The 144179-nt window shown below is 49.6% G+C and overlaps 1 protein-coding gene across 1 annotated transcript; it reads right to left on the bottom strand.

Moving 5' to 3' along the window:
* Positions 1-57774: 57774 nt before the first annotated feature.
* Positions 57775-140268, bottom strand: LOC146855499 (uncharacterized). The gene is made up of 3 exons (XM_085651150.1): positions 140252-140268; positions 137897-138084; positions 57775-58986 (listed from the first exon to the last, which is right to left on the bottom strand). The coding sequence occupies exons 1-3, from the start codon at positions 140266-140268 to the stop codon at positions 58118-58120; spliced, it is 1074 nt and encodes a 357-aa protein (XP_085507276.1). The 3' UTR covers positions 57775-58117.
* Between the last annotated feature and the right edge of the window lie 3911 nt (positions 140269-144179).

The raw sequence follows: 144179 nt of genomic DNA, 5'->3' as shown, positions 1-144179 counted from the left end.
CCTCCTGTCTCAGGGCACTGCTGGGAGTGATAGGCCCCCACCCCTCCTGTCTCAGGGCACTGCTGGGAGTGATAGGCCCCCACCCCTCCTGTCTCAGGGCACTGCTGGGAGGACTCTGCACCCACCCCTCCTGTCTCAGGGCACTGCTGGGAGGACTCTGCCCCCATCCCTCCTGTCTCAGGGCACTGCTGGGAGGACTCTGCACCCACCCCTCCTGTCTCAGGGCACTGCTGGGAGTGATAGGCCCCCACCCCTCCTGTCTCAGGGCACTGATGGGAGGACTCTGCACACACCCCTCCTGTCTCAGGGCACTGCTGGGAGGACTCTGCACCCACCCCTCCTGTCTCAGGGCACTGCTGGGAGTGATAGGCCCCCACCCCTCCTGTCTCAGGGCACTGCTGGGAGTGATAGGCCCCCACCCCTCCTGTCTCAGGGCACTGCTGGGAGGACTCTGCACCCACCCCTCCTGTCTCAGGGCACTGCTGGGAGGACTCTGCACCCACCCCTCCTATCTCAGGGCACTGCTGGGAGTGATGGCCCCCCACCCCTCCTGTCTCAGGGCACTGCTGGGAGTGATAGGCCCCCACCCCACCTGTCTCAGGGCACTGCTGGGAGTGATAGGCCCCCACCCCTCCTGCGTCTGGGCACTGCTGGGAGGACTCTGCACACACCCCTCCTGTGTCTGGGCACTGCTGGGAGCACTCTGCACACACCCCTCCTGTCTCTGGGCACTGCTGGGAGGACTCTGCACCCACCCCTCCTGTCTCAGGGCACTGCTGGGAGGACTCTGCACCCACCCCTCCTGTGTCTGGGCACTGCTGGGAGCACTCTGCACACACCCCTCCTATCTCTGGGCACTGCTGGGAGGACTCTGCACCCACCCCTCCTGTCTCAGGGCACTGCTGGGAGGACTCTGCAGCCACCCCTCCTGTCTCAGGGCACTGCTGGGAGGACTCTGCACCCACCCCTACTGTCTCAGGGCACTGCTGGGAGTGATAGGCCCCCACCCCTCCTGTCTCAGGGCACTGCTGGGAGTGATAGGCCCCCACCCCTCCTGTCTCAGGGCACTGCTGGGAGGACTCTGCACCCACCCCTCCTGTCTCAGGGCACTGCTGGGAGGACTCTGCCCCCACCCCTCCTGTCTCAGGGCACTGCTGGGAGGACTCTGCACCCACCCCTCCTGTCTCAGGGCACTGCTGGGAGTGATAGGCCCCCACCCCTCCTGTCTCAGGGCACTGATGGGAGGACTCTGCACACACCCCTCCTGTCTCAGGGCACTGCTGGGAGGACTCTGCACCCACCCCTCCTGTCTCATGGCACTGCTGGGAGTGATAGGCCCCCAACCCTCCTGTCTCAGGGCACTGCTGGGAGTGATAGGCCCCCACCCCTCCTGTCTCAGGGCACTGATGGGAGGACTCTGCACACACCCCTCCTGTCTCAGGGCACTGCTGGGAGGACTCTGCACCCACCCCTCCTGTCTCAGGGCACTGCTGGAAGTGATAGGCCCCCACCCCTCCTGTCTCAGGGCACTGCTGGGAGGACTCTGCACCCACCCCTCCTGTCTCAGGGCACTGCTGGGAGTGATAGGCCCCCACCCCTCCTGTCTCAAAGCACTGCTGGGAGTGATAGGCCCCCACCCCACCTGTCTCAGGGCACTGCTGGGAGTGATAGGCCCCCACCCCTCCTGCGTCTGGGCACTGCTGGGAGGACTCTGCACACACCCCTCCTGTGTCTGGGCACTGCTGGGAGCACTCTGCACACACCCCTCCTGTCTCTGGGCACTGCTGGGAGGACTCTGCACCCACCCCTCCTGTCTCAGGGCACTGCTGGGAGGACTCTGCACCCACCCCTCCTGTGTCTGGGCACTGCTGGGAGCACTCTGCACACACCCCTCCTGTCTCTGGGCACTGCTGGGAGGACTCTGCACCCACCCCTCCTGTCTCAGGGCACTGCTGGGAGGACTCTGCACCCACCCCTCCTGTCTCAGGGCACTGCTGGGAGGACTCTGCACCCACCCCTCCTGTCTCAGGGCACTGCTGGGAGTGATAGGCCCCCACCCCTCCTGTCTCAGGGCACTGCTGGGAGTGATAGGCCCCCACCCCTCCTGTCTCAGGGCACTGCTGGGAGGACTCTGCACCTACCCCTCCTGTCTCAGGGCACTGCTGGGAGGACTCTGCAACCACCCCTCCTGTCTCAGGGCACTGCTGGGAGTGATAGGCCCCCACCCCTCCTGTCTCAGGGCACTGCTGGGAGTGATAGGCCCCCACCCCTCCTGTCTCAGGGCACTGCTGAGAGGACTCTGCACCCACCCCTCCTGTCTCAGGGCACTGCTGGGAGGACTCTGCCCCCACCCCTCCTGTCTCAGGGCACTGCTGGGAGGACTCTGCACCCACCCCTCCTGTCTCAGGGCACTGCTGGGAGTGATAGGCCCCCATCCCTCCTGTCTCAGGGCACTGATGGGAGGACTCTGCACACACCCCTCCTGTCTCAGGGCACTGCTGGGAGGACTCTGCACCCACCCCTCCTGTCTCAGGGCACTGCTGGGAGTGATAGGCCCCCACCCCTCCTGTCTCAGGGCACTGCTGGGAGTGATAGGCCCCCACCCCTCCTGTCTCAGGGCACTGCTGGGAGGACTCTGCACCCACCCCTCCTATCTCAGGGCACTGCTGGGAGTGATGGCCCCCCACCCCTCCTGTCTCAGGGCACTGCTGGGAGTGATAGGCCCCCACCCCACCTGTCTCAGGGCACTGCTGGGAGTGATAGGCCCCCACCCCTCCTGCGTCTGGGCACTGCTGGGAGGACTCTGCACACACCCCTCCTGTGTCTGGGCACTGCTGGGAGCACTCTGCACACACCCCTCCTGTCTCTGGGCACTGCTGGGAGGACTCTGCACCCACCCCTCCTGTCTCAGGGCACTGCTGGGAGGACTCTGCACCCACCCCTCCTGTGTCTGGGCACTGCTGGGAGCACTCTGCACACACCCCTCCTGTCTCTGGGCACTGCTGGGAGGACTCTGCACCCACCCCTCCTGTCTCAGGGCACTGCTGGGAGGACTCTGCACCCACCCCTCCTGTCTCAGGGCACTGCTGGGAGTGATAGGCCCCCACCCCTCCTGTCTCAGGGCACTGCTGGGAGTGATAGGCCCCTACCCCTCCTGTCTCAGGGCACTGCTGGGAGGACTCTGCACCCACCCCTCCTGTCTCAGGGCACTGCTGGGAGTGATAGGCCCCCACCCCTCCTGTCTCAGGGCACTGCTGGGAGTGATAGGCCCCCACCCCACCTGTCTCAGGGCACTGCTGGGAGTGATAGGCCCCCACCCCTCCTGCGTCTGGGCACTGCTGGGAGGACTCTGCACACACCCCTCCTGTGTCTGGGCACTGCTGGGAGCACTCTGCACACACCCCTCCTGTCTCTGGGCACTGCTGGGAGGACTCTGCACCCACCCCTCCTGTCTCAGGGCACTGCTGGGAGGACTCTGCACCCACCCCTCCTGTGTCTGGGCACTGCTGGGAGCACTCTGCACACACCCCTCCTGTCTCTGGGCACTGCTGGGAGGACTCTGCACCCACCCCTCCTGTCTCAGGGCACTGCTGGGAGGACTCTGCACCCACCCCTCCTGTCTCAGGGCACTGCTGGGAGGACTCTGCACCCACCCCTCCTGTCTCAGGGCACTGCTGGGAGTGATAGGCCCCCACCCCTCCTGTCTCAGGGCACTGCTGAGAGTGATAGGCCCCCACCCCTCCTGTCTCAGGGCACTGCTGGGAGTGATAGGCCCCCACCCCTCCTGTCTCAGGGCACTGCTGGGAGGACTCTGCACCCACCCCTCCTGTCTCAGGGCACTGCTGGGAGTGATAGGCCCCCACCCCTCCTGTCTCAGGGCACTGCTGGGAGTGATAGGCCCCCACCCCACCTGTCTCAGGGCACTGCTGGGAGTGATAGGCCCCCACCCCTCCTGCGTCTGGGCACTGCTGGGAAGACTCTGCACACACCCATCCTGTGTCTGGGCACTGCTGGGAGCACTCTGCACACACCCCTCCTGTCTCTGGGCACTGCTGGGAGGACTCTGCACCCACCCCTCCTGTTTCAGGGCACTGCTGGGAGGACTCTGCACCCACCCCTCCTGTGTCTGGGCACTGCTGGGAGCACTCTGCACACACCCCTCCTGTCTCTGGGCACTGCTGGGAGGACTCTGCACCCACCCCTCCTGTCTCAGGGCACTGCTGGGAGGACTCTGCACCCACCCCTCCTGTGTCTGGGCACTGCTGGGAGCACTCTGCACACACCCCTCTTGTCTCTGGGCACTGCTGGGAGGACTCTGCACCCACCCCTCCTGTCTCAGGGCACTGCTGGGAGGACTCTGCACCCACCCCTCCTGTCTCAGGGCACTGCTGGGAGGACTCTGCACCCACCCCTCCTGTCTCAGGGCACTGCTGGGAGTGATAGGCCCCCACCCCTCCTGTCTCAGGGCACTGCTGGGAGTGATAGGCCCCCACCCCTCCTGTCTCAGGGCACTGCTGGGAGGACTCTGCACCTACCCCTCCTGTCTCAGGGCACTGCTGGGAGGACTCTGCACCCACCCCTCCTGTCTCAGGGCACTGCTGGGAGTGATAGGCCCCCACCCCTCCTGTCTCAGGGCACTGCTGGGAGTGATAGGCCCCCACCCCTCCTGTCTCAGGGCACTGCTGGGAGGACTCTGCACCCACCCCTCCTGTCTCAGGGCACTGCTGGGAGGACTCTGCCCCCACCCCTCCTGTCTCAGGGCACTGCTGGGAGGACTCTGCACCCACCCCTCCTGTCTCAGGGCACTGCTGGGAGTGATAGGCCCCCACCCCTCCTGTCTCAGGGCACTGATGGGAGGACTCTGCACACACCCCTCCTGTCTCAGGGCACTGCTGGGAGGACTCTGCACCCACCCCTCCTGTCTCAGGGCACTGCTGGGAGGACTCTGCCCCCACCCCTCCTGTCTCAGGGCACTGCTGGGAGGACTCTGCACCCACCCCTCCTGTCTCAGGGCACTGCTGGGAGTGATAGGCCCCCACCCCTCCTGTCTCAGGGCACTGATGGGAGGACTCTGCACACACCCCTCCTGTCTCAGGGCACTGCTGGGAGGACTCTGCACCCACCCCTCCTGTCTCAGGGCACTGCTGGGAGTGATATGCCCCCACCCCTCCTGTCTCAGGGCACTGCTGGGAGTGATAGGCCCCCACCCCTCCTGTCTCAGGGCACTGCTGGGAGGACTCTGCACCCACCCCTCCTATCTCAGGGCACTGCTGGGAGTGATGGCCCCCCACCCCTCCTGTCTCAGGGCACTGCTGGGAGTGATAGGCCCCCACCCCACCTGTCTCAGGGCACTGCTGGGAGTGATAGGCCCCCACCCCTCCTGCGTCTGGGCACTGCTGGGAGGACTCTGCACACACCCCTCCTGTGCCTGGGCACTGCTGGGAGCACTCTGCACACACCCCTCCTGTCTCTGGGCACTGCTGGGAGGACTCTGCACCCACCCCTCCTGTCTCAGGGCACTGCTGGGAGGACTCTGCACCCACCCCTCCTGTGTCTGGGCACTGCTGGGAGCACTCTGCACACACCCCTCCTGTCTCTGGGCACTGCTGGGAGGACTCTGCACCCACCCCTCCTGTCTCAGGGCACTGCTGGGAGGACTCTGCACCCACCCCTCCTGTCTCAGGGCACTGCTGGGAGTGATAGGCCCCCACCCCTCCTGTCTCAGGGCACTGCTGGGAGTGATAGGCCCCTACCCCTCCTGTCTCAGGGCACTGCTGGGAGGACTCTGCACCCACCCCTCCTGTCTCAGGGCACTGCTGGCAGTGATAGGCCCCCACCCCTCCTGTCTCAGGGCACTGCTGGGAGTGATAGGCCCCCACCCCACCTGTCTCAGGGCACTGCTGGGAGTGATAGGCCCCCACCCCTCCTGCGTCTGGGCACTGCTGGGAGGACTCTGCACACACCCCTCCTGTGTCTGGGCACTGCTGGGAGCACTCTGCACACACCCCTCCTGTCTCTGGGCACTGCTGGGAGGACTCTGCACCCACCCCTCCTGTCTCAGGGCACTGCTGGGAGGACTCTGCACCCACCCCTCCTGTGTCTGGGCACTGCTGGGAGCACTCTGCACACACCCCTCCTGTCTCTGGGCACTGCTGGGAGGACTCTGCACCCACCCCTCCTGTCTCAGGGCACTGCTGGGAGGACTCTGCACCCACCCCTCCTGTCTCAGGGCACTGCTGGGAGGACTCTGCACCCACCCCTCCTGTCTCAGGGCACTGCTGGGAGTGATAGGCCCCCACCCCTCCTGTCTCAGGGCACTGCTGAGAGTGATATGCCCCCACCCCTCCTGTCTCAGGGCACTGCTGGGAGTGATAGGCCCCCACCCCTCCTGTCTCAGGGCACTGCTGGGAGGACTCTGCACCCACCCCTCCTGTCTCAGGGCACTGCTGGGAGTGATAGGCCCCCACCCCTCCTGTCTCAGGGCACTGCTGGGAGTGATAGGCCCCCACCCCACCTGTCTCAGGGCACTGCTGGGAGTGATAGGCCCCCACCCCTCCTGCGTCTGGGCACTGCTGGGAGGACTCTGCACACACCCCTCCTGTGTCTGGGCACTGCTGGGAGCACTCTGCACACACCCCTCCTGTCTCTGGCCACTGCTGGGAGGACTCTGCACCCACCCCTCCTGTTTCAGGGCACTGCTGGGAGGACTCTGCACCCACCCCTCCTGTGTCTGGGCACTGCTGGGAGCACTCTGCACACACCCCTCCTGTCTCTGGGCACTGCTGGGAGGACTCTGCACCCACCCCTCCTGTCTCAGGGCACTGCTTGGAGGACTCTGCACCCACCCCTCCTGTCTCAGGGCACTGCTGGGAGGACTCAGCACCCACCTCTCCTGTCTCAGGGCACTGCTGGGAGTGATAGGCCCCCACCCCTCCTGTCTCAGGGCACTGCTGGGAGTGATAGGCCCCCACCCCTCCTGTCTCAGGGCACTGCTGGGAGGACTCTGCACACACCCCTCCTGTGCCTGGGCACTGCTGGGAGCACTCTGCACACACCCCTCCTGTCTCTGGGCACTGCTGGGAGGACTCTGCACCCACCCCTCCTGTCTCAGGGCACTGCTGGGAGGACTCTGCACCCACCCCTCCTGTGTCTGGGCACTGCTGGGAGCACTCTGCACACACCCCTCCTGTCTCTGGGCACTGCTGAGAGGACTCTGCACCCACCCCTCCTGTCTCAGGGCACTGCTGGGAGGACTCTGCACCCACCCCTCCTGTCTCAGGGCACTGCTGGGAGTGATAGGCCCCCACCCCTCCTGTCTCAGGGCACTGCTGGGAGTGATAGGCCCCTACCCCTCCTGTCTCAGGGCACTGCTGGGAGGACTCTGCACCCACCCCTCCTGTCTCAGGGCACTGCTGGCAGTGATAGGCCCCCACCCCTCCTGTCTCAGGGCACTGCTGGGAGTGATAGGCCCCCACCCCACCTGTCTCAGGGCACTGCTGGGAGTGATAGGCCCCCACCCCTCCTGCGTCTGGGCACTGCTGGGAGGACTCTGCACACACCCCTCCTGTGTCTGGGCACTGCTGGGAGCACTCTGCACACACCCCTCCTGTCTCTGGGCACTGCTGGGAGGACTCTGCACCCACCCCTCCTGTCTCAGGGCACTGCTGGGAGGACTCTGCACCCACCCCTCCTGTGTCTGGGCACTGCTGGGAGCACTCTGCACACACCCCTCCTGTCTCTGGGCACTGCTGGGAGGACTCTGCACCCACCCCTCCTGTCTCAGGGCACTGCTGGGAGGACTCTGCACCCACCCCTCCTGTCTCAGGGCACTGCTGGGAGGACTCTGCACCCACCCCTCCTGTCTCAGGGCACTGCTGGGAGTGATAGGCCCCCACCCCTCCTGTCTCAGGGCACTGCTGAGAGTGATAGGCCCCCACCCCTCCTGTCTCAGGGCACTGCTGGGAGTGATAGGCCCCCACCCCTCCTGTCTCAGGGCACTGCTGGGAGGACTCTGCACCCACCCCTCCTGTCTCAGGGCACTGCTGGGAGTGATAGGCCCCCACCCCTCCTGTCTCAGGGCACTGCTGGGAGTGATAGGCCCCCACCCCACCTGTCTCAGGGCACTGCTGGGAGTGATAGGCCCCCACCCCTCCTGCGTCTGGGCACTGCTGGGAGGACTCTGCACACACCCCTCCTGTGTCTGGGCACTGCTGGGAGCACTCTGCACACACCCCTCCTGTCTCTGGCCACTGCTGGGAGGACTCTGCACCCACCCCTCCTGTTTCAGGGCACTGCTGGGAGGACTCTGCACCCACCCCTCCTGTGTCTGGGCACTGCTGGGAGCACTCTGCACACACCCCTCCTGTCTCTGGGCACTGCTGGGAGGACTCTGCACCCACCCCTCCTGTCTCAGGGCACTGCTTGGAGGACTCTGCACCCACCCCTCCTGTCTCAGGGCACTGCTGGGAGGACTCAGCACCCACCTCTCCTGTCTCAGGGCACTGCTGGGAGTGATAGGCCCCCACCCCTCCTGTCTCAGGGCACTGCTGGGAGTGATAGGCCCCCACCCCTCCTGTCTCAGGGCACTGCTGGGAGGACTCTGCACCCACCCCTCCTGTCTCAGGGCACGGCTGAGAGTGATAGGCCCCCACCCCTCCTGTCTCAGGGCACTGCTGGGAGTGATAGGCCCCCACCCCACCTGTCTCAGGGCACTGCTGGGAGTGATAGGCCCCCACCCCTCCTGCGTCTGGGCACTGCTGGGAGGACTCTGCACACACCCCTCCTGTGCCTGGGCACTGCTGGGAGCACTCTGCACACACCCCTCCTGTCTCTGGGCACTGCTGGGAGGACTCTGCACCCACCCCTCCTGTCTCAGGGCACTGCTGGGAGGACTCTGCACCCACCCCTCCTGTGTCTGGGCACTGCTGGGAGCACTCTGCACACACCCCTCCTGTCTCAGGGCACTGCTGGGAGGACTCTGCACCCACCCCTCCTGTCTCAGGGCACTGCTGGGAGGACTCTGCACCCACCCCTCCTGTCTCAGGGCACTGCTGGGAGTGATAGGCCCCCACCCCTCCTGTCTCAGGGCACTGCTGGGAGTGATAGGCCACCACCCCTCCTGTCTCAGGGCACTGCTGGGAGGACTCTGCACCCAACCCTCCTGTCTCAGGGCACTGCTGGGAGTGATAGGCCCCCACCCCTCCTGTCTCAGGGCACTGCTGGGAGTGATAGGCCCCCACCCCACCTGTCTCAGGGCACTGCTGGGAGTGATAGGCCCCCACCCCTCCTGCGTCTGGGCACTGCTGGGAGGACTCTGCACACACCCCTCCTGTGTCTGGGCACTGCTGGGAGGACTCTGCACCCACCCCTCCTGTCTCAGGGCACTGCTGGGAGTGATAGGCCCCCACCCCTCCTGTCTCAAGGCACTGCTGGGAGGACTCTGCACCCACCTCTCCAATGTCACGATATGTACGCTCATGACATGCTCGGATGTGGGTACGCTCCATGCATTCGAGGTGAGGGTAGGGGTCGTACTTACACTGTTGGGGTGGGGGTATGCTCCATGCATTCGAGGTGAGGGTACGGGTGGTACTTACACTGTTGGGGTGGGGGTACGCTCCATGCATTCGAGGTGAGGGTAGGGGTCGTACTTACACTGTTGGGGTGGGGGTATGCTCCATACGTACGCGGGTGTGGGTACGGGTCGTACTTACACTGTTGGGGTGGGGGTACGCTCCATGCATTCGAGGTGCGGGTAGGGGTCGTACTTACACTGTTGGGGTGGGGGTACGCTCCATACGTACGCGGGTGTGGGTACGGGTCGTACTTACACTGTTGGGGTGGGGGTACGCCCCATACGTACGCGGCTGAGGGTACGTGTGGTACTTACACTGTTGGGGTGGGGGTACGCTCCATGCATACGGGGTGTGGGTACGGGTCGTACTTACACTGTTGGGGTGGGGGTACGCTCCATACGTACGCGGGTGTGGGTACAGGTCGTACTTGCACTGTTGGGGTGGGGGTACGCTCCATGCATTCGAGGTGAGGGTACGGGTCGTACTTACACTGTTGGGGTGGGGGTACGCTCCATGCATTCGAGGTGAGGGTAGGGGTCGTACTTACACTGTTGGGATGTGGGTACGCTCCATACGTACGCGGGTGTGGGTACGGGTCGTACTTACACTGTTGGGGTGGGGGTACGCCCCATACGTACGCGGAGGAGGGTACATGTCGTACTTACACTGTTGGGGTGGGGGTACGCTCCATGCATACGGGGTGGGGGTACGGTCCGTACATGTCCGTCCCCACGCTATGTGATGCTTGTGCGGCCCGTACCCAGGCCTTTGCCACGTGGGTACGAGCCGTCCCGCCATTGTTGGGGTGACGTGGGTGTGGGCGTGGTACGACTCGTACCCACGCTCTTCAGGCGTGGGTACGGGACGTACATGTCTGGTTGTGTTGCGGGTTCGCGTCGTGACGGACTTCCGTTGTGGCGGTCGCTGGCTTAGCTGGACACGCCCCCACCCCCTCATAGTGACCAGGGCCTGGGAGTCAGGTATGTCCAGGGCATGTGTGCTGTGTGACTTTGGTGGGGGGTTTGTGGCCTGCCCTGGTCCTGCCACCACCCCCCCACCCCCCTTTCCCCCCTCCCTTAGTTGTTCTGACCTTCTGCGGCGTCTGCGTCAGAACCTGTAGAGGAGGTCGACTGCTATGAGGGCCGGGATGACACGTAGGTTCGGGTCCATGTCTGTCCGTCGCGTACGGGTCCTCCTTGTTCGCGTCGTCCTGTGTGTCCGTCGCGTACTGGTCCTCCTTGTTCGCGTCGTCCTGTGTGTCCGTCGCGTACTGGTCCTCCTTGTTCGCCTGTGTGTCCGTCGCGTACTGGTCCTCCTTGTTCGCGTCGTCCTGTCTGTCCGTCGCGTACTGGTGGTCCTTGTTCGCGTCGTCCTGATTTCCCGGCAGTTTTTGGCAGCCGGAAAATATTCACCGTGCGGGATGACGTCGGTGCGAATCGTAATTCCTGGTTCGTGAATGGCAGGCTGCGAGCGTCCCGACGTCAGGTCGGCGCTTTCCCGGTTCGCATTTGTAGGTTTATTTTGTTCGGTCTGGGTTTTTTACGATTCATACGGAAATGGTGTTCCCGTGCGAATCGTAATTCCATGTTTGTATTTTTGTACGACCGGGTACGCGTCGGACGGAGAATATGCTCCGTCCGACGGTTCATACCCGGTTTTTACAGGATCGTAATTGGCACCTATATGTTGGAGGCTGCGTGCTTCTAGTACCCGGTGCCTCTGGTTCCCTTCCCTAGATCTTCTCTGGGGCTTTGATGGCTATACATGTACAAGATGTACATGATAACTGCCTTGCCTCACAGTTCACTAAAGAGACTTAAAAAAATATTTTGCACTATGTTTGGTGTATGATTTACATAGCAAATATTTTCAGGGCTCGGCTCAGTAGTACTGTTAACACCAGATAACCTCAGCTATTATGTACCTCAAAAAAGTGCATTCTGGAGAAATGAGTGGTTAGACATGTAGCTGTATTTTTTTCTTATGTAGGGGAAATGTACTCTTAAAGAACAGTTCTTTCTATGATCTGTTAGGAACTCTGTTCATAACCTTAAACATCTAGGTCCCCCTCCTGTAATGTCTCTGAGCAGCAGCCCAACCCCCCAGCATACAACAGAACACACCCACTCAACTGTTAAACACTTTGGTTCTGTTAATATTTCAGCAGCTTTGTAACACCATCACACAGTTTCATATATAATCACAATTGCCACCATTGCTCTGTGCACTCTGCAGAGAGACCAAGTAGTCTAAACCTCATAATGACCCACTAATAGGCTCTGTGAGACCCAAGCACAGCCTTCTGCAACAACCCAAAATCTCTCAATTATGTCCCATTGGAAAACACCAGCCCACAACCTGAACACAAAGATACCTATGAGAAACAAGGCCACAGCACAAGATTAATACACAGTATGAAAAAAAACTGCAGGCAAACAATGTGATGGCAAGAAAAGAAATGCTGTTAGAGAAGTAAATTAAGGAACATGTGAGAAATGTGAACATGAGATTTTTCACAGACTTGGAGAACTTAATTATTAATATTACTGTTGACCTTTGACCCTAGTTCCCCAGGCTGCTTGCTTTAGGACTGGGCATTATAGCCTGCAATCTCCCTAAGAATATGTTGAGATCAACAGGAGGTTTGAGGCCCACAGATTATGAATCGCTGATATATACAGTCTGACAGCTTCTTTACATCTCACAAAAAGACTCCAACATGGGCTAACGTTAAAAATTTTGTAAATACGCAACTTATATCTAACCTTTATTTTTTATTGGAATTTCAATGGTTTTTAAAATGTATTGGCTAGAATAGTATATGGTGTACATTCCTTATTTTATAAGACAACAAACAATACAAGTGAAAGGTGTGAGAAGTTGTAAGTATTGAATAATATGTGTATAGATGACATGTGACTTTAGAAATTGTGAAGTGCATCTAACATTAACATTATTCAAATAATACATTTACAGTTTAGTAAGCAAGTATTTGTAAAAATATTTTATGTTTTATATTTGCATGCTTCTGTTGAAGGTGTAAATAAATAATTGGAAGTGTTTTCTTGCTTTTTGCAGTTTTTTTGTTATTATTAGGCTATGTTATTATAGCCCTATGGGAAATGATATGATAGTAACAAACATGAGATTCTTTGAAGGTTCAATGTTACTCCTAAAACATATATAGAGGTGTGGATGGATGGCTATATGAAAACTGGAGGCAGTAGTATGTTATTTTCTTTTGGAAATCAAAATTGCCATTACTTCCCTGGTGGTACAGCAGTACTTTACGATTGTAAGAAAGATTTTGTATGGCTAGAATGCTTTTTTTCATTTGATCGGAAGTACCGATCTCTTTTTCAGTACCTATGTTGTGCTAGGGTGAGGTGAAGCAGCACAGTATTGGAGGACTACAAATCTTCTACCTTTGCCTGTCTGCATTAGAAGAAGAAGATTTATTTTGCAGCTATGGCAGAAGTAGCTCATCAAATTGGGGAGCTTGAGGACCAAATGGAGGAGGAAGAGCATGGCATTGCACAAGCAGAGCAAGAGGTCAAAAAGAGCAAACGCCTCAAGGAGTCGGTGGTGTGGCAATTTTCTCTCCCTGCCTGCTGGAGAAAGTCGACAGGCACTCTTTGTCACAAAGTACTCTCACGTGAGAGTGGCCAGCAGCATTCTCTGTGTACTACATGGATGAGAACATATCTTCAGGAAATATACTGCACATGTCCAACAGGTGCTGAAAGGAGGCAAGAGTTGGAGTTGTCAGGAGTTGCACCCAGTAGCACAGTCAGCTACCAACATAGCAAAAGCATCAAACTCAGGCTTAGTGATCCCTGTGTCAGGGACATCTACGGGCACTACTGCACCCTCCATTCCACCACCTGAGTCTGTTGTGGGAGTGCACCAGCTGAGGCAGCAGCAACATGTATTTGAGCAGTAGGCCGTTACTGCAAAATACTTATTATGTTGCTAAACTGTGATTGTGCCCAGGGAGAAGGACTTGAACATTCATCATGAGTTTGTCATGGCTCATAAGTGCCCTCCCAAAAATCCTTAGCTTGAGATTTATTTTTTATCCTCCCTTCGTTTTCCTTGGTTCCTTTCCCCAAATTTTTCTTTTTTGCCGTTAGTTCAGTGGACCTGCTAAACAAAAAATACAACATCTGACAAAGATTAAATGAAAGTTCTTTTGAGAACTAAATCCATATTTATAAAAATAAAGAGCTGGGTTCTATAGTAATATTTTGTTCACAGGGCTAGTACATATAGATGGTGACAATACACTAGACAGAAAGGTAAGTGCAAGATAAGTTTTGTGATATAGTTACAAATGTGGGTACACCCATGATGTTCTATTGATGGTTCTAGTGATGGGTGGTTATAAATCTTGAAAGATTATTAGTATAGTAATATAGATGTATATTTACATAAATATGTAACAAGGAATTTTATTTTTGCTTACCCTTTCTCAGACAGCAGGAACAATACATTTACAGAAACATCTCATCACTTAGCACCTAATGAGGTGATGATGAGCACAGTATTTTAGTAATTAGGAAACACTGGGGAAAAACACAAATCAAATGGGTTGTGACAAAAAACATAAATGATGTGCTTGCTCTACTCTTATTACCTCTACTTACAGAATTTAAAAAAAGGTTTATTCAAGCAAAGGACAGTAGATTTCTTCAAAAGTCATCAACCATACCAGGCCAAATAATGACATATTAACTGATTTATGTCACATGAAATGTAGAATACATGTTCAAATGTGTTGAAAGGGTGCACCAGTAATTAAAATATAGGATGTAGAATTAGTAGGTAAGAGTTTTGCAAATGTGTAGGCAATCTGAGTTTAAAAGTTATCTTTGTATCATCACATTCTACCCATCCTGTCTTGTTCTTCATATCTATTGTAAAGTGTCCTGGAACAGTTGTTTCTCCATGATGGAAAAAAATGGCAGTACAAGTGAAAGTGCAACCAGAAATAGAAATCTGTGTGGCAGTAAAATCAGTAATTAAGGTATTATTTTCCGTTTTACTCATAGCGCTCCTTTGCATCATTAAAATTATATATTTGTTCACCATAGTTAAACCCAGTGAGGAGACTACCTGTGATGTACAGTTTGAATAAAAGTGCACAGCTTTACATATTACATTCTTAAATGACACAGATTTAAAATCAGGAATTGAAATGTAAACAGCGTTTTCAAATTCTGTCACTGTTGAAGAGGCATTTAAGAAATGAAAACATTTGTGTTCCCAATAGTAGCTTGCACTAAAAAGATCTATATTTGGCAGAGTCTCATCAACAATTTTTTGGAGAACAGCCATATAGAAGCATCTTGCTGTTGATTAATGGAAATCTGAATACTACCTGTACATACATCAACAATATTTCTAGCACCACTTGTAGGGTGGCACATAAGTTTCTGTGACTGAAGTTGGGAATTCAGATTAGTTAAGCTGTTGCAAAATGAGTTATGGATGTTTTGTTGGAGTATTTCTTTCACTAAAGGTAAGTAGAGAGGAAGGTTTAACAACAACCTTAGTATAACAGTTAAAGGCATTGTCATTACTAAACTGAAATCCAGTTATTTCCATGTAATGTCGTTTTTGCTTTTTCTTAGAAGGCTCTTTGTAAACTTCAGGCTCATTACTGTTGACACTGTGTTTTCTTTTCAAAAATATTTTAGGTTTCAAATCAACTGGATATTCTCCAAGAGAAGGAGTATATGTTCTCCGCAAACAATTGTATTTGCAGACACAGCTAGTGTCATCACTAGTTTTTGTGTTGTCAAAGTCTATAATGTATAAACCTGTTGATGTTTTCACATGAGGCAAAATAAGTATGCCATGCCCTCTTTGAAAACAGTATAGCCAATGTTAATTAATGCATAATCCAAACTTAGTCCTTGAGATTTGTGTATTAACTGTACAAGATAAATAAAGAGGAAATTGTTTTCTGTGAATATATAAACCCTCGATATGCAAAAACCTTGCTGATCCATAGCTAATATTTGTTGGTTCCTTTGTATGGTCACATTTTTTAACAATAATCATTGGTTTAAATGGTTAGAAAATGTACTATATATCCCATTGCTCCATATAAAAGTCCGTGTTCCATGTCCATCCAAATTTCTGCGTAAAATTATGCAACAGTTTTTACCTAGATATAAGTCTTTTTCGAATCCCATAGTACATGACACATATTTTTCCATGGTTAATAATATTGTAGATAAGGCTTTAGTAACAGGAATGTTTACTGCATGACCTTTCACTGTATCTCTATAAGGTAGATGTAGAATGTCTTCCATTTCCAAATGTAGCATTTCCACATTTAAGTCAGACTGCCTGCAAAAGAAAATGATGTTTTACTTCTGCAGGAGAATAAATGTTTGGAAACACAAAAAAGCAATAGTTCTTCTTAAAAGCATAGTTTTCACCTCTTCCGTTAAAATTCCTAGCCAAATGTCTTATAATATTTCCAATATTCCTCAGCCTTGGCTTATCTCATATTTAGGTGCCGATTCGGATCCTGGAGAAACCGGGTACGAACCGTCGGTCGGAGTGTTTTCTCCGTCCAACTCGTACCTGGGAAAAAAACATTACAAACATGCAAGTACGATTCGCACGGAAACACCATTTCCGTACGAACCGTAAAAAACACCGACCGACGAAAATATCCATACAAATGTGATCCGGGAAAGCGCCGACGTGACGTCGGGACGCATTCAGGCAGCGTTTCACGAACCAGGAAGTACGATTCAAACCGACAGCAGTCAGGACGGCAATATTTTTACGGCACCCAAAAAGTGCCGGAAAATCTAAGTATGCCGCAATGCCAGCGGAATAGGGGGCCCAGTACGCGCAGTACCCCCCCTGCCCCCGTATGTACGCGCCGAACCCCCCCCTGCCCCCGTATGTACGGACCGTACCCCAGCCCCCCTGTAAGTATGGACCGTACCCCCACCCGTGTAAGTACGGACCGTAGCCCCACCCGTGTAAGTACGGACCGTACCCCCAGCCCCCCTGTGTATATACGGACCGTACCCCCACCCATGTATGTACGGACCGTACACCCACCCGTGTATGTACGGACCGTACCCCCACCCATGTATGTACAGACCGTACCCCCACCCGTGTATGTACGGACCGTACACCCACCCGTGTATGTACGGAGCGGACCCCAGCCCACCCTGTAAGTATGGACCGTACCCCCACCCGTGTAAGTACGGACCGTACCCCCACCCGTGTAAGTACGGACCGTACCCCCAGCCCCCCTGTGTATATATGGACCGTACCCCCACCCGTGTATGTACGGACCGTACACCCACCCGTGTATGTACGGACCGTACCCCCACCCATGTATGTACGGACCGTACCCCCACCCATGTATGTATGGACCGTACACCCACCCGTGTATGTACGGAGCGGACCCCCAGCGCTACGCGTTGGGGGTCCACTCCGTACATACACGGGTGGTGGTACGGTCTGTACATACACAGGTGGGGGTACGGTCCGTACATACACGGGTGTGGGTACGGTCCGTACTTACACAGGGGGCTGGGGGTCTGCTCCGTACATACACGGGTGGGGGTACGGTACATACATACACGGGTGGGGGTACGGTCCGTACATACACGGGTGGGGGTACGGTCCATACATACACGGGTGGGGGTACGGTCTGTACTTACACGGGGGGCTGGGGGTCTGCTCCGTACATACACGGGTGGGGGTACGGTCCGTACATACACAGGTGGGGGTACGGTCCGTACATACACGAGTGGGAGTACGGTCCGTACATACACGGGTGGGTTTACGGTCCGTACTTACACGGGGGGCTGGGGGTACGGTCCGTACATACACAGGGGGGCTGGGGGTACGGTCCGTACATACACGGGGGGGGCTGGGGGTACGGTCTGTACATACACGGGGGCTGGGGCTTCGGTGCGTACATACAGGGGCTGGGGGGGGTTTGGCGCGTATGCGGGCACATGTCTCCATGGTTGCTATGGGAGTTCGGTCCGTACGGGGTTTTTTCCATGCAGTTGTAACATCGGACGCCCGGTACGGATCGTACTTGTGCGCTCGGACTTGAGTTTTCACATTTGTACGTAAAATCGTCCGGGGATGTGTCGGAAACATTTCCTGACCCGAGGATGTGTGGGGGAATTTTCCCAATACGATTCGTATGGACTTTTTCCCATACGAATCGTACTTGCCAGTTTGTATGGTACTTGTACGATTCGTACGGAAAAAAATCCGGATACGATTCGTACAGGGAAATTTTTCCAGGATCCGAATCGGCCCCTTAGTGTGATTTCATTGTATGAGGAATACAACCAAATGTTGACATTGCCTATACTTCATCGTGAATAGCAAGTTTCCTTTTCTTAAAATAGTCTTGAAAATTGTCTCACCTTTCACAGTAGACATATTTCTATGATGTCTTTAGCACTTTTGTCTTCAGTAAGTGAACAAAAACACACATCAAGTTGGACACCACGCTAACCTCATCTATAATCAAAACTTACAATTTTGGGGGGGAATTTGACCCTTTATTCACATAAACGGTTAGGATTTTTACAAGAAAGCTTTTCCTTGTACCAGCTTCACCTGAGATGTATTGCAATGCAGGCTCATAAATAGTACATTGATACAAACCATGTTGACGTTAAAGTCCATTATCTACACATTATTGATTTATTTTGTATAGTGGAAGTTGTTCAGTATCCAATCTGGATATGAGGTATTCTACATGTTGGGTATTCTTTTGAACTTTGCCTATAGCAAATTAAACCTCACCCATAGCAACAGTAGCCTCATTACCAATATATGGTTGTCCAAGTGGGTCTGCAGGTGTTGACGTAGAAATGTTATTACTTGTTGTAGTACTGCATAATATTTTTAAATCTCAAAAGTGGCCGCTACTGTTATGTTTTATACAGGTGCCCCGATATCAGCTCAGGCAGTAACCAAACCTTTCACCTATATTTCCCCTGCCAATGGATCTCTGACATATTATCGAAAGACACATTATCGAACTACAAAAATTTCGCAACAAAAATATCGACATCAAAATTATCGAGATTGTATACTTAATTAAAAAACTACACTAATATCGACACAACAATATCGTAATACAACTATATCGATCACACAAAAATCGCACACATCAATATCGCAATACTAAATATCGACACAAATAAATAAATATAACACATGTAAGAAATATCGATAACCAAAATATAGACATCAATAATATCGTTTTTTTACATATATCGACAATTTTAATACAAGTAAAACCAATACTTTAAACAACATAAATACAATATTTTCCTAAAACATACATTTTCCAATTATATTCAACTTAAACATAAACATAAAATATATAACAATATAAATATTTAACAACATAATAAAAAAACACAGAAATAATTATCAAATAGGCATTTCGAACACATTCTAAAAAATAAATACACATTATAAACAATCATTTTCTATATAATTATTTAAAACTCTCCTCCTTTAAAACAAAATATACTCTTACTTAGCATTTTCCATAAAAGGAAACCAATTAAATAAAAAAAATTCAAAACATCCAATAGAAAGGCCACATACAGAAAGCAACCAATCACCTTCAAGAAACAATTAAAAATCCACTATATAAACCAATTAAAACAAGTCTTCTACTGTGCCTTAAACCAAAGCATTGAAAAAAGAAGAAACTCTGCTAAACCGAAGAAACCTAAATCCTACTACACTTCTAAAAACGTAAGTAAATTACCTTTTCTAACTAAACCGCCAAATTAAACTAAAACACTAATTTCTCTTTACTCTAAAAACTAACTAATTTATATATTCCATCTCTTTATGTTTCTACTACAGATATTACTCTAAACAGCTAAAGAAAAGATTGAACATTGCCAGAAAAGACTCACAAAAAAAGTAAGTATACTATCAAAATACTTTCTAAAATATTTATTAAATCCTACTCATACCCCAAAATATCCTAAACCCCAAAACAAATCCATGTTATCTTTTTTAAGTTTTTAATAACCTGTATAAATTAAAACCTATAGTCTATACCAAACAGCAATACCACCCCACTTAAAAAAATAAAACAACCAAAACAATATATTTTCTTTAACTTTCAGAGACTACATCAACTAAACAGCATTTTGTCTACAAAGAACATCTTCATTCAAATACAACAAAAACACTTGGTAAGTATATATAAAAAAAAATGCTTTTTGCTATTTTCATTTAAATATATAAAGTACTATTGCATATATTTTCATATACATTTTTTCCAGATTTCTAACACATCACAATGACAGAAGAAGCCCAATTTATATCATCGCAGAAAGGAAAATTCCTATTGTGTTACATGGGTTACATATACACCCAAGAAAAGCAGACTGAACGAAAAGTGAACTGGAAGTGTTCAAAATATTATTCAAACAAATGCTATGGACGAGCAACAACAAGAGAAACAACTGTACTATATACTAGAGAACATAATCATCCACCCAATATCTCTGAAATAGAAGTCAGATCAACCCTTGAAAATATAAAAGAATTAAGCACTGGTTCACAAACTGCTACAAGTGTTATCCTAAAAGAACTATTACCTAGAGTGCCCAAAGAAGCAAGAGGCCAATTACCATCAATTGCTTCTATAAAAAGAACAATTGCTAGGACCAAAAAATCCACCACAACAACAATACCATCACCTAAAACTTTTCAAGATATCATCATTCCACCAGAATTAACTATCACCCACAATAATGAACCTTTATTACATTATTATTGATAACAAAAGTACAGAAAAAAGAATCATAATGTTTGCTACTGCAAACAATATAACTAAACTCCAACAATGCCAAACATGGATGATGGATGGCACCTTTACAATATGCCCAAAACCATTCTACCAGCTTTACACAATACACGGTCAATATCACAACACTTGCATACCTTTAATCTATGCACTATTACCTAACAAACAAAACACAACATATAATGAAATGCTAGGAAAAATAAAACAAGAATCAAACGATTTTTCCCCTCAAAGAATTATCATAGACTTTGAGCAGGCCATGATAAATTCCATTCCGAAACTGTACCCCCATACATCTATCCAAGGATGTTACTTCCATCTAAACCAATGTCTATGGAGACATTTACAAAAATCTTCACTAAGTGTAGAATATGCCACAAACATAACTTTTGCACATCAAATAAAACTTCTAACAGCCCTAGCTTATGTACCAACCACAGATGTTGCAGAACATTACAATTTTTTATTAGAAAGTCAATTCTACAAGCAAAATGAACTAAAGTTATCTCCCCTCTTAGATTATTTTGAGGATACCTGGGTGGGGAGAATACACAGATCAGGCCATAGACGTCAGCCAAAGTTCCAAATACCTTGGTGGAATGTATATCTAAGTACACTCAACCAACAATCCAAATCTAACAACGCAGAAGAGGGCTGGCATAATGCATTCCTAACTTCTACTGGAAGAACAACTCCAACACTAGAAAAACTACTAATTTCCATACAAAAGGAACAAAGTTTCCAAGAATTAAGAATGCAACAATCTGTCCTACAATCAAAACCAAAACAATCTAGACAAACTACTCAAATGTATAATTACCTACAACAACAGGTACAGCTATACCCATCCACAAGAGGACTTGAGTACTTAAATATAATAGCTCAAACTCTCTTCTAAACCATTTAAAAAAACTAACCCATAATTCTACTAAAACAACTATCACAACATAAAGAAACCACTTTATTATATCAAATAATTAATTATTATGTCTAAAATATATAAATAATTTATATATACATATATTTAGACAACATAATTAAACAAAACAAGTACACAACAACAATAATAAAAATACAATATTTTCCCACCCACAATTAAAATATTTAAATCAACTTACCTGTCTAGTTGCTCCAATACAATAATGACATTTCTTCCAAATAAATCCAGGTAGTTCAAAATCCATAGATATAAAAAATAAACCCAAATAAAATGGAAAAATACAACTGTTTTTCGAAAAAACTAGTCTAGGCCAAAAAACGAAAATCCAATAACCATAAAAATCCCGAAAAATATTAAAAAGATAAATAACCGCTCCTGGAAACCTGAACAATAAAGGAAGTGTAAAATAAATATTAGTAAACACAACTAATACACACTTCCTTTAAAAAAAAACGGTGTTTGAAAGAAACGAAAATATCTTCTCCGTAAAACCTACAAAAGAGAAACAAACATTCCCACCCACACACAAACACACATAATGCACCTAAAAACATCACTACAAACATTATTCAAACACTATAAAACTTTAACACACCTAAATAACAAAATACTAACAAAGCCGCAAACACGGAACACAACGAAAATTATAAAACCGTATACAAACTATTACTAACACCCAACTTCTAAAACATCACTCCATACACACTTATTACAACATTACTACTTCCAGAAAACACTTTAAACTATTTAATAATAAAGAAAATAACTCTTACCTTCTCAAACGCGAAACAGCTCCCAACCGCGACCTGGATTCTACCAAAATAGCCCACAACAACAGCGAGCGGTTACTAAATAAAAGACCCAAACAAACATAACAACTAAAAAAACACCATGGTGCCGATTAGGATCCTGGAGAAACCGGGTACGAACTGTCGGACGGAGGCTTTTCTCCGTCCGACTCGTACCCGGTTGTAAAACTTCACAAACATGCAAGTACGATTCGCACGGAAACACCATTTCCGTACGAGTCGTACAAAACACCGACTGACGAAAATATACATACGAATGTGATCCGGGAATGCTCCGACGTGACGTTGGGACGCTTTCAGGTAGCGTTTCACGACCCAGGAAGTACGAATCGAACCGACAGCAGTCCGGACGGCAATATTTTTACGGCACCCAAAAAGTGCCGGAAAAGCGAAGTACGCCGCGAAACGACCAGATTAGGGGGCCCGGTACGTGCCGTACCCCCCCCAGCCCCCGTGAGTACGCGCCGTACCCCCCAGCCCCCGTGAGTATGCACCGTACCCCCCCCAGCCCCCGTGAGTATGCGCCGTACCCCCCGCGGTGTACCCCCCCAGCCCCCGTGAGTACGTGCCGAACCCCCCGTGTATGTACACCCGTGTACGTACGAGTCGTACCCCCACCCGTGTACGTACGAGTCGAACCCCCACCCGTGTATGTACACCCGTGTACGTACGAGTCGTACCCCCACCCGTGTATGTACACCCGTAGCGCTGGGGGTACGCACCGTACATACACGGGTGGGGGTACGACTCGTACGTACACGGGTGTACATACACGGGTGGGGGTACGACTCGTACGTACACGGGTGTACATACACGGGTGGGGGTTCGACTCGTACGTACACGGGTGGGGGTACGACTCGTACGTACACGGGTGTACATACACGGGTGGGGGTTCGACTCGAACATACACGGGTGGGGGTACAACTCGTACGTACACGGGTGGGGGTACGACTCGTACGTACACGGGTGTACATACACAGGGGGTTTGGCGCGTACTCACGGGGGCTGGGGGGGTACGGCGCATACTCACGGGGGCTGGGGGGGTGTTCGTCGCGTATGTGGGCACATGTCTCCATGGTTGCTATGGGAGTTCGGTGCGGACGGTGTTTTTTCCATACGGTTGTAACATCGGACGCACGGGATGGATCGTACTTGCGCGGTCGGACTTCACTTTTCACATTTGTGCGGTAAATCGTCCAGGGACGTGTCGGACACATTTTCCAACCCGAGGACGTGTGGGGAATTATTCCCAATGCGATTTGTATGGACTTTTTCCCATGCGAATCGTACTTGACAGTTTGTACGGCACTTGTACGATTCGTACGGTAAAAAGACCGGATACGAGTCGTACGGGGAAAATTTTTACAGGATCGTAATCGGCACCCAAATAAATATCCAAACTATTTATTTAACATTACACATTCCTTTAAAAATTTGTAAAACATCTGAATAAAATACTAAAAAAGAATACCTATTTATTTTATATACGTGAACATTCTTTAAAATTATTTAACTTATAATAATAAATATAATAAATTAATTATATTTACTAATATAATAATATTAAAGATGTATATATTACAAAAAAAAATTATGAACATGATATAATTAATATATTGTATCTAGAACATACCAGAACTAAAAATAAAATGAACAACTGTTATAACATGTAAAAATTATCAATATTAATTATCTAATATTAATATTAATAATTAAAATGTATTAATCATATATTTCAAAACATACAATTTCTTATAATTTCAAATAAAGTGTACAAATATTTACAGTATACAATATAAATTAAAAAATGTTAAACAGCTGTAAAAATCAGATTTGTTTTTTATTTATTTATTTTTTCTGTTAATATATTAATGTCCAAAATATACATTACAAATATTATCTTACAATAATACAAATGTTAAATACGAATTATTTTATTACATGTTTATTTCAATAATTTAATTGTTAAAATATTCCTAATAATAAACAATATTTTCTCTGTAATCAATATACCTTCCAACAACTATAAAAAAAATCATATTTTCCTTTGCACTATTTAATACAAAAAATTTCAATTTACATTCTGATGTGACTTCTATGCTTTATCCAACAAAAACTAAACTCTACAGAATTATTGTAAACTAAAACTAATTTAACTGTTCCTATTCAACTCTATATTTAATGATAATAACTGCTGTTTAACAAACTTAATTAATTTACTACTCCCACTACACACATAGGTGCCAATTCCGATCCGGTAAAAACCAGGTACGAACCGTCGGACGGAGCCTTTTCTCCGTCCGACTCGTACCCGGTGCGAAATCCATCCGAAAATGCAAGTACGATTCCTACGGAAACACCATTTCCGTACGAATCGAACAAAACACCGACCGAACAGAATCGAAACACAATTCCGATCCTGAAAAGCGCCGACCTGACGTCGGTACGCATCCAGCCTACGTTTCACGAACCAGGAAGTACGATTCGAACCGACGTCATCCCGCACGGAAAATATTTACCGGCTGCCAAAAACTGCCAGGAAATCAGGACGACACACGCAAGGAGCAGCTGGACGCGACGAACAGACATGGACCCGAACCTACGTGCCATCCCTGCCCTCCTAGCAGTCCACCTGGCGTACAGGAACCAACGCAGACGCCGCAGAAGGTCAGCACAACAACCAGGGGCAAAGGGGGGGGCAGGGGCAGGACACACAACACCAACACATGGTACCAAATCACACATGGCCTGGACATACCTGACCATCAGGGCCTGGTCACTTCCAGGGGGTGGGGGCGAGGCCAGCAACGCAAGCGTCCGTCACAACGGAAGTGGATGGTCACGCGAACCGGTACGTACCCTACCCAGGCCGCAAGAGCGTGGGTACGGAACGTACCACGCGTCCCCCTACGTCACTCCATCAATGGCGGTACGGCCCGTACCCACGTCAGAAAGGCCTTGGTACGGCTCGTACCAGCATTGCTGGGGTCATGTAGGGGTACGCGTGGTACGACCCGTAGCCACGCCCCCAAGGCCTGTGTACGGTGCGGACCCCACGGCACCGCAACAATGGGGGGATGCACCGTACCCACCCACCAAAGGCATGGGTACGGGCCGTACCCAGGCACGCAGAGCGTGGGTAGGGGTATGTACGGACCGTACCCCCACCCGTGGAAGTACGGCCTGTACCCCCACCCGTGTATGTACGCCCCGATCCCCCACCCCAGCAGTGTATGTATGCCCCGACCCCCCACCCGTGTATGTACGCACCGAACCCCCACCCCAGCAGTGTATGTACGCCCCGAACCCCCACCCGTGTATGTACGCACCGAACCACCACCCGTGTATGTACGCCCTGAACCCCCACCCCAGCAGTGTATGTACGCACCGAACCCCCACCCCAGCAGTGTATGTACGCCCCGAACCCCCACCCGTGTATGTACGCACCGAACCACCACCCGTGTATGTACGCCCTGAACCCCCACCCCAGCAGTGTATGTACGCCCCGACCCCCCACCCGTGTATGTACGCACCGAACCCCCACCCCAGCAGTGTATGTACGCCCCGAACCCCCACCCGTATATGTACGCACCAAACCCCCACCCCAGCAGTGTATGTACGCCCCGAACCCCCACCCGTGTATGTACGCACCGAACCCCCACCCCAGCAGTGTATATACGCCCCGAACCCCCACCCGTGTATGTACGCACCGAACCCCCACCCCAGCAGTGTATGTACGCCCCGAACCCCCACCCGTGTATGTACGCCCCGAACCCCCACCCCAGCAGTGTATGTACGCCCGACCCCCCCACCCGTGTATGTACGCACCGAACCCCCACCCCAGCAGTGTATGTACACCCCGAACCCCCACCCGTGTATGTATGCACTGAACCCCCACCCCAGCAGTGTATGTACACCCCGAACCCCCACCCGTGTATGTACGCACCGAACCCCCACCCCAGCAGTGTATGTACGCCCCGAACCCCCACCCGTGTATGTACGCACCGAACCCCCACCCCAGCAGTGTATGTACGCCCCGAACCCCCACCCGTGTATGTACGCACCGAACCCCCACCCCAGCAGTGTATGTATGCCCGAACCCCCACCCGTGTATGTACGCACCGAACCCCCACCCCAGCAGTGTATGTACTCCCCGAACCCCCACCCGTGTATGTACGCACCGAACCACCACCCGTGTATGTACGCCCCGAACCCCCACCCCAGCAGTGTATGTACGCCCCGAACCCACACCCGTGTATGTACGCACCGAACCCCCACCCCAGCAGTGTATGTACGCCCCGAACCCCCACCCGTGTATGTACGCACCGAACCACCACCCGTGTATGTACGCCCCGAACCCCCACCCCAGCAGTGTATGTACGCCCCGAACCCCCACCCGTGTATGTACGCACCGAACCACCACCCGTGTATGTACGCCCCGAACCCCACCCCAGCAGTGTATGTACGCCCCGAACCCCCACCCGTGTATGTACGCACCTAACCTGCAATAAGAATGGTGTGTGCCTAACACCCCCAGCAGTGCCCAGACATAGGAGGGGTGGGTGCAGAGTCCTCCCAGCAGTGCCCAGACACAGGAGGGGTGTGTGTAGAGTCCTCCCAGCAGTGGCCAGACGCAGGAGGGGTGGGTGCAGAGTCCTCCCAGCAGTGCCCAGACACAGGAGGGGTGGGTGCAGAGTCCTCCCAGCAGTGCCCAGACACAGGAGGGGTGTATGCAGAGTCCTCCCAGCAGTGGCCAGACACAGGAGGGGTGTGTGTAGAGTCCTCCCAGCAGTGCCCAGAGACAGGAGGGGTGGGTGCAGAGTCCTCCCAGCAGTGCCCAGAGACAGGAGGGGTGGGTGCCTAACACTCCCAGCAGTGCCCAGAGACAGGAGGGGTGGGTGCCTAACACTCCCAGCAGTGCCCTGAGACAGGAGGGGTGGGTGCAGAGTCCTCCCAGCAGTGCCCAGACACAGGAGGGGTGGGTGCAGAGTCCTCCCAGCAGTACCCCATCAACAAGTCCAGTGACCAACAAGGGTGATACCCCAGATGCAGGTGGAGCCATCGCTGAGCCAGCATGGCTATATTGAAAGGCAACCCTCACACATCCAGGAAATGTAGACACAGCACAGCACAGCATTTGGGAGACACCCTGCAGGGAAAATGGCCTGCTCCACAGAGGATGGAACACACCTTGGGACAATGTCACCATACAGTGAGAGCAAACATGACCAAATACCATTGGCAGAGACCTTTGTGATGGCACGCAGATGGCAGGGTACACCCCATGAGCAGCACACTCCAACATTTCACAGACCCCTAACACATTATCACCACCCCAACTCAGGGAGCACCAGCACCAACAGCAAGTCCAGGAAAGCATCAGTGTGCAAAACCAAAAGAAAATGCTTTATTCAGCAGGAAAATATCTCTGAGAAATTGTCCACTATGTACAAGGGCCATGGGCCAGGCCAGCAGCAAAGTCCGGGGAGGTACACATCGGGACGTGTGTCCCCTAGCTTGCCTGCACAGTTCACATGTCCATTTCATCCACAGAAGAGGGGGCATCAGGGGGGAGGGTGGAAACAGGCACCGCAGGGACAGGAGGGGCAAGGGTAGGTGTTGTGGGTGCAGGGAGGGATAATTCTGCCACAGGGGGGGTGCCAGCGCCAAAGGTGGAGGACAGAATGGCGCTGCACACGTCGGCAAGTTCCCCCAGCGACTCCCCCGCACCCAATCGAACCACAGGCCCCAAGGAGGGGGGGGGGGGCAGAGGGATGGGTCGCAGCGCCACTGGGGGAGGGTGTGGACAGGGTGGGGGACTCAACTCCCCTGGCCGGGTCCCGCCTCCACCGCTTGCGGGGTGGTGTCATCCTGGGGCTGGGGGGCACACTTGCAGTGGATGATGCTGTCACCGACTGTTGGCCAGGAGAGCTAAGGGGAGTGGATTTGGAGGGAGTGGGTTGTGTGGACTGCGGACTCCCACTGTGGCTGCGTGTTGTACGTTTCCCCCCCGACCCAGTGGGTGTGCCTTCCTCACCCTGTGTGTGCGTGACAGGAGGTGTGCGCTTCGACTTCCCTGGTGGTGTGGCGCCTGTGTCTGTTGGGGTGCGTGCACGCTGACGTCTGGATGTGCGTGGGACAGGCACGGGAGTGGGAATTGTGGATGGTGCAGGGGTAGGGGGGGTAGGCAGCGCTGCAGGAGATCCAGTGCTGCAGTCAGTGTGGAGTCTATGGACCTCAGCAACTGCCGTTGGTCAGACTGCGCAGCCGACATGCCCTCCATGTATGCCTCCATCTGGGTCAGCACCTGGGTGTGGGCATGGAGGACATTTAGCATCGCAGTCTGACCAACCTGCAACTGCCTCAGGATGTCCACAGACTCCGCACTCACCGCAGCAGTGGTGACAGGGGCAGGGGGTGCGGTGCCTGGCAGGAAGGAGACATGTGGGGACCGAGCACAGAGGGAAGGGCCACAAGCACGTGGGAGGCCGGTGATGGAAACTGAGGTGGCGGGGGGATGTGGAGGGCTGCCTTCAGCTGGGTGGGCAGACTCCGCCACCTCTGGGAGCTCAGCCTCGGACCCGTCTGCGTCATAGTCTGTGTTGGCAGTCAACAGGTCCTCTGCCTCACTCCCCTCGGCCTCCGTGCCACTCCATGTGCCAGACAGGACAGCACTGCTGGCACTGGTGCTCAATCCCTCCTCCCGGTCCGTGCTAGTGTCTCCTTCCGTGTCCCCCGGCGATGCTGTGGGCAAGGTGAAGAGACAGGAGATAATCAGACACCTGTACACATATGTCACATGAGTCAAATATACATAGGTCACATTGCATAGCCTGAAAAGCAACAGGAGTTACACCTACAAAACTATGTACACATGTAGGCCATGGAACACACAGTTTGTCGACCCACCATGCCACTGAGAAACAATGGAGAGCATGACACAACAGCAAATCACTTCACTTCAAATTTTACAGAGGAGCCAGCCTCTGGGGACAAATGTGCACAGCATCTGCACCACACTGCGTCGTCAAGAAGGGATGAGCAGGAATCATATCCATTTACTCTTGGCACATGCTGCAAAGGCAATACATGAAACCATGCCAAACATGACTGGGTCACTGCACCTTGAGCGTATGTCCAGTCAAACATCACACACAGGCCAAACCCAGCAAGGAGGATGGAGCTTTTGACATGTAGGCCTTGTACGCACAAACCACCCACTCCTGAGACAATCTCATTGAGACGGAGAAAGTATGTACACCTCTTACTCTGGGATGAAAACACATGGCCTCCACTAATTCATGACTGTACACACACTGCCCCTGGTGCGCCTGTCCACACATCATTGACAAGCAAACATCATCAGATTGTCTTAACAACACACACAGGTAATGCCCACTGTGAGTATGCACAAGCAAAATGGGTCCCCCTGTACAGTGGACACATGTAGCAACCTGTAGGTCATAACAGTTGAGCCCAGGGTACAATGCCACCCTACCCAACCCCTGGCGAAGACACAGTGAATGTCCATATTGTTGGATGACGCACATGATACCTAGGAAGAGGTGCCCCAGGGCACAGTAGTGCCCACACTCCTCCATGGTCCAGGATGGACATGACTGCAAATTAAGCAACCGTCCCTGCACTTAGCAGGCATCCCACTCAGGCACATCATGTCAGAGGGCACACAATTGGACATGAATGCTGGAAGGCTGTACACTTTGGAGACACACCCCTATGTCGTGATTCACAAACATTGCCAAGTGACATGGACCCCACAATGACTGAAATTGGCCATGGCACACGCAAGGTCCCCAGACCTGTGACACATCACCCCCACACATGATGCTGCTAGCATTGGGCACCAGCATAAACTGCCTGCCTAAATAACCTTGTGCAAGAGTGGCTACACACAGACCAGGGAACACATGGCAAGGAGGGGAAGGGAGGGAGTGAGAACAGCACCGGGCTACTTTGGGGACAAGTTGACGCACTGCACAATCAAACCCTGGCAGTGTATCCATGCAACTGCGCACTTACATTGGCTGGGGACACACAACTGACACACATGTACCTACCCCCTTCCTGCTGCTGCTTCTCCTGTAGGCGCCTGTCCATATCGGGGAAGACCACCGCCAGCACACGCTTCTGGATGTGGGTCAGACGACGGCGCCCACGGTTCTTACGGCTCTCAGGTGAGTCCCCCAGCAGGAGCCGTGCAATCCTCCTCGTCCAGCACCGGATGTCCTGCCAGCGTTTCCTCACCTGAGACAGGCTCCGCCTCCGACCCTCTGTACCCCTCACGGCACTGACGGCTTCCCTCCAGATCTCCCCCTTGGCAATGGCGCCTACCTGTGAGGATGCAAAAGTGAGAATACATTAATCCACATGAGCAAAGACACAGAGACACACATATAGAACAATCCTCTTTATGAACAGGCCATGGTATGCATGCAACTAATTGCACCTTTGTCATAGGGACATTATCCACTGTGGAAGGCCAAATGCACTACGTGCCATTGAAAGTACACGGGTGGCATGAGGGGTACCACACACTCACTGACCAGGGATCACACTGTGCCTCACAGGCTACACCAGGATTATGTACAGCACCTCACAGCAGTCACCTGCCCCAGCACACTGATGCTACCTCAGCAGAGTACACAGACACACACAGGTACAGGACAATCACATGGCATTGCCAACTGCGGGTACACACCTCACTCTGCCCATGTGCCAGTAGACGGGGGGTGTCACAGGTGTGGGGCTGGCTCAGCACGGCATGCACACAGCACTGCTCCCTGCTCACATCAGATGGCCAGGCTATATCCATCCCTCATGCTGCTTGTGTGCAACACTCCCCATATGCACTCACCCACATGACAGGGGACTTACACACACACCAATGTGCAGGGGACGAACACGGCCTTTGGACACTCACAGCACAGGTACACTGAACAAACACACATCCATGGGTACTGACACCTGTCACACTGGGGGGAACACAGGATCACATCAGGACTGTGGAAACAACATCCCCAGGAGGAGTATGCAGGCAGAATGTGGCATGCACCATGCATTCATTGTCACAGTAGGCACTATGCAAGTGAGGAGTGCACACAGGAAACACAGCATGCTCTGCATGGGTGACATGAGGCCTTCCACACCCTGGGACCCACTCTAAACAACAGTGCATGTCTGTCACACATGGACACAATGCCAGAAGTCACTGTCACACAAAAGGGGCACAGTCTAAGCTAGTGGAGTCTGCAGTCACCTGAACCCCTGGTCGACCATACAGGCTCTGGAACTGTGGGAGGATCACATCTATCAGGGCAAGGTTCTCCTCCTGGGCGAATGGCTGTGACCTCTCCACAGTCCTGGACATGGTGCCAGAGGAATCACTATCAGCAGCAGTGGTCATGGATGAATGGATGTGCAGGCAAGTGCTCTCTCATGGGACCTGGCTGCCTTATATATGCCTGGCTGGCCTGTTCATGTACAGGAGTACAGATTGATTGGTCAGTCACATTTGCATCCTACGTTTCATCCAATCCCTTCAAACCTACCCCAGTGTGTGGCTTTGCATGGTTTCAGTTTTGATGATGATGTCAAGTCAACATCCACTTTGCAACAATGTAGATTCTTTCAAACTGACTTCTGCTGGGCACCTGGTGCTCAAATTCAAAAATCTAACTCAGTCTCCATGGCAACCATCATGCATTTAGGCCCTTATACTTGTCCCTCATGTGTCCCTGTAGGAAGGTGGATATCTGACTATGGTTACCCCCAAATTTTTGCCTAGTGTCTAGCTGGTTTTTCGACTTAGTTGGCCTGAGATCCTGCTATTCAGGATCTCAGCCTGGCTGTTCTCTCTTTAAAATGGACTCCATGTACCCTAGGTACATACCCAATTGGTTGGATCACCCTGTCAGCCCCTGTACCAGTGTACACTAGGTACCCAGGGCATTGGTGTACCCCAGGCCTGCCAGGGGCTGAAGCATGTATTATGCCACCCCAGGCTTGGCCTAACAATTTGACACAACTGGCTGATCACTCAGCTGGGGTAAGTTGGTGTAATCACCTCTTACTTAGGTGTAGTATACCTATACCTAACCTTAAATGGGACACCTGGTAACCTATAAGTCACTCCTATGGCAGGCCTTAACAATCCTGAAGGCAGAGTGCTTGGTTCCATGTGAGATGGTGCTCTGGCATGAGCTGAGCCTGTCTGCAGTGGTCGGAACAACTTCCTTCTACTGTTTCCAGATATCGTCATACCATATACTCTTAAGTGCATTATGAACCTCGCGGTTAAATGCTAACTTTGGTTTGGCTTTATCAAAACATGTCGAGTAAGGTGTCATACGAATTGGAATACTAACCCCTCGCCAATTCTGGCGACGGGGTTAGCATTCCACCCTTCTAGAGGGACACGACATGTACAGTACCTGAAACCCGGGTAAAATCAGACATAGCCTCAGCTCCACAAAATGGATGCTGCCACCACAGACACAAGTCTGCCCTCCTGCTGCTGGGAGTCCTTCCAGCTTGGGAGGTGTGGACAAAGGGTTTCCTGCCAGGGGAGGTGCGTGCACCACCCCAGACAGGATTTTGTGTATTGGTCAGGTAGGGCTTGAAAGAAACCAGACATGCCTGTGGCTCACAAGGAGCCTCGGTGCATATGCCAGTTCAAACCGGTCCTGGGGCACACCAGTCCCGGGCCTGGGGCGAGCTGGACAAAGGATTGGGGGTGTAACCACCCCCCTTCCTGGTCCCACCCATAGGGAGGGACCTAGCAGGTAGTCCGGCCCCTAGAATCCGCTTAAAGGTAGGAGCTGTGTCCTAAGACTTCAGACATCCTGGAATCAACTTAACACTAAGAAGAAGACAGGAACTTCGACGCTCTGCTGCACAGAGGACTGAAGCCAATCTCCCCTGTGGTCAGGGAGTGACCACCTTGCTAACGCAAGCACCATCCAGCGAATCAACGTCTGCTTTGCCGCCGCCTCCCGCCGGAGCCCAAGCCCAGAGACTGACAAGACCTGGACCTCCAGACCTCTCACCACCCGATCCACAGTCCCTGAAAAGAGGAGACCCGTGGAGGCACCGAGACACGTGGAGCCAGCCATCTTGGAACGACCACGACAAGCTGACAAGTGCAACAACCGAGGCTCCTTCCAAGTTGTGCTTTGGGATCTGAGAAGCCCAATACCCGAGCAGCATCTGCACCAAAGGTGAGCCCTCCAGCATCTCCACGATCTGCGTGGGGCCCTTCTGCATTTTGCCACTCGACGCGCCTAACCGGTTGCTGGCCCGTTGGCTAGTAGCCATCTTGGCGACGAACTTCAAGAAATACACCGCTGGTCTGGTTGCTCCAGACTGGCCCTTGCTCCCCGGACCTTGCTGGTCAGAACCATCAGCTTATTTCATCTCCCACAACAATTGCTTTTGCCAAGGCTTGTTTGCTTCGATCAAGTCGCCGACACCGCCGACAGCGAGAGCCTGCGTGGGACAGCTCGTGAACCGACTCCTGGACGTCGTCGACCTCCAGGGACCACGTGGCTGCAGAGACAAGCTACACCTTTCTTCCTGTTTGCACCCGACATCGCCTGGTACCCACCTGGTGCCACGCCGGTCACTGGCTAGTGACTGTGAACACAGTCCCCTCTGCTTACAGGTCTTCAACATCTCCGATCCACTCTTGGATCCACTGCATCTCTCCCGGACCGACCGCCTGCAGCATCTTTGTCTTCAGGCTCCACGGAACAGATAGAAGAAACCCGACGCACTTCGAGGCCTATGCACCCGCTTCCTGTGGGTGAGGTAAAGCTGGCACACCTGTGCCCAAGTTTAGTATTACATCTCTAGTGCCTGTGTTCCAAATCTTGAGTTCCTAGTCCATCCGGAAGATCCTCTTTGCAGTAACTTTGTACTTTTTACGCACCCATTGAAACCTATGGGAGCACGCGTGTGACTATTTGCTCTGCACACGCCACCCGTGGACCTCCTGGTCACTAACTGAAGTTAGCTCCTTGTAGGCCCAGCGATTCTAGAGGCCCTAGGCCTTTTCCCTTTTCTGTTCGTGGTACTTATACCACTATTTTAGTATATGGTTTGAGCGGCCACCAGGGCCTATCCATATAAAGTGCAACTTCTGTGTATTCTACTGTAATCTTGTTTGACGATTTGTGCTCCTGTGCTCATAAAGAGACTAGGGGTTACTTTGAGAAATAAATACATATATATTTTGAATATATATCTGTGTGGTGTCCTTTCATTGGTATAAAAGGGGGTTGCATTTGGTAAAACAGCTGGCTTAACACGCTTCACGAGTTTAGCCTCAAAGACTGCTTAGCCTACGCTACCACTAGGGCAGCTAGTCCGAAAAAGTTGACTTACAACCACACCATAAGGGTTGCTTGGCATGGTACAAGGTGATCACTTTAACTAGTGAGCATCATATACCAGGCCAACTTCTCACATTGGTGAGCAGCGGTTGGATTTGAGCTTGCTGTGTTTTACCATTGTAATCTCTTGGTTACCAATTGAAAGATCACATAGGTACCTGTAGGTACATATAAAACAAGATTAGATATATATAAGTTCTACTGAACTTAGTTGTTGTAGAGCAAAGGGAGTAGCACACCCTGACTACAACTACTAGATAGGTTTAGTAGGTAAACCCAAGTGTAGGTAGATTGCAACACATCCACCCACACTTAAGAGCAATGGCCGGGGCAGAGGGGTCCACTGTACCCATCTCTGTTGAGAGTGACCCCCAGAGGGCACCATCCAGCTTTGCTACCCTTAACCAGAATGAGCTCGGGCATTTGGCAACTCTTAGAGGCCTTAAACAGCCCAAGAACCCTACCTCTGCTGAGCTCAGAGAACTCTTGCAAAATGATGAGAATCAGAGAGAACTCAAGAAAGCTTCCCAGTTAGCCCCCTTAGGGTCAGGAACAGGAGGCCCCCCTTCTGAAGATGCTACAGAGGTACCCAGTTCCAATAGCCATCCCTTAGATGAGAATCATACTACAGGGGAGGAAAGTGGTGAGGATACAGAAAGTAGTGATGATGAAGGGAGAACTAGCCCAGTGCCAAGTGTTATACTTGGCCCAGCTAAACTAAGGCTATTGGGGATTGACAGTGGGTTCACCCCATTGGATCTCCCCAGTGGACTTAACACAGGGCTTGGGAGGCAAAGGAATCGCTCAGGTGACTCCAATGCTTCCCATGGCTCTAGAGGCTCTCAAGGTCACTCCAGGAGAAGGATGACCACCCCTCAGAGGAGGGAACATGAGGCCAGAATGCAGGAAGCCCAGCTGAGGATCAGGAAGCAGGGGCTAGAGGTAGCCCTGATGGAAGAAAAACTGAACAAGGCTAGGCAACCTAGAGAGAGTGGGTCTATACCCACTGGTGGCAGCATTGTCCCTAAGGACAAAGATAGGTTCTTTGATAATAGGAACCTGTCTAAGGTTGTGCCCCCCTACAAAAGTGGGGATGACATCCACAAATGGATAACTGCTCTTGAGAGAGCCTGCAAAGTACAGCAGGTTCCTGAACACCAGTGGGCAGCAATCCTCTGGCTCTCCTTTGAAGGAAGAGGCAGAGACAGACTCCTCACTGTTAGAGAAGAGGATGTCAGAAATTACAGAGTCCTGAAGAGTGTTCTGGTAGATGGGTTAGGCTTAACCACTTAACAGTACAGGTTAATGTTCAGAGACACCCAAAAGACACAGACTCAGGACTGGTCTGAATATGTTGAATGTGCCACTAAGGCTTTGGAGGGTTGGTTGCTGGGAAGTAAGGTATCTGATTATACAGGATTGTACAATTTGATGATGAGAAAACAGATTTTAAGTAACTGTCAAAACCAGCTCCTCCATCAACACCTGGTAGACTCAGATTTGACCTCTCCCCAAGAATTGGGAAAGAGGGCAGATAAATGGGTCAGGACCAGGATCAGGCCTAAGAATCAGGGTGGTGACCAAAAGAAAGATACCACCAAACCTCAAGAGAAGGGAGGGGATAAGGCAAAAGAGAAATCTTCCTCAGGGCCCCAAAACTCCACACAGGGTGGTGGGTCCCAAGCTCCCTCCTCTACCACAGGTAAAAAGCCTTACTGCCATGAGTGTAAAACTCCTGGGCATTGGAAAACTGACAGCAGTTGCCCAAGGGCTACAAACAAAACTGTTCCTCCAATTACTCCTGTCACACCACCTATTACTGTCAGCAGTAATCCCCCAGGTGGTGGGAGTGCCCCCAAAAATTTGGGTGGGTTTACTTGGGGAACACAGGGGGACCCTGGCTTAGCCAATTCCCCTGCAGCAGATACTCTTGTCTGTGATGGTGGCATGGGGTTTGCCAACTTCACTGCCTGTCCCAACACTTTGGGTAGGTACAGACAGGAGCCCTACATCAATGGTACAAAAGCTGAGGCCTACAGAGACACTGGAGCTAGCATCACAATGGTGGCCCATTGGCTAGTTCCCTCTGAGCAGCTTTTGCCTGGTTTCTCCTACCAGGTGACCAACATTGATGGCAAACAGAACAGTGATCCCATGGCAGAGGTATGTCTCAGCTGGGGAGGGGTCACTGGCCCTAAAAGGGTGGCAGTGTCCCCAACCTTGCCTGTAGACTGCTTACTGGGGAATGACTTAGAACTCTCAGCTTGGGCTGGAGTTGAACAAGACACCCATTCTAAAATGGTAGGCCTTTCACAAAAGGGTAGTGGGGTTGTGCCATTCACAACCCCTGTCCAAATAGATTTCCTCCCTGGAAAGGTTGGAAGGGCAGTGGTAGCCACAGCCCAGGCACAGACAGACTTCCCTGTAGAGACTGGCAGAGCTGTGACAGTCACAGCTCAAACACAAACTGAGTGCCCCCCTGAAAAGGTTGGCAAGGCTGTAATGGTCTCAGCCTATACTCAGACTGACATAGGTGTAGTGAAGCCTGAAACTATGGATCACTCCACACAAACAGAGAGTAGTGGGGAGGAAGAAAAGTCTCCCTCTCCCCAGACATTAGGAAAAAGTCAGCCTCCTCAGGGAGCTGACCTCACCCCTTGTGAAGGAACTGCCCCAGAGGTAGCCAGGCCTGGCCTGGCAGAGCCTCTGATGTCAGTGGCCCCTTCCAAGGTGGGACCCAGTCTGGTGCAGGTAGCCTGCCTCTCTCTACCCTGCCTCAGTCAGCCCAGGGCTGCAGAGGTCAGGGAGGCCAGTGGACCCCAAGAGGGCCCCTGTCCACAAGAACCCCCCATCAAAAGAATGAGGATTGCCTGGCTGGTAGCCCTAGTCAGGTGATGGGTAAAAACATTCCTGAGGGATCTCCTTTACAGGTAGTTAGGGACCTCCCCCAGAGGGATTCTGTTGGGTACAGGCAAACATGGGACCTTAGGCCCCAGACCTGACCTGTCCCTCCAGTAAGCCCACAAAAGGGACCCAGCCTCCAGCTTTAGGTAGCCAGAGGCTGACCCTGAGAGCACAGTGCAACTCAGTTAAGGAAAGAAAGGCATCCATGGTGGAGGGGGATTGGAGGAAGGTGAGGCCTCACTTTGAGGACACTCACTTCAGTACTCCATCTCAACACCAGCCTTTTACTTTGCCAAGACACACCAAAGGTAGAGATTCCCTATGGTGGAGACCCTCTGATACCCTTAGGGTGAGGGATTGCTTAGTGGACCATGAGACAGGGGGTAACCATGCCAGTGCTGGTTCCTCCTTATATGGCCACTTGGGCTTACCTGGTCAAGGTCAGCCTTATCTCCCTTCGTTTGGGGGGGGGGTTGTGTAGGAAGGTGGATATCTGACTATGGTTACCCCCAAATTTTTGCCTAGTGTCTAGCTGGTTTTTCGACTTAGTTGGCCTGAGATCCTGCTATTCAGGATCTCAGCCTGGCTGTTCTCTCTTTAAAATGGACTCCATGTACCCTAGGTACATACCCAATTGGTTGGATCACCCTGTCAGCCCCTGTACCAGTGTACACTAGGTACCCAGGGCATTGGTGTACCCAAGGCCTGCCAGGGGCTGAAGCATGTATTATGCCACCCCAGGCTTGGCCTAACAATTTGACACAACTGGCTGATCACTCAGCTGGGGTAAGTTGGTGTAATCACCTCTTACTTAGGTGTAGTATACCTATACCTAACCTTAAATGGGACACCTGGTAACCTATAAGTCACTCCTATGGCAGGCCTTAACAATCCTGAAGGCAGAGTGCTTGGTTCCATGTGAGATGGTGCTCTGGCATGAGCTGAGCCTGTCTGCAGTGGTCGGAACAACTTCCTTCTACTGTTTCCAGATATCGTCATACCATATACTCTTAAGTGCATTATGAACCTCGCGGTTAAATGCTAACTTTGGTTTGGCTTTATCAAAACATGTCGAGTAAGGTGTCATACGAATTGGAATACTAACCCCTCGCCAATTCTGGCGACGGGGTTAGCATTCCACCCTTCTAGAGGGACACGACATGTACAGTACCTGAAACCCGGGTAAAATCAGACATAGCCTCAGCTCCACAAAATGGATGCTGCCACCACAGACACAAGTCTGCCCTCCTGCTGCTGGGAGTCCTTCCAGCTTGGGAGGTGTGGACAAAGGGTTTCCTGCCAGGGGAGGTGCGTGCACCACCCCAGACAGGATTTTGTGTATTGGTCAGGTAGGGCTTGAAAGAAACCAGACATGCCTGTGGCTCACAAGGAGCCTCGGTGCATATGCCAGTTCAAACCGGTCCTGGGGCACACCAGTCCCGGGCCTGGGGCGAGCTGGACAAAGGATTGGGGGTGTAACCACCCCCCTTCCTGGTCCCACCCATAGGGAGGGACCTAGCAGGTAGTCCGGCCCCTAGAATCCGCTTAAAGGTAGGAGCTGTGTCCTAAGACTTCAGACATCCTGGAATCAACTTAACACTAAGAAGAAGACGGGAACTTCGACACTCTGCTGCACAGAGGACTGAAGCCAATCTCCCCTGTGGTCAGGGAGTGACCACCTTGCTAACGCAAGCACCATCCAGCGAATCAACGTCTGCTTTGCCGCCGCCTCCCGCCGGAGCCCGAGCCCAGAGACTGACAAGACCTGGACCTCCAGACCTCTCACCGCCCGATCCACAGTGCCTGAAAAGAGGAGACCCGTGGAGGCACCGAGACACGTGGAGCCAGCCATCTTGGAACGACCACGACAAGCTGACAAGTGCAACAACCGAGGCTACCTCCAAGTTGTGCTTTGGGATCTGAGAAGCCCAATACCCGAGCAGCATCTGCACCAAAGGTGAGCCCTCCAGCATCTCCACGATCTGCGTGGGGCCCTTCTGCATTTTGCCACTCGACGCGCCTAACTGGTTGCTGGCCCATTGGCTAGTAGCCATCTTGGCGACGAACTTCAAGAAATACACCGCTGGTCTGGTTGCTCCAGACTGGCCCTTGCTCCCCTCCAAAGGAGCAGTCCTTCTGACCTTGCTGGTCAGAACCATCAGCTTATTTCATCTCCTACAACAATTGCTTTTGCCAAGGCTTGTTTGCTTTGATCAAGTCGCCGACACCGTCGACAGCGAGAGCCTGCGTGGGACAGCTCATGAACCGACTCCTGGACGTCGTCGACCTCCAGGGACCACGTGGCTGCAGAGACAAGCTACACCTTTCTTCCTGTTTGCACCCGACATCGCCTGGTACCCACCTGGTGCCACGCCGGTCACTGGCTAGTGACTGTGAACACAGTCCCCTCTGCTTACAGGTCTTCAACATCTCCGATCCACTCTTGGATCCACTGCATCTCTCCCGGACCGACCGCCTGCAGCATCTTTGTCTTCAGGCTCCACGGAACAGATAGAAGAAACCCGACGCACTTCGAGGCCTATGCACCCGCTTCCTGTGGGTGAGGTAAAGCTGGCACACCTGTGCCCAAGTGTAGTATTACATCTCTAGTGCCTGTGTTCCAAATCTTGAGTTCCTAGTCCATCCGGAAGATCCTCTTTGCAGTAACTTTGTACTTTTTACGCACCCATTGAAACCTATGGGAGCACGCGTGTGACTATTTGCTCTGCACACGCCACCCGTGGACCTCCTGGTCACTCACTGAAGTTAGCTCCTTGTAGGCCCAGCGATTCTAGAGGCCCTAGGCCTTTTCCCTTTTCTGTTCATGGTACTTATACCACTATTTTAGTATATGGTTTGAGCGGCCACCAGGGCCTATCCATATAAAGTGCAACTTCTGTGTATTCTACTGTAATCTTGTTTGACGATTTGTGCTCCTGTGCTCATAAAGAGACTAGGGGTTACTTTGAGAAATAAATACATATATATTTTGAATATATATCTGTGTGGTGTCCTTTCATTGGTATAAAAGGGGGTTGCATTTGGTAAAACAGCTGGCTTAACACGCTTCACGAGTTTAGCCTCAAAGACTGCTTAGCCTACGCTACCACTAGGGCAGCTATTCCGAAAAGGTTGACTTACAACCACACCATAAGGGTTGCTTGGCATGGTACAAGGTGATCACTTTAACTAGTGAGCATCATATACCAGGCCAACTTCTCACAGTCCCCTATGTGTTTTCATACATTTACACACAGGTACGGTGCGTTCCACGCCCTAGGGCACCCCACAAGCAGTGATACGGACCGTACACGCGCTTGTACGATCCGGATTACAATATGGGCGCTGGCGTATGCGTACGCCACAGTAGTACGGACTGTACACGCGCTTGTACGGTCCGGATCACAATATGGGCGCTGGCGTATGCGTACGCCACAGTAGTACGGACTGTACACGCGCTTGTACGGTCCGGATCACAACATGGGCGCTGGCGTATGCGTACGCCACAGTAGTACGGACCGTACAAGCGCTTGTACGGTCCGTACTACTGTGGCACACGCATACGCCAGCGCCCATATTGTGATCCGGACCGTACAAGCGCGTGTACAGTCCATACTACTGTGGCGTACGCATACGCCAGCGTCCATATTGTGATCCGGACCGTACAAGCGCGTGTACAGTCCGTACTACTGTGGCGTACGCATACGCCAGCGCCCATGTTGTGATCCGGACCGTACAAGCACGTGTACAGTCCGTACTACTGTGGCGTACGCATACGCCAGCGCCCATATTGTGATCCGGACCGTACAAGCGCGTGTACAGTCCGTACTACTGTGGCGTACGCATACGCCAGCGCCCATATTGTGATCCGGACCGTAAAAGCGTGTGTACAGTCCGTACTACTGTGGCGTACGCATACGCCAGCGCCCATATTGGCCCGGGGACCCTATACACGCACTCAGAGCGTATGTACGGTGCGTTTCACACCTGTCAGTGGTGATAGGTGGCACACAGACAGGAATGGAGCGGTCAGATTTTGCCAAGGGTGGACACCAATGCATTGTCTGTGCAATACCACATGTGTGTGACACAGGTGTGTCAGGATGTGATGTGGCACTTTACCCCTGAGGTGTGGGCAAAGCATATGTACGATGAGCTGTGTACACATGTCGTGTGCGATGGTGTGCATTGTACCACACATCCCCTGCACTCCTTTGACATGTGTGCATGTCGTACACACTAGTGGAGCCATGAGTCACTTGCATGTCCCAGTCACGGACACCCGCACCTGTCCCCTGATGCCAGGTACACGGAATATTACACATGACATGTGTATGGCTGCGTTGCACGCTGCAACCATGTCATGTGTGTGGCATGTGTTTCCATGATTTTGCTGTAGGTGTGTGGTCCAATGTGGCTGCTGCCAACATGTGTCTGTGTGTAGATGGCCATGGCACACTGTTCCGCACACCAGCCCACATATGTGATCTGCCATGAGGTGTGTATGTATGCAACTACACGGAGTATCACAACAAGTACATATCCACATGCTCTCTATGTATGTTCTGTCTCGACATGTACTCCTCCAAGGCAATGTGTGTGGCCTGTCCTTTTCCTATGACATGTGACCAGTGCATATCGCATCCACCAACCTGTCTGTACCATACGCATACTACTTCTGCACATGTGTGGATGTCTGTGAATCCTGTGATGCGTGTGCATGTTCACTTACACTGGCCCACAGCTAGTCTCATGCCATGTCATCGTGAGCTTGCCCTACTCCGTTAGTGGCTGTCCCTTGGTAGGAGTGTCACCTGACTGGCGTACGTGTCCAGGAAATGTGGCACAGACCTGACTCAGAATGTGGCATTTGTGTATTGGCTGTGTAACATGTGCTCAGTGCATTGACAATGTCGTTGTACAGTGCTCACTCTTCGGTGTTCCTTCCATTTCACTGCAGGGCTCCGCCTCTTCCTCGACGTATGCCAGACATGGCTGCCCTGCATGAACGGGACTGTATACGCCGCTACAGATTCAGCCAACGGTTGATTGATGAGTTGACTGGCCAGCTGGAAGCACAACTCCTCCCGTGCCACAGGTATCCCAGTGCACTGACACCCAAGTTGAAGGTGATGGCAGCCCTACATTTCCTTGCCACGGGTACGTTCCAACATACCATTGCTGACGTCGGGGGCATGTCCCAGACGATGTTCAGCCGTGTTCTGCATGATTTCTTAGAGGCCATGTTGGTTCACCTGGATGAGTACATTAAATTCCCAATTCGTGAGCAGTTGACAGATGTCAAGCGTGAGTTCTATGCCCTGGGAGGGATGCCCCATGTCATTGGGTCCATAGTTGGGACACATGTTGCGTTGGTACCACCACAGGCACAGGAGGTGGTGTATAGGAATCGCAAACATTATCACTCCATTAATGCCCTTGTGGTGTGTCTGTCCAACATGGTGATTTCACATGTTCGCTTTCCAGGATCAGCACACGATGCCTTCATCATGAGGCGTAGCAGGCTGCCTGAAATGATGCAGCAGCTGCGGAACGAGCGAGCATGTATTGTTGGTGGGTAGACTCTGGCAGTTCAGTGTTTGGCGTCATCTTCCAATCTCACTGCCTGTGCTGACACACTTCTGTCCATGATGTTTCCTTGTAGGGGACGCTGGCTATCCCAACATGCCATGGCTGATGACGCCTGTCCGCAACCCCAGCACGGCTGCCGAGCACCGCTACAACAACGCCCATGGGCGGACCAGGAGAGTCATTGAGAGGACGTTTGGACTTCTGAAGAGCCGATTCCGGTGCCTCCACAAGACCGGCGGAGCACTCCCATATGCCCCGGTGAAGGTGTGCAAGATCATCATCGTCTGCTGCATGCTGCACAACATGGCAGTGGAGGAAGCTGTTCCACTCATACTGGATCAAGATGACCAGGACCATCCACCCGTGGAGGATGAAGGCCTTGGTGACGGGGCAAGTGATGTGGAGGAGGAGGAGGCTGTGGAGGACATGCGGAGTCGGCTCATACGCAACTTCTTTGCTTAGTGGTGAGTTCCAGTGTCTGAGTGTGCACGCATTGGGCCGTGTGTGGCATGTGTTGCAATGTGTGTGTACATCTGCATGTCTGCCAAGTGAGTCAGTGGTGTGTATTAAAGTGTCACTCGAGTGATGGCGCAATGGAAGGATGTTGTCAGAGAGTCATCATTGTCACCTGTCATGTTGACAACATGATACGTGTTGAGTACATGCTTGCGGATGTGCTCCTTTGAGCTGACTTCTTGTGTGTCTCTCTTCCACAGGTCCATGGGCATGCTGTCTGCTGGTGGCATTGTTGTGCTCCTGCTACTCCTCATGAACACAGCAACATGTGCTGATTCTGCGTCACATGCACGGGCAAGTTTGGAAATCTCCTTAGGGTAAGGGATGCCTCACGGCGTTTTGGGTGTGTAAATTGTTTGTAGTCTGTGTGCACTTCTCCGGTTCATGTGTGGTCAATTTGCATACATGTGGATCCTACATGGGGAACATGACATGGGGCAGGCTTCACCTGGAGCCATGGTCAGACTTGGTGACTGTCATGTGTCAGGGGATTGGGGATTGTGATGAGGCCATCAATGTGTGTAACACTGGCCTCGGAAACATACAGGTTGCGCCGGGTTGACATGGTGTGTGATTGCCCCATCAGGGCCTCAATGGTGTATAGCAGCCTCTCCGTGGCAGCAGGGGGTGTTTAGCTGTTATCCGTCACTTGTGTGCCAGTTCAATGGAATACCAGCATCTGTGTTGCAATGGGGGGTGCCAGTGTTGCTCCCACATGTTCATCCACATGACCTGTGTATGTGTTGACAGAGTATCATTGTCATTCCAACACACATGACTAATAAATTTGTCCCTCTGTCTCCAAGGTGCCTCTTCCCTGTCAATGGTGGCCTGTTGCCACTGTGCGTGCGGCATGTCTGGCATAGTTTTCAGAGGTGGTGCATATGTGTCTATGTGTAGAGTGACAAGATGCTAGCGGTTTGTCAGGGAGTGGAAACTGTCTTATGCACAAGATGCACAGTTCCATCCACCTCAAGGCAAGAGAGACCATCCCCCAGGGCAACTACAACATCCGTGTCGAATCCTACCCTGCAGTCTACGGACATGTGCCTTACGACTCCCATGATACTTGTCCATATCCGGAGTGCATCTGCACAGCTCTGCTACTGCATCGGGCAACCAGGCCACATCAACGTCCAAACGGGATGGGGGGAATGATTCACAGCCAGCTGCAGGATGACCTTCTCGATCCACGCCCACACTCATGATGCAGCACACAACCCCAACACAACCATGTGGCACTGTGATCCAAAACTGCATTCTGGCATCTCCATGCATCCAACCTTGGCCTAGCCACCATTCTCAACATCCACCTGACGCAAGCATGCAGGACATGGTAGGGACACATGTATAGACATACCTGGGAGCGGCAAGCCAGGTCACTCCACATGATCCCTGACCTCTGCGCATGACTGTTGCTCCCCTGAATGTGTCTGTAGCCACATTTGTGCGGGAACCACTCAGCTGGTTGGGCCCAGCACAGGTGAGTATGGTACTCCATGTCTGTATCAGATGATACATTGGGACCCATGTGTGTCCTGGGCAAGACTGAGACCCCACGGTTTGGATGGTTGGCGTTAATTCTGAAATCAGGCATGCTTTGACTTTACGACACACACATGTATTGTAATAATGCAGAATCACGGCATCATCTTGTAAGTGTGATTAATTTATTTGTGGTGGGGTACGGGTTTGTGGGGATGACAAGAGGTGCACAGCGGGAGTGTAGAATCCAAAGTTCACTGGGGGAGTTGGTATCCTTGCCGTAGCAAAATGTCAGAGTCCATGCCACAGTCTTCGTCAACATAGGTCAGACAGTGACCAGCAAGTCCATGTGGCAGAGGATGTCATGTGCTGCTATTGGGCCAGAGTGCCAGGTGCCAGGCCAGGTGACCTGGGAGATGGTGATGTTCTGCTGACTCTCACAGTCTTTTTCGTGGACGACCCACCTTCCTGCGGGGACCCTTGGAAGCAGGCCGTGACGATGTCTGTGACGCTCCGTCGGATGAATCCTCCTCCTCCTGATCCCTCCCTGTGTCTGGTAATGGCCTTCGCCTGGTGCCACAGGGAGGGTTGCCCATGTTGTCGGCAATCCGACGGAGTACACCAGTCATTTGGGTTTGCACCGCCACGAGCTCAGCCTGTCTATCCTCCATCCTTCCTTGGTGTTGCAGTTGACAGGCATGTTGCTTGGCCTGCAGGGTCTTCATCTCCTGGAGGGTCCCCTTGATGTCATTGAGGGTGGACGCAATCTGGTCCATGCCCCTGGTGTCACGCCGGTATGTATCCAGGATGTTGCTGACCTGGGACACTACCGGGTCCTGAGCTCCCTGGTCAGGTTCGCGCCTCCGCCGTCCTCCACTCCCGCCACCCCTGCCCACATGCACCTGGCCTGCCGTTGTGGGCGCATCGGGTCTCCGGGACCCCTGAGGGATGGCATCTGCGTTGCCGCCTGCCTCCTCCTGGGTGCCCGGAGGACCGTGTCCCTCCTGGGCAGACTGGCTGTGTGGTCGTGTGCGGGCAGGGCTCCTGGACGTCTCCTGGGATGTGGCAGGAATGGGGGTGGTGGTTGGCACAGTTGTACCTGACGCAGGTGCTGCAGGTGGTTGGACACCAGAGGGGCCAGGTTGGTCTGGGTCATCCACGGAGTGGTGAGAGTCGTCGCTGGCGGTGGGGTCCTCATCCCGCAGAGCCTGGTCCTGTGAGACTTCCCCCCCAGTGTTGGGGGGTGATCGTCGACGTTGACCTGTGTGTGAGAGAGACAATGTTAACAGTGTTACATGTGGCATCCATGTTTCATGCATTTCTGATTTGGCACTCTTCCTCTGGGTAGTTGGATCTGTCTTGCATTCCTCTCACAGTGCACTTGTGCATGGGTATGTCCCTTGGCCACAGCTGTCAGGGCTTTACGCATGTGTGACACAATCTTAGTTGATGCATCTATTTGGGTACACAGTCAGCAGTGTGGTGTGCGGGCGTAGCGAGCCATGCAGAGGCGCCTTACGTGTTGCACTGTACGTGGCCAAATGGTGTTTTGCCAAGGCAATTTGATGTTGCAGGTAGGTGACTGAAGCATTTGTGACAGGGTTCTTACCGACACAGTGGGTGGGTATACTGGGTGTGTGGTTAGGTCTGTGCCTGCAGCACGGATGGACTCGTGCACAGATTGACACATGGACCGGTCTTCATCTACGGTAGGGGGGGGGTTGAGGCACTGCCAGACCTTGTCTGCATGCACACAGTCCACCGGCTGACGAGTGGACATGGCCACACCACCCAAGGGTGATTTGGTCTCCCTGTGTCTCCCTTCCTCCCTCCCTCTGTCACCCTCCTCCCTCTGTCGGTCTCCCTCTGTCACCCTACTCCCTCCCTCTGTCTGTCTCCCTGTGTCCCCCTCTGTCTCCTTCCCTCTCATTCCCCCTCTCCCTCCCTCTATTTGTCACCCTCTGTCACCTCAGGCCAGCTTCCTGGGCACACACAGTTAGCCGGTCTTTGAATGGCCATTGGCTTGTTCATGTGAGTTAGTTCCTGTTCTCCGGGCACCCATTGGGCAGTGTGTCTGAGTGTAGGCTGCTGCTGTGGCGGTGTGTGCTGAGACTCTATCAGAGCGATGCATCTTCATTGTCTGCTGTTATGTGCAAATTGTGCCTTCAGACCCATGTCATCCTGCATGGCAGCCACCATTTGCAGGCAAGACAGTACTGTGTGGGTACACACAGTTTGTATGGCTGTGCCCTGGGCCATATGGGCTGAGGGCATTGTTGTGTGCTTGTGAGTTGCTCAATGTTAGTTTTGATGCCCCCACTCCCAGCATCGGCCACATCCTGTGTTGTGTTGGTGTTTTGTGTGGCCTGTGACTTGGCATGGCCCTGATTGATGCATGGGGCATGGAGGCGCTAGTGGCATGTGTGTGTTTGTGGAGTGTTGTTGTGTCCGGTGGTGGCTTGGGGGGGGTGGCATGCATGATTGATTGTGTATGGCATCCCCCCATGTGAGGTGAGTTGTTTGTGTACTCACCAGGGTCTGGGAGTCCTGGTAGTCCGTGTAGTCCCTCCACCGCCAGCGTGGACATCACCTTCTCCTCCCAGGGATGGTATTGTACCGGTCTGGGGGGCGGCCCTCCTCCAGTGATGTTCCCCTGGTTGTGAATGTCAGTCATCTTCCTCTTGACCGTCCTCCGCAGATCGTACCACCTGGATTGGCACTCGTGCCTGGTCCTTCTGGTGGTCCCAACAGCATTCACAGAATCGACAATCCTCTGCCACATGGCCATTTTTTCGGATATGCTGGTCTGTCTGACCAATGTCCCAAAGAGCTGTGGCTCGACTCTGAGGATTTCGTCGACAAGGATCTCCAGCTCCTCCTTTGTGAACTTTGGATTCTTGGTGGTGGACATGGCGTGGGGTGTGGGTGTGGATGGTTGTGGGGGTGTGGGTGTGGATGGTTGTGGGTGTGTGGGTGTGGTAGTGGAGGTGTGTGTGTGAATGTGATGAGGGGGTGTTTGTGTAGGTGGTTGTGTGAAGGTATGCAAGTGTGAGGTTCAAGTATGGTGGTGTGGGTCGTCTGTGGGCTCTGGCAGCAGTGGGTCTGTTGCAAAGGCTCATGGTTTGTGTGTGTGGTCCATTTTTATTGGTCCATTTGTGGGTGTGGCTGTGTTTGAAATTTGTGTGGGTGTGTTATGAGGAGTGATTGAGTTTTGGGCCATTGTTTGCCAGTTTGGCAGTTGCAGGTCAGTGTATGTGATGTTTGTGGGGTTGTTGGGCATGTTTGGTGGTGTGGGGAAACTCTAATTGACTCTCCTTGTGTAAATATGGTTTGTCCTGGTTCAGTACGTGTGTTTTTGGCGTCAGTACGGTACGTACATGCACTGGTGGGGGTACGGTCCGTACATTCCCTGGTGGGGTGTGGGTACGGCCGTACTTCCACGGGTGGTGGTTAGGTGCGTACATACACGGCTGGGGGTTAGGTGCGTACATACATGGGTGGGGTGGGGGTTCGGTGCGTACATACACGGGTGGTGGTTGGGTGCGTACATACACGGGTGGGGCGGGGGTTCGGTGCGTACATACACGGCTGGGGGGGTTCAGTGCATACATACACGGGTGGGGGTTTGGGGCGTACATACACGGGTGGGGTGGGGGTTCGGTGCGTACATACACGGCTGGGGGGGTTCGGTGCGTACATACACGGGTGGGGGTTTGGGGCGTACATACACGGGTGGGGTGGGGGTTCGGTGCGTACATACACGGCTGGGGGGGTTCGGTGCGTACATTCACGGGTGGGGGTTCGGGGCGTACATACACTGCTGGGGTGGGGGTTCGGGGCGTACATACACTGCTGGGGTGGGGGTACGGGCTGTACTTCCACGGGTGTGGGTACGGTCCGTACATACACGGGTGGGGGTTCGGGGCGTACATACATGGCTAGGGGGGTTCGGGGCGTACATACACGGCTGGGGGGGTTCAGTGCGTACATACACGGGTGGTGGTTCGGTGCGTACATACACTGCTGGGGTGGGGGTTCGGTGCGTACATACACGGGTGGGGGTTCGGTGCGTACATACACGGGTGGGGGTTCGGGGCGTACATACACTGCTGGGGTGGGGGTTCGGGGCGTACATACACTGCTGGGGTGGGGGTACGGGCCGTACTTCCATGGGTGTGGGTACGGTCCGTACATACACGGGTGGTGGTTCGGTGCGTACATACACTGCTGGGGTGGGGGTTCGGTGCGTACATACACGGGTGGTGGTTTGGTGCGTACATACACTGCTGGGGTGGGGGTTCGGTGCGTACATACACGGGTGGGGGTTCGGTGCGTACATACACTGCTGGGGTGGGGGTTCGGGCATACATACACTGCTGGGGTGGGGGTTCGGGCATACATACACTGCTGGGGTGGGGGTACGGGCCGTACTTCCACGGGTGTGGGTACGGTCCGTACATACACGGGTGGGGGTTCGGTGCGTACATACACGGGTGGTGGTTCGGTGCGTACATACACTGCTGGGGTGGGGGTTCGGTGCGTACATACACGGCTGGGGGGGGTACGGTGCGTACATACACGGGTGGGGGTTCGGGGCGTACATACACGGGTGGGGTGGGGGTTCGGTGCGTACATACACGGCTGGGGGGGGTTCGGTGCGTACATACACGGGTGGGGGTTCGGGGCGTACATACACGGGTGGGGTGGGGGTTCGGTGCGTACATACACGGCTGGGGGGGGTTCGGTGCGTACATACACGGCTGGGGGGGGTTCGGGGCGTACATACACTGCTGGGGTGGGGGTTCGGGGCGTACATACACTGCTGGGGTGGGGGTACGGGCCGTACTTCCACGGGTGTGGGTACGGTCCGTACATACACGGGTGGGGGTTCGGGGCGTACATACACAGGTGGGGGTTCGGGGCGTACATGCACTGCTGGGGTGGGGGTTCGGTGCGTACATACGCGGGCGGGGGGGTGGTGGGGTGTTCGGCGCGTATGCGGGCACATGTCTCCATGGTTGCTATGGGAGTTCGGTTCGGACGGTGTTTTTTGCGTACGGTTGTGAAATGGGGAGGACGGGAGGGATCGTACTTGCGCTGTCGGACTTTATTTTTCCGCACAGTGGGTTTTTCGACCGGGGACGTGTCGGTGACTTTTCCCGACCCGAGGACGTGTGGGGAAATCTTCCCAATGCGATTCGTATGGACTTTTTTCCGTTCGAATCGTACCTGGCAGTTTGTACGCTACTTTGACGATTCGGACGGAAAAAAATCCGGATACGAGTCGGACGGGGAATTTTTTTACCGGATCGGAATTGGCACCTTAACTTAATTAATTTACTATTCTCACTCCAGTCTATATTTAATTAGGAAAAACTGCTGGACACTGAAATTAATTAATTTACTATTCCAACTCCAAAATATATTTAATTAGGGTAGGTGCTGGACACTGAACTTAATTAATTTACTATTCCCACTCCAGTCTATATTAAATTAACATAAGTGCAAGACACTGAACTTAATTAATTGACTATTCTCACTCCAATCTATATTTAATTATGGTAGGTGCTGGACACTGAACTTAATTAATTTACTATTCCCACTTCAAAATATATTTAATTAGGGTAGGTGCTGGACACTGAACTTAATTAATTTACTATTCCCAATGCAGTCTATATTTAATGAAGATAAGTGCTGGACACTGAACTTAATTAATTTTCTATTACCACTCCAGTCTATATTAATTTTAGATAAGTGCTGGACACTGAACTTAATTAATTTACTATTCTCACTCCAATCTATATTTAATTAGGGTAGGTGCTGGACACTGAACTTAATTAATTTACTATTCCCACTCTAGTCTATATTTAATTAAGATAAGTGATGGACACTGAACTTAATTAATTTACTATTCTCACTCCAATCTATATTGAATTAGGGTAGGTGCTGGACACTGAACTTAATTAATTTACTATTCCCACTCCAAAATATATTTAATTAGGGTAGGTGCTGGACACTGAACTTAATTAATTTACTATTCCCACTCCAGTCTATATTAAATTAACATAAGTGCTAGACACTGAACTTAATTAATTGACTATTCTCACTCCAATCTATATTTAATTATGGTAGGTGCTGGACACTGAACTGAATTAATTTACTATTCCCACTCCAAAATATATTTAATTAGGGTAGGTGCTGGACACTGAACTTAATTAATTTACTATTCCCAATGCAGTCTATATTTAATTAAGATAAGTGCTGGACACTGAACTTAATTAATTTACTATTCCCACTCCAGTCTATATTAAATTTAGATAAGTGCTGGACACTGAACTTAATTAATTTACTATTCCCACTCTAGTCTATATTTAATTAAGATAAGTGATGGACACTGAACTTAATTAATTTACTATTCTCACTCCAATCTATATTGAATTAGGGTAGGTGCTGGACACTGAACTTAATTAATTTACTATTCCCACTCCAAAATATATTTAATTAGGGTAGGTGCTGGACACTGAACTTAATTAATTTACTATTCCCACTCCAGTCTATATTAAATTAACATAAGTGCTAGACACTGAACTTAATTAATTGACTATTCTCACTCCAATCTATATTTAATTATGGTAGGTGCTGGACACTGAACTGAATTAATTTACTATTCCCACTCCAAAATATATTTAATTAGGGTAGGTGCTGGACACTGAACTTAATTAATTTACTATTCCCAATGCAGTCTATATTTAATTAAGATAAGTGCTGGACAGTGAACTTAATTAATTTACTATTCCCACTCCAGTCTATATTAAATTTAGATAAGTGCTGGACACTGAACTTAATTAATTTACTATTCTCACTCCAATCTATATTTAATTAGGGTAGGTGCTGGACACAGAACTTAATTAATTTACTATTCCCAATGCAGTCTATATTTAATAAATTAAGTGCTGGACACTGAACTTAATTAATTTACTATTCCCACTCCAGTCTATATTAAATTTAGATAAGTGCTGGACACTGAACTTAATTAATTTACTATTCTCACTCCAATCTATATTGAATTAGGGTAGCTGCTGGACACTGAACTTAATTAATTTACTATTCCCACTACAAAATATATTTAATTAGGGTAGGTGCTGGACACTGAACTTAATTAATTTACTTTTCCCACTCCACTCAATATTTAATTAAGATAAGTGCAGGACACTGAACTTGATTAATTTACAATTCCCACTCCAATCTATATTTAATTAAGATAAGTGCTGGACACTGAACTTAATTAATTTACTATTCCCACTCCGATCTATATTTAATTAGGGTAGGAGCTGGACACTGAACTTAATTAATTTACTATTCCCACTCCAAAATATATTTAATTAGGGTAGGTGCTGGACACTGAACTTAATTCATTTACTATTCCCACTCCAGTCTATATTTAATTTACATAAGTGCTAGACACTGAACTTAATTGATTTACTATTCTCACTCCAATCTATATTTAATTAGGGTAGGTGCTGGACACTGAACTTAATTAATTTACTATTCCCAATCCTAAATATATTTAATTAGACTAGATCATGTACACTGATCTTAATTAATTGACTATTCCCACTCCAATAAAAATTTAATTAGGGTAGGTGCAATATAAATATATAAATATAAATATATAAAAAAAGGTTTTTTTTATCATTATTCCAAAATTTTCATAAAAAAATACCCACCCTTATCCTCTACAAATCCAACTCCCCAATCCAAAATTTATAAAAAAAAAAATTAAATTTGAATATATTTTTATAAATAAAAAATTACTCAATATTACAAATTTAAAATACTTTTTTAAAACACTCCCCACCCTTATCCCCTATAACCCAACATCCACTTCAAAAAATTAAATATACAAATCAAAATTAATTTAAATATTTTTAAATAATTTTTATAAAATATTACAACAAAAGAAAAATGTTTAAACACACCCCACCCTTATCCACTATAACCCAACATCCCACTCCTAAAATTAAATATTAAATTCAAAATTTCATTCTTATTTCTAACTTAATTTTATAAAATATTCCAAAATAAATAAACATGTTTAAGACACTCCCCATCCTTATCCCCTATAACCCAACATACAACTCCTAAATTTAAATATAATATTCAAAATATATTTCAAAATTTCTAAATAAATTTTATAAAACATTCCAATGTAATAAAACATTTTTAAAACACTCCCCACCCTTATCCCCTATAACCCAACATCCCACTCCTAAAATTAAATATAAAATTAAAAATCTAAATCAAAATTTCTAAATACATTTTATAAAATATTCCAAAAATTATAAACATTTTTAAAACACTGCCCACCCTTATCTCCATAACCCAACATCCCGCTCCTAAAATTAAATATAAAATTATACATTTAATTCTAAATTTCTAAATAAATTTAAAAAATGATTCCTAAATTAATAAACATTTTTAAAACACTCCCCACCCTCATCCCTTATAACCCAACATCCCACTACTAAAATAAAATATAACAAAAACAAATTTTAATTCCAAATTTCTAAATAAATTTCATTAAATATTCCAAAAGAAAAACAAAATTTTAAAACACTTCCCACTCTTATCCCCTGTAACCCAACATCCCACTCCTAAAATTAAATATAAAATTCTAAATTACATTTAAAAATTCTAAATAAATTTTCTAAAATATTCCAAAATAAATAAACATTTTTAAAACACTTCCCACCCTTATCCGCTGTAACCCAACATCCCGCTCCTAAAATTAAATATTAATTTCAAAATTTTAATCAAATTTTCTAATTAAATTTTACAAAATATTACTAACAAATTAAACATTTTAAAAACACTCCCCACCCTTATCCCCTATAACCCAACATCCGGCTCCTAAAATTAAACATAAAATGCTAAATTTATTTCAAAATGTCTAATTAAATGTTAAAAATTTTTACAAAATTAATAAATATTTTTAAAACACTCCCCACCCTTATCCCCTATAACCCAACATCCCGCCCCTAAAACAATATAAATATTTTTCATATTATATACATTTCAACAATTTATACAAACAACTTAAAAATATTAACTAAACATACTATATCGATATTTTTACATGTCAATATTCTTACTAACGATATCACTTACATCGACATATAATAACGATATTTTTTACATCGATATTATCTATTTCGATATTTTTTACATTAGATATTTTTTACTCGATATTTAGTTCCCTCGATATTAAAAAGTCGATATTTAGACTGCTCACCCCTGCCAATACATTACATAACGATTCTTGGTACTGAACTTTTATCTAGTTACGGTACTGCTTAAATGATATGAGGTTTTCTCTGAAAACTAGCTTCATTCATTAAGCATGAAGATTCTTGGAATCTCAGCAGTACTACCATCTCCTGCATAATAACTATGTTTAAGGGTCATTCCTTCCGTCATCCTAGTACAACATGACACAGCAAGGTAGATCTTCTGAGGGTACCCCTTTGGGTATATAAACACCATGGTGCCGATTACGATCCTGTAAAAACCGGGTACGAACCGTCGGACGGAGCATATTCTCCGTCCGACGCGTACCCGGTCGGAACAATATACAAACATGGAAGTACGATTCGCACGGAAATACTATTTCCGTACGATTCGTACAAAACACCGACCGACGAAAATATACATACAAATGTGATCCGGGAAAGCGCCGACGTGACGTCGGGACGCACGCAGCCTGCCATTCACGAACCAGGAAGTACGATTCGCACAGACGTCATCCCGCACGGAGAATATTTTCCGGCAGCCAAAATCTGCCAGGAAATCAGGACGACGCGAACAAGGAGTACCTGCACGCGACGGACAGACATGGACCCGAACCTACGTGTCATCCCGGCCCTCATAGCAGTTGACCTCCTCTACAGGTTCCGACGCAGACGCCGCAGAAGGTCGGAACAACAAAGTGAGGGGGGAAAGGGGGGGGGCAGGAGCAGGGGCAGGCCACAAAACCCCCACCCAAGTCACACAGCACACATGCCCTGGACATACCTGACCCCCAGGCCCTGGTCACTACGAGGGGGTGGGGGCGTGTCCAGCAAAGCCAGCGTCCGCCACAACGGAAGTGGTTGACGGCGCGAACCGGTAACACAACAATACAGGTATGTCCCGTACCCACGCCTTAAGAGCGTGGGTACGAGTCGTACCACGCCCACACCTACGTCACCCCAACAATGGCGGGACGGCTCGTACCCACGTGGCAAAGGCCTGGGTATGGCCCGCACAAGCATTCCACAGCGTGGGTACGGATATGTACGGACCGTACCCCCACCCCCGTATGCATGGAGAGCACCCCTCATCCCAACAGTGTACGTACGGACCGTACCCCCACCCCCGTATGCATGGAGTGTACCCCCATCCCAACAGTGTACGTACGGACCGTACCCCCACCCCCGTATGCATGGAGCGTACCCCCCATGCCAACAGTGTACGTACGAACCGTACCCCCACCCCGTATGCATGGAGCGTACCCCCACCCCAACCGTGTATGTACGACCCGTACCCTCACCCGCGTATATGTATGGAGCGTACCCCCACCACAACCGTGTATGTATGACCCGTACCCTCACCCGTGTATGTATGGAGCGTACCCCCACCCCAACCGTGTATGTACAGCCCGTACCCCCACCCCAACCGTGCATGTCCGGCCCGTACCCTCACCCACGTATGTATGGAGCGTACCCCCACCCCAACCGTGTATGTACGGCCCGTACCCTCACCCGCGTATGTATGGAGCGTACCCCCACCCCAACCGTGTATGTACGGCCCATACCCCCACCCCAACCGTGCATGTCCGGCCCGTACCCTCACCCGCGTATGTATGGAGCGTACCCCCACCCCAACAGTGTATGTACGGCCCGTACCCTCACCCGCGTATGTATGGAGCGTACACCCACCCCAACAGTGTATGTGCGGCCCGTACCCTCACCCGCGTATGTATGGAGCGTACCCCCACCCCAACAGTGTACGTACGGACCGTACCCCCACCCGCGTATGCATGGAGCGAACCCACACCCGTGTATGTTCTAAGCGTACATATCCTGAAATAGGAGGGTTGGGTGCAAAGTCCTCCCAGCAGTGCCCAGACATAAGAGGGGTGTGTGCAGAGTTCTCCCAGCAGTGCCCAGACACAGGAGGGGTGGGTGCCTAACACTCACAGCAGTGCCCAGACACAGGAGGGGTGGGTGCCTAACACTCACAGCAGTGCCCAGACATAAGAGGGGTGTGTGCAGAGTCTTCCCAGCAGTGCCCAGACACAGGAGGGGTGGGTGCCTAACACTCACAGCAGTGCCCAGACATAGGAGGGGTGGGTGCCTAACACTCCCAGCAGTGCCCAGACATAAGAGGGGTGTGTGCAGGGTCCTCCCAGCAGTGCCCAGACACAGGAGGGGTGGGTGCCTAACACTCACAGCAGTGCCCAGACACAGGAGGGGTGCGTGCCTAACACTCACAGCAGTGCCCAGACACAGGATGGGTGGGTGCCTAACACTCCCAGCAGTGCCCAGACATAAGAGGGGTGTGTGCAGAGTCCTCCCAGCAGTGCCCAGACACAGGAGGGGTGGGTGCCTAACACTCACAGCAGTGCCCAGACACAGGAGGGGTGGGTGCCTAACACTCACAGCAGTGCCCAGACACAGGAGGGGTGGGTGCCTAACACTCACAGCAGTGCCCAGACACAGGAGGGGTGTGTGCAGAGTCCTCCCAGCAGTGCCCAGTCATAAGAGGGGTGTGTGCAGAGTCCTCCCAGCAGTGCCCAGACACAGGAGGGGTGTGTGCAGAGTCCTCCCAGCAGTGCCCAGTCATAAGAGGGGTGTGTGCAGAGTCCTCCCAGCAGTGCCCAGACACAGGAGGGGTGGGTGCCTAACACTCACAGCAGTGCCCAGACACAGATGGGGTGGGTGCCTAACACTCACAGCAGTGCCCCTGCAAAGAAAAGGGTGGAGTACCCACAGATCCAATGCCCACAAATGTCAGTCAGGTGCACAAAGATCCTGCAGTACATGTACCATATGTGTGCGAGGCTGGGAGTATACACATGCATAGCGCCGAAAAGAAAACATGTCCACATGAAGTCATGACAACAGTCTACATACACAAGTACAGTGACCACCAAGGACGCCACGAATGATGCAGGTGGAGACATCGCTCAGCATGCATGGCCAAAGTCTAACGAGTCCGTCACACACCCAGCCAATGTAGACACAGCTCAGCACCACATATTGGAATGACCCTGCAGGGAAGATGTCAGGTTACACAGAGGAAGGAACACACCTTGGGACGATGTCACCATGCAGTAACTGCTTACATGAACAAAATTATGTAGCCAACAGCTTGTGATGGCACACAGATACCAGGGTCCACCCTATGACCAGCACAAGACTACAATTCCCTCACACCCAACACATTATCACCACCCAAAATAATGGAGCAGGTCCACCAACAGCAATACCAGATAGACAGTAGTGTACTAAGGAAAAAGAAATTGCTTTATTCAGCATCCAAAAATCTGTTTGTCCCTTGAAAGTTCAAAATGTACAATGCCCATAGTGCAATCCAAAGTTCAAATCCAGGTGGGGGACACAGTGGGACGCGTGTCCCCTAGCTTGCTTGCACAGTCAGACTCCTTTGTCTTCCAGAGGGGGGGGCATCATGTGGGGGGGAAGGACCAGGCACCGCAGGGACATGAGGGCGAAGGGTAGGCGTCGTGGGTGCAGGGACGGAGGACTCCACCACAGGGGGTGGGGCAGCGCCAAAGGCAGAGGTCAGGATGGCGCTGCACACCTTAGCAAGGTCCTCCAGCGACTCCCCTGCACCCGAAGGAACCACAGGCCCCAAGGAGGGGGGGGCGGAGGGATGGGTCGCAGCGCCACTGGGGGAGGGTGTGGACAGGGGGGGGGACTCAACCACCCTGACCGGGGACTCCTTTGACCGCTTGCGGGGTGGTGTCACTGTGGGGCTCAGGGAAAGAGCGGCCATGAAGGAGTCTTTGCGGGACTTGTGGCCAGGAGACCTGAGCGGAGGGGATTTGGAGGGTGTGGATTTTGTGGAATGCGGACTCCCACTCTGGCTGCTTGTGTCTTACATTTGCCCCCCGAGCCAGTGGGTGTGCCTACTTCACCCTGTGTGTGCGTGCCAGGAGGTGTGCGTTTGACCTTCCCTGCTGGTGTGGTGCCTGTGTCTGTTGTGGTGGGTGCATGCTGACGTCTGGGTGTACGTGGGACAGGCATGGGAGTGGGAAGTGTGGATGGGTCGGGGGTAGGGGGTTGGACGAAGCGCTGCAGGAGACCCACTGCTGCAGTCAGTGTCGAGTCAATGGACCTCAGCAAGTTGCGTTGGTCAGCCTGCGATGAGAAAATGCCCTCCAAGTATGCCTCCATGTTGTTCAGCACTTGGCTGTGGCCATGGAGGACATTAAGCATCGCAGCCTGACCAACCTGCAACTGCCGCTGGATGTCCACAGACTTGGCATTGGCGGCAGCAGTGGAGACAGGGGCAAGGGGTGCGGTGCCTGGCAGGAAGGAGACATCTGGTGACTGGGCACGCTGGGAAGGGACACGAGCAAGTGGGAGGCGGCTGATGGCAATGGAGGGGGCGGGGAGAGATGTTGTGCCGCTGTCAGCTGGTGGTGCAGCCTCCGCCCACTCGGAGAGCTCAGCCTCGGACCCGTCAGCTTCATATTCTGTGGTGGCAGTGGACAGGTCCTCCGCCTCATTCCCCTCCGCCTCAGTTCCACTCGATGTGCCAGCCAAGATGTCACCGCTGGCACTGGTGCTCGGTCCCTCCGCTCGGTCTGTGCTGATGTCTCCATCCGTGTCCCCCGACGATGCTGTGGGCAAGGTGAAGAGACAGGAATTAATCAGACACCTGTATACATATGTCACATGAGTCCAATCTACATAGGTTACAGTGCATAGCCTGAAAAGAAAGATGAGTAATATCTACAAAACAAGGTACATATGTAGGCCCTGCAACACACAGTTGGTTGACCCACCATGCCACTGAAAAACTATGGAGAGCATGACACAATAGCAAATGACATGAAATGGATTTTGACAGAGGAGCCAGGCCCTGGGGACAATCCAGCACTGCATCTGCACCACACAGCGTTGCCGAAAATCGGGATGAGCAGGGACCACATCCATGAACTTTAGGCACATGCTGCATAGGTAATACTGAAAACATGCCCACCATGACTGGCTCACTGCACCTTGAGTGTATGTCCAGACAAACATCACACACTGGCCAGACCTAGCAAGGAGATTTCAGGTTTTGACATGTAGGCTTTGCCCGCACCAACCACCCCCTACATGAGACAATTTGTTGAGACACAGGAAGCACTTACATCTCTTAGTCTGGGTGAAATACACATGGGCTGGAAAAATGCTAGATTGGACACAAAATACCCAAGGTGCGCCTGTCCAAATAATCATGTACAAATGGGCATCATCAGATGATTGTAACAAGACACACAGTCACTGGCCACCGTGAGTATGAATAAGGAAAATCAGGTCAGGCTGTACAGTGGACACTTGTACTACATATTACGTCAATGTACATGGTGCCAGAGGACAATGGCACAGAGCACCACCTATGCTGTAGACCACAGGTTTCCAAACTTTTCATGCTGGTGACACACTTTTTTGACATTCCTGCTTTAGTGACACGGTAATGCGAGCGAGCGTAGCGAGTGAGCCGGAATCACCACAGAGGTGTTCGGGGGGGTTTAAAAAATAGTGGGCAAATGGTGCATTTTCAATCAAATTGGAGAAAGCAAGAAGGTTTAATAAAGCAATTGTGAATCTGTTTTTAACAAAGACAGTGACTGGCAAAACAGGGAGTAAGGTTAGGTTTGTGCCTGAAACAAGAATATAATCATGCACACATCGACACATGCCCCAGTGATTTACAGCACAAAAAGGGCACCCCCACAGCATATGGAGTGTTGGTTTTGGCAAACGTTTCTCCCTTCTTAAATACTAAAAAGAAACATGTGAATCAAATTAGAATAATTCCCAGTTAAAAAAAACAAGGCAGTACATTAGATCAACTGTCGGTTGGGTTGTGGAGTTTTGTTTCGCCACGTTATCAAAAGAAAACCTATTTCCTGTATTGGGCCAAATATTAAGTTGCTGGTGAGCTATTATATAATAATCAACTTTAAGCATGTTGGCCTTGTTTGTCATATTCTGTCTTTTTTTTTTTAGGTCCCGTCTAGGCTGCGCATGTGCTGTCTCGAACAGCATGTTTTCAATCTGTGGGCTTCAGCCCGCCCATTGCCTTACCACTTGTTTGCTCCATCGTGCTCTCATATCCGTCGTTCCCGTTAGTCCATAGCATAAAAGCGTCATGCTTCTTCCTGTGTTTGACCCTCCCCCTGAACATGGACCAAGTGCTTGCGTCCTTCCACTACTCCCGTTATAGGAGCTACTATTTTCTTTGTCTTTGAGCACTCCACACGAGTGCTGGTGTTTTCACTCACTCCATCTCCTCCCGCCCGCCCCAACCCTGTTGATTCGTTTTCTTTGTAGATCGGCTTTATTATTCACCTCACTCACCGAGCCAGCAAAATGATAAGTGATGTGTACTTACCCCTTTGAGCTCATCCACTTACGCACAGATCAAGAAAATAAATGGCCTTCCTGCTAGTTAGGAGCTTGGGCCTCAGTTTTCTAAATGCACCTGTTTTAACTAGCATATTAATAATTTCCTAAACACCGCTTCATGGTTCGTTGTAAAGGAAATGTACTATGTACCTATCTACTAACTTATACTGCAAAGATCTCTTGCCCTCGCTTTTCAGTATTAGGGCACACAGGTGAACTTCATCATTACTAAAATGAGCAATAGCTGCTACATAGCGTCAAGAGATGCACATGCATCTCTTGGCACTATGTAGTAGACCGGGCACAAGTTGAGGGTAGACTGAGTCTATCCACTCTTTTCACAGGGTGATCGCAGTCTACCCTGCTATGAGATTGGGCCCCACAGAAATATGGTAAACTTGTCTTGGTGCAATTTTTAGACACCGGGACACATTCAACAGTGCCTGCACATTGTTTGCTTTTGTTCCAAGCAGCAATGTACAGACGGGGAAGGGGCTTATCAGATTCCAGCTGGGCCTATAACAAAGGTCGAAGTTAAGGGGCCATCAGGTCTCCTTTTCTTGGAGTATCCAGGCTGGGAGCTATCAGGAGCCTCACATCTAAATGAAATGGAGGAGAAACAAAGGCACATAGCTTATCACATCACATCACACAAGAGGTAGGCATGCTTTTGACTTTGTTCAGTCCTTTTATATAAGAGATATGCATGTGTGTAGGAATGTCAGATTTGTTAGTCTGTCCCAGTATTTACACAAACAATTTAAATGCCACTATTTTGTTTTGTTTCTTTTACAGCGCTATAGTGCTACTAATCCCATTGTAGTGTCAGAGTGCTTTATACATACACATTATACATTGACAATAAATGATGTGTGTAAATCAAGGGAGTGTTACATAAGATGGGGAGAGTTACAAGGTGTAGGAGCCACATGTCCTTCTTGGCTCACTGTGCTATATTAGAAGAATTACAATGTATGAACTGCAAGTAACAAAAGGATCTCTGTGTTCAAAGCGCTAACTCACTTGCCCATTTACATACAATAAAAATCTGTCATCTGCGCGTTACATAATGTGCTTTCCAGGAGACCTATTAACCCTCAATGCTACTTTGATCCAAAACTGGGACTAGACAAAACACAAACCTCTCCAGCAAATAGTTATTTTACCATTATTATTATTCCCCGAGCTTTACTGAGCACACAAAGATCTCTGCCACAGGTGCCTTAACCCCATGATATTTTAAAATACAGACTTTGCAACCAGTTGAGTAGAACAGATTTACTGCCGCATTTCTCCTTGTTGCCAGTTTCTTTGTGGCAGGATTTAAAAAAATAAATACATGTTAAGGCCCTGATTTTGCATCGGGTTGCATAATTTTTTTGCACAACCCCGAAGCAAAATCTAATTTGTTAAATATTGTAATGAGCTCAAATGTACTTACGATAGACCTGCTAAACAAACATATAACTTTCATGTTTGGTTTCTTGTGCTACTGGCAGTGACTAATATTGATTTTTAGTTTTTGTTTTCAGCGGCAGTCATTAAAGCTGTGAGATAATTGAGAGGATTTGTTAAATAATTGATAGTTGTCATTTTGCTTTGTCGGGTTATTACCTGGTAAAAGTAATACAGTTGTTCAACTCATCGTTCAGTGGGAAAAGCCTGTTGTTTAGTTCAGCTTTTTGTAAACAGCAGTGTGCAGGGGTGAGAGTATTGCCTGAAACAGCTTGAAGCAGTAACTGCTAAAGAGCAGTGAACATGTTGCATTAGCCATGCGTTAGGGATTGTTTAATGACATGTCTTAACCAAAAGGGTTGGGGTGTTGGGTGTGTGTAAGTGAGAGAGGGACATGGAATAAGGTAGAAAAGGGCTGGTAAAAATGGCCCCATGGCCTGCGACCTCTTATTTAATTATCCTGATCAGGCCCGGCTCCAGGAATTTTTATTTGGGTGGGCCAAGGGTGCATTTGGGGGGGCCACTGCGGGATCGATTTGTCGCATATATGTCTAGGCAGGCCTGCTTCAGTGCCCTCCTTTATCTCTTCTTAGTCTTACAAGGCCCAGTAAAACGCACTCTTTTCCAAATCTCTTTCTAAATATTATCACTCTCAAAAAGTGTTTTTTCTATGAAATGTTCCTTTGATGGGAAAAGGAGGTTTCTGAGGTGGTAGTATCAGGCAACTGACACTACTCGGGCTCCCTCTGAGCGAGCCTTCAGGGAGAATCCCTCTTCATTACTACCTCCACCTGACCCCGGACTCTGCAACGCACTCCCTTACAGGCTTGATTATCCACTACTCCTCTCCAGTGCACCTTATCTCACAGCTGACCTTGGGCCCTAGCCCCATATCAGGCACCATCGGGCTCCACTTTCATTTTTCCCGGTAAAAACAATAGTAAAATCACCTTCAAACTTAAAACATTGAATAAAGCAGTAAATATAATTAGCACGCACTTTAAAGTATGTTCCACAGTAGCCTGTATGACCAGACTGCTAATTAAACAAAAACAGAAAGGCCATGACAGGGCCGGGTTTAGCGCTGATGCGAAAGTCTTTTTTGGCGCCACACTAATAACCTCTTTCTCCGTAAATACCTTTACTACCACCTTCCAACAGTGCCCCTCATCCCTCCATGGCCCCCCCATTGACCTCTTCCTCGGATTCCCTCACTGCCACACTCCACAAGTGCCCCTGATCTCCCCATAGCCCCTCCCCCTCGTGACCTCCTCCTCGGATTCCCTCACTGTCACCCTCCACCAGTGCCCCTCATCTCTCTGTAGCCCCTCCCCCTCATGACCTGCTCCTCAGACTCCCTCTCTACCACCCTCCACCAGTGCTCCTCGTCTCTCCCTAGCTCCCCCCCCTCCACCCCATGACCTCTTCCTCGGATTCCCTCACTGCCGCCCTCCAACAGTGCCCCTCATTGCTCCATAGCCCCTCCCACCACCACCTCCTCCTCAGATTCCCTCGCTGCCACCCTCCAACAGTGCCCCTCATCTTTACGTAGACCCTCTCTCATATGCATTTCATTTGTTGTATAGCGCTACTCATGTCAGTGTAGTGTGTCAGTACTTTACACCACGCACACATTATACAGAGACAATGAGTCATACAAGTATGTAAATCAGTCTACAGGGAATGTCACATAAGCCAATGAGGATGACAAGGTGTATGAATCACGTCATACATGCTGGTGGGCAATATATTTTAAGAGGGTTTGGTGTGGGGAAACAACTTTAGGATTTAAAGAGTATTACATGGGGGTCAGCTTTACTGATAAAAATGTATATCTGCCCAAACATACTCATTTCAGCAACATTAGAATAATGAAAGACTGAGGAAGTTCTAACTATATCACAAAACAAAAATAAGCGAAGTTCTAACTACACAATTCATGTTTGTATGCAGCTCTTTGGTGACAGTTCATTGGTCACTGTCCTATGTTAGGATTGTAACTTCTGAACTGCAAGTAGCACAAGGATCTCTGTGACAAAGGCAGTAACCCACTGAGCTTCCACATAAAATACAGTTGATCTGCATTTAAAAACTACGGACAGACAAACGATTGCCCTCCAGCAGGATCATTAATCACCAGCGTTATCTGGGCATGTTGTGTTGTCTTATTTTATCCTGCATCGATCATGATAATGATAAAAAAATTGTTTAAATGAAGCACGCACAAAGTATGTGTCCTGCTGGTCCTGTGCACATTTTAAATCGAAAAACAAATAGTGACAAATTCTCCTACCTACTTTATTAGTCAAACTGTGTCACAGCCTGGTGTGATAAACTGCTGCAGGGGTCGGGAAAGGTGACAGGAATAAACAAACTTCTTTTCTCCTGCACTGCATAGAAAAGGAAATATCCACGCAGCAGGACAGTCGGCAAAGGTTACCGGTGACAAACAAAGGATTTGTCCCTTTCGCCATGTGGAGATGGAGGGGTGAAAAAAAAAAACAAAGCCTCGTTAATGGTCTTGTAAAGACCTGTGAAGTACCCGGGTGCGGCTGCGATAATCTCAAAGCTGTCTGTGTGTGTGGGAAGCTGTCTCAGCCTGGGCGCGCGCACACACAGACAGCTCTTTGAGCTCAATTCCGTTGCGCCCCTGCCTTCAAGCCCTCACTGCGAGGGCCAAGGCTCCTGTTGCGCGACACACCCACGAAGGTCAGGCGACACAGTAACGTGTCGCGACACATACTTTGGAAAGCTCTGCTGTAGACACTGAGGTGCCAATTACGTGCGGTAAAAAATGTCCCCATACGACTCGTATCCGGTCTTTTTACCGTACGAATCGTACAAGTGCCGTACAAACTGGCAATCACGATTCGCATGGTAAAAAGTCCATACGAACCGCATTGGGAATCATTCCCCATACGTCCTCGGGTCGGAAAATGTGTCCGACACGTCCTCAGACGATTTACCGTACAAATGTGAAAAGTGAAGTCCGACCGAGGAATCACGATCCTACCCGTGCGTCCGATCTCACAACCGTATGGTAAAAACACCGTCCGCACCGAACTCCCATTGCAACCATGGAGACATGTGCCCGCATACGCGCCCAACACTCCCCCCAGCCCCCGTACGTTCGAGTCGTACCCCCACCCGTGTATGTACACCCCTGTACGTGTCGTACTCCCCCGTGTATGAACACCCCTGTACGTTCGAGTCGTACCCCCACCCGTGTATGTACGGTGCGTACCCCCAGCGCATACATACATGGGTGGGGGTACGACTCGAACGTACAGGGGTGTACATACACGGGGGAGTACGACACGTACAGGGGTGTACATACATGGGTGGGGGTACGACACATACAGGGGTGTACATACACGGGGGAGTACGACACGTACAGGGGTGTACATACACGGGGGAGTACGACACGTACAGGGGTGTACATACACGGGGGAGTACGACACGTACAGGGGTGTACATACACGGGGGAGTACGACACGAACGTACGGGGGCTGGGGGGGGACGGTGCGTACATACGGGGGCTGGGGGGGGACGGTGCGCACATACAGGGGCTGGGGGGGGGACGGTGCATACCGGGCCACCTACTCTGGTCGTTTCGCGCCGTACTTCGCTTTTCCGGCACTTTTTGGGTGCCGTGAAAATATCGCCGTCCGGACTGCTGTCGGTCCGAATCGTACTTCCTGGGTCGTGAAACGCTGCCTGAAAGCGTCCCGACGTCACGTTGCAGCATTCCCGGATCACATTCGTACGTATATTTTCGTCGGTCGGTGTTTTTTACGATTCGTACGGCAATGGTGTTTCCGTGCGAATCGTAATTCCATGTTTGTAAAGTTTTCCGACCGGGTACGAGTCGGACGGAGAAAACTCTCCGACCGACGGTTCGTACCCGGTTTTTACCGGATCGTAATCGGCACCCGAGAGTGTCCACATTTTGTGATGACACACATGACACCTAGGAAAATATGCCCCAGGGAACAGTAGTGGCCACACAACTCCATGGTCCTGAATGGGAATGACTGCAACACACGCCACCATCCCTGCACTATGCGTATCGCACACTCATGCACATCATGTAACAGGCCACAACATAGGACATGCGTGCTGTAAGGCATGACACTTGAGAGACTAACTCCCATGTCTGGACTCAGCATCAGTGCCAACTGACATGGAACCCACAAGTACTGAACTGGACAGGGCACAGGCAAGGTCCCAAAACCTGTTACACACCACCCCCACACATGATGCTACAGGCATTGTTCACGTGGATAAACTGCCAGCCTAGATAACCTTGTGAAGGAGTGACTACACACAGACCAGGGAACACATTGCAATGAGGGGAAGGGAGGCAGGAGAGCACCGCTATACTGTGGGTAACAGGATCTGCACAGCACCTTTAGACCCTGGCAGTGTATCCATGCAACTGCGCACTTACAAATGCTGGTGACACACAACAAACACACATGTACTTACCCCCTTCCTGCTGCTGCTTCTCCTGTAAGCGCCTGTCCAAGTCTGGAAAGACCACCGCCAGCACACGCTTGTGGATGTGGGTCAGACAGCGGCGCCCACGGTTCTTATGGGTCTCAGGTGAGTCCCCCAGCAGGACCCGTGCGATCCTCCGCGTCCAGCACCGGATATCCTGCCAGCGTTTTCTCACCTGGGCCAGGCGCCGCTTGCGACCATCCGTCCTCCTCACGGCACTGACGGCGTTCATCCAGATCTGCTTCTTGGCAGAGGGGCCTACCTGTGAGGATGAACAAGTGACACTACATCAATACACCTGGCACATGTCACAGAGACACATATTAGAACAAATGTGCTGGTTACAACAAGGCATAGTATGCATCCAACGCATTGCACCTTTGTCATAGGGACATTATCCTCTGGGGAAGGGCAAAAGCAGTACGTGCCATTGAAAGTACACAGGTGGAATGAGGGCAACGACACAATCAATGATCCAGGCTCACACTGTGCATCACAAGCTACACCAGGATAATGTGCAGCACCTCAAAGCAGTCACATGCCACAGGCCACTGACGCTACCTCAGCAGAGTACACAGACACACACAGGCACAGGACATTCACCTGCCATTGCCAAATGCAGCTACAAACCTCACTCTGCACATGTGCCACTAGACGGGGGGGGGCTCACAGGTGTGGGGCTGGCTCTGCACGTCAGACACACAGCACTGCTCCCTGCTCACATAAGATGGGCAGGGTATATCCATCCCTCATGCAGCTACGGTGCTACACTCCACATATGCACCCACCCACATGACAGGGGACTTACACACACCCCGATGTCCAGGGTACGAACACATCATGTGGACACTCTCAGCACAGGTACAGAGAACTAACACACATCTGTGGGCACAGTCACCTGTCACACTGGGCTGACCACATAATCACATGAGGACTGTAGAGGCAACATTCCCAGGAGGATAAGACAGGCAGAATGTGGCATGCACCATGCAGTGATTGTCACAGTAAACACAATGCAAGTGAGGACGGCAGACATGCACCTCAGCATGCTCTGGCTGGGAGACATCAGGCATTCCCCCCCCCGAGACCTCCCCTACAGTACATTGCATGTGTGTCACACCTGGACACAATGCCAGAAGTCACAGTCACAAAAAGGGACACAGTCTGTGCTAGTGGACTCTGCACTCACCTGATACCCTGGTCGCCCATACAGCAGGGGGTACTGTGGGAGGATCACATCCAGCAATGCCAGGTTCTCCTCCAGGGTGAAAGGCTGTGCCCTCTCCACAGACCTTGACATGGTTCCAGGGAATCACGAGCAGCAGCTGGGACGTAGAATCCAAAGATGTGCACGCAAGTGCTCTCTCGTGGGACCTGGCTGCCTTATATCTGCCTTGCTGGCCTGTTTCATGCACAGGAGTACAGAGTGATTGGTCACTCACATTTGCATCCTATGTTTCCTCCAATCCCTTTAAACCTAGCACAGTCAGTGGGTTTTCATTGTTTTTTTTCGTGAGCATGATGTCAACTCCACAACCACTTTGCAACAAAGTAGATTCATTCAAACTGACTTTTGCTGTGCACCTGCAGAAACAAAATCATACTTTAAACTTGGTCTCCATGACAACCAGCATGCATGTAGGCCTTTATACTTGTCCCTCATGTGTCCCCTATGTAATTTGGAGATTCACACACAGGTACGGTGCGTTCCGGGGCCCTAGGGCACCACAAATGCATAGCAACGGCCCGTACAGGCGTGTGTATGGTCCGTATCACTATGGGTACGCATACGCGAGCACACCCATAGTGATAGTGAGCGTACGCACGTGTGTACGGTCCGTATCACTATGGGTACGCATACGCGAGCACACCCATAGTGATAGTGAGCATACAGGCGTGTGTACGGTCTGTATCACTATGGGTGTGCTCGCGTATGCGTACCCATAGTGATACGGACCATACACGCGCGCGTACGCTCACTATCACTATGGGTGTGCTCGCGTATGCGTACCCATAGTGATACGGACCGTACACGCGCGCGTACGCTCACTATCACTATGGGTAGGCCTACGGCAGCACTCCCATAGTGATAGGGAACGTACACAGGCCCTCAGAGCAAATGTACGGTGCCTTTCACACATCACAGTGGTGACAGGCAGCACACAGGAAGGAATAGAGCTGACATACTTGTCCATGGATGGACATCAAGGCATTGTCTGGGCAGTACTACATGTGTGGGGCACAGGTGTGAAAGGCTGTGATGTGGCACATTACTCCTGAGTCGAGAAGGCAATAGATGCATGATGAGATGTGTACAGATGTTATGTGTGACGGTGCAATATGTGCCAGGCATGCCCTTAACTCCTTTGACATGTGTGCATGTCGTACTGCACACTTGGGATGAGCGTCACTGGCATGGCACAGTCAACAACACACGCAAGTGTCCCCTGATGCCCGCTACAGGGGTTACCACACCAGACATGTGACTACCCATGGTGCACGATGTGTCCATGTCATGTATGTGTGGTATGTTCCCATTAGCTTAATGTTGGTGTTCCCTCAAAAGCATCAGCTGTTGCAGCAACCAACATGTGTCTGTGTGTAGATGGACATGGCACACTGTTACGCACACCAGGCCACATGTGGTATCGGATGTGAGGTGTGTATGTATGCATGGGACACGGAGTAGCGTAACAAGGACCTGTCTGCATCCTCTCAATGTATGTATGGTGAGTCATTACATGTACACCTTAATGGCAAGGTGTGTGGCCTGTCCTAGTGTAATGTAATGTGACCTGTGGCTCTATTGTTCCGCTACCTGTCTCTGTAATCGACATCCTACTTCTGCTGATGTGTTGATGTATGTCACTCCTGTGTTGCGTCTGGCTGTTCACTTACACTGAGACACAGCTAGTCCCATGCCATGGCATGTGGAGGTTCACAATCTCCGTGTGTAGCTGGGTCTTGGTAGGAGTGTCACCTGGCAGCCATACGTGTCCAGGGCATGTAGCACATACCTGACTCCGTATGTAGCATATGTGTATTGACAGATTAACATGTGCTCAGTACATATAAATTGTTGTTGTAGTGCACTCACTCTTCCTTGTCACTTAAAAATGACTGCAGAGCGCCGCCTCTTCCCCGACCAATTCCGGACTTGGCTGACATGCGGGAGAATGACTGTATATGCTGCTACCGCTTCCCCCAACCGTTGATTGAGGAGTTGACGGCAAGGCTGGCACCACACCTGCAACCACTGCACAGGTATCCTACGGCACTGACACCCAAGCTGAAGGTAATGGCAGCCCTACATTTTCTTGCCACGGGTACCTTTCAATATACCATAGCTCATGTTGGTGGCATGTCCCAGAGCATGTTCAGCCGTGTGCTGCATGATTTCTTAGAGGCCATGTTGCTTCACCTGGATGAGTTCATCCATTTCCCAACTCCTGAACAGTTGACTGGGGTCAAGCGTGGATTCTATGCCCTGGGAGGGATGCCCCATGTCATTGGGTCCATAGATGGGACACATGTGGCTTTGGTACCACCACAGGCACAGGAGGTAGCGTACAGGAATCGCAAACACTACCACTCCATCAATGCCCTTGTGGTGTGTCTGTCGAACATGGTGATTTCACATGTCTGTGCTCGTTTTCCAGGATCAGCACACGATGCCTACATCATGAGGCGTAGCAGGGTGCCTGAAATGATGACGCAGCTGCGCAACTAACGAGCATGTGTTGTTGGTGGGTACACTCTGTCTGTCCTGTATTTTGCGTAGACTTCCAGCACGACCGCTTCTCCTGTCCTACTTATGTCCATGTGGTTTCCATGTAGGGGACGCTGGCTATCCCAACATGCCATGGCTGATCACACCTCTCCGCAACCCCAGCACACCGGCCCAGCTCCGCTACAACACCGCCCATGGCCAGACAAGGCGAGTGATAGAGAGGACATTTGGCCTCCTGAAGAGCCGATTTAGATGCCTCCACAAGACCGGAGGCACACTCCCATATGCCCCGGCGAAGGTCTGCAAAATCTTCATGGTCTGCTGCATGCTGCACAACATGGCAGTTGAGAAAGCTGTGCCACTCATCCTGGATCAAGATGATCAGGACCATCCACCCGTGGAGGACGAAGGGCTTGGCAATGAGGCTAGTGATGTGGAGGATGTGGTTCCACAAGAGGACATTCGGAGTTGGCTCATACGCGACTTCTTTGCTTAGTAGTGAGTACCAGTGTCTGAGTGTGCACGCATTGGTCCCCGTGTGGCATGTGTTGCGATGTGTGTGTCCATCTGCATGTATGCCACGTGAGTCAGAGGTGTGTGTGGATGTGTCACTCGAGTGATGGTGCCAGTGATGAGTGTATTTCCCCAGTCATAATTGTGACCTAGCATGTTGTCATCCTTACATGTGTCGAGTACATGCACATGCAAGTGGCTGTGCTTTTTGTGGCTGACTTCTTGTGTGTCTCTCATCCCCAGGTACTTGCGCATGCATTCGCTGGTTGCATTGTTGTGGCACTGCTATTCCTCATGGACACGTCATCGTGTGCTGACTTAGCGTTACACGCACGGACAAGTTTGGAAGTCTCCTTAGGGTAAGGGATGCATCAGGGGTGTATTGGGTGTGGCAGTTGTTTACGATGTGTGCACACTGCCCCTGTCGATGTTTGGTTCCTCTGCAGACATGTCGCATCACCATGGGACACATTACATGTAGCTGGGTACACCTGAATAGATGGTCAGACTTGTTGACAGTCATCTGTGATGGGATAGTGGATTGTGATGATGGCATCAATGTGTGTAACACTGCCCTCGGACACATACGGTTTGCATTGGCTTGACATGGTGTGGGACATCCATATCAGAGGATCCATGGTGTATGGCAGCCTCTCCGTGAGCAGCAGGGGGTGTTTAGCTGTTACCCGACACTTGTGTGCCAGTTCCATGGCTATCAAACATTTGTGCTGCAGAAGGGGGGTTCCAGTGTTGGACCCACATGTTACTCCACATGACCTGTGTATGTGTACTCCGAGTTGCCTCTGCATTCCCGAATACATGACTAATAAAGGTGTCCCTATGCCTCCAAGGTGCCTCTTCTCAGTCAATGCTGGTGTGTTGCCACGGTGCATACGGCATGTCTGGCATGGTTTTCCGTGATAGTGGCTATGTGTCTATGTGTTGAGTAGCAAGATGCAAGCTGTTTGTGTGGGATTAGACTCTGTATTGTGCATGATGTCCATGACTGTGTGGGTATTGTGACATGTGCCATCCCCATGCATCCAACGTTGGCCAGGCCACCATTCTCTGCATCCACCTGACTCAAGCTTGCAGGACATGGTTCTGCCACCTGTCTACACATACCTGGGTGCCCCCCAGGACACTCCACATGATCCCTGACCTCTGCGCATGACTGTCGCTGTACTCAATATGTCTGTCGGCATGGTTGTGCGGCCACCCCCTCAGCTGGTTGGGCCCATCACGGGTGTGTATGGTGCTCCATGTCTGTGTTGCCTAATACATTGTGACCCATGTGTGTCCTGTGCCAGACTCAGGCCCCAGGGTATGGATGGTTGAAGTCATATGATAACTCAGGCATGGTTAGACTTTACAAGACACATGTAAGGTAATAATGCAAAATGTAGGCATCATCTCTTTATCGTGTAACTTTTTAATTGTGTTGGGGTACGTGGGGGGGGTTATGACATGAGGGGCTTTCCGGGTGTGTGGAATCCAAAGTTCACTGGGGGAGTTGGTGTCCTTGCCATTGGAAATCATCAGAGTCCATGCCACAGTCTTTGTCAACATTGGTCAGACAGTGACCAGCAAGTCCATGTGGCAGAGAATGTCTTTTGCTGATGTGCTGCTGTTAGTCCAGTGGGCCAGGTGCCAGGCCAGGTGTCCTGGGAGATGGTGCTGTTGCGCCGACCCTCACGGTCTTTTCCGTGGACGACCCGCCCTCCTGTGGGAACCCTCAGAAGCAGGCCGTGACGATGTTTGGGATGCTCCGTCGGATGTCTCCTCCTCCTCCTGATCCCTCCCTGTGGGTGGTGATGTTCTTGGCCTGGTGGCACAGGGAGGGTTGCCCATGTTGTCGGCCATCCGACGGAGTGTACGGTGAATTCCCGTGAACACCGTCACGAGCTCAGCCTGTCTGTCCTCCATCCGCCCTTGGTGTTGCAGTAGACAGGCATGTTGCTCCGCAATTTGCTGGGCCTGCTGGGTCTTGATCTCCGCGAGGGTCCCCTTCATCTCGTTGAGGGTGGACACAACCTGGCCCATGCCCGTGGTGTCCTGCCGGTATGTGTCCAGGATGTTTCTGACATGGGAATATACCGGTTCCGCAGCCAACTGGTCAGGCTCGCGCCTTCGCCGTCCTCCACTCCCACCACCCCTGCCCACTTGCACCTGGCCTGCCCTTGTGGGCACATCGGGTCTCCGGGACCCCTGAGGGGTGGCATTAGTTTTGTCGCCTGCCTCCTCCTGGGTGCCTGGTACACCGTGTCCCTCCTGGTCAGCCTGGCTGCATTGTGGTGGTGGGACAGGGATCCTGGGTGTCTCCTGGGATGTGGCAGGAGTGGGGGTGGTGGTTGGCCCAGTTGTACCTGACACAGGTGCTGCAGGTGGTTGGACACCAGAGAGGCCAGGTTGGTCGGGGTCGTCCACAAAGTGGTGAGAGTTGTCGCTGCTGGTGGGATCGTCATCCCGCAGAGCCGGGTCCTGTGAGTCTTCCCCCCCCAGTGTTGGGGGGTGATCCACGACGTTGACCTGTGTGTGAGAGAGACAATGTTATTTTTGTTCCATGCAACATCCATGTTTCATTAGTTTCTAAGTTGGCACATTTCCTCTGGGTATTTGGATATGTCTTGCATTCCACTCACAGTGCACTTGTGCATGGGTATGTCCCTTGGCCACAGCTTTTGAGACTTTACCTATGTGTGGCACAGTCTTACTTGCTGCGTCAATTGTGACTGCAGTCAGCAGTGGAGTGAGCAGGTGTGGCGAGCCATGCATTGGCGCCTTCCGTGTTGCACTGTACGTGGGCACATGGAGTTGTTCCACACACTTATATAATGCAGGTAGCTCGTGTTGTGCTCGTGCACAGGTTGAGACATGGCCCAGTGTTTTGCCATGGAGAAGAGAGGGGGATTCAGGCACCGGCCACCCTTGTCTACATGCACGCAGTCCACCTGCTGACGAGCAGACATTCCCACACCCCCCAAGGCTGAATTGGTCTCCCTGTGTCTCCCTTTCTCACTCCCTCTCTGTCCCCCTCTCCCTCCCTCCCTGTGTCAGCCTCCTCCCTCTGTCTGTCTCCCTGTGCCTCCCTCCCTCTCTCTCCCCCTCTCCCTCCCTCTGTGTGTCACCCTCTGTCACCTCAGCCCAGCTTCCTAGGCACACACTTTTTGCAGATCTTTGAATGGCCCGTGGCTTGTTCATGTGAGTTTGTTTCTGATATCCAGGCACCCATTGGGTGTAGTGTCTGTGTCTGCGCTGCTGCTGTGGTGGTGTGTGCTGCCACTCTTTCACAGTGTTGGCTGTTCATTAGCTGCTGTCATGTGCAAAAACGTGCCTTCACCCCCATGTCTTAATGCAAGGCGTCCGCCATTTGCTGGCAAGTCTTTCCTGTGTGGGGACACACTGTTTGTCTGGCTGTGACCTAGGCCATATGGGCAGAGGGCATTGTTGTCTGCTTCTGAGTTGCACTATGTGATTTTTTGGGCCCACACTCCCGCCATCCGGCTTACCGTGTCTTGTGTTGGTGTTTTCTGTGGCCTGTGACTTGGCATTGTCCAGCTGGGTGCATGGGGCATGGTGGCGCTAGTGGCATGTGCGTGTTCATGGAGTGTGGTTGAGTCATGCGATAGCTTGGGGTGGTTGCGTGCATGATTGTGAGTTTGGTTGTGGATGACGTTCCCCCATGTGAGGTGAGTTGTTTGTGTACTCACCCGGCTCTCGGAGTCCTTCTACTCCGTCCACTGCCACCACCGGCAGTATGGCCATCACCCTCTCCTCCCAGGGATGGTATTGTACGCGTCTGCGGGGCGGCCCTCCTCCAGTGATGTTGGCCTGGTTGTGGTCATCGGTCATTTTGGCTCGGACCCTCCTCCGCAGATCATACCACCTGGCTTGGCATTCATGCCTGGTCCTTCTGGTGGACGCAACAGCATTCACAGCATCGACAATCGTCTGCCACATGGCTGTTTTTTCTGAAATGCTGGTCTGTCTGACCAATGTTCCAAAGAGGTGTGGCTCGTTGTGGGTGTGTGGGTGTGGTTGTGCAGGTGTGTGTGTGAATGTGATGAGGGGGTGTTTGTGAAGGTGGATGTGTGAAGGTGTGCAAGTGTAAGGTGTAGTAAAGGTTCAAGTATGGTGCTGTGGGTTGTCTGTGGGGTCTGGCAGCAGTGAGTCTGTTGCAAAGGCTCATGGTTTGTATCTGTGGGCCCTTTTTATTGGTCCATTGGTGGGTGTGGCTATGTTTGAACTTTGGGTGGGAGTGTTATAAGGAGTGGTTGTGTTTTGGGCCTCTGTTTGGGAGTTTGGCAGTTGCAGGTCAGTGAATGTGTTGTATTTGTGCTTGTTGGACATGTTTTGTGGCTTTGTGCGATTCGAGTAGAGTCTTCTTGTGTTGTTTTGCTTTGTCCTGGTTGTGTACGTGTGTTTTTAGCGTGTGTACGGTGTGTACATCGGCCAATTTGTTGTACAGTGCTGTCCTTGTCTCTGGCTTGGTACGACTCGTACAGGCGCGATGTTGGGTGAAGGTGCTGGTGTTGGGGCCTGGGGTGCGCTCCGTACTTAGACTGTTGGGGTCGGGGTACGCTCAATACATACGCGGGTGAGGGTACGGGTCGTACATACACGGTTGGGGTGGGGGTACGCCCCATACATACGCGGGTGAGGGTACGGTCCGTACATACACGGTTGGGGTGGGGGTATGCTCCATACATACGCGGATGAGGTTACGGGCCGGACATACACTGTTGGGGTGGGGGTACGCTCCATACATACGCGGGTGAGGGTACGGGTCGTACATACACGGTTGGGTTGGGGGTACGCTCCATACATACGCGGGTGAGGGTACGGGTCGTACATACACGGTTGGGTTGGGTGTACGCTCCATACATACGCGGGTGAGGGTACGGGCCGGACATGCACGGTTGGGGTGGGGGTACGGGCCGTACATACACTGTTGGGGTGGGGGTACGCTCCATACATACGCGGGTGAGGGTACGGGTCGTACATACACGGTTGGGGTGGGGGTACGCTCCATACATACGCGGGTGAGGGTACGGGTCGTACATACACGGTTGGGGTGAAGGGTACGCTCCATACATACGCGGGTGAGGGTACGAGCCGGACATGCACGGTTGGGGTGGGGTTACGGGCCGTACATACACTGTTGGGGTGGGGGTACGCTCCATACATACGCGGGTGAGGGTACGGGTCGTACATACACGGTTGGGGTGGGGGTACGCTCCATACATATGCGGGTGAGGGTACGGGTCGTAAATACACGGTTGGGGTGGGGGTACACTCCATACATACGCGGGTGAGGGTACGGGCCGGACATGCACGGTTGGGGTGGGGGTACGGGCCGTACATACACTGTTGGGGTAGGGGTACGCTCCATACATACGCGGGTGAGGGTATGGGTCGTACATACATGGTTGGGGTGGGGGTACGCTCCATACATACGCGGGTGAGGGTACGGGTCGTACATACACGGTTGGGGTGGGGGTACGCTCCATACATACGCAGGCGAGGGTACGGGCCAGACATGCACGGTTGGGGTGGGGGTACGGGCCGTACATACACTGTTGGGGTGGGGGTACGCTCCATACATACGCGGGTGAGGGTACGGGTCGTACATACACGGTTGGGGTGGGGGTACGCTCCATACATACGCGGGTGAGGGTACGGGTCGTACATACATGGTTGGGGTGGGGGTACGCTCCATACATACGCGGGTGAGGGTACGGTCCGTACATACACTGTTTGGGTGGGGGTACGCTCCATACATACGCGGGTGAGGGTACGGGTCATACATACACGGTTGGGGTGGGGGTACGCTCCATACAGACGCGGGTGAGGGTACGGTCGTACATACACGGTTGGGGTGGGGGTACGCTCCATACATACGCGGGTGAGGGTACGGGTCGTACATACATGGTTGGGGTGGGGGTACGCTCCATACATACGCGGGTGGGGGTACGGGCAGTACGTATGGGGGTGTACATACACGGGTGGGGGTACGTCTCGTACATACGCGGGTGTACATACACGGGTGTACATTCACGGGTGGGGGTACGGCTCGTACATACACGGGTGTACATACACAGGTGGGGGTTCGACTCGTACGTACACGGGTGTACATACACGGGTGGGGATTCGACTCGTACATAGGAGGGCTGGGGGGTGGTTGGGCGCGTACATACGGGGGCTGGGGGGAGTGTTGGGCGCGTATGCGGGCGCATGTCTCCATGGTTGCTATGGGAGTTCGGTGCGGACGGTGTTTTTTCCATCCGGTTGTAACATCGGACGCACGGGATGGATCGTACTTGCGCGGTCGGACTTCACTTTTCACATTTGTACGATAAATCGTCCGAGGATGTGTCGGACACATTTTCCGACCCGAGGACGTGTGGGGAATTATTTCCAATGCGATTCGTATGGACTTTTTCCCATGCGAATCGTACTTGGCAGTTTGTACGGCACTTGTGCGATTCGTACGGTAAAAAGACCGGATACGAGTCGTACGGGGAATTTTTTTCCAGGATCGTAATCGGCACCCATATCTTTGCTGAGGCAGGGCGAGGAGAAAAAGTAATTCCTTGCTGACACACTGAAGCAAGACGCTGAGGTTTCTGCATGCAGACACTCCAGCTTGCAGTGGGCTGACATCCCCAGCAGGGTGTTCATCTCGAAACCAAGACAGGGTCCCACAGTCTCTCACTTGAGGTAATGGGGTTGACTTTATCCTAGAGGGATTCTTGGCTTTACACCTACATACATGCTAGGTACACTTAGGTACATCTACTTGGGGGCGCATCATAGGAGTATACATTACTACTGTCATGTATTTTTATACCTACCTGTATTAATCGTTTTAGCACTATGGTAGGAATCTACCATCCTTTTACTCTGTTGGTGCTTATAAACATTTATATCTGTTTCTGTCTTATGGTTGTTTCAGCACACATATTTTACACTAGAATGACGCTGGTTCAATAAATGCTTATTAAAAACATCCCCACCATTTATTCTGTGTATCTCTCTGAGACAAAGTGAGCATGAGTGATAGAGAGAAAAGTACTGCACTGTTTCCAGGATCCCTGATGGGACAGAGTTGTCATGTTCGATAGTTGCCAAAAACTATTCTCTCCTTGGTAAGAGGATTTTGCAGTGGCACTGTGAGCAAGCTGGTATACAGACTAACATACCCGGTCGGGGTGTCTGGAATCAGTTTGGACACCAATCCCACAGTCTATGTTGTCTAAACGTGCAGATCCTCGAAACTACCTGTTTCAGTATTTTGACATGGCTCAAAAAAATTCTAAGATGTCTCCAGTTCTCAGGCTAGTGAACAGTCATCCAGGCCCTGGTGATTTTGAGGCTTAACTACGGAAACAGTCTGTATTTAGAGGTCACAAAGAACCTTCTCAGACGACACCAGATAGTGCAATATGCAGCTGCAAGTATTTTACTTCATCCCCCCAAGATTCATCTTAATGCTAGCGTACATCACGAGCTGCACTGGCTCCCAATTGAACGTCGTATTCAATATAAGGTGCTGTGCTATGTACACAAATGTTTCTCAACCTCCAGCCCCTCCAACCTAAGATCTTGGGTACTACCATTAACCCTTAGCCAGCCCTTAAGCTCAAGCAATTTGGATCTTGTCATTGTTACCAGTTAGGAGATCTAGGCAAAGTTGAGGTGTTCTCTTCCTGCTGACTTCAGAGCCTGTTGGTCGCTTTCAGTCTTTCTCAGGAAACTCAAAACCTGGTTGTTTGAAAACTCTGTTATTAGAAGCAGTTCCTGTTATGTTCTTGGGTACCTTACTGTAGCGTAGCACTGGGAAACCCTTAATAGGGTAGCAATGCTCTGTACAAATATGAATAATAATAATAATTTCCGATTCAATTCTCTTTTCTCCTGATATCTCTTGTTCTAACATTTGTAGGTAAGTCTTCCATTGTGGAATTGTAATGTTATTTTTATCTGCATGAAAATTTTCTTCAAAGGAAAGATACGGTCCAGTTATGGCTTCTTCTTTCTGCAATTGTTAAAAAAACTGTAGGAGTGCCAAAAAATGTAATTCTTTGTATTATTATTTTCACGAGTACGGTTTAGGTGATTAATGTGTGAAGGTTTTGAATGAAATATTAAGCAACCATTTGTTCCTGCAAATTTAAATTTCCCACCATTGACATCCCCTGCTACATTATTTTGATAAGTGTAGACTTGAGCAACTTCATATAGTGAAACAAAGGGCTCGTGTCAGGGTGGTCAGTGTCCAACAAATTAGTTTTAAGAATGTTTTTGTATTCTGGATCAAGATCATCAAGTTCTTTAATTTCAGCTAAACTTTTAAGAACTCTCCCTCATGATGATGACAATCCTAAGCTAAGCCAATTAATGGGTCAAGGTTCAATGTATAAACCTGAAGAGCTTAAATGGCCGCAAGCCTCATAGCTGCTCACCTCTCGATGAAAAAGCATTTGAAGGCATAATCGATATTGCTTATTGTCAAAGATTGCTCAGCAGATATCTCTTCCCATGCTTACTTCATATCAGTTCTGTCTGCCTTAGTAATGTTTGAAGTGACATAATGTGCTACTGCTGTAGAGTTATGTGCAACAAATGTTATGTCCAAGTTAGCATTCTACATATATATGCATAGTATTAAAGTGTTGTAGTCATTGATCTGCTGTGATGCTTGGTCTCCATTTGGATTAAATGTATTTAGGTGACTTTCCTGTGACAACATGCCTAACTGAAGGCATAATATTGTTGCCTCTTCCTTTATTTAGAATTGGTCTTGGAAAACAAAAACGACATTTACAGCAGTGTTTAGAATTGTTCTTACATTTACATAAGCAGTATTTTCCACAGTTGTGACTGAATTTGAAACATTGTTCAAACCGGTTTGTGTTTGTTTCTTTATTATTGATTTCACAAGTGACATATTGTTCAATAAAATTAACCCCTTCCATGCGGGGCGGATTCCCCCGCTGTGCTGAGCGCTGCTTGCGCGGGCGTGGTCATGACGGAACGGTTCCGTCATGAGCACAGCTCAACCGACGCTCATGACGGAACTGTTCCGTCATGAGCGTCGAAGGGGTTAAAAAGGGTTTCATCAGTCATAGGCAAATTTTGGGGCATTTTTAATCCACACAAGCATGTGAATATCTCTTACTTGATTCTCTTTTTTCCAAAAGTAATCAACCTTGTCTCCAACTGGATTTTTGTTCTTGTTTGTTGAGGAGTAAGACATAGTTTGGAATTTGAGGTTAAAACATCTGCAAACATTTGCACGATCTAAAGAACCTAATTCCCCAGTTGTCTTCAAGGCAACATTTTGAAGATTATTGTTTGCTTGAGATAGGGAACTGTATAAATGATCCCATGGGTGTTCGGGATGACTAAAAGTGAGGACTCAAGTAGGCGTGCCCAAATTTCTCAACATACATCATAGTTCTCCATGTCTTCAAAATCAATATTCATTGGTACCTCACTGACATTCCATAATGTTGATCAAATTAAATTGAAGGTTTTCGTCATTCGTTTACACCTTGTTTAGAAAATATTTAGCTGTTAGGTTAGTAAATCCAGTTCCAGTCTGCATCACATGTGCAACAGCATTAGAAGTCATGGATTGGTCACTTTCATATAATTGTGGGGAGATATTAGGAATGTTTAAGTGAAAAAGTGGGTCCTCTAAATATAGTCTTATAGAATGATAGTCAGTAGCAGACATTTGTGCATGACGATCATCATTTCAACCTTCTTTCCCAGTTGGAAACAAATGTAGATAACATTCTGCTTCTAAAGTTTTTTGCCAGATATTAACTGGCTGTTCTGTAGCTTTTCTCATTTGATAAAGTTCTAATACATCACCCATCATATCTCTAAAATGCAGTGGGTGTATATTGGAGTGCTCATAGGTTTGTTCAGAGTATTACTTATTAATCTTTTCAAACTGACCAATGTTGTTTTCATGTACAAATGGCAGTTCAGTGGAAGAGATGAAGTCTTCCAGCTCCATAATTTCTGAGGGTTACATTTTACTGATTTTGGTTGCATTCGAATAATTGTTTGAAAAAGATGTGGAGTTTGAATTAATATACTTTCATATAATGTTAGATTTCTAAACTTCTGTAGGTATACCTATATTTACTCACTGAATTAGCTAAAAAGGGTCACACAGTTTCTCAAGCTAAAGGGAATTCAAAGATAAAAAAATCTATAAGTTACAGCGGTGCTGGAACAATTTTCAGAGTGGTGGTGCTGGCATCATTGTTGCATCAGTGAAGTTACAGGGACAGCAAATGTGGCTACTTTCAGCACCAATGGTAGGCTACTAAGACCAGTTGTACTCTCCCAGGTACAAAATCTTTTGGAGATGAGTGTTCCCGTTGGTTTGGGGAAATAATAATATTGCCCAGCTATTGAATGTATGTAAATATACCCCTGAAGCGTTGCCTTGGTCCAAGGAGGCAGAACAAGCCCTTGTATCTTTGAAACAAGAACTGCCAACTGTACTTGAATCAGCCTTACCTGATTATTCCAAACCTTTCACATTGTGTTGTCATGAAAAACAAGGTTTTGTTTGATGTATTCTGGTTTATCATCATGGTGATAAAAAGAAAGTAATTGCTTACTCTTGATGTTCTCACACCTACAATAATGCCATGCCTGTGGCTGTCCATTTAGTTGCAGCTTCTGAACATCTTGTGTTACAGCACCAACTCCTGATTGCTGTAACTCGCGCCATAGCTGCATTGCTATTGACTACTAAAATTCAGTACATTTCCATGTTATGATTGCCAGGGAGGTAACAAAGTGTTACTATCAGCATCCCATATTGAAACTGTATGTTTTAAACACTGTGTTTCTCTTTTCCAGTCCTCTTAGTGGCATCCTGCTCAACACCCGCTCCGTCCACAGACACGCCGTAGAACTCTGGAACCTCCTCGACACAACATCACCAGACATCGCCTTTCTCACTGAAACTGGGATGAACGCCTCCTCAGCCCCCGACATCGCCATCCCGGATGGATACAAGATCATCAGGAGGGACCGCGTCAACCAGACCGGAGGAGGCATCGCCATCATCCACAAGAACACCATCCGCATCACGACCGACGCCGACGACACCCTCGCCACCGCCGAACACCTCCACTTCCAGATTCACACTGACCCTAAGATGACCCTCAGAGGCACCCTCATCTACCGACCCCCGGGACCACGCAGGCAATTTGGCGAAGACATCACTGACTTCATCAGCCCACACGCCCTCCCCTCCGCCGACTACATCCTCCTAGGGGACCTCAACTTCCATGTGGAGAACAACAAGGACCGCAACACCGCCACCCTGCTGGACAACCTCGCCAACCTCGGCCTTAAGCAACTGGTCAACACCCCCACCCACTACCCCGGCCACACACTTGATCCCGTCTTCTCATCCAGCAAGCACATCTGCTTCAGCCACTCCACCGAACTCCACTGGACCGACCACAGCTGCGTCCACTTCAGATTCAGAAAAACCACAACCCACCACCACCCGCAACAGGTTCCTCACAGGAGCTGGAGCAAGATCACCGCCGACCAGCTCACCACCTCCCTCAGCCAGAACCCACCTGCCAGCACATCAGACGCCAACGAAGCAGCCCGCAACTTCACGCAGTGGCTGACCGCCTGCGCCGATGACCTCGCACCATTGAAGAACCCTCCCAGCAGACCCAGAAGCAAGAAAGCCCCCTGGTTCACCGACGAACTAAAGGACTCCAAGAAGACCTGCCGCACCCTCGAGAAAGCCTGGCTCCACGACCGGACCACTGACAACATGACCACCCTCAAACACGCCACCCGCAAGCACCACCAGCTCATCCGCACCACCAAGAAGAAATCACTGAAGGAGCGACTGGACAACAACGCCCACGACAGCAAGGAACTCTTCAGCATCGTTAAGGAGTTCTCCAACCCCAGCACCGGCAACAACGACATCAACCCTTCACGAGATCTCTGCGACTCCCTCGCCTCGTTCTTCCACCGCAAGATTGCTGACATCCACAACAGTTTTGGTGCACCATCCACACACCCAACCACCGAACCAACGAACCCCACCGCCACCCTCCGCACCTGGACCACGGTGACCACCGAAGACACAGCCCGCACGATGAACACCATACACTCCGGCTCTCCAACCGACCCCTGCCCCCACCACGTCTTCAACAAGGCCGACTCCACCATCGCACCCCAACTCCGGGACATCATCAACACCTCCTTCAACACCGCCACCTTCCCGGAGAGCTGGAAGCATGCCGAGCTCAGCGCCCTACTGAAGAAACCAACAGCGGACCCCACCGACCTCAAAAACTCCCGACCCATCTTGCTCCTCCCTTTTCCCGCCAAAGTCATCGAGAAGATCGTCAACAAACAGCTTGCCGCCTTCCTCGAGACAAAAGGTTCCCTCGACCCCTTGCAGTCCGGTTTCAGAGCCAACCACAGCACCGAGACCGCCCTCATCGCAGCCACCGACGACATCCGAGCCCTGCTCGACAACGGGGAAACAGCGGCACTCATCCTCCTGGACCTCTCCGCAACATTCGACACTGTCTGCCACCGCACCCTAGTCCAACGCCTCGACAACACCGGCATCCAAGAGAAGGCACTGAAGTGGATCATCTCATTCCTCGCCGGAAGAACACAGAGAGTCCGCCTCCCCCCGTTTCGATCCGAGGCCACCGAAGTCATCTGTGGAGTCCCGCAAGGATCATCACTCAGCCCCACCCTCTTCAACGTCTACATGAGACCTCTAGCCGCCATCGCACGCCAACACAACCTCAACATCATCTCCTACGCCGACGACACCCAGCTGATCCTCTCCCTCACCAGAGACCCCGACACCGCCAGAACCAGCCTACACGAAGGGATGAAAGACGTCGCCGAGTGGATGAAGAACAGCCGCCTGAAACTGAACTCAGACAAGACGGAAGTCCTCATCCTGGGACCATCACCCTCCGCCTGGAACGACTCCTGGTGACCCCCAGCCCTGGGCACCGCCCCCAAGCCAACAGACCTCGCATGCAACCTGGGCTTCATCCTGGACTCCTCCCTCTCGATGACCAGACAAGTCAACGCCGTATCCTCATCATGCTTTCACACCCTTCGCATGCTTCGCAAGATCTTCCGATGGATCCCGACTGAAACCAGGAAGACGGTCACCCAGGCCCTCGTCACCAGCCGACTGGACTACGGAAACACCCTCTACGCCGGAACCACAGCCAAGCTACAGAAAAGACTCCAACGCATCCAGAACGCCTCCGCCCGACTCATTCTGGACATCCCCCGATGCAGCCACATCTCCGGCCACCTGAGGGACCTGCACTGGCTCCCCGTTGACAAGAGGATCACGTTCAGGCTCCTCACCCACGCACACAAGTCTCTCCACGACCTGGGCCCCAAGTACCTCAACGACCGCCTGACCTTCTACACACCCACCTGCCAGCTACGGTCTACCAGCCTCGCCCTTGCAACGTACCACGCATCCGAAGAGCCACCGCCGGAGGCAGATCCTTCTCCTACCTGGCGGCCAAGACATGGAACTCCCTCCCCATCCACCTCCAGCTGACCCAGGACCACCTCGCCTTCAGGAGACAACTCAAGACCCGGCTGTTCGAGCAGTAGCGGACCCCTTCCCCCAAGCGCCTTGAGACCCTTCCGGGTGAGTAGCGCGCTATACAAATGCTATGATTGATTGATTTATTGAGAAAATCCCACCCCTTGCTGGTCTGTCTGAACTTTGTTCACAGAAAATGAAGGTGATAATTGGATCCAAACCGGAAGATGGAAAATACAGAAGTTTTAGAACCTATGTGAATAGGCAGTTTAAGATACTCTGGGGCTCATTTATGAGCCCCTGCGTCACTTTTGCGCCGCCGGTGCGTCACTTTTTGTGACGCACCAGTGGCATAAAACATGCGCCATGTTGCGCCATATTTACAAAGTGACGCATCTAGGTAGATGCGTCACTTTGTAAACCCCTGCGCCACATTATACCTGCGCCAGGTATAATGTATGCAAGGGGGGCGTTTTGACGCAACAAAGGGTCGTAGAAGTGACGCAGTGAAATCTACGAGATTTCACTGCGCCACTTCTAGTGTGCAAATGCGTCAATTTCTTGCGCCTGCCTCACAGCTGGCGTAAGACTGACGCAGGCCCTTTCACATGGGGCTTGCCCCATGTGAAAGGACACATTGCTGGAGTTGCGTCACTTTTGTGACACACTCCAGCGATGCGTCACTTTTGCGCCTACAGATACGTCAGAAATACTGACGTATCTGTGACTCCTTGCGACATGATGCGTCATACTGTAAATATGACGCATCACTGGAGTCGCAGGGAGGGCGCAGTGAAAAGTGGCGCATCACTGTTTTCACGCAGTGATGCGTCACTTTTCATAAATGAGGCCCTTTGTTTTCCTGGCAGAGGTTGGGACTGAGAAATTTTGAAATGTCCGTAGGGACAATGAACATTTCTAGCATTCGCAGAAACCACTGTTCCTCTCCCACAGCGAGGAGTGAATTAGACAGTTTTCACTGCTGCTTCCTCCCAGGAACCTCCTGGCGGTGATGGTCAGTGAAAACTTGCCTCTTTGTCCACCCATCTAAATTAGGAGGGTGGACATACAAGTCAACCTCTGACAGCCCTTACTCCATCGGGTTCTTGAAGGGATGTAACCATAGTCTCTGCCGTAGCTACACCAAAGCTCCACTGCATCTAAATTTGGTGGGTTAATCATTATATTGGTGGTAAGAATACTCTATCACTGTTGCAACAGAATATGCTTACCACCAATATATAAATCAGGCCCCAATCAATTGAAAAGTCAAGCATAGGTAACATTCATTATGTAAAGACAACAGCTGGCAAAAAAGGAGATTCCTTGACAATAAGAGGCCCTTTCTCTGTATGTATGACATCATCACTGAATATTGACTTTGTAATTAACCCATAAGTACATATTTACTTTCAGTATTAAAAGACTTAGGTGAATTAACTAAGGTAAAGAGGCCAGCACAAAAGGCTTTGGAGAAAACTAAAGCTAGTTATACATGCTATGCAGATCATAACAGAAATCCTGGTCTGGGGTATTTTGTTGGTGACAAAGTATGGTTACTCACAAAAAAGTACATTTGAATAAACCAATAAATTCTTTAAGGTGCAACCCAAACTTGGTGGTTGATTTCCTATGTAACAAATTGTGAGCCCAGCCGCTGTAAGGTTAACATTACCTCAGTATATCGGCTCAATGTACAAACTCTTTTGTAGTTGCAAATCCTGTTATTCACACAATTATAGGGTTGTAAAAAAGTTTATCTCAATGTACAAAACCTTTTATGAGTGGGAAAGTTGTTTTCTGAATCATAAAAGACTTTTGTGATCCTTTCCAAATAACAAATGGAGGGGTAACTGATTCATGGAGCGCCATCTTGTCGCATCGTAACCTGAACGCAGTAAGAAACCGATGCATCACCTCCTCTCCAGTAAGGAACCGACGCATCGCCTCCCCTGCGCTGCATTAAGGAACTGACGCTCATCTCCCCCGAAGCAAGGAACCGACACATCACCTTCCCTGCGACCCTTTTGTTTGTTTTGCGTGACGCATTAAAGGTACTTTTAGAGTAAAGTGTCGCTTTTACCATCTACATTGAACTAAGCTATTTCTACCATTTTAAAGACTTATTTTGATTACAGTATTGTGGATTTTTTTCATTTGGTCTTGAGTTAGGTCTACAAAAGATTACTTATTTTTCTAAACTGGTGTGGTATCCATTTGTAATGTTTTCACTGTATTACTGTATGTGTTCACAAATGCTTTACACACTGTCTCTGTGATAAGCCTGTCTGCTCGTGCCAAGCTACCAAGGGGGTGAGCAGGGGTTATTCAGGAGTGTATCCCCTTTCCCTGACTAGAAGCAAGGGTCCCTATTTGGACAAAGGTGTATACCATTGCCAACTAGAGACCCCCATTTCTAACAGGAGGCATGCCTGCATCAGCTTTTTCGGTCTGCAGGGAGTAACCACTGGCAGACTCCGACCACTTCCAGCCCTGCTACGCTACTCTCACTACTTACTGTATCAACTGTTCCTTCAGGCCCCCTCATGTCATGCTTGTCATGCAAAATGTATTGGCAACACTTCTCCATGTGTTGACTTGGGGACATGTTGCTCACACAACCCTCCACTCATGTTGTGCAAGCTCCGCCCCAATTTTTCCATGGCAGTGCATTGCTTGGCTGTTGACTGACTGTAAGGAGGTAAGTGTGAGTCTTACTGGTGATTGTGTCCATGACAGTGTGTAATTGGAATGGCATAGAGCAGGTAGAGCAGCGGCAGGACTTGTGCAATGGTCTCCATGGTGGCACAGGATGTGCGGAGCTGTGAACAGGTGGGTTTTGCCCTCTATTCTCTCCCTTTCAGCCAGTCTAGATGAGCAGGTTGGAACTCAATGATTATGTCGTCAGAATGGTGCACTGTAATTTGGCGGCCAGATTGTGAAGGATTCCGCTGTTTGATGGCCTCTATTGGTCCTCTCTGACACCAACATGGTCGTAATTTCCTGTCCGAGTCAGAGGGCCTGTGGAGGTCAGAAAAGTGCCTATTCACATGCATTGTAATACAACCATCGGGCCAACCCATTCCAACAAGAAATTCGGCGGACTGACTACCTCCGACAATGACCACAGAAGCCAGTCTGACTAGCATTGTTATGAGGCCCTAGGTCGAAAGGTAAAGCCTCTGACTGGGATGAATCTGGCCTCTGTATTAGGACCCTGCTCCATCGCAGGTGGCCTTAGCTAACATGTAGGTACTGGTCAAGCGCAAGTAGATAATCGCAGTTGGCGCATACCACTTTTTGGTGCTATCTTTTATTTAAATGGATTTTTGTTATTTAGGGCGTGATTATAATGGCGGGTGGATCCCCACCGCCGGGGTGGCGGTGGCAATCCGCCCGCCATCAAAAGGTGATTTACCCCCGCCATATTATTATGGCTTGGTATCGCGGTGGAAGGAAAGTCCATCCGCCACTTTTCCGCCGATCGCCAATCGTTATGATTGTCGGCCAGGCGGAGCTGGGGCTTAAATATCCAGGCACCGCCATCCATATTATGATGCCTGGTTTCTGAGGCCTTGCCAAGGCTGGCGGGGATGTGCGTTGGGGGCCCGTTGCGGGCCCCTGGAGGGATTAGGGGGTGTGGGGTGCACTTGGGGGGTACCATGGCATTCCCATGCAAAAGGTGGCAGGCATCACGCGGTGCCTGCCACGTTGTGCATGGGAATGCACAACTTGTCTATTTGGCATTGCGGCGGCTGCCGCAATATCAAATATGCAGACTGTGACCGCCAGGGTGGCGGTCGCATCCTAATCGGCGGTGCAGGACCGCCGCACATATGGCAGGTGGTCCCAGTACTGCGAGGATGGCGGGCGGGCCATCCTAATGGGCCCCTTAGTGTCATTTTGATCCTTAAATTATTCTCTACTTTTATAAAATGGAGTGGGTTTTTATTGTGCTGTGTTTCTGACTTTTTACCTGTTTTGGTACGTCTGAATCCTTTACACATTTTCTTAAGTTAAGCCTGTCTGTTCAGTGCCAAGGCTACTAGGGGTTGACCTCAGGTTTGAACTACTGAAACTTTTACTGGACCTAAAACAAATTGTTACATTATTACTTGTGGGGGACTACCATCTACCCCAACTCATAATCCACTTTCTCACAATCAGGCCTCATGCTCCATAAGACACTGTTTGCGCCAAATCCTGTGGCAATTGAGGTGAATGCTGAACTTGTATATGAGGTGCATAGCCTTTTAGATGAAAGCATTGTCATAAAACAAATATTTATAGGCTGGAAGGGATGCAGGTCTGATGAATGATCATGGGAATCAAATTCTAATCTTCATGGTCCATGTTTGTTACATGAATTCCATGTAAGACATCCTGACAAACAAGAAGCTCTGCCACTGAGGCATCAATAGAGTGCCGTACATAGTTGAAAGTAGAAATTGGAGGAAGTGCAGCTCCACTCTCCTCCATTTAATCCTCCTCTTGACCCAACAATGAGTTAACTATACATAAACCTTTAAACATTAATTTTGTTTTCTAGCTATTTGATCATGTTTGGGTTCCCTAGCAGATCCTGAAAAGTATTGTTATTCGAAATAGTAATCTGCAAACACAGCACTGAAAAGTTATTAGACATAATTCACAGCAGATATTCTTGTACTGAGCCTATCATGTCAGCTGCGAAAATAAATACTGCAAATGAAACATTAGCTTAGTTGAAAGCTTTACATGATTTGTAGTTTAATATGGCAGTGATTTATCTTGGTCAGTTTTTAGAATGCGATGGAATAAATATTGACACCAGATGTCTACTGAGAAACATTACTCTGATTTGTTTCCAGAAGTTAAAAGAGGGAGTTGTGCATACTTCCTTAAAGCAATCTAGGATTTGCATTAGTAGCATACCACTGTAATGAATACCGCACTGGATGGCACCCAGCTGTGAGTCATCTAACACGCTAAAAACAACCACCAATGTGTTCATAATCAGCTTTGATTTGGCACTCATTATTGTTGGCACAGAAGGATGCAAGTAGTACCTGTGGACTACAATTGGCCCAGACATAACAGCTGGAGCATAAGCCAAGAGAATCATCCCTGCATATGACTCTTTTGAATCAAGAGTCTGCTTTACCCAAGGCACTTACGAGCCTTTGTTATCATAGCAAACCATTTAAACAAAAATTAAACTATAAAAAAATGTATTACACAATTAAAACTTATTTTCAATTAAAAAACTAATAGTATTTAACAACTAATTATAAAGTAAGTACAATTAATTTACTCCCCACATTGTACCCCTATAACAATAAAACCCACACGCAAAAATATAAACTAATACCCATATCAAATATAAATTAATTAATATTAATTAGCAACTAATTTTTAATTTATCAAACAAAAATTACTTCCCACCCTTTACCCCTATAAACCCCACAACAAACAACTAAAAGTAATTGCACAAATTCCATATTTAATTTTCAATTAAATATTTAATAGGAATTAACAACTAATTATTAATTTATTAAACATAAATTACTTCCCACCTTTTATCCCATAAACCCCACAACCCACACGTAAAACAAATCACACAATTACCATAATTAATTATCAATCAATACGTTAATATAAATTAACGATTAATTATTAATTAATTAAACAAATTACTTCCCACCCTTCACCCCTATAAACTGCACAACCCGCACCTAAAATTATTTACACAATTCCCGTAATTAATTTTCTATCAATTAATTAATATTAATCAAGAACTAATTATTAATTCATTCAAAATAAATTGCTTCCCACCCTTCATGCCTATAAACACCACAACCCACACCTAAAAAATAATCACACAATTACCATACTTAATTATCAATTAATTAGTTAATATAAATTGACAACTAACTATTATGGTGCCGATTCCGATCCGTTAAAAAAATTTACCGTCCGACTCGGATCCGTATTTTTTTACGTACGAATCGTACAAGTACCGTACAAACTGCGAAGTACAATTCGGACGTGAAAAATACATACGAATTGCGTCGGGAAAATGGTCCGAGAGGGAGCCGTAAATTTTTACGTCCGAATAGCGTCGGGAAAAGTGTCCGATAGGGAGCCGGACATTTTTACGTGCAAATCGTAACAGAAGTCCGAGCGCGCAAGTACGATCCGTACCGCCCGTCCGAATACACAACCGCATGTAAAAGGCCCTGTACGGAGCGAACGCTGTAGCCTACATGTACACGGGTAAACTTGTGCCCGAATACGAGTCGTACAGCCCCCCTCACCCCGCATATGTCAGCACCGTACCCCCGTATGTCAGCACCGTACCCCAACACCGTAGCACAGCCCCACACCTGTACGCACCATACCCCAACACCGTAGCCCAGCCCCGTACCTGTACGCGCCGTACCCCAACACCGTAGCACAGCCCGTACCTGTACACACCGTACGCCAAAACCGTAGCCCAGCCCCGTACCTGTACGCACCGTACCCCAACACCGTAGCCCAGCCCCGTACCTGTATGCACCATACCCCAACACCGTAGCACAGCCTGTACCTGTACGCACCATACCCCAAAACCGTAGCCCAGCCCCGTACCTGTACGCACCGTACCCCAAGACCGTAGCACAGCCCCGCACCTGTACGCACCGTACCCCAACACCGTAGCACAGCCCGCACCTGTACGCACCGCACTCCAACACCGTAGCACAGCCCACACGTGTACGCGCCGCACCCCAACACCGTAGCACAGCTCGCACCTGTACGCACCGTACCCCAACACCGTAGCCCAGCCCCTTACCTGTACGCACCGTACCCCAACACCGTAGCACAGCCCGCACCTGTACGTGCTGCACCCCAACACCGTAGCACAGCCCGCACCTGTACGCGCCGCACCCCAACACCGTAGCACAGCCCCGCACCTGTACGCACTGTACCCCAACTTCGTAGCACAGCCCGCACCTCTACGCACCGCACCCCAACACCGTAGCACAACCCGCACCTCTACGCGCCGCACCCCAACACTGTAGCACAACCCCGCACCTGTGCGCACCGTACCCCAACACCGTACCCCAGCACCCTCACCCAGCATCGCGTATGTACGGACCGTACCTACGCGAAAAAGAATCGTACAGAACCAGGACACTGTAAAACAGCACAAGGAGGGTCAATTCGACTCGCACAACACCACAAAACACGTCAACATGACAAAATACATCTCTATGACTGACCTGCCACATCCAAACAGGCAAACAGAGGACCAAATCACAACCACCTCTTATAACACACCCACCACAAATTCAAACACAGTCACACCCACAAATGGACCAATAAAAAGGGTGCACACACACAACCCATGAGCCATTGCAACAGACCCACTGCTCACAGACACCACAGACAAACAACTGCACCTTACTCACACCTTAACTACACCTTCACTTACACACCTTCACACAACCTCCATCACAAACACCCCCTCTTCACCTTCACACACACACCCACACACCCACAACCATCCACACCCACACCCACACCCCACACCATACCCACTGACAAGAATCCAAAGTCCACAACGGAGGAGCTGGAGCTCCTTGTCAACTAAGTCATCAGAGTCGAGCCACAGCTGTTTGGAACATTGGTCAGACAGACCAGCATAGCCCAAAAAACCAGCCTGTGGCAGAGGATCGTCGATAAGGTGAATGCTGTTGCGCCCATCCGAAGGACCAGGCATGAATGCCAAGCCAGGTGGTACGATCTGCGCAGGGCAGTCAAGAGGAAAATGAACGAGGAATACGCCCAGAGTAACATCACTGGAGGCGGGCTGCCCCACAGACCCGTACATTACCATCCCTGGGAGGAGAAGGTGATGGCCACGCTTCTGCCAGTGGGAGTACACGGAGTTGAAGGAGTCGCAGAGCCTGGTGAGTACACAAACAACTCACGTAACATGGGGGGAATGACATCCACACCCCAACTACAACAAATGCACTCACCTACCCCCAAGCCCTCAACACACACAACCACACCCTAAAAACCACGCTCATGCCACTAACGTCTCCATGCCCCATTCACAAATAAAGGCAATGCCATGTCCCAGGCCACACTAACCACAAACCCAAGACTGGATGTCCGGGATGCTGGGAGGGTGGGGCTCACACAACACATTGTGCAACTCAGAACCAGACACCAATGCCCACAGCCCATATGGCCTAGGTACATACCCATGCACCATGCCCAATGCACAGGGACTGGCAAAGTAATGACAAGGTAGCTGACACTTGGCCCTGCTGTAGGCAGCACAAGGCCCTCCTGTGACCACTGTACACTCAAACAACAACTCCACTAGCTCACATACCCAGCACAGGAACTCACACACACTGTCATGCCAGCATGCACCATGAGGGGACAGACACATCACCTGGGAGACCCAATCACAAATCACACTACACACAACAGGAGGCCTGGTCACACACCCCCCCTCACACAAGCACACACCCCCGGGGCAGGCAACGGATTTACCCACTCTCACAATGGACATGTGACACAACAAGACCAATCCATAGACAAATAAGCATCCCAGCCAAAAATCTACTGGCAAACACTCAGGAGCACATACCAATCTGTCCCCCGCAACATACCCATCCCCAAGTGTACATTGAGAGGAATGCTAGGCACATCCAACCACCTGGAGAAACTGTAACTACTTGAATATGTATGAAACATGGATGTGGCATGAAACAGCATTAACATTGTCTCTCTCTCACACACAGGGCAACGTCATTGACCTCCCCCCAACAATGGGGGGGAACAATCACAGTCCCAGGCTCAGCGTGAAGATGATCCCACCGGCAGCGACGACTCTCACCACTCCGTGGATGACCCCGACCAACCTGGCCCCTCTGGTGCCCAAGCCCCTGCAGCACCTGCGTCAGGTACATCTGTGCCAGCCCCCACCCGCATTGCTGCCACATCCCAGGAGACACCCAGGAGCCCTATTCGCACTGAACAACACAGCCAGTCTGACCAGGAGGGACAAGGTTCTCCGGGCACCCAGGAGGAGGCAGACAACCACGCTAATGCCATCCCTCAGGGGTCCCGTAGACCTGATGTGCCCACAACGGCAGGCCAGGCTCGTGTGGGCAGGGGTGGTGGGAGTGGAGGCAGGCAGAGGCGAGAACCTGACCAGCCAGCTGAGGGAACCGGTATGGCACACATGCGCCACATCCTGGACACATACTGGCGTGACACCAGGGGCATCAGCCAGGTTGTGTCGAGCCTCACAGACATCAAGGGGCCCCTCGACGAGATGAAGAACCTGCAGGCTGAGCAACATGCCAGTCAACAACAACACCAAGGACGGATGGAGGCAAGACTGGCTGAGCTCCTGGCGGTGCAAACGGACATGAGCCGTTCACTCCGTCGGATCGCCGACAACATGGGCAACCCTCCCTGTGCCACCAAGCGAAGACCACCACCAGCCACAGGGAGGGAGGAGGAGGAGGAGGATTCGTCCGGCGGAGCATCACAGACATCATCAAGGCCTGCATCTGAGGGTCCCGCGAGGAAGGTGGGTCGTCCACGGAAAAGACCGTGAGAGTCAGCGGACCATCCACATCTCCCAGGTCACCTGGCCTGGCACCTGGACCTCTGGCGCAACAGCAGCACCGCACCCAATGACATTCTCTGCCACATGGACTTGCTGGTCACAGTCTGACCAATGATGACCAATACTGTGGTCTGGACTCTGATGACTCCAACTGACAAGGATGCCATCTCCCCCTGTGAACTTTGGATTCAATGCACCCGGTTGAGCACCTTACTTCATCCACCAAAAGACTTACCCCACCAAAAATAAATGCTTAATTTTGTCATGAGATGTTGCTGTCATTTGGCATTATTCTCCAACATTTGTGTGTGTAAATGTCAAACTATGCCTAAGTGTTGAACTAACTCCACACATCCATACCCTGGGATCGGAGTCTGGTACAGGACACACATGGGTCACAATGTATCATTCAATGCAGACATGGAGCACAATACTCACCTGTGATGGCCTCAAGCTGCTGAGGGGGTGCTAGGGAAACTGTGAGGACACACCTATTTGGAAGAGTAACATTAAGGCGTAGAGGTCATGCCTCATTTGGAGGTTCCTGGGGAGGGACTCCCAGGTATGTGTTCCCAGGTGGGAGAACTATGTCCTGCATGCAGGAGTACGGTGGATCAGAAGAATGGTGGCCAGGTCAAGGTTGTATGCACGGAGATGGCACTACGGGGTCTCGGATGACAGTGGTATAAGGTTGGTTTTGGGTCAGGGTTGTGGCCTGCCTCCTGAGTGTGGGTGAGGAGTCTGAAGGTCATCCTGCAGCACACAGTGATCCATTGCAGCTATCTCTGCTGGACGGTAATGTGGCTGGGGCGCGGGATGTTGACGCTGAGGTGTGGCAGCCTGGATGTGGACAAGTGTCCCTGGATTTTGGACGTGGCTGCTCCGTAGAGGGCAGGGCAGTATTTGACACGGATGTTGTCGTGGACCTGGGGGATGGTCCGTCTTACCTTGGAGTGGATCTATCTGGGGATCATATGCATAATGCTGAGGGTGTTGCAGTGTGAGGTACAGATGCTGGTGATTACCATGGCAAATTAGAGCAAGCAATCCATGATGCACAACATCTTGTGTGCGTGGACACTGGGTGCCTGTGCGGGGCTTCTGTGGGTGGGGCACAAGCAGTTGAGCCAGCTGTAAGGGGACAATCCTCAGATGTTGACCTCAGTCCTGTACAAGTCCAGCCTCAGGTGGCTGCTGTTCTGTCATTCATCTATGGATCCCATGCAATCTTGAATATTGGAACTGGAAATATCTGCGTCCTTGGTGAGGGTGGGGAGCGCCTGGCTGTCAATGGCGCACGAGTTGATGATGAGGTCGTGTGCGCATGTGATGGTGGATTGGGGGGTCTTGGACACATTGTAGATTGACACGCTGAAAGATGATACCTGTGCCATGTGCCTCACGACGAAAGCATACTACATGCCGAAGCCTTGGGTCCCACTCCCATGGTCTTGCAGGGGTACAGATCCGGTGGGGAGTAGGAGGGACATGACCTGGTGGGTGTGACAGGTCCTGGAAGGCGTGGCAGCGCTGTGTAGGCAGTCGGAGTTGCACACTCATCATGCAAAGGTGTTGTGTGTGCGCTCAGTGCATGCCTGAGAGCAGGCGGGAGATGTGTGGATGGACCTTGCTTGGAGGGTGGCTGCAACATCACACTGTAGTGTGATGTGGGCCATGCAAGGACCTGAGGGTCGTGCAATGTGCACGTTGCATGTGCAGACGGTCCAGCCTTTGGTACCGCGTGGCCGCAACTGTGGCACAGACAAGCCGGAGACAGCCAAATGAATGTGTTGAGGGAGGAAGGGAGGAGCACCTTTGCGTGTGTTGCCAAATCTGGAAACTACGTGTGCCCTTGCTGCAGTGGCTGCAACAGCTGGCGGCATGTCCTGGGAATTATGCCAAAATATCCACACAAAGACTAGGATGTCAGAAAGGACTACTGCAACAGGTGTATGTCAAGGAAGGAGTTACCGGTTTGCAATGGCACACCCAGAGACAAAGGATGCACAATCACCAAAGATGACTGACACCGGATCATGAAACTGAAGGCCGAGCTGCGCACAGGAAACACACCCCAGAAGGTGTTGACGGCCCGTGGGGGGGACTAACATGCCAAAACACATACACAGCCATGGACATCATGCACAATAGAGAATCAAATACATGAAGAACAGCATGCAGGATGCTAATCTACACATAGACTCATATGCACAATCCTTGACAACCATGCCAGAGATGCCGCATGCACAGTGGCAAGAGACCTGCATTGACAGAGATGAGGCACCTTGGAGGCTGAGGAACACCTTTATTACTCAGGCTCACACCTATGCAAAAGCATCAACATTAACAGACTCACAGGTCTATTGGATTAACATGTGGGACCTACACCGGACACCCCCTTTGCACCACAGATGCTGTAAATCCATTGTACTGGCACACGAGTGAAGGGGTTGAGCCAAACATCCCCTGCTGCACACGGAGAGGCTGCAATTCCCCATTGAGCATCATATGGGGAGGTCCCGCAATATGTCCACCCGTAGCCTCCCGTATGTTTCAGAGGGAAGTTGTGCACACATTGATGCCTTCATCACAAACCACAATCCCATAACAGATGACCGGCACGAAGTGTGACTATCAATTCATGTGAGTCATGCCACATGTCATGTGGCCCATGGTGAGTCGACATGTATGCATAGTAACATAACCTGCACAGGAGCAGTGCCCACACATTACAAACAACTACCACACCCAAAAAGCCTTGCTGCAATCCTTACCCAAAGGAGAATTTTCACCATGTCCATGCATGTAACGCTGATTCAGCACACGTTGCATTACTCATGAGGAATAGCAGGAGCACAACGATGCCACGAGCAGACAGCATGCGCAAATACCTGGGGATGAGAGACACACAAGAAGTCAGGAAAAACATAGTCATCCACATGATGGTCATGTACTCTACATGAATAAGGTTGACACCATGCCAGTTGTCAATTGAGTGTGTCAGCTAAAATGTGTGGAATGACATCAGCACTCGAGTGACACATCAGCACACACCTCAAAGTCACTTAGCATACAGTCAGCTGGACACACACATTGCAACACATGCCACACAAGGCTCAAATCGTGCACACTCAGACCCAGGGACTCACCATTATGAGAAGAAGTTGCGTATGAGCTGACTACGGATGTCCTCCTCCTCCTCCTCCTCCTCCTCCTCACTTGCCTCATGACCAAGGCCTTCATCCCCCACGGGTGGATGCTCCTGCTCATCGGCATCCAGGATGAGTGGCACAGCTTTCTCCACTGCCATGTTGTGCAGCATGCAGCACACGAGGAAGATTTTGCAGACCTTCACCAGTGCATATGGGAGGGACCCGCCGGTCTTGTGGAGGCACCGGAATCGGCTCTTCAGGAGGCCAAACGTCCTCTCAATTACTCGCCTGGTCTGCCCATGGGCGTTGTTGTAACGGTGATCTGCAGCTGTTCTCGGGTTGCGGAGAGGCGTCACCAGTCATGGCATGTTGGGATAGCCAGAGTCCCCTACATGGAAACATCATGTAAAGAAGTGGGTCAGGAAATGCCGTCACATACTAAGATACCGCTGAATACTGGACAACCTGCACCTCTACGCGCCGCACCCCAACACTGTAGCACAACCCCGCACCTGTGCGCACCGTACCCCAACACCGTACCCCAGCACCCTCACCCAGCATCGCGTATGTACGGACCGTACCTACGCGAAAAAGACTCGTACAGAACCAGGACACTGTAAAACAGCACAAGGAGGGTCAATTCGACTCGCACAACACCACAAAACACGTCAACATGACAAAATACATCTCTATGACTGACCTGCCACATCCAAACAGGCAAACAGAGGACCAAATCACAACCACCTCTTATAACACACCCACCACAAATTCAAACACAGTCACACCCACAAATGGACCAATAATAAGGGTGCACACACACAACCCATGAGCCATTGCAACAGACCCACTGCTCACAGACACCACTGACAAACAACTGCACCTTACTCACACCTTAACTACACCTTCACTTACACACCTTCACACAACCTCCATCACAAACACCCCCTCTTCACTTTCACACACACACCATCACATTCACACCCACACACCCACAACCATCCACACCCACACCCCACACCATACCCACTGACAAGAATCCAAAGTCCACAACGGCGGAGCTGGAGCTCCTTGTCAACTAAGTCATCAGAGTCGAGCCACAGCTGTTTGGAACATTGGCCAGACAGACCAGCATAGCCCAAAAAAACAGCCTGTGGCAGACGATCGTCGATAAGGTGAATGCTGTTGCGCCCATCCGAAGGACCAGGCATGAATGCCAAGCCAGGTGGTACGATCTGCGCAGGGCAGTCAAGAGGAAAATGAACGAGGAATACGCCCAGAGTAACATCACTGGAGGCGGGCTGCCCCGCAGACCCGTACATTACCATCCCTGGGAGGAGAAGGTGATGGCCACGCTTCTGCCAGTGGGAGTACACGGAGTTGAAGGAGTCGCAGAGCCTGGTGAGTACACAAACAACTCACGTAACATGGGGGGAATGACATCCACACCCCAACTACAACAAATGCACTCACCTACCCCCAAGCCCTCAACACACACAACCACACCCTAAAAACCACGCTCATGCCACTAACGTCTCCATGCCCCATTCACAAATAAAGGCAATGCCATGTCCCAGGCCACACTAACCACAAACCCAAGACTGGATGTCCGCGATGCTGGGAGGGTGGGGCTCACACAACACATTGTGCAACTCAGAACCAGACACCAATGCCCACAGCCCATATGGCCTAGGTACATACCCATGCACCATGCCCAATGCACAGGGACTGGCAAAGTAATGACAAGGTAGCTGACACTTGGCCCTGCTGTAGGCAGCACAAGGCCCTCCTGTGACCACTGTACACTCAAACAACAACTCCACTAGCTCACATACCCAGCACAGGAACTCACACACACTGTCATGCCAGCATGCACCATGAGGGGATAGACACATCACCTGGGAGACCCAATCACAAATCACACTACACACAACAGGAGGCCTGGTCACACACCCCCCCTCACACAAGCACACACCCCCGGGGCAGGCAACGGATTTACCCACTCTCACAATGGACATATGACACAACAAGACCAATCCATAGACAAATAAGCATCCCAGCCAAAAATCTACTGGCAAACACTCAGGAGCACATACCGATCTGTCCCCCGCAACATACCCATCCCCAAGTGTACATTGAGAGGAATGCTAGGCACATCCAACCACCTGGAGAAACTGTGACTACTTGAATATGTATGAAACATGGATGTGGCATGAAACAGCATTAACATTGTCTCTCTCTCACACACAGGGCAACGTCATTGACCTCCCCCCAACAATGGGGGGGAACAATCACAGTCCCAGGCTCAGCGTGAAGATGATCCCACCGGCAGCGACGACTCTCACCACTCCGTGGATGACCCCGACCAACCTGGCCCCTCTGGTGCCCAAGCCCCTGCAGCACCTGCGTCAGGTACATCTGTGCCAGCCCCCACCCGCATTCCTGCCACATCCCAGGAGACACCCAGGAGCCCTATTCGCACTGAACAACACAGCCAGTCTGACCAGGAGGGACAAGGTTCTCCGGGCACCCAGGAGGAGGCAGACAACCACGCTAATGCCATCCCTCAGGGGTCCCGTAGACCTGATGTGCCCACAACGGCAGGCCAGGCTCGTGTGGGCAGGGGTGGTGGGAGTGGAGGCAGGCAGAGGCGAGAACCTGACCAGCCAGCTGAGGGAACCGGTATGGCACACATGCGCCACATCCTGGACACATACCGGCGTGACACCAGGGGCATCAGCCAGGTTGTGTCGAGCCTCACAGACATCAAGGGGCCCCTCGACGAGATGAAGAACCTGCAGGCTGAGCAACATGCCAGTCAACAACAACACCAAGGACGGATGGAGGCAAGACTGGCTGAGCTCCTGGCGGTGCAAACGGACATGAGCCGTTCACTCCGTCGGATCGCCGACAACATGGGCAACCCTCCCTGTGCCACCAAGCGAAGACCAGCACCAGCCACAGGGAGGGAGGAGGAGGAGGAGGATTCGTCCGGCGGAGCATCACAGACATCATCAAGGCCTGCATCTGAGGGTCCCGCGAGGAAGGTGGGTCGTCCACGGAAAAGACCGTGAGAGTCAGCGGACCATCCACATCTCCCAGGTCACCTGGCCTGGCACCTGGACCTCTGGCGCAACAGCAGCACCGCACCCAATGACATTCTCTGCCACATGTACTTGCTGGTCACAGTCTGACCAATGATGACCAATACTGTGGTCTGGACTCTGATGACTCCAACTGACAAGGATGCCATCTCCCCCTGTGAACTTTGGATTCAATGCACCCGGTTGAGCACCTTACTTCATCCACCAAAAGACTTACCCCACCAAAAATAAATGCTTAATTTTGTCATGAGATGTTGCTGTCATTTGGCATTATTCTCCAACATTTGTGTGTGTAAATGTCAAACTATGCCTAAGTGTTGAACTAACTCCACACATCCATACCCTGGGATCGGAGTCTGGTACAGGACACACATGGGTCACAATGTATCATTCAATGCAGACATGGAGCACAATACTCACCTGTGATGGCCTCAAGCTGCTGAGGGGGTGCTAGGGAAACTGTGAGGACACACCTATTTGGAAGAGTAACATTAAGGCGTAGAGGTCATGCCTCATTTGCAGGTTCCCGGGGAGGGAGTCCCAGGTATGTGTTCCCAGGTGGGAGAACTATGTCCTGCATGCAGGAGTACGGTGGATCAGAAGAATGGTGGCCAGGTCAAGGTTGTATGCACGGAGATGGCACTACGGGGTCTCGGATGACAGTGGTATAAGGTTGGTTTTGGGTCAGGGTTGTGGCCTGCCTCCTGAGTGTGGGTGAGGAGTCTGAAGGTCATCCTGCAGCACACAGTGATCCATTGCAGCTATCTCTGCTGGACGGTAATGTGGCTGGGGCGCGGGATGTTGACGCTGAGGTGTGGCAGCCTGGATGTGGACAAGTGTCCCTGGATTTTGGATGTGTCTGCTCCGTAGAGGGCAGGGCAGTATTTGACACGGATGTTGTCGTGGACCTGGGGGATGGTCCATCTTACCTTGGAGTGGATCTATCTGGGGATCATGTGCATAATGCTGAGGGTGTTGCAGTGTGAGGTACAGATGCTGGTGATTACCATGGCAAATTAGAGCAAGCAATCCATGATGCACAACATCTTGTGTGCGTGGACACTGGGTGCCTGTGCTGGGCTTCTGTGGGTGGGGCACAAGCAGTTGAGCCAGCTGTAAGGGGACAATCCTCAGATGTTGACCTCAGTCCTGTACAAGTCCAGCCTCAGGTGGCTGCTGTTCTGTCATTCATCTATGGATCCCATGCAATCTTGAATATTGGAACTGGAAATGTCTGCGTCCTTGGTGAGGGTGGGGAGCGCCTGGCTGTCAATGGCGCACGAGTTGATGATGAGGTCGTGTGCGCATGTGATGGTGGATTGGGGGGTCTTGGACACATTGTAGATTGACACGCTGAAAGATGATACCTGTGCCATGTGCCTCACGACGAAAGCATACTACATGCCGAAGCCTTGGGTCCCACTCCCATGGTCTTGCAGGGGTACAGATCCGGTGGGGAGTAGGAGGGACATGACCTGGTGGGTGTGACAGGTCCTGGAAGGCGTGGCAGCGCTGTGTAGGCAGTCGGAGTTGCACACTCATCATGCAAAGGTGTTGTGTGTGCGCTCAGTGCATGCCTGAGAGCAGGCGGGAGATGTGTGGATGGACCTTGCTTGGAGGGTGGCTGCAACATCACACTGTAGTGTGATGTGGGCCATGCAAGGACCTGAGGGTCGTGCAATGTGCACGTTGCATGTGCAGACGGTCCAGCCTTTGGTACCGCGTGGCCGCAACTGTGGCACAGACAAGCCGGAGACAGCCAAATGAATGTGTTGAGGGAGGAAGGGAGGAGCACCTTTGCGTGTGTTGCCAAATCTGGAAACTACGTGTGCCCTTGCTGCAGTGGCTGCAACAGCTGGCGGCATGTCCTGGGAATTATGCCAAAATATCCACACAAAGACTAGGATGTCAGAAAGGACTACTGCAACAGGTGTATGTCAAGGAAGGAGTTACCGGTTTGCAATGGCACACCCAGAGACAAAGGATGCACAATCACCAAAGATGACTGACACCGGATCATGAAACTGAAGGCCGAGCTGCGCACAGGAAACACACCTCAGAAGGTGTTGACGGCCCGTGGGGGGGACTAACATGCCAAAACACATACACAGCCATGGACATCATGCACAATAGAGAATCAAATACATGAAGAACAGCATGCAGGATGCTAATCTACACATAGACTCATATGCACAATCCTTGACAACCATGCCAGAGATGCCGCATGCACAGTGGCAAGAGACCTGCATTGACAGAGATGAGGCACCTTGGAGGCTGAGGAACACCTTTATTACTCAGGCTCACACCTATGCAAAAGCATCAACATTAACAGACTCACAGGTCTATTGGATTAACATGTGGGACCTACACCGGACACCCCCTTTGCACCACAGATGCTGTATATCCATTGTACTGGCACACGAGTGAAGGGGTTGAGCCAAACATCCCCTGCTGCACACGGAGAGGCTGCAATTCCCCATTGAGCATCATATGGGGAGGTCCCGCAATATGTCCACCCGTAGCCTCCCGTATGTTTCAGAGGGAAGTTGTGCACACATTGATGCCTTCATCACAAACCACAATCACCACAACAGAAGACCGGCACGAAGTGTGACTATCAATTCATGTGAGTCATGCCACATGTCATGTGGCCCATGGTGAGTCGACATGTATGCATAGTAACATAACCTGCACAGGAGCAGTGCCCACACATTACAAACAACTACCACACCCAAAAAGCCTTGCTGCAATCCTTACCCAAAGGAGAATTTTCACCATGTCCATGCATGTAACGCTGATTCAGCACACGTTGCATTACTCATGAGGAATAGCATGAGCACAACGATGCCACGAGCAGACAGCATGCGCAAATACCTGGGGATGAGAGACACACAAGAAGTCAGGAAAAACATAGTCATCCACATGATGGTCATGTACTCTACATGAATAAGGTTGACACCATGCCAGTTGTCAATTGAGTGTGTCAGCTAAAATGTGTGGAATGACATCAGCACTCGAGTGACACATCAGCACACACCTCAAAGTCACTTAGCATACAGTCAGCTGGACACACACATTGCAACACATGCCACACAAGGCTCAAAGCGTGCACACTCAGACCCAGGGACTCACCATTATGAGAAGAAGTTGCGTATGAGCTGACTACGGATGTCCTCCTCCTCCTCCTCCTCCTCCTCCTCACTTGCCTCATGACCAAGGCCTTCATCCCCCACGGGTGGATGCTCCTGCTCATCGGCATCCAGGATGAGTGGCACAGCTTTCTCCACTGCCATGTTGTGCAGCATGCAGCACACAAGGAAGATTTTGCAGACCTTCACCAGTGCATATGGGAGGGACCCGCCGGTCTTGTGGAGGCACCGGAATCGGCTCTTCAGGAGGCCAAACGTCCTCTCAATCACTCGCCTGGTCTGCCCATGGGCGTTGTTGTAACGGTGATCTGCAGCTGTTCTCGGGTTGCGGAGAGGCGTCACCAGTCATGGCATGTTGGGATAGCCAGAGTCCCCTACATGGAAACATCATGTAAAGAAGTGGGTCAGGAAATGCCGTCACATACTAAGATACCGCTGAATACTGGACAAACAGAGACTACTCACCAACAAGACCAACAAGACATGCTCGTTCGTTGTGCAGCTGCAGCATCATTTCTGGCACCCTGCTACGCCTCATGATGTAGGCATTGTGTGCTGACCCTGGAAAACGTGCACAGACATGGGAAATCACCATGTTAGCAAGACACACCACAAGGGCATTAATGGAGTGGTAATGTTTACGGTTACGGAAGGCTACCTCCTGTGCCTGTGGTGGTACCAAAGCCACATGTGTCCCATCAATGGAAACAATTACATGGGGCATCCCTCCCAGGGCATAGAACTCACCCTTGATACCTGTCAACTGCTCACGAGTTGGAAAATGGATGAATTCAACCAGGTGCTCCAACATGGCTTCTAAAACATCATGCAGGACACGGCTGAACATGGTCTGAGACATGCCACCCACATCAGCTATTGTCAATTGAAACGTACCGGTAGCAAAGAAATGTAGGGCTGACATCACCTTAATCTTGGGGGTCAGCGCAGTCGGATGACTGTGTCGCGGTTGGAGGTGTGGTGCCAGCCTGTTTGTCAGGTCCACAATTAACTGTTGGGGGAATCTGTAGCGGCGTATGCAGTCACGTTCCCTCATGGCAGCCAAGTCTGGCATTGGTCGGGGGAGAGGCGGTGCCCTGCAGAAAATTGGAAGGAATAACGAAGATTGAGTACATTACTACACCAATGTCAATGAACCCTAGTGCTACGGGCCGTACCCGCGTGGGTAGGGCCCGTAGCACTATGGTAGTGTTGCCGTAGGCGTACGCCATAGAGATACGGCTCGTACCCGCGTATGTACGTTCCGTATCTCTATGGCGTACGCCTACGGCAACACTACCATAGTGCTACGGGCCCTACACACACGGGTACGGCCCACAGCACTAGGGTAGTGTTGGCGTAGGCGTACGCCATAGAGATACGGCTCGTACCCACTTATGTACGGCCCGTAGCACTATGGCGCACGCCTACGGCAACACTACCATGGTGCTACGGGCCCTACACACGCGGGTACGTCCCGTAGCACTATGGTAGTGTTGCCGTAGGCGTACGCCATAGAGATACGGGCCCTACACACGCGTGTACGGCCCGTATCACAATGGCGTACGCCTACAGCAACACTACCATAGTGCTATGGGCTGTACCCGCGCGGGTACGGCCCGTAGCTCTAGGGTAGTGTTGGCGTTGGCGTATGCCATAGAGATACGGGCCCTACACACGCGTGTACTGACCATATCACTGGAGTAGTGGTGCCCTAGGGGTACGTGTGGAACGCACGTACCTGTGCGTGGATAGTGAAATTACATAGGGGACACATGAGGGACAAATATAAGGGCCTAAATGCATGCTGGTTGTCATGGAGACCGAGTTTCCAGTTCAAAATTTTTCATCAGGTGGCCAGCAAAAGTCGGTTGTAGACAATATACTATGTTGCAAAGTGGTTGTTGACTTGACATCATGCTCAAATTTTGAACCATGCAAAGGCCCTCACTGGGGTACGTTTAAAGGGATTGGAGGAAACGTAGGATGCAAATGAAATTGACCAATCACTCTGTACTCCTGTGAATGAAACAGCCCAGCAAGGGAGATATAAAGCAGCCAGGACCCATGAGAGAGCACTTGCCTGCACAACCTTTCATTCCACACCACTGCTGCTGCTCGTGATTCCTCTGGCACCATGTCCAGGTCTGTGGAGAGGGCCCAGCCTTTCACCCAAGAGGAAAATGAGGCGTTGCTGGACATCATCCTCCCACAGTACCCCTGCCTGTATGGGAGACCAGGGAAACAGGTGAGTGCTGACTCCACTAGCTGTGACTGTGCCCCTTTTTTGTGTCTGTCACTTCTGGCATTGTGTCCAGGTGTGACAGACATGCAATGTTGTTCATGGTGGGTCCCGGGGGGGGGGTGAGGAAAATAAAATATCATGAGGCCTATGTGTCCCCGTGCGTTCCCCCACACTCATGTGCACATACATGTCACCTACGTACACCTACGTATTTCCCCTCCATGGCCTGTCTATCATGATGCTCATGCTATAACGTGGCCTGCCATAATCCAGTCTCCCATGAGAGAAACGACAAATCTGCTCTGAGGCCTACACGTTTTGCATCATATTTTCCTGCATTTCCATTATTGTGGCCCAGCCAGAGCCGAAAAAAAGGCTTCAGGCCTCAGAACGCTCTGAAAGCTGTAGCTGCGTATCCTTGGCCTTGCACACTTGGGCCTCAGCCAAAGGGGCCCTGTCCGAGACAGTATTGAGCACGGTTATCTGCTTACTCCTACCGAAACCACATTCCTGCCTGGAGAAGGAGGGATAAACATGACATCTGCAAAGGAGAAGCCTTTCTGTCTCTTTTTGTGTGATTACAAAGCTCACGTCAGTGAAAAGCCCATAGCCCCCGTGCAAGACTTCAGCAGTAAACGAAGAAATAAATGCCACATTGGCCCTTGGTGATGGGCAACCTATGTCACGAATCAGTCCCTGCTCCAAACTTTAGATATCAGACAATACGAGATGTGCTGGTCACCCTGACACTGAAGGTCTCACTTCTAGACTACAGACTCCCCGGTTGCATAGCAACCCTTTACACGTCATGCTCGAGTTGAGCACAAGTAAGGCAAAGTTCCAGTAAAGTTCCAGCTGATCACGCAACCCCCTCTAGGCATCCACTCACCTATGACACTTACCTATTATCATCAAGTGGACACCCACCTTCACGCCTACTTACACGTCCACATGCTCTTATCTCATTCTCTCTTGCTCCGCCTAAAGCGCTCTTGCTTACGTAAATTATTACAAACATATATATACTGTACTCTGTGAATAAAGTTTGAGAATACCTTTTTGAGAACCCTGGTCCTGATCCCTTGTGGTGATGGAACTAGTCTCCCTATAACTCGAGTTATTTGAATAAAGCCCTTTTGAACCTGATACCACGGACTCAGCCTTTTGCTTCATGTATAATTGTATTGATATCTTGAAATTCTGAAACTCGTAATAATTTATTTACGACATAATGGCGCCCGAACAGGGACTGATCTCCTTCCCCATGCGCCGGAGATGAAGGTCCAGTTTAGCCCCCTTCCACAGCCGTGACGGACTTCGAGTGTACACGACGCGGGTTTTCCCGCCAACTCCCTCAGGCCAACGAAGGAGACGGACTGCGACCAGGCATCCATACGAGGCGGTGAGGATTGCGGATCGTCCCGACCCAGAGCCCACCTGCGAGAGAGCTGTGTCCGAGGTTTCAAGAGATCCACCTAAGATACGCCATTCCCTGCGCAGCGTCGAGTTTCCGAGGCCTTCAAGTTCAAGTACAAGTTCTGCTTCCCGGTGAGTTTCTCATGGGGGTTGCAATCATGACGGGTTCATTTAATGAACACGGTAAAGACGTGTCTCACTTGTGAGACCGGTATGTTCAAGTGCATGCGTTCAAGAATTAATGTTTCCAGATTTAGAGGCCAAGTTTTCAGGTGCACCGATATAGCTGTATGAATGTTATCATCTTAAGTTAGGTTCAGTTAGGTTTGAATGTGTCAGGTTTGTGTGTAAGTTTGCTGCATTGTGATTTTGGGGTTTTTTTTTTGTGTTCATTGTGATTTTTGTTTTCGGTTACATTCCAACATGCCGTTATTTTCGAAACTGCGTAAGATAGGTACCAGGAAAGGTGTACTAGAGGAACCAGTTAACATTCCACCTAGAGACACACCTGGACATTTCATGTACTGTAAGCATGGTTTAGATGCCGTGTTGTTTTTAGAACTTTGGGTGGATTACACGAAGGATTTAGAGACAAAGTATAAATGGCCCATTACGGGAACGTGGGATGCTGAATGCATCATGAAGGTAGAGGAAGAGATACGGAAGAGAAAATCTAGACCTGCTCAGAAGGATGCCATTGAGTTATGGCGCAAGGAATCTCATAGAAGAACAGAGAAAGAGTTCCACAAAGCAGAGAGAAGTAGACAGGAGTCCGAAAAAGCAAAGGAAGAAAAATTACAGGAAGAAGGGGAGCGGGTAAAAAGAGAGCAGGCTGAAAGAGAAAGAAATACTGCCGTTGCTGGTATTTATCCCGTCCTTTCAGAGGAACTAGCAAAAGTGGCCCCAGTAGAAAAATTAGTTAGAGTGCCACCGCCAGTACCCCGAAAAATAAAACAAACAGCATCCGACACGTTCATTAACAACTACCTAGAGGAACCCCCACCATCATACGTGGACGGAATTTTCCCTGCACCCCCAACACAAGAACAGCTCCAGGAGCTCGAGGACGGCGGGGAGGGAGGATCCGGGGCAACATCAGGAGAGGGACCGACAGTAAAAGTAACAATCTCCGAATGTATATATGACCCAGATCCAGGAAAGGGCAGAATGCTCGTGTTTTCATTACGGCTTAGACGAGCAGTCGCAGATTTGGAAAAATTACCAGATATGGATAGACACCTAAAGAAAATGTACACGTTCATAAGAACAGGGGAAGGTCCTGAATGTATAGCAGAAGCAGTACAAAATAGAAAGGTAATTATTAAGAACTATATCCTTCGCTTCCTAATTAATTGTCTGATCAGAGAAAAAGACGAAGGTGATGGTGATGTAGACCGTTGTTATACTGGTTGGAGTGATCGCATAGATGCCGGTCAGCATGATAAATCAGGCCAAACAGACAACATGTTGACCAAAATCCGGAAGGCAATAATAGCATCACATGAAGGAAACCCGCACGAAACAGCTGAGTTATCTCCTGATGACGAAGCAGGGGACACAGACAGAATACATTATGTGGGCCGGGCCCGGCGATTCGAAAGGCCCAAGGGCCTCAATCACCGTAAACAGGGAACTGCCATAAAAGAAAGATATTCCCTTGAAAGTTTGTTCCAGATCACCGAAAAAGCGGTGAATAAATGGCTGGGTAACGATCAGCCCCTCACCCCGACCGAAAATGAATTAGCACGATCAGCTACCCTGTGGATATCCCAATATGATACATATAATAATGATATCGTAGCCCAAACGTTCCTGAGCCTCCCACCAAACGAACAGCGCATAGCTGGTGTTTACATGGTCCAACATTTGATCACGCTATATGAGAGTCAATATTCTGGTCCTGGTCTGTTGTATAAATTGCTGGACGACATAATACTAGACAGATGGATGAACATGGGTACTGAACTGATTAATGTCATTCTGGATCAGCGACACAAGTATATAGTATACGTGACTAGATCCCTGCTTCCTGCTCCACCACAGGTTAAGGAACAGTCGTACGACAAGCTGAACCCCCTACGAGAGGTTCATCCTGTAAAGGATGCAAACAATGAACTGCAACGGGTGTATGTCTACACCCCCTTGTCAAAATTAGAGATACTGGAAATGAAGAAAATGTTACCATCCCATGATAAAGACCCGGGGGGTTTTCACCGAGAACTAAAGGACATTCTCCGTCTAGGAGAATATACATATGCTGACATTCTAAAGTTATTAAAAGTACTATTGCCTGCTGGTATTTACGAGAAATTGAAAGGACAGGACTGGGAGGTAGGAGACAAAAGACTCAGTTGGGATATACTGGAAAGAGAGGAGGCAGGAAGGGGCCCGGGGGTTGGTCTGGGTCCTCGAGCTAAAGACCTACCTGAACTCCTTGTACAGGTTTTGCCCAGATTACTAATCACCAAGAAGGAAGACTGGGATGCTATTTCGGCCTGTAAACAGAAACCAGACGAAGACACTAGCGATTTTTATTCTAGGTTCGAGAAATGTTTCACTATCAATAGTGGTCTTAAGCCCGGTAGTGATTCATATCCCCATCTTTTCGTGAGCAAACTAGTAGAAAATTCCCTACCAGAAGTGAAGTATAGGGTACTAAAGGTTGAGAGTACTTGGCAAGCAAACAGCCCTTCACAAATGTTACAGATGTTACAATACCACCAGAACAGAATTAGAGAGGAACACGAACAGGATAAGAGACGCATGAGAGACACAAAGATGAAGATGCTGGTGGCCCAATCAACACCGGCAAACACAAACACGAACAAGAATAGCACGAAACAAAATACTGGGACCTGTAATTATTGCAAGAAGCCAGGTCACTTCGTAAATGAATGTGCGGTCCTGAAACACAATATAGCGATAGGTAAAACTAAGCCACGATCTTACCCTCCCAAAGAAAATAACACACATCAGACATCAGACACCTTTCCACCACCGCCGCCGCCTGTCCATGCACCTGCACCAGCCCACGCCACAGCACAAATGTATGAGCACGCTCCGACTAACTATCCAGAATACCAAGCATATTCGTGAAAAAGCCCAGAGAGGGAATTCGACTTGCCCCTTATTCCAGTTCCTGTGGACCAAGCGGGTCCCTATGTGCATGCACGTTTACTAGGACAGAATAAAAAGTTTTTGATTGACACCGGGGCAAGTAGAACTACCATCAGTCATTCTGAGGTTCCAGGGGCACCCCTCTCGGGCTCAAAAAGTGTATCCCTGGGTTTTTCAGGAAAGCCTATTATTAATGAGGTTTCAGAACCAATCTCCTTAGGAGTTGGTCCACTAATACATACAACAGACTTACTGCTTACTAAATCATGTCCAGAAAACTTACTTGGCATAAAAACATTAAAGGAACTGGGAGCAGTTATCTGTTGCTCGCCAGAAGGAGTGCGACTGTATTTACGTGATTTCAAGGGACATTTTGTCATGAAAGACGTTGACATCAGGCTTCAAAATGTACCGCAGCACCTATGGGCACAAGGCCCGACTGACGTAGGTTTCATGAACATTACACCATACCAGGTCACCCTCAAGGAAGGAGTGGTGCTGCCGCGGATTCGACAATATAAAATTCCTCCTGAAGCTGAAGTAGGGTTGCTGAAAATTATCGATGAACTCATTGCACAGGGGGTGGTGATAGAGACAGAGTCAAACATATGTAATTCACCTGTTCTTCCTATTCTTAAAAGAACTGATCCCAATGCACCACCTGTCTATAGATTAGTTGTGGACCTGCGAGAATTAAACAAATGTGTGGTGCCACAGTACCCTGTGGTCCCGGACATTTCTTCATTATTGACTGCCCTTGATGCGAAGGCTACGTTCTTTACAGTTATTGATCTAAAGAACGCCTTTTTCAGTATCCCAATACATCCGGACAGCCAATATCTTTTCGGTTTCAGTTTAAAAGGCCGCAGCTTCAGATTCACAAGAGCACCACAGGGCTTCACGGAAAGCCCTAGCATCTACAGTCAGGCGCTCAAAAGACAACTAGACAGTATTCATATGCCTACCACTACAGCACTGATACAGTATGTAGATGACATTCTCATTACCGCACGATCGGAAACTGACTGTGAAAGTGCATCACTCACTGTTTTACATTTCCTGGCTGACAAGGGGCACAAAGTGTCCCCTTCGAAGTTACAATTCTGTGAACAGCAAGTGGCGTACCTTGGGCACTTGCTATCCAAGGAGGGTAGGCGACTAACACCAGAACGTATTCAATTGATTTCTGGTCTTTCACAGCCCAAGACACAAAAGGAGGTACGTGCATTCATTGGCCTCACTTCATATTGCAGGCAGTGGATTCCCCAGTATGCTCACATAGCCAAGCCCCTAATACAATTGACGACACAGGAGGTAGCTTCTACTAAAGTCCTCCCTTGGACACAAGAACACACTGTGGCATTTGAAGAATTAAAAAGAGCTTTATGTCAAGCACCAGTTTTAGCAATCCCTGATTACAACAAATCTTTTATGCTTTTTGTGACAGAGCGGGATGGAACAGCACTATCTGTCCTCACACAAGATCATGCAGGAAAACACAAGCCCTGCGCTTATTTCTCTAGTACATTGGACCCAGTAGCACAGGCTTTGCCTGCGTGCCTAAAATCTGTTGCAGCAACAGCACTAGCAATAAGACAAAGTGACTCGATAGTGCTGGGCCACCCCCTGACAGTACAAGTACCACACGCAGTAGAGGTTCTCTTGAACCGAACACAAACACAACACCTGACTGTAGCGAGACTGACAGGTTATGAGCTGACGTTATTTCAACCACACATAGAGATCCGACGATGCAACATACTGAATCCTGCTACTCTTTTGCCCTCCAGTACAGAAAACGTTTCCCCACATGACTGTGTTGAAGTAATACATACCGTGACGAAACCAAGACAAGACTTGACAGATGTTGCACTCCCAGACCCTGACCTAACACTCTATGTTGACGGCTCATGCATGAGGACGGGGGCGGGAGAATTAGTGGCAGCATATGCAGTGACCACTGCTACTGAAATCATAGAGACTAAAAGAATAGACATACTGTCAGCACAAGCAGCAGAGCTCATCGCTCTGACTCAAGCGTGCATAAGAGCTAAGCACCTGAAAGTAAATATTTACACTGATTCACAATACGCATATGGGGTAGTTCATGACTTCGGCGTCCTATGGAGGGAAAGAGGGTTCTTGACTTCTCACGGGGCCAAGATACAGTATGGCCCCCTTATTCATGCCCTTCTGGAAGCGATACATTTACCAACAGCCATAGCTATCCTGAAATGCAAAGCACATACTAAAGCCACAGATACCATTTCTCAAGGCAATGATCTGGCAGACCGAACAGCTAAACAGACAGCTCAGACCCCACTAGACATGACGAAATCACATGTACCATTAAGGTCCAAAGCCATGACAGTTAGGGATCCTTCCAAGGATGTACAAGACATACAGACACATGCTACTCTAGACGAATTAAAGAAATGGTCGGAACAAGGAGGGGTACTGACAGATCAGGGTTGGATGACTAAGGGCAAAGAAACATGGTTTCTTCCTGATTCAATGGTACAAGTGATTATAAATACCGCACACAGTCCTGCACACTTAGGAGAGAGAGCAATGCTAGACAGCTTACAGAACATATGGTTCAACAAGCACCTGCGTGCAGCAGCGAAACAAAAAGTCAGAACATGTATGATCTGTTGCCAATTCAATCCAGGTAAAGGCATTCCGATGGAACAAGGTGGTTTCCATCCACCTGACCATCCTTTCGAAGTCCTTCAAATGGATTATATCCAAATGGACAGATGTAGAGGTTACAAATATGTCCTAGTAGTAGTATGTTCCCTATCAAGATGGACAGAGGCCTATCCAGTCCCTGATTATACTGCTGTGACTACCGCCAGACAACTGGTGCGAGAGTTTTTCCCACGTTATGGATTACCGCGTGTCGTATATTCCGACAACGGTCAGCCTTTCTCTTCTGAACTCATGAAACAAGTGTCCCTTCTGTTAGGGTATACCTGGAAGTTCCATTGTGTACGACATCCTGAGGCAGCAGGCCTTGTAGAACGACATAATCAGACCTTAAAAATGAAACTAGCAAAAATTTGCGCAGACAAAGGTGTGGATTGGATGGTAGCCCTGCCGGTTGCCCTCTTTTACATGCGAATGGTAGCCCATTCTAGAACAGGCTTATCTCCCTATGAAGTGGTCTTTGGTAGACCACCGAATATGTGGGGCACTCCAATGCCTAAAAAGATCACTGATGTTGATAGTAACATGCTGACAGATTACCTGGCTTCCTTGATGTCTGCACTACTCTCTTGTCGTTCGCAGGTTGCTGCCGCCTTCCCTGACAACACCCAGGTCAAGGAACATTCCCTCGCTCCTGGGGACTTTGTTCTTATAAGGAACTTTGACAGAACGAGCCCTCTTGAGCCAAGGTGGAAGACGCCTAAACTAATACTATTGACTACGAGGACCACTGTTAAAGTCGAAGGACGAAAAGGATGGGTCCATATACATCATTGCAAACGCTACTTTGGGAATAACGATTCGTTTAAAAAAGACATAAAGACTTCAGACTTTGAGCCCCCTTTATTAGAGGAGACTCCTCAGCAGACTTACAAAACCAAACTTGGATCTAACAAGTCAGAACCCGTTTGATCAATTAAGTCCACTAGGTGGTGAAGCGGTTGAACATGTATTCTGGCTCGCATAAGATCTTGGATACCGGAGATGAGAAAAAGAGCAAGATGAAAACAAAATACTGTAAAATATTACGTGGTAGATGTATAGTGACTCTGATATTTTTATTTCTTCTGTGCATCACGATGATATGTATCAGCTTAATACTACATGCTATTTTTCCTCCTATTGCCTCACTCTTACACTCTACCAATGATACCATAAAACACACATTCAGTGATCTGCCATCCCATGAGCTATCGTATCGACTTGCCTTACGCAACAATACTTTTATCCAGATGCTGCACCATTCGCATCAGACTAGCAATGCTACAGACTGCTGGGTCTGTGGCCGACTTCCCCCGTATCAGAAGGTGAAGGGAGTGTTGCCTCTTTTCCCTTTTCCATTCTCCCATAATGGTTCTTTTGGAGCATGGTTTGCCTTAATGACATCCATCAATGGTGATGCCAAAGAATGTCAAGACAAGGAATGTAGGGGCGACTGGGTATGGGGTAACTTGAACAAAGTCATGAATAAAGCATGTTTCCCAGATGAAGAAGGTCTTCCCCAAAGGAAAGGTACCGATCTAGAAAATGAAGAGTATCTGCAAGGAAATGCGACCCTTGACTTTATAGTGAAGAATGTCAAGCCCATACACAATTTAGGTCCATCCTCAATCACAGTCCTGCCAGTAAAAGGGAACTTGTGTGTCAGAAAAGAAGGCTCTGTACAGTTGGGGCACAGCGAGTGTAACACTATACTAGTGTTCAAAGACAAAGGAAAGTCTTACTTCAGAGCATCACGACACACCTACTTTATTTGTGGCCAGACAGCCTATGTACAACTGCCCTTAGACTGGGGTGGGACGTGCTATATATCATTTCTCCTACCACCCGTTTTCTTGGCCCCATCAAACTATCATCAAAATCTTCAACTAGCACTTATCAGGCACAGACGAGGGCTCGATGCCTCTGGCATTGACCAGACTGAAACAGCTTGGGAACAATATACAGATTTCAACAAAGGATTCTTTTTCTTCATAGGTCCCGTCCAGAATAGTAAACTTATCCGCAGACTAACAAGGATTCTCGAAACAGTTGCTAATGAGACTGCATCAGCCCTGGGGAACTTGACCCAGGAACAGTCTGCTATGAGAATGGTCGTTCTTCAGAATCGTCTTGTTCTTGACGTCATCCTAGCGGATAGGGGCGGGGCCTGTAGGGTCATCGGTTCCAGCTGCTGCGTTTTCATACCTAATAACGCACCGTCTGTATACAAAGCAATAACAAGACTCCTCAAGATTGCCCAAAGCATACACCAAGACCCAGGCACGTGGACTTGGTCCAGTTGGCTCTGGGAAATAATATCAGCATGGGGAAGGAAAGTGTTGACGGTCTGTGGACTAATACTACTGATGATATTCAGTTGTTGCCTATGTCTGCAGTGTGGCCCGGCCATTTGCGGCCTGTGTGCTACTGCATGTGTCCCACATCCCCATTTACAAAGCATTGAAAATGGAAAAATAATGCTGCAAGAACAGATTGACTGTCTAATGAGAATAGATATGACGTAAGGGTCCACTAGGGGACAAGGAGGGAATGAGGAAAATAAAATATCATGAGGCCTATGTGTCCCCGTGCGTTCCCCCACACTCATGTGCACATACATGTCACCTACGTACACCTACGTATTTCCCCTCCATGGCCTGTCTATCATGATGCTCATGCTATAACGTGGCCTGCCATAATCCAGTCTCCCATGAGAGAAACGACAAATCTGCTCTGAGGCCTACACGTTTTGCATCATATTTTCCTGCATTTCCATTATTGTGGCCCAGCCAGAGCCGAAAAAAAGGCTTCAGGCCTCAGAACGCTCTGAAAGCTGTAGCTGCGTATCCTTGGCCTTGCACACTTGGGCCTCAGCCAAAGGGGCCCTGTCCGAGACAGTATTGAGCACGGTTATCTGCTTACTCCTACCGAAACCACATTCCTGCCTGGAGAAGGAGGGATAAACATGACATCTGCAAAGGAGAAGCCTAGCCTTTCTGTCTCTTTTTGTGTGATTACAAAGCTCACGCCCATAGCCCCCGTGCAAGACTTCAGCAGTAAACGAAGAAATAAATGCCACATTGGCCCTTGGTGATGGGCAACCTATGTCACGAATCAGTCCCTGCTCCAAACTTTAGATATCAGACAATACGAGATGTGCTGGTCACCCTGACACTGAAGGTCTCACTTCTAGACTACAGACTCCCCGGTTGCATAGCAACCCTTTACACGTCATGCTCGAGTTGAGCACAAGTAAGGCAAAGTTCCAGTAAAGTTCCAGCTGATCACGCAACCCCCTCTAGGCATCCACCCACCTATGACACTTACCTATTATCATCAAGTGGACACCCACCTTCACGCCTACTTACACGTCCACATGCTCTTATCTCATTCTCTCTTGCTCCGCCTGAAGCGCTCTTGCTTACGTAAATTATTACAAACATATATATACTGTACTCTGTGAATAAAGTTTGAGAATACCTTTTTGAGAACCCTGGTCCTGATCCCTTGTGGTGATGGAACTATTCTCCCTATAACTCGAGTTATTTGAATAAAGCCCTTTTGAACCTGATACCACGGACTCAGCCTTTTGCTTCATGTATAATTGTATTGATATCTTGAAATTCTGAAACTCGTAATAATTTATTTACGACAGGGGAATGCCTTATGTCTCCCATGCAGAGCCTGATGTGGTTCATATCTGCACTCCTCACTTGCATTGTGCTCACTGTGACAATCACTGCATGGTGCATGCCACATTCAGCCTGGCTAATCCTCTTGGGAATGTTGTTTCCATAGTCCTGATGTGATTCTGTGGTCCCCCCAGTGTGACAGGTGACTGTACCCACAGATGTGTGTGAGTTGAATGTACCTGTGGTGATAGTGTCCAAATGATGTGTACGGCCCCTGGACATTGGTGTGTGTGTAAGTCCCCTGTCATGTGGGTGAGTGTCTATGTGGAGTGTTGCACCCCAGCTGCATGGAGGATGCATATGCCCTACCCATCTGATGTGAGCAGGGAGCCGTGCTGTGTGTCTGCGTGCTGAGCTAGCCCCACAACTGTGACTCCCCCCAGTCAAGTGGCACATGTGCAGAGTGATGTTTGTACCCGCAGTTGCCAATGGCAGGTGATTGTCCTGTGCCTGTGTGTGTCTGTGTACTCAGCTGAGGTTTCGTCAGTGGCCTGGGGCATGTGACTGCTTTGAGGTGCTGTCCATAATCCTGGTGTTGCTTGTGATGCACAGTGTGAGCCATGATCATTGATTCTGTCGCACCCCTCATGCCACCTGTGTACTTTAAATGCCACGTAGTGCATTTGGCCCTCCCCAGAGCATAATGTCCCTATGACAAAGGTGCAATGAGTTGGCTGCATACTATGCCCTGTGCAAACAAGCCCAATTGTTCTAATGTGTGTCTCTGTGACATGGAGCAGGTGTATTGATGTTGTTTCACTTTGTCATCCTCACAGGTAGCCGCCTACGCCAAGGGGGAGATTTGGAAGCAGGTCGTCAGGGCCGTGAGGTCGGTGGAGGGTCGCAGTCGGCACCTGGCCCAGGTGAGGAAACGCTGGCAGGATATCCGGTGCTGGACCAGGAGGATCGCCCGGGTCCTGCTGGGGGACTCACCAGAGGGCAAGAACCGCGGGCGCCAGCGCCTGACCCACCAAATGAAGCGTGTCCTGGCGGTGGTCTTCCCTGACATGGATAGGCGGTTACAGGAGAAGCAGCAGCAGGAAGGGGGTATGTACATGTGTGTTTGTTGTGTGTCACCAGCTTTTTGAAGTGCTCAGTCGCCTGGATACACTGCCAGGGTTTATATGTGCAGTGCATATCCTGTTCCCCAAAGTCAACCGGTCCTGTTCTTCCTCCCTTCCCCTCCTTGACATGTGTTCCCTGGTCTGTGTGTAGTCACTCTTGCACAAGGTAATCTAGGCTGCCAGTTAATCCAAGTGCCCAATGCTTGCAGCATCATGTGTGGGGGTGGTCTGTGACATGTGTTGGGACCTTGCCTGTGCCCTGTCCAGTTCAGTCATTTGGGGGTCCATGATTTTTGGCACTGATGCAAAGTCTCAACATAGGAGTGTGAGCCTTAAAATGAACTGCCTTGGAGCATGCATGACCGATGTTGTGGCCTCAGACATGATGTGCATGAGGGGGAGATATGCATAGTGCGGGACGGTTGCTCCTGTTGCAGTCAGATCTATCCAGGACCATGGAGCAGTGTGGCCACTACAGTCCCCTGAGACACCTTTTCCTAGGAATCATGTGTGTCATCCAACACTGTGGACATTCTCAGTGTCTTCAGCATAGGTTGGCCTCTGTGGCATTGTACCCTGGCCTCATTTGTATTTACGTAAAGTGTGCTACATGTGTCCACTGTACAGGGTGACCCAATGTGGCTTGTGCATCCTCACACTGGCCAGTGTCTGTGTACAACTATCTGATGATGGTTGTTTGTCAATAATATGTGTGGTCAGCCCCACGAGGGGTAGTTAGAGTGCAATTAGGATTTAATGGAGCTCATTTTTGTGATCCCTGATTAAGAGGTGTAAGTCCTTCCTCTGTCTCAATCACATTGCCTCAGGTGGGGGGGGGGGGGGTTGTGCGGGCAAGGCCTACATGTCCAAAGCTTATGTCTCCTTGCCAGGTCTGGCCTGTGTGTGATGATAGTCGGAACAGACACTCAACAAGTATTGACCCAGTCATGTTGTGCAGGGTTTAATGTTTGTGCTTTGCAGCATGTGTCAAAAGTTAAAAGACATGGTTCCTGCTCATCCATTTTTGGCAACGGTGTGTGGTCCAGATGCTGTGCCCGACTGTCAACAGACACTAGCTTCTCTGTATAATTCGATATCAAGTTCTTTGCTGTTGTGTCATGCTCTCCATTGTTTCAAAGTGGCATGGTGGGTCAACCAACTGTGTAGTGCAGGGCCTACATATGTGCGTAGTATTGTAGATGTTACTCATGATGCTTTTCATGCTATGCACTGTGACCTATGTAGTTTGGACTCATGTGTCATATGTATACAGGTGTCTGATTATTTCCTGTCTCTTCACCTTGCCCAGAGCATCGTCAGGGGACACCGAGGGAGACACCGGCACGGACGTGGAGGAGGGATCCAGCACCGGTGCCACCAGTGCTGGGGAGTCTGGCACAGCAAGTGGCACGGAGGGCGAGGGGAGTCAGGCGGAGGACCTGTCCAGTCCCAACACCGACTATGACGCTGACGGGTCCGAGGCTGAGCTCCCAGAGGGGGCGGAGGCTGCTCCCACAGCTGAAAGCCGCCGCCCCCTCCATTCCCATCACCGCCCTCCCACTTGCTCGGGTCCCTTCTGTCCGTGCTAGGCGACCACATGTCTCCTTCGTGCCAAGCACCACACCCCTTGCCTCCCCTGCTGCCATCAATGCCGAGTCTGTGGACATCCTGCGGCAGTTGCGGGTTGGTCAGACATCGCTGCTTAATGTCCTCCATGGCCACACCATACTGCTGACACAGATGGTGTCGTACATGGAGGGCATGTCAGCAGCGATGTCTGACCAACGGATGTTGCTGAGGTCCATGGACTCGTCACTGACAGCAGCAGTGGGTCTCCTGCAGCGCTCCGTCCCCCCCCACCCCTGCACCATCCACACTTCCCACTCCCATGCCTGTCCCAAGCACACCCAGACATCCCCATGCACACACCCCACCAGACACAGGCAGCACACCAACAGGGAAGGCCAAGCGCACACCTCCAGTCACGCACAGACAGGGGGAAGTAGGCACACCCACTGGGTCCAGGGGCAAACGGCAGCCACGCAGCCACAGTGGGAGTCCGCAGTCCTTACGACCCACTTTCTCCAAAACCACTCCCCTTAGCTCCCCTGCCCAACAGTCGGACAAAGAGTCCTTCATGGCCAGTCTGTCCCTCAGCCCCAGTGTGACACCACCCCGCAAGCGGTCGAGGAAGTTCCCAGGCAGGGGAGTTGAGTCCCCCCCCGTCCACACCCTCCCCCAGTAGTGCTGCAACCCATCCCTCCGACCCCCCCTCCTTGGGGCCTGTGGTTCCTTCGGGTGCAGGGGAGATGCTGGGAGACCTTGCAACCGTGTGCTGCGCCATCCTAACCACCACCTTTGGTGCTGCCCCACCCCCTGTGGAGGAGTCATCCGTCCCTGTACCCACAACACCTACCCTTGCCCCTCCTGTCCCTGCGGTGCCTGGTCCTTCCCCCCCACATGATGCCCCCCCCTGTGGATGGAAAGGAACTCTGAACTGTGCAGGCAAGCTAGGAGAGACGCATCCCAATGTGTCCCCCCCCCGGAATTCGCATATGGACTGGCCTATGGGCCTTGTATATAGTGTACATTTCAAATCCAATCTTTTTTTATGCTGAATAAAGCATTTTGTTTTTCATTTGCACACAAATGCTTTTCTGGTATTGCTGTTGGTGCTGCTGCTCCCTGAGTTGGGGTGGTGATAATGTGTTACGTGTCTGGGAAATGTTGTAGTGTGCTGCTCATGGGGAGGACCCTGGTATCTGCGTGCCATCACAAGGTCTCTGTAAATAATCTTTGGTCATGTAAGCTCTTACTGTATGGTGACATTGTCCCAAGGAGTGTTCCTTCCTCTGTGGCACCTGACTTCTTCACTGCAGGGTGTTTCCCAATTGTTGTGCTGACCTGTGTCTACATTTCCTTGCTGTGTGAAGGATCCCTTCAACTTTGCCCATGCCTGCTCAGCAATGTCTCTGCCTGCATCATCTGTGCCATCCTTGGTAGTCACTGTACTTGTGTATGGTGTATGTTGCCATGGCTTCATGTGGACATGGTCCCTTTTCCGCACTATGCATGTGTGTACTCCCAGCCTAGCACACATGTTACTTGTTCTGCAGGGTATTTGGGCACCTGAATGACAATTGTGGGCATTGTATCTGTGGGTACTCCACCCTTCTCCTTCCATGGGAGGCAACAACTTGTTGGCTGCCCCAGCACCTGTACATTCCTATCAGTCCTGGAATGTGGGTGACAGTGTGTGTTCCCTTAGGCTCTCTTAGTTTAGTGGGGTTTCACATGAGGATACAGTCTTGATGCATGATCTCAGTGTGTGTATTGTGCTGCCACCGCCAGGGGTGGGTATGCATGTGTAATTTGTCTTCACACCCACATGTGGTGTGTCATGCAGTGGGGGAAGGACATCCATCCTCATGGGAGTGGGACACTGCTGTCAGTGATGTGTTGTCATGGCACTATCAACATAGTCGCACATTGTGGATGCCTTCATGCACTCATGGAGTTTTGCTAATGGGAGGATGATGTACACACCCCCATGTCTCTGTTCACTGCTGGGAGGCCTCTGCACCCACCCCTCATTTGTCTGGGCACTGCTGGGAGTGATAGGCACACACCCCTCATATGTCTGGGCACTGCTGGGAGTCCTCTGCACCCACCCCTCATATGTCTGGGCACTGCTGGGAGTGATAGGCACCCACCCCTCATATGTCTGGGCACTGCTGGGGTCCTCTGCACCCACCCCTCATATGTCTGGGCACTGCTGGGGGTCCTCTGCACCCACCCCTCATATGTCTGGGCACTGCTGGGAGTGATAGGCAGCCACCCCTCATATGTCTGGGCACTGCTGGGGGTCCTCTGCACCCACCCCTCATATGTCTGGGCACTGCTGGGAGTGTTAGGCACCCACCCTTCATATGTCTGGGCACTGCTGGGGGTCCTCTGCACCCACCCCTCATATGTCTGGGCACTGCTGGGAGTGATAGGCACACACCCCTCATATGTCTGGGCACTGCTGGGAGTCCTCTGCACCCACCCCTCATATGACTGGGCACTGCTGGGAGTGATAGGCACCCACCCCTCATATGTCTGGGCACTGCTGGGGGTCCTCTGCACCCACCCCTCATATGTCTGGGCACTGCTGGGGGTCCTCTGCACCCACCCCTAATATGTCTGGGCACTGCTACGAGTGATAGGCAGCCACTCCTCATATGTCTGGGCACTGCTGGGGGTCCTCAGCACCCACTCCTCATATGTCTGGGCACTGCTGGGGGTCCTCTGCACCCACCCCTCATATGTCTGGGCACTGCTGGGAGTGATAGGCACCCACCCCTCATATGTCTGGGCACTGCTGGGAGTGATAGGCACCCACCCCTATGTCTCTGTCCACTGATGTGGATCGTAGCACGACACCCACCCACCCGCCCACATGCTCTGAAGGCCTGGATACGGGCCGTACCACCATTGTTGAGGTGACGTAGGGGTACGGCCCGTACCCAGGCCTTCAGAGCGTGGGTACGGGTCGTACCACGCCTACCCCTACGTCACCTCAACATTGGGGGTACGACCCGTACCCAGGCCTTAAGAGCGTGGGTACGGGCCGTACCACCATTGTTGGGGTGCCGTAGGGGTACGGCCCGTACACAGGCCTACAGAACATGGGCACGGGCCGTACCACCATTGTTGGGGTGACGTAGGGGTACGGCCCGTACCCAGGCCTTATGAGCGTGGGTATGGGTCGTACCACACCTACCCCTACGACACCCCAACAATGGTGGTACGGCCCATACCCACGTTCTGTAGGCCTGGGTACGGGCCGTACCCCTACGGCACCCCAACAATGGTGGTACGGCCCGTACCCACGCTCTTCAGGCCTGGGTACAGGCTGTACCACCATTCTTGGGGTGACATAGGGGTACGCGTGGTGCGACCCGTACCCACGCTCTTCAGGCCTCGGTACGGGCCGTACCACCATTGTTGGGGTGACATAGGGGTACGCGTGGTGCGACCCGTACCCACGCTCTTCAGGCCTGGGTACGGGCCGTACCACCATTGTTGGGGTGACGTAGGGGTACGGCCCATACCCAGGCCTTCAGAGCGTGGGTACGGATTGCACCACGCGTACCCCTACGTCACCCCAAGAATGGTGGTACGGCCCATACCCAGGCCTGAATATATTATATTAATAATGCTATAAAATCTAAATTAAATAAATAAAAAATAATCATCAATTAATTATAATTAAATTACTTTCTACCCTATTCCCCTATAAACCCACAACCCACTACGGAACTAAAAAATTCAAAATGTAATTAAAATAAATTCATAACTACTAAAAATGTAACCTATATAATACTAAAAACATAAACAATACTTATACAAAAAAATACATCACATACATTTAAAATATCAACTAAAATACATACCACTAATTAAAATATCGATATTTTAAACATCCATATTTTTGCAAACAATATTAATGACTTCTATATTTTTAAAAATTCTATTTCTTACATTGAATTCAATATTGTTGGCCATCAACGTCAACTGATGTAAGTGCCTTGATTGAACTTTCCATGCCGCTAATATATATATTTTTTTACTTTACTTTCCACAGCAAGCACGTCTTTATGTATGTGTTGGGAAACCTGTGAAATCCCTTTCACCTGTACCTCAGCGAGAATGTCACTAGTTAAAATTAGAAAATATCCTAAACATGCTGTCAGAGAAAGAAATAGTCAACACAACTTTTCAAAGAATTAGCAGCACTTTGTTAAGCTAAATTTCCTACCATGAGGCAGTTTGCACTTGAATGTACAATACATACTTCAGGACTAATAAATAAAGGTATCTTCATTATTTATCTCCCATCTGAAATAAAAAAACAGTTATAGGGGTGCCACAGTCCAACTTCCACGACCACTACCTACAAAGTTTCCTTTGTTTTCTCATCTGCTTAGTGTCAACCATTTGCCTGATATCCACAAGTCTGATTATTTGATGCACCAACAGTTAACTCGAAGTATGAGTTTTCGTCTTTTTCCTAAAAAATTGCAAATATTTTGCTTATCCTCTAGTAATGCAGAGCAAACTAAAATAACTCATTATTTGTCTTATTAATCCTTGATGTTGGAGCTCTTTGCTAACATCTGCATATTTTCCTCAGACTAAGGTACATGATCTAGTCACTTTAATGCATCTTGAGGAAGAACATGCATGTGGCGTCTTTGCTAAAGCTTTATAGCACGCCATGGAGGGCTGTACTGGCCATTGAAAGGTTCACTCCAGCCTTTTACAAGGGAGTTGGCCTTTAATGGCTGGTATAGCCCAGCTGCGGTGGACTACGAAGCTATTAGAGAATTCCACCCCATGAGGGCACAATGTTCTAATTAGTAAAACAAAGGCATCATAGCATCACTTTGGGCTCCATGAGGCCTGTGTTCACAATGTGAATATTTTACAGCTAATAGCTCATGCAGGGCCAAGGTTTTTAACTGTTGATCATTCACAGCAAGAGCTGTGAAAGGGGCTGAAGTTAGCCACTGGGGGGCAGATTTACAAGCCCCTTGCGTGACTTTTGCGCTGCAGTTGTGTCACATTTTTGACGCAACAGCGGCGCAAACAATGCGGCCTATTTATAACGTGACGCATCTAGGGAGATGCGTCACGTTGTAAAGCCCTGCGTCACATTATACCTGCATCAGGTATAATGTATGCAGGGTGGGCGTTCCCACGCAGGAAGGCCTCGTAAAAATGACTCAGTGAAATCTACAAGATTTCACTGCGCCACTTTTAGGACGCCACTGCGTCAAAATCTTATGCCTGCTTCAAGCAGGCGTAGGTAGTGACGCAGTGTAGTGGGAATAGGCCTCAACACGCATTGCTGGCGTTGCATCATGCTCGCGACACGACTCCAGCAATGCGTGACTTGTCCGCCAACAGATGCATCAGAAGGTCTGACGCATCTGTCAATCCTTGCGCCATAGCCATAGTAAATACGCCATAGTAAATACGGCGCATCTATGGTGGTGCGAGGTTCCTAAGGGTGGCGCAGGGAAAGTGACGCATCTGTACAGATGCGTCACTTTCTTGTAAATCTGCCCCTGGGTTTTCCCAGTTTAGCTGAACTACTTTTTGTAGTTCAGCCAAACCAGGGAGACGCAGGAGCTGAGCAGCTAATGGGGACGTCATCGGTAAGCAAATTGTTTCTATTCTGTGTTTTTCTGCGAACCCGTATGGGGAAACACCGCTTCAAGCGAGCTTGTCTTTTGTGCAATCCAGAACAGAATCTTTTCCCATCTGAAGGGAACCTTACCCATGACTGCATTCAGTGTTTGTGGGCTGATGCCTGGTGTCAAACATCCGTATAATGTCAATAAGTGTTTGTATAGTGTCCGCAAATGTACTGCTTATAAATTAGCAACATTAGGATGCGGTGTATATCCGGCTAAGACTGACCATGTCGCTCCCTCATTACATAGTATAACATTTCTGTTGTATGTGGAAGGGTGTCATCAAACCAATTCTTACATTCTTGATCTGTTAAAGTAATTTCTATTTCTTCATAAAGTGTGTAGTTATCTGGAACTTCATCTTGTTTGTAGTGTGGAAGAATGTATGACGTTATTCCGCCGCCTTTTATCCCGCAGGGAATCACAACGCGGTTGTTACAACGACCGCGCTGTGATTCTGCATACCATTACTCCGCAAGTCGTTGTTGGGGGGGGCGCTGGATGTTGGAATAGTATAATTTACTATTCCAACTCCAGTCTGTGCGGACACTAGGGAAGGTGTTGGATTTTAAATCCAACACCTGCCCCCTCCGCAAGTCGTTGTTCCGGGGTAAAGTTTCGGGGTAAACGTTGTTTACCATTGTGGAATGGCCCAGTTGTGTTGTCTGCTGCTGGGAATGTAACCCATGAATAGAACACCTCTGTCCCATATGCTTTGTGAGCCTCAACCACGAAGGTAACATCTCCAACTCTAAGTGAGAGACCATGCTGTAATAGTTTCTGAGTTATCTCATGTCTGCAGTTGTCAGCAATGTTAAGACAAGGAAGAAACTGACAAATTACGCAAAGAAATGGAGGACCGTCTTGAAAAATATGAGGACGAAATCCAGCAAAGAAAACACAGAAAATTTATGAGAGATGAGGCAGACTACAAAATGGGGCAAATACTAACATTCGCAAAAAGATTCGATGTACTAAAAAAGAACTATGCCAAGAAACCTCAAGAAACCATGGATGATCCAAGCAGCGAATCTGATATTACTGGCAGTGATAACGAGGCGATGGCTAGCACTAACACCACTGGCACAGTTACTTTTTTAGAGGAAATGCGCCTAGTCAACCTAGATCAAAACCTGTCCAGGAATCGGGGACAGGACAGAGGGAGAGGCAGAGGCAGAGGGTCTGGAAGAGGAGATACAAAGTCTTCAGAAGCCACAGAAAAACGAGAAGATCCCGGTCTAAAAAGACAATACTGGCTGAGAAACAGAACAAAAAAGAATTAGACCAGGAAAATTTGGTGATCAACTTGTCGGATTACACCCCTACCAAAATAGAATACCGGATACTAAACAAAGGCCTCACCTTTTGTCCCCAAAAACACTTCAACTATACCAATACAAAGATTGACCTATACAAGTATGTACGAAAATTAAAACTTGTAAAAACACACGCAAATGACCCCATTTTGAACACAGGCCCGAAAAACACCTTGGACGACTCAAATATACATGATGATCATTATTCTGCTCTAACCATAGAAGAAATACCTGACCTGAAAACCCTATTCGATCTAACAAATGACCGCGAAAGCAATGAAATCACTGAAATGGAAATGCTGCATCAGCTTGACATCAATACCAAACAACATGAAAAAAGTGGCCTGAAAAATAAATCCAAATACTGCCCGCAATTATATCCTGGCAACAAAATTGATTCCTTCTCAGAAGCAGTCATGCATGAACTAGACAAAATGGAAAAACTGAGGAATACCAAATCCAGGGAGAACACATCACAAACAGAAAATGTAGCAATTCAATCACTAGCCAATAATACCAATATCATCATTAAGCCTGCGGACATGGGCGGAAATATAGTGATCCAGAACATAGGTGATTATAAAAAAGAAGCCTACAGACAATTAAACGACCTGGAGAAGTACACTAAACTCAAATCAAATCCGATTCATAAAATGATTGAGGAAGTTCGAAACAATCTGGACGCATGGCACCAACAAGGATTAATCAACACAGAAGAGCTTACATTTCTCTTTGTTGAAAATCCAACGATTCCCACGATTTATTTCTTGCCAAAGATCCTCAAAACTTTAATAAATCCCCCGGGAAGACCTATCGTATCGTCGTACAACTCCTTGTACGAAAACATCTCTTCATATGTTGATCACTATTTGGCCCCAATGGTCAGAGATTTAAACTCGTACATTCAAGATACAGGAGACTTTCTCCGGATTCTTTCCAACACTACATGGGACCCAGCCTATCTAATGGCCACAATTGACGTGGTTTCTTTATACACATCCATCCAGCACTCTGTGGGACTAAATGCATGTGCATACTTTTTGAAGCAAAGAAACATAGTTGAATTAGAACACTCCGCAATGTTACTAATGATGATACAGATTTGCCTCAACAATAACATTTTTCTGTTTAATCATGAAATCTATCACCAAATATGTGGCTGTGCCATGGGCGTTTCCTTCTCCCCCAACTATGCCAATTTGACTATGGGTTGGTGGGAGAAGGAAATAGCCTGCGGTCCCAACAACAAGAAGGCTCTGGAGAAGATTATCCTCTGGTCACGATATATTGACGACCTATTCCTAATCTGGAATGGAAGCAAGGAGGAATTTATGGAGTATTTTGAAATCTTGAACAACAACGGCATTGGGCTATCCTTCACATGCAACACTAACCGCTACAAAATACATTTTCTGGATATCTCAGTCTACATGGATGAAGGCCAACTTCATACAACTTTATACAGAAAGAAAACGGCTACCAACAGCATTCTCCATGCTGAAAGTTTCCACCCAAAAGCACTCATAAGAAGCATCCCTTTCGGTGAATTTGTGAGGATGTAAAGAAACTGTTCAAAAAATGAGGATGCACAAAATGAAATTGATAAAAGTGCACGGAGACTCAGCAATAGAGGATACAAAGAACAAGACCTCAATATCAGCAAAAGAAAGATCAATGAGTTAACACGCACTGAAATCTTGGTCAACAAACCACAAGACAACCTCAAGGACAAACAAACGAATCCCAGACTGATTCTAACGTATAGCAAAGAAGCACATAAAATTAGACAAAGTGTCCAAAAATATTGGCCATTACTCCAACAGGATCGAGATCTGGCTAAACTCATTGGAATGAGACCCCAAATCACCTTTTGAAAGGCCCCCTCCATCAAGGATGTAATAGTCCAAAGTCATTTTCAATCAAAAAATAAAACCAGAAATTGGCTTGAACAACAACAAATGGGCTTCAACAAATGCAACAGTTGCAAAGCTTGCAAAATAGGAACGAACAAGAAAAACATAAGAGATCCGGAGGGAAGAAAGATTGAAATCACACAAAGGATAACATGTACTACTAACTTTGTAGTATACTGCATTCAATGTAACTGTGGGCTGAGATATATTGGCAGCACCATCTGCATGCTCAAAAAGAGGATTCTCGAACACATTAGAGCGGTAAAAAATCAAGATCTAACATATGCAACTGCCAAACATCTTCTCTCATGCCAACATGGGGACTGGCGTAACATGAGCTTCTTTGCCATTGACTCAGTAGAAGAAAGTGAACGAATGGGAGATCGTAAGAAAAAACTCCGACAGTTGGAGTCGAAATACATCATCCGACTGCGCACAAAAAATCCGAAGGGGATGAACGTTGACGAAGAATTTTATGTTCATCTCTAATACAGATGGAGAATTTCTTGCCTGCTACATGTGTAAAAATCTTTACATCTCCACATAAAACAACAGATGCCAAAGAACAATCGTACAAAACGGGCACTGGGCCCTTTACTGAGTAACTATATTAGTATCCTATAAACCCAAATACATATAAATTAGAATGTAATTTCAAGCTATCATGTGTACTATACAATGACTTGATAAATACGGGACAAAACTGTCATGACTTGTGAATACGAACTATCATCACCTGACCTCCTATGACTACTGAAGTCATAGCATGAATCTGTTTGGGTTTAAAGATACCTCACAATCACGAGTGCATTGATAATTGTGAAAAATGTATTAACAATGTGTAAAAAATATCGTATCTGTCATAAGGTGATCTATAATTAACTTAAACTACAACTCCCAGAAGTCTCTGGGAGCAGTTAATTGACAGGAAATGACATATAACAGCAGCAAAAAGTAGTGCCACCTACCGTGAGAAAGGCCGTTGTGGCCGAAACGCGTCGGTATGACAGACTGGGCTCTCTTTAAATAAAACTTTGAACACCACTAGTTCCAGAGTGCGGCGTCCTTTGTTGCAAATTGAACCTGGCCTTGGTTTGGCCCAACGTCTGCACCCGCTGCTGTGCGATCCGGCACTAAACCACATTGCAGAAAATATATATTACCTACTGGCGGTCGCCAGTAGGTAGTTATAGTTAGGACCCCTTTTCCATAGGAAATCCGCAACATTCTATTTTGAATACCTTTGGCGCCGGTCGATGAATCCTCGCGAACTTCTCAAAATAGGTGGGGCGCTACGCTCCGCTCCTACCCTGAAAGTCTCGGGGGGATTCGTCAGGCGGGGGCTGAGATAAAAGGGGGGTCCCAAAACGCGTTTTTCCCATGCATTTTTCCATAGGACCGTTAGAACGAGCTACAGCCCGAACGGCTGAACAGAATTACTAGAAATTTGGCAGAGAGGTAGTCCCTATGTCAAGGAAGTGCCTTTTGTAGGTTTGGTGTAAATCTGTTCAGTAGATTCTGAGAAAATAGCCTTTAAATCAATATATATATCTGAGCCCGCTTACGGTACGCTTACCGTACGCTTACCGTACGCGTACGGTGGCGTGCGCGAGCGCGATTCTGATTGGCTCTTAGATCTTAGTAAACATTCGAATCGGCCGAAACCAGGAAGCGGCGTCCGCCATTTTGTCTCTCGCACTGAGTGTTATTTATCATGATGCCCAAAAACATGTTACGGGGCTGTTTTGACAACTCCCTCCCACATAGTCATGTTGAGGGAGTCCCCAAACATCCCCCAAGAGCAAAAACGGTTTTATTTTTTTTTCGGCAATTTCGCCGAGTACGCTTACCGTACGCTTACCTTAAGCGTACGGTAAAAAATAGAAATAAAAAAAACACTATCCACACTTACCCCACCCCCTGTGCTTTTGGTGGCCGTAGGCCACCAAATGTACAGGGCTTCTTACATCAGTAAAAAAACTATATTTTGGCAACATGAAATTATAAAATCGAAATAAAAAAAACACTATCCACATTGACCCCACCCCCTGTGCTTTTGGTGGCCGAAGGCCACCAAATGTACAGGGCTTATTAAAGTTGATAAAAACCGTGCACGGAACGCACTGCGTTAAGTGGGCGCGCACGCCTCGAATGGCGTAAAGTAACTTAGCATTTAAAAAACCGTACAAATTCACTGAAAAAACCATAGGTTTCACACACGTTATAGTTAGGAATTAGCATTTAAAAAACCTTGCAAATTCACTGAAAAAACCATAGGTTTCACACATGTTATAGTTAGCGGAAATTTTACTGATAAAAAACCAATGAAATTGCCCCGTTATAGTTAGTGCTGGCAACTATAACTCACGCGACCGCAATCTTCTGCTGATGACATATGTGTCTTTATAAAAAAAAATATTTGTAATATATGTATAGCTAAAAATGTATGGAAGAAGACATGGGCAAATAAGTGTCTAAATACAGTATTAGCATCAGCAGAGGATTGCGGTCGCGTGAGTTATAGTTGCCAGCACTAACTATAACGGGGCAATTTCATTGGTTTTTTATCAGTAAAATTTCCGCTAACTATAACATGTGTGAAACCTATGGTTTTTTCAGTGAATATATATATATATATATATATATATATATATATATATATGAATTCATATAAGTACTGAGTATAGTGTACTCCTACTATGCATTCCCTAACGTACGTGTGTTTGTGTGTGTGTGTGTGTGTGTGTGTGTGTGTGCGAGCTCTGCTGAGAATCCCCTATAGGATGATCTAACTCCCATTTACATAGAGGCAAAGGATGTTGGTTCCCGTCTTGGTCACAGGTTGGAAATCCCTCCTCACAGAGGGATCAACAGGAACCAGCTGAGCAGAAATGCCAACACAGCGACGACCTCACAAGTGACAGCAAGCGCTTCCCATCCAAGTGTGGAAGTGCGTGTGTATTTATAACAATGGCATTCATACTTCAGTGCTGATTCCTCAGCTGAACTGACATTGTTTATTGTCTCTGTGATAAAAATGTCACATTATTAGTAAAATGGCAAATAGCATCATTTGCACAATGTGTGTTGGGCTTTGTATGAAATGTTCAAGGTATCGTGATTGTGTTCTTGCAATTTGGTTTTGTAAGACAAGTGGTTTTGAGAAACTAACCCTGCACTGTCACCCAAGCAAATGTGTGTCAAAAGTCTGTGTGTCAAAAAGAAAGCAACTTAAGAAACATGTGCATGTTAAAATGGCAATGTTTCTTATCGGGCCTACCTGGGCCACATGACACCACTCCCTCCATCTGAACCCCTGAGCCTGGTGGAGGGAAGGCTGAAGGCTTGTGTATCCTGCACACTGTCTCTGCCTTTTCTTTTCCTGAATATTGGGACATTGAAATGTTGTGAGCAGCGGGCCTATACCAGTGCAAATAGGCCACTGCTGCTCCACTGTCTTCAATGGAGCTCCCAACATTCCAATGTTCTAAAAAAGATTATCAAATGGTTTACAGATAGCCTTTTGAAGATTAGCTGCAGAAATTAGTGATGGAACTGAAATGTGTTTTATTACGGTTGGATGTGTTTGTATGAAATTTGCCCTACGTCAATTGTCCCTTCGTTACATGAACCCAATAAAACAATATACCCCCTCTCTGTGTATGTACAGTACACTATAGTTTTGCAGGAAATTTGTTGCCTCCAGTTTCACTCAAAGTGTTATAGTGACCTCTTTGGTCACCCGTTTGTCTTTTTTTCCCAGTAGTCAGATAATTGAAATTTGCTGATGTTGACTATTCTGAGATTTGTTACACCATACTTTGCATCCCTCCAGGTCTTTCAACCAACACTAGCACTTGATGATCCATGCATGCACACATATCCTCTACTCTCACATTCGACTATTCCAATTTCTTAGTCCATGTTTCATCCATACTTACACACAACTCTATCACCACACATCTATAGGAATAAATAGGCATTATTAGAATACAGAAATCCTGTGTAGCAGATGCGGTGGAAGATGATAATACCAAACTGATTGCATGAGGAAAGGTATTTCTCGCACTCCCACAAAAATGTATTTATATTTCAAAACAGATAAGTGGTGTATGACAAGGGCACCCTCCAGTCCCAAAGCACGTTTTAGAAAGGCAACCAGGATCTGGTTTTCTGAACATCAGTGATGTAAATGTGATTCAATTCACAAAGAATGCACACTCACTTGCTCACTCACATTAAGAAGTGCTATAATAGAGGGACAGTGAGAAAGTGCAGCATCAGATGGCTACCCAAAAAACGGAGCATTAGGAGAATAAGTTTGATTTATATAGTACAGTAGATGAGAATGACAGAATCAGAATAGTTTCATGGCTCATTGTAGTGTATTTCAGTCAAACATTTGAGGAGGCTTCCAAGGGACAAAATACAGGAAACTTAAAGTGGAAATGTGGAAACAATATTCATGATAAAAGAGCTTGCGTAGAGTGTTGATTTTTGCACTGTTGAAAGACGAAAGAACCACAAAAACATAATAATGTTTGTCTGTCAGTCCTAGGCAATCGTTGCCAAAATGTGAAAGTTGACACCTTCCTGTTGTATGCTTACAGGAACATTAATCTGACACATATGCTTGTTTTACTAATTTTCTCTTTTTTGTCAATAATCAGATACTGAACAGTAGATGTCATTTCAAAGAATATGTATTCTTCATCACACTATCAGAATTGTATAGCCAGCGGAGAATATAAGCCTGTAACGATGTGACTGCCACCAAGGCAGAATCGATGGTTTGATAATGGACATTCATATCCAATTTACAAACTAATTTCTCCTCTGAGTGAAATTTATGTGCACAAAAAGTACTCAGCAAGCATAGATTTCATACTCTTTTACTGAGTCTGGATTAATCTGCACATGCAGATGTTTTAGTACAACGGACAACACACTCGCGCAAGGTATTTAGTTTAGGGGTAGTCGTTGGGAAAGTAGGCATTCAAAATGAATTGAGCACAGGCTGTGTGTTTTTTTGCAAATATTTTGCAAGTCGTTTCTCGCAGTGAAAATTCACAGACCACTGCTCTAGTAAAAATCAGGGCGAGTTTTTTTCCGAAGCTACAAAACCAAAGGAAGGAAAAACACCCATTCCCCCAAGAACGTGGTGAAAATTGGTGCCCTTCTGATTATGTCACATTTTTTGATTGTTCGATTACATAAAATGAAGCAAAAATTATCCAAGATAAAAAGCTATATCTACGCATCTATAATGCGTGTTAGTCCAAATGGCTTGTCCTCCATGTCCGGTGGTCTGTGCAGCTTCATAACCTATTTAAGGCTGTCTCCTGGATGGGACTCCTGATGGTAAGCTACCTCTTATGGTTCTACAAAACAGTAGCACCAGCATGGGAGGCGGACACAGCTAATTAGCTAAAGGCTTAGATCATGCAAATACGCCATTCGTGTAGGCGATGCCACCGCACCAACAACCGTATTGGTGCAAGTATAAGAGTATTGTGGACTCCCACCACCATGCACATAATGGGAATAGGACACAATTGGTGGTGGCTTATCTCTATTGCCTACAGTACACTACTGTGCTTTATATAAATACCCCAGAACAGATTTCCACTTGCAAATGAGTAAAAATGAGTAAACAAACAAATATGATTGTCATAGATTATGGCATTTTGTAAACAATGTTGAAAGGCACTATCCTCACATCTCATTGTCTTCCATCATGTAAACTGCATAGTCCATAGTATCTGATGGATTCCTTTCACCTGTTGGTGTTTTTAGCCATCATTCTTATATTCTCTTATCGGTGGTCATATCTCTTACAGATTGGCTAGACTTGACACAAAACAAAAAATGGATCAGCTCAAAGAATCCTCTCTTCATCTCCTGAGTTGGTATTCCCAATTAACAGTTATGCTAATTATGAAAAATGATGAATGACAATTTGTTTCTCAAAAGATTTTTCTATATCAGCTCTCTGCAATTGGTATGACTGGCTCAGCCCTCCCCTGGCGCTGCTTTTGCTTGAGTCTAGGGAGGCAGTTGTCTCCATGAGACCATAACCCTCAGAAGTGAAAGCCCTCCACTGTGGGATTTCTCAGGGCTCCACGCTCAGTCAAACCGTTTGCAATGTCTGTATGTCGCCCCTTGTTGTTCTGGTGAAGACTCACAGTTGTTGTTCTTGTGCAAAGTAAATTTGTCAAAAGGTAAGAGGGCCTTCACAGCCTGTATAAAAGCAGTCATGGGTTGGCTCAGTGCCAACAACCTTCAGTGTATCCTGACAAAACTGAAATTCTGTTGTTTGGCCTGGATCCTTTGCATGGATGGATGGGTTGCTAGCCTGCTGAATGCTCACCCCTCCTCCCCCTCTGATGAACGGAGGCAGGAACTTGGGGATACTATTGAGGTTGGCCTGACTATGAAGAGGCAGAATTCCTTTGTAGTCAAGTAATGTCTCTGGATCTTAGGAACACTGAAAAAAATGTTATTTCTTCCTTGGGAAGCACAGAAATCTGTAGTACAGGCTCGGATCTTATCCCATTTTGACTACTCCAACGCACTAAATCTCCTGATTACCTGACTCACTGCCTCCAAGTCGTTCAAACTACCACGATTCGACTACTGTTCAAACGCTCTGAATGCTCTCCAGTAGCAGTCTGTCATACATAACGCACTGGCTTTCTGTTAAAAAAAGTGTTATCTCTAAAGCTGTCAGTTTCCAAAGTTTTGTATTGGCAATCAAATTATCATAAGATAGTTCAAGGATGCATAGATGTTGAGAAATAAAAAAATACACAATACGGTATAATAGAATTAATTGCAATACAAACTATAGATCATTATAAGAGTACAAAGTCACATAAGAGTAGATAATTGGTATTAGTGTCTCGAAACATATTATTGACAGTTAATGTACTAGTCTAAAAATATAGACAAAACATTTCTGATACCAACAGGGAATAATTATTCTGTACCTTTGATAATATCCTTTACTAGATCATGCGTAGTTGAATGAGGAAAAAGGTTGTATTCATGTACCGGCGTGGATTCATACAGGACAATGTACACAAGGTGTAGCAACCAACTGTGTGAAACAACTAATATATGTAGAAAAGGTGGGGTGAGGGGAAAGGGGGAGGATTAAGGTGAGTGAGGAGAGCTCAGCAATACCCCATATGGAATGTAGGAACTAAGCCTGGGCAAAACACTACGCTACGCTCACGTAGTTTGCGAAGTTTGCGCTACTTCGCACTACGCGAATTGCATGTAGCACAGTGCAAACACGCGTAGCGTAGCGTTGCATAGTGCAGCGGTCATTTTTTGCTTGCTTACGGTCCTCAACGTCAAGTTGGCGACCACGAGCAAGCAATATGACATCCCGGCGAGACTTTTTCCTCATTCGCGATCAGCAACATCAAGTTGGCGATCGCGAGCGTGGAAAATAAACCTCCCGGCGAGATTCTCAATGCGGGGAGGTCAGGTTTCTCATTGCGAGTGGTCGCGTATGCTCGCGACCGCTCGCGATGAGAAACTACCAGTCCGCGTTGAGAAAGCTGCCGCTTGAGTAAAAATCTACTCGAGCGGCAGAAAACTACAGCGCGCACTGTGCAAGATGCCGTTTTCAATGATTGCACAGTGCCGGATGCTTGTCCGCACTGTGCAATCATTGAAAACGGCATCTTGCACAGTGCGAACAGGGTACTACGCAGTTTGCGAAGTGCTATGCGTAGCTCGCGTAGTGCGAAGTGCACTTTGCGTAGCTACATGTAGCGCTACTTTGCGAGCTACACCCAGGGTTGGTAGGAACTGATGCACTGACGTAGCCTATATGGCTATAATTTTCCCTCAAGAGCAGCAAACTTGTCCAAAGTAACCCAAATTACAGAAGAAATCTGTGGGATGGTCCATTTGTTTGGATGTGAGTTGTGAGCACTTCTTAGAAAGGAGAATACTGTCCCATGAAATCTCTGCACTCTATGAATGCTAGACGCCTGATTGTTCCGCACTTTTAGAAAAAGAGTCAAGGTGCTCTCCCTGCTCCTTTCTGGTAGCCTCTCTCTGGAATCAGCTTCTTTTTCAATTAAGAAACACTACAAATGAGACTGCTTTCAGGAAACTGTTAAAAACACACCTCTTTAGCGACTACTGCTTTCAGTACCTGATTTGTAGGCCTGGGCGGTAAATTCCGTTCCGCTCGTGGAATTTGGGTAATTTGCGTTCCACGGAGAACGCGGAATTACCCGAAATTCTGCATTCCGCAGCTTCGCGGAATTTTTTGCTTGTTCGCGTTCTCAAAATGCATGTTCGCAAGATATTCCCCCCTGGGCATACAAACAGCGAACAGGGAAAAAGCATTGCAAACAAGTAATTCTACGTGTTCACGGAATTTCTGTGTGTTTGCGGAGATTTTTTACCATTTTGCGGAGCTTTGGTTAGCGCGACTACGCAAATTCTACCCACCACTACTGATTTGCCTCGTTTAGCTCAGGGACGCTCTTGATTGCATGCTTTAGAAGAATATTCATTTATTCATTCACTCCATTGTTGACAAAATTGTGTCTCTTCATCATTTAATAATAAATAAGCATGCTAACCTAGCCGCCTGTTTTACAAACATATATCAACACAATTTAAAACTTAAAACAAGTAGTCTGAGCGCAAGATGCGTGCCCAAAAAACCCTGGAAGAAAAACTCCTATACAAATCCAAACTCCTAATTCTTAATCTATATATTTTTTTTAAAAGCTATACAGGAGATTCACAATCATTCCTACAAACCAATTTCAAAATTCAGCAAATATATATGGAAACTTTTAACACTTTCCAGTAACGGTCCAATATCCCTAATTCAATTTCCCAGAGTATTAGCCATCAATCGTTTTGCAAGCACTTGTTGCACGTTTGTGAGGAAAAGAGCAGCAGTATCAATAAATCTATACAAAGCAACTGTAATAGCTCTTTTTTACCAGCACTAATGAAGAAATTATTCACTCTTACTCCAAAGCCTTTTCTGCCAATTATTCGTCTGTCACATCTCATCTTGAAAATCCGATTTGACCCACTTTTAACGCATTTGCTAAACCAATTAAAGGACTCAAGTCTGGTTCTCCTCATGACCCTACTCCCACTAACTTTATTCACGTGGACAGTCCCCAGTTCACCTTAACTATATATAAAATTATTAATCTTTCTTTGCATTCTGTAATTGTTTGAACAGACAAAGCAGAGTGAAACCTCTCCTTCAAAACCAGTATCTTGAAACAGAAGGTGCTGCTCACTATTGCCCCATTACACTGTTGACTGATATGCACATATCTTGAAAACCACTCACTTGTGTGCGACTCCTCCAAACAAAAGCACATAATCTGCCTTAATTGGTGTTTTTGACGATCTTCGTGTTGCTGCGGAAAACACGTTCACCAATATATATATATGTTTTAAATATATATTTATTGGCCTGGAATAAAACCTCCCCTCCCTCCCTCGCCTTCCTTCTTAACATAAGAGGCCCCGCCTCCTCCCAGACCCACCTCCCGCCTATAAAAAATCCACCCGCCACCACCTCCTCCTGTTATTTTTTGTCTCCCTAGGTGAGACTTACCTTTGGTCTGCCTCTGTGTGGCGGTGCCGAGGAGTCTTCGTTTCCGGTTCTCTGCCACGGGGGTGCTCTCGGCAGCGTTGTCCTGGCTGTGTGGTGTTCTCCACGGTCTCCTTGTGGTCAAGGGGCGGAGCACTGCTTCAGGAAGCCACGATGGAGTCCGGCGGGCTCCTGCAGCTGGAGTTATGGTTCTGGGTAAGGGTCACCGTGCGACTGCTTCACCCCATAGTAGGCGCACACGTGACATTCACTCTTCCCATTTGCCCAATGACTCTCAGAAACTGAGCGTGTTGTTCATGGCGTAGCCTTTTATTCATGAAAACAGGTAATTCACCAATGACCAACATGAGAGTAACAGTATCCCTTTTGGATATAAAATTAGCACAGCATCACTCTTTAGCGATATTAACTTGGCGAAGGCTGCCGGGCAATTAGGCCCCCACTTTACACTTGAACTTGAGCTTGGCCGTACACTTTAGTGGCCTTGGCCTGTCAAAGGCAGTAAAGAAGATATGCCACATTACATTTGAACTCTTGAACTTGGCCATACACTTGAACTTGGCCCAAGCCCCCACTCTGCTGTGCACATTGTGCCATCAGGCCCCAACGCGCTACAGCGAACAGTTGCACTACTTGTAAACCAGGGCCCCGCATGGCACTCTGGCATGCCCACCGGGTACCTGCACTCAGGCAGCCTCCCCAGGGTTCACCTCAGTCCATAGGTTGTGGGTTAGGGCAGAAGAGTCAGGGACCACCAGCAGGCCAATCCCCCCTTCCGCCTACCCTCTGCACACGTGGCTCCTACCCCTTTCTGGGGCCATCCAGTTGTTTAACCGCCCTTGTTGTGCTTGTTTGTTGTTAACTGTCACCGTTCCGCCCTTGCTCTCTTGCCGGGTGGGTGGGTGGTTGACGATGTGCCCCTGCAGCTTGCCAGAGGTTCGAAGGGACAAAGAGGCTGAGGGTCGCTGGGAGCAGATTTTAATAGCCTTCGGCGCGCCCCGATGACGTCACTTCATACAGCCCCCTTTTCCGGTCCTGGGGAAGGTCTCGTCCCGTGGCGCTACTAAGGGCGCCCCTCCTCTAGGCGCGGGGGGCGCCGGTCATAGTAGGCGCACACGTGACATTCACTCTTCCCATTTTCCCAATGACTCTCAGAAACTGAGCGTGTTGTTCATGGCGTAGCCTTTTATTCATGAAAACAGGTAATTCACCAATGACCAACATGAGAGTAACAGTATCCCTTTTGGATATAAAATTAGCACAGCATCACTCTTTAGCGATATTAACTTGGCGAAGGCTGCCGGGCAATTAGGCCCCCACTTTACACTTGAACTTGAGCTTGGCCGTACACTTTAGTGGCCTTGGCCTGTCAAAGGCAGTAAAGAAGATATGCCACATTACATTTGAACTCTTGAACTTGGCCATACACTTGAACTTGGCCCAAACCCCCACTCTGCTGTGCACATTGTGCCATCAGGCCCCAACGCGCTACAGCGAACAGTTGCACTACTTGTAAACCAGGGCCCCGCATGGCACTCTGGCATGCCCACCGGGTACCTGCACTCAGGCAGCCTCCCCAGGGTTCACCTCAGTCCATAGGTTGTGGGTTAGGGCAGAAGAGTCAGGGACCACCAGCAGGCCAATCCCCCCTTCCGCCTACCCTCTGCACACGTGGCTCCTACCCCTTTCTGGGGCCATCCAGTTGTTTAACCGCCACAGGGCGAGAAGCTCCCTGGCACGCTCGCCCTCCCCCGCGCTAACTGTGCTCCCAAATGGCCCCTAGCATTGTTTGTATGAGCCACTGTCCGTCTACCAAAATTATGACCTCCATCCTGATTCCACTTCTCCCTTTTGTTATCTGGGCCGTCCTGTGATACCTTACCTGCCCCCTTTCAGTAACCATCGAGTTGTGAAGAGCCTAGTTTACACCATCTCCTGTTTCCCTTGAATTAATCCCTAACACCCTGCCGGGAACCTGTCACCAGCTGTATTTCCACTACCGTTATCCTAAAAGGAACAACTACCCCAGGCCCTCCATAATAATTCCATCCGTACGGGTGCCTAGATGCTAGCGCAACCTAATTAGACTCCCCTGGTCTCATGGGACAGCGGAGGAAGTGTTGGACCCACTGCCCTCCTCTTACTGGTCACCCATATCACTTTCTTTCCCCGCTTGTCCTTGGCCTTAACCAGAACCCCCTTAACTTATACTGCCTGCGTTATCCTACCGACCACATATAGAAATTTCCCTTCGGACCATCGGGCATTGAGCAGTGGCGTAATAACGCACTCTCTTACCGCCTTGTGATAATTTACCAGGCCCGATAATGCGTTAGATAAAATATATTGACAACTAACCTCAGCAGCAGGCACATTGTCCAGAAGTCTTCTCTTAATACCCACCGAGTTGGGAAGGCCCAACACTATCTCCCGTTTTTAATTTAAGACAAACACCTCCCTCCCTAATGATACTAGTCCCTTAGGGCCTCCATTAGCCAATCTGTCCCCCGGAATGCCTGCAACCTTAGAGCAACCTTAAGTGTACTCTCCCGAGCCTCTCCATTATACCTCTTTGATATGCCCATGAAGTCCAGGACCCCCAAGGGTCCGCACTCTATCACTAGCCAGGTGACGTACGGGACCACCAGCAGGTCAGTCCCGTTTGCCACCAGCCAGACAGCCAGACAAAGAAGCACTACTGCACCATACCGTTACCTGCTGACATCAGTCTTGGTTAACTTACCAACCAGGCACCTCCTTGTGTCTAGAAACCACTCCGCTATGCTACATATTTTGTGTCCAGCAACGGACCTTCTTGAGCCGGACTTGCCTTGGGCTGGACTCCTGCACTGCCACCCTCTGAGCTATTGTCCCCTCCACGGACAAGGCTGCTCCCTTTGTGATTGGTGTTGATTTGCCCTTTCCTGTTTAGGATCTGTGTTTATAGGCCGCCACATGGGTATAAAAGGCTGGTTTTGTTCCGCCGCGTACTATTAAAACCTGTGGTTGCAGGCTGCCACAGGGGTATAAATGGCTGGGTTACCATGATAATGTAGCACCTGCCGGGTAATTACCATGTGCCCGAGGTGAAGTTTGTAAATTGTACTCCATAACCACCTTTACCAGGGAGCCTCCGGGTACCGTATCCTCTGCTATGTGCCTCTTTATTATAAATCCTCCCACCCCGCATGGACAACGCTATGTGAAGATGGCGTTACCCTTGGTCGAGGGAAGCAGCGGCAGGATGATTTAATTTATTGTCTGGAAACTAGCCAGACCAGGTAGCCCACGCCACAATACTCACCGTTCAGCCCCTAACTGACTCCTACCTTAATGGTTAATATGTCCCTCGCCAAAGACCCCTACGTGCAAGGCATAAATATTGTTCCATATCAGCACTAACTGGTGATTGTCAACTTGGGTTTTGTAAGGGGTCCTCCTGCAACAGGGCCTTGAGAATGTTTTTTTTTTTTTTGTCCCCTCACACTTATTGGCATCACCGTGAAAAATAACAAGAAACTACCTCGCATGCCAGAATTGGTTCCCCTGCACTAGCGGCTCAAGGATAATTGTAAGTAGAACAGTTTCATCTGTTTCCTGACTTCTTAACCGCACCATGAGCACCTGATGAGACGTTCTCCTCCCGGCCAAGGCTGATTCTCCCTATACTGTTATTCCCCCTATACTATCACACCAGCCATGAGCCATGTGATTATGTTGGCGAGACGGAGTTTATGTCCCTTGAGCTGAACTAACCATAACGTTTCACCGATAACTGGAAGAAGGTAACATTTTTGAACTGTCAAACCAATTATTATTATTTATTTTTATTTTTTTTAATATAATGTCTGGTACGCCCCTAGGGCTACAGCCATATTTGTCCTTAATTTATTGATAATTGTTGATCTTTGATCGTTTACCTGGCTCTAATCTCATAAAGCGATTAGTAGAGTTTGTTTAGCAATAATACCTATATATTTGACATCAATACCTGTGTGGTGTCTTTTCCTTTGGTAAATCAAGAGATTATAGGGTAACACCAGCTGCTTTCCATTCCTCAGAGCATCGCGCTCCGCCTGTTGTGTTTATATAGCGCGAACCCGGCCCGAAGCAATTGGGTCGCTTTGACGTAGCCCACATTTTACTTTACGTATTCAGGCACTGTGCGGTTGGGAGGGTTGCCCAGAATCATAGGATGCGGGCTGATAAAGCGCGAGCCTGACCCGAAATTATCGGGGCGCATTAACCAAGCCCGTATTCCCATTAGACGTTCAGGCACGGAGCAGACCTATAATAGCGCGAAACCGGCCTGAAGTTATTGAGGCGCTTTAACAGCTCGAATTTATATTACACATTCAAGCACAGTGCGGGTAGAGAGTTGCCCAGAATCACAGGATGCGGACGCGTGCTCGAACCCGAGGTTTCCGCGCCAGAGGTAGTAGTGAAGCCGTTGACCATGCCCACCCCTGATTTTGCATGCGGTGCATCCCGTCCGTATGAGAAGGGCCGCTGGGACGCTTCGCCGACGATAACGCCACGATGGACATTCGTCCTACAATGCACCTCTAGGCCATGTCTTTTCTTATGCTTATTGCAGATCCAGTCGGCATGTAGATATAGCGCGAACGCCACCGAAGGTATAGGTAATTTGCCCAGAATCACCTCCTGTGGAGTGACCTCGAGACTCGACTCTGGCCTTCCACATCCCGAGGCGGCAGCCTTGTTACCTTATTAGTTCGCTGGGGATTAACGGTATCTGCCGACCAGGGATCGAACTAGGGACCTGTAGCTTATTCCAGCAGCCCGTTGTCAGACGGCCATCCGCTGATGCCGGGGATTGAACCCGGGCCCCACACCCTGGGGGGGGGGGCCGCGCCGCTACCCCCCCCCCTCTGGATGGGACCAGGCCACGCATCACATTACATATACCGGCCCGACAGAAGTGGGTGGCCCATCATCTCGCGAAAACACAAACCAGATTCAGAATTTGAGGACTTGAGCCTCAGTCCTTGTGCACGTTGTGCTTTTATGCGTATTTTATATAGCGCGAATCGACCCGAAGGTATTGGAGCGCTTTACATAGCAACGTATTTACATACATATTTAGGCACGGGAAACTAAGTGCTTTGCCCGGACTCACAGAGTGTGGACCCGACCTCGCGGCTCGCCCCCTCTGTATTCCTGCACCAGAGGTGGCAGCGCAGCCGACGGACTACATCCCTTCCTCCTAGTTCCGGCAATAACATCATCTGCTCGGATGACGCCACCCACCGGTGGGCGGCGCCACCCTCGCGAGGGCAGCTCCGGACTATCAGGGCATCAATGGCTCTGCATTAAAAGAGCTCAGGGTGTAATAGGTGACGACAACCAGTGGTTCTCGCAAATTACACAACTGCCAACGTCCCACTCTGGGCCGGCTCGAACCCCCAACCTTCCCGCAAATAGCTGAACACAAATCAACGCCGACCCGAGTGCTCACCCAGTCCCCCCAAGTCAAAATACAAAGCACAGCGGCATGCTTGAGTCCGAACATTTCCCCCGTGTTTAAAACAGTCGCCATTCCAACTTGCCATCTGCGCGCTAGTAATAGTATTTCCTTCAAAAGCGCCCATTCGACCTCAGTGTCATGTTCAACCGGCAAGCAACACCATGAAATACGGTATATAAGCCATACCATAACATGTTCACCGGGTCGCAAAGTCACGCCACAAAGTCATACCGAAGCCCCCCATACCATACCTTCAAAGACAAACATAAATCAGCGCCAACCGGGTGCTCACTGAGTCCCAATATTTCAATATACAGAGCACTGGCGCGCTCGAGCCTGAACATTTTCACAATGTTTAAGAATAGCCGTCTTTCCAAACCTGGCATCTACGCGCTAGGAATAACTCCCGCATGTATTTCCTCCCAACTGCGCCCACTCGACCGCATTGTCATGTTCACACGCAACCGGCAAGCAACCCAATGAAATAGAAACATAAAAACCACGAACCGATATGTTCACTCGACCACACAATTTCAAGCTACAGAATCACACAATCCTGCCATAGCATATCTTCAAGGACGAACCAAATCAGCGCTGACCCGGTGCTCACGAGGCCCCAGTATTTCTATGCAAAGGGCACCGTAGCTCGCTCAAGCTCGAACAATCCCACCGTGCTTAAAAACGGCCGTCATTCCAACCCGCCATCTACGCACCAGGAACAATACTCCAACACCTCTCCTCTCAAACACGGGCCCCCTGACCACACTGACATGTTCTCGCGCAACCGAAGCATCTCAA

The sequence above is a fragment of the Triturus cristatus genome, chromosome 4_1 (genome assembly GCF_964204655.1).
Source record: "Triturus cristatus chromosome 4_1, aTriCri1.1, whole genome shotgun sequence".
Taxonomy (NCBI): Eukaryota; Metazoa; Chordata; class Amphibia; order Caudata; family Salamandridae; genus Triturus; species Triturus cristatus.
The sequence above is the reverse complement of the archived record's forward strand: the minus strand, read 5'-3'. Positions and strand labels throughout refer to the sequence as shown.

Coding starts and splice junctions, on each gene's coding strand:
- LOC146855499 (XM_085651150.1), bottom strand. Junction 58,987..137,896: donor CACACAGAGGCAGACCAAAG/GTAAGTCTCACC, acceptor CCTTGCCCACAG/CATCGTCGGGGGACACGGAT.